The 142,450-nt window shown below is 50.6% G+C and overlaps 2 protein-coding genes across 9 annotated transcripts; both read left to right on the forward strand.

Annotated features, from left to right (window-relative positions):
* The first annotated feature begins 25,552 nt into the window (after positions 1 to 25,552).
* On the forward strand, positions 25,553 to 52,947 carry LOC135891626 (uncharacterized). The gene is made up of 8 exons (XM_065419236.1): positions 25,553 to 25,645; positions 27,783 to 27,909; positions 29,549 to 29,638; positions 34,862 to 34,937; positions 37,394 to 37,488; positions 38,394 to 38,400; positions 50,004 to 50,183; positions 52,671 to 52,947. The coding sequence occupies exons 1-8, from the start codon at positions 25,553 to 25,555 to the stop codon at positions 52,945 to 52,947; spliced, it is 945 nt and encodes a 314-aa protein (XP_065275308.1).
* A 12,068-nt stretch (positions 52,948 to 65,015) lies between these two features.
* LOC135891695 (gametocyte-specific factor 1-like) lies at positions 65,016 to 108,412 on the forward strand. Of its 8 annotated transcripts, XM_065419319.1 has the most exons (14): positions 65,016 to 65,097; positions 66,408 to 66,508; positions 67,890 to 68,016; positions 69,388 to 69,474; positions 69,934 to 69,997; positions 78,589 to 78,683; positions 81,760 to 81,849; positions 87,280 to 87,355; positions 89,819 to 89,913; positions 99,946 to 100,046; positions 101,427 to 101,553; positions 102,916 to 103,002; positions 103,462 to 103,525; positions 108,046 to 108,412. In XM_065419319.1, the coding sequence occupies exons 1-14, from the start codon at positions 65,043 to 65,045 to the stop codon at positions 108,134 to 108,136; spliced, it is 1,260 nt and encodes a 419-aa protein (XP_065275391.1). In that variant the 5' UTR covers positions 65,016 to 65,042; the 3' UTR covers positions 108,137 to 108,412. The 8 variants fall into 8 exon arrangements, with proteins under 8 accessions (XP_065275391.1, XP_065275392.1, XP_065275393.1 ...); XM_065419320.1 differs by lacking the exon at positions 102,916 to 103,002; XM_065419321.1 differs by lacking the exon at positions 69,388 to 69,474.
* Positions 108,413 to 142,450: the final 34,038 nt, after the last annotated feature.

The following is a 142,450-nucleotide window of genomic DNA, read 5'->3' on the forward strand; positions in this document are numbered from 1 at the left end:
GCCTCCTGATTGCAGACGAGAGAACTGGAGTAGACTGAACCTGTTCATTTCATAGTGTGCCTGGACAGAATAAATGAAAGAGTTTCTGTTATAAACCTGGTCCACTGTAGTCGAGGCAAGCAGCTTCTTCTCCTTCCTGCTGCTTTTTCTCAGCCAGTTCCCTAAGGCATCTGCAGAGAGGCTTCAAAGTACCAGTGTACTGAGCTGGCACCACATACTCCAGCAGCCTTGGCCATAACACCTGCAGAGAAGAGCGAGACTGTTCAGTACATAGCTATTTCCATTCCCCCACCTCCAGTATCCTGCAGTCTGAATCCCTCCCTGTCATGTAGCTTCTCCTTTTATTCCTCACTGACCCTTCCCTAACCTATCACCTCATCTCTCTCTCCCCATCATCTCACTCTACCTGTCCGGTGCCCCCGCACTCTGTCTTTTAAATACACTGCCTTGTTTGGTGAATCCTCTTTCCCTGCATTAGAGCATTATGGAGCTATTTAGATAGCACCATAAACTCACCAGAACTTTACAGACCTATGTAAGGCACAGCCCCAGCCCCAATATCTGTTCAAATCCAGGATCACCAAATCTAAATTTCAGAAGGGGGGGTTCAGACAGTGGAAAGAATTAAGAGAAGATCTCTGCAACATGATTCCTTCCAGTTAAGTTGCTTTATATCTTTTCTCTAATGTGAACCACTTACTCCATGATGAAGGGGTCACACCATCCCTGACATGAATTTGACATGCTGTTCCTCCATTATGCTGACTGTGCAAAAAGCTTCCTTGTGGAGAGGTACAAGGAACGTAAGGAAGAACGTCCCTATTTCAAGAAGCAGTAGCAACAGGTCACTTACTTGGGTCATTCCACTGACTGAGGTGTCCAGACATTGCAGGATGTCAATGCACAGGGTTTGGATAGTGCTTTCTTCCTCAATAGCCTGGGTGAGAAGTGTTGTACCCTGCTGTGAGATAGCTATATAGAACTTATGAGCTAGTAGTAAGACACTGGCTATAGAATCAGTGTCCTTCTCTTACGAAGCCATCTTGAACATTGACCTATGCCTGCTTTTATATTGCACTGGAAGTGCACAAACGTCTGAAGGAAAGAGAATAATAGAAACTCCTAACTGGTGGGTCAGATCCCAGGCTTAGGAAAACCCTAAAGCGAAGGGAATGATTCACTGAACACAAAAAACTTTCCCCAACAGTGTTAAATTTTTTTAAATTTGAAAAAAACTGTTTCATCTTTTTATCTCTGAGGAAAAACATTCAGACTGAAACATCCCAGTGGAAATAAATATGCAGAACCAGGGGGATCCACTCTGTTTGTTCTGATGCCCCAACCAGCTTGGTCATTCTGTGTGTAGTGAGTGTCATAGAATCATAGAATATCAGGGTTGGAAGGGACCTCAGGAGGTCATCTAGTCCAACCCCCTGCTCAAAGCAGGACCAATTCCCAACTAAATCATCCCAGCCAGGGCTTTGTCAAGCCGGGCCTTAAAAACCTCCAAGGAAGGAGATTCCACCACCTCCCTAGGTAAAGCATTCCAGTGCTTCACCACCCTCCTAGTGAAATAGTGTGATTCTATCAACAACTTACTGTAAAGTTGAACTGTTTATGTTAATACATATCATGGATCCAGTCATGGAGCACAAAGTGTCTGGAGCCCCTGGCTGTGTCCATGGATAGAAATACGGATTGAAGATATTTTTAAACTAGTACATGTAGAGTAGAGTATGTAGTGAGGGAAATATGCAGCAAGCTTTTCCAGGCTCCTGACAGTCTGGGATGCAGCCTGCATAACCTCGGTGTTTTGCTGATAGTTTATGTATGCTTCAACAGCCACAGAATTGGGCAGCATTATGTTCTCTGGAGAGTCTATTTAAAACAAAAAGATGTACTTCCTTGTACAAGAACATTTCACTGAAAAATGGTGTTTTCAGAATTTTCAATGTCTCATCAGAGGTTTGAGTAACCTAGATAGCTCTGTTAGATGTAAATACCCAGTGTGAGATTCTGATCTCGGTTACACTAGTATAAATCCAGAGTAATGCCACTAAAGTCAGTGGAGTTACCTTGACTTTACACCTATATAACTGATCAGATTCTGGCTCTAATCATTCATGTCCTTGAGTCAAAACTCCCACAGAAGGCAAAGGGAGCAATCAGCATGCAAGTATGGTAGGACCAAGTCCTAAGTGTTAAGAACTCTCCTTACCAGTTTGCTGGTAGACACACTGAACTCGCGGAAAACATATGCTACCATATCCCATTCTGCACAATTCTCCACACTTCCTGAACTGAACAGCTTCCTGATGAAATGAAGAACTGCCTTCCTCACCTGCAAGAGTAGAGATTACACACAAGAGTTATTGTTATCCCTTCTGCCTGAAATAGGAGATAGGATATGAGACTCCTTATGCTTTTGAGTTTATCTCCTTAGATTATAAACGTGGATACATTTAACACTGGCAGGAGAATGACATGCCTTCTCTAGTCTGCAGTCTCTCCTCTGGATCTGAATGAAAGCTCCACCCAGATATCCATTCATCCTATATCATTGAAAAAAATGGAAATATTTCACTGCTCCACACACAATCTTACCTTAGCATTCTGATCACTGAAAGTGGATTTCACTGCCTTCACAATCAGAAACTTTTTAACTCTTGTCTCGGGCACTGAAAGATAAGGAGAGGTGTACAGTACTTCTTTGTTCCACTCACTCACTTTCCACATTGGAATTAATCCTGGATTTCAAAGGGCCCTATTTAAGAATAGTACCGAGCTTCTCTCATCTACAGAATCAATGGGAAAAACATAGGACCAGACTCTGGTCTCAGTTACACCAGTGTAAATCTAAAGTAATTCCATTTCTATAAAGAGTGCCATCATACTATCATGATGGAAATATTATAAAAGCGTTAGATAGACTGAGGTCACTGAAGTTAATCTGTGTTTACACTAGTATAACAGAACTCAGAATCTAATCTATAGTGTATAATACTGACAAATATCGAGTCAGGAGTCCTATTTTATTTTGATCTGATTATTGTTAACATGCATTAGCCCCAAGTTAACTTCTGTATTTGAAGTTGAAAAATATCTTGGGCTACATTCAGCACTTAGTTGAACCTGTTGATTTCTGGGTGGCCATAGGTGGGTAACTTAGGGCAGCATTTGGTCCCTTAGTGGAGATCCAAACCACTGGTGACTGTGTGTTATAGAGACTCTGTGCCCCATCTGCAGAGGCGATGAGTCTGTTACAGCCCTGCCGTGCCTACAAAGCCTTGGTTCTTTAGCTCAATCTATAGTAGCTCATGCTTTTAGCTCTGGATCAGGGCCGGCTTTAGGCCGATTCCCCCGATTCTCCTGAATCGGGCCCCGTGCCTAAGAGAGCCCCGCACCCCACGCCTAACAGGGCCCCGTGCCCAGTGGCCTTTTTAATTTTTATTCACCCAGCGGCGCTCCGGGTCTTTGGCGGCACTTCAGCGGCGGGTCCTTCACTCCCTCCGGCTCTTCGGTGGCACATGAAGGAGCCGCCGCCGAAGTGCCGCTGAAGACCCGGAGCGAGTGAAGGACCCGCCGCCGAAGACTCGGCGTGCCACCTGGTGAATACAAGCCCCACGAATCGGGCCCAGCACTTCCTAAAGCCGGCCCTGCTCTGGATGTCCCCACTCAACCCTCAGCATGTCGGCCAAGAGGGTTGCTCCTGTGTTACTTACAGTCGGCACCAACAATAGTACTGAGCAGATTCAAAGAGGCCACACGAACAGCCTCATTCTCAATCTCCAGCTGCGAGAGCAGAAATGCTATCAGATCATCAGGAGAAGAACGGGCTGCAAGGGAACAAATCACATCCTCACTGACAACAGAACTCTTATTCTTACCATACCTGACAAAGGAAGTTACAAGGAAACCACTGTGTAACTCAGAGTCTCTTCCCCTTACCTAGCAGAACTACACAATTGAACAGCTCTGCGTGATTTTCTGTGCTGAGCGGCTTAGCTTGAGAACAGATCTGTGGGAAGAAGGGAAATGGTCAAAGAAAAACTAATCAGAAGCAATTGAAAAGAAAACGTTCAATTAATTTCTAAGCTTCCACTTCCTACTTGTCCAAATAGAGGTCTGAACCCCAGGTAGATGGTACTGAATGCACAGCAAGAATCAAACACAATGACCAATACATTAGATAAGAGAAGCTAAAGGGTTTTGAGCAGCAGAGCTGATCTAATCAAGACACAGCCACAGTTTTTACTATACAACTCTGACTCCCCCTGATAATCGGCTTATGGTGAAATTGCTTTACAAACTGAGCTGGATATTAGCTAAGAAAATGAGACCGCTACCTGCTTACTCTTGAGCCTGCAGAAATCAGTAAGGCATGAGGAGGTCCCCAGGCTCTGCACTATCATTCGATAGATTTTGATTGTTAATATGCTTCAGATCTGCTGTGCCTAAGCTCAAGGGATCCAAGCAAAACCACCCCTCACCTGGTTGTGCAGAGCACTGCAGATGGCTTGAAACTTCTCTTTAGGTAGAGGGATCTTATATTCACAAGAGACCTCCAAGAGCTGGCTCAGACTCTGCAACAGAGGGTGAAAGTCAGATGGTGGGCACACACAGGAGCAATATGTAGTGACTGAAGCAGCTTCAGGGGATTCGTAGATTCCAAGGCCGGAACGGATTATTGCCATTGTCTAGTCTGACCTCCGGTACAACACAGGCCATAGACCTTGCCCAGAATAATTCCCAGAGCAGAGCTTTTAGAAAAACACCCCAATCTCAATTTAAAAACTGTCAGTGAGGGAGAATCCGCCTCGGCCCTTGGTAAATGGTTCTAATGGTTAATTATCTCACCATTAAAAATGTACGCCATATTTCCATATTGAATGTGTCTAGCTTCAGTTTCTAGCCATTGGATCAAGTTACACCTTTCTCTGCTAGACTGAAGAGCCCATTATAAAACATGAGTCCCTCGTGTAAGATATTATAGACTGTAATTATGTCACCCTGTTACAGGACAGGTTCACCCCGTCAGGTTGGTACCAGGTTGTGGAGGAATTGAAGTAGATCTGGGGCAGCCCCACTGGCCTAGTCTCCCTAGTCACCGCAGCAGTCCTGGCTCCTAGGACAGCATAGCCTAATGGTCGGGATCAGTGCAGCAGCCCTTCGGTGAGGGTCCACGGCCCAACAGCACGAGTCACTAGAGCTGCCCTTCTAGGTATGGCAGTGCGGCCTAGTGGCCAAAGTCAATAGAACCACCTCTCGCGGTAGGGCAGTGCAGCCTAGTGGCCAGAGACAGTGGAACCACCCTTGGCAGCAGGGCAATGCGGCCTAGTGGCCAGAGTCAATAGAACCACCTTTTGCGGCAGGGAAGTGTTGCCTAGGCCAGCCCTTCTCCACTGGCTCCTACCTATTCCACAGGTCCCAGCCCAGGGCCCTGTCTTGCCGCAGGGGTATCTGCCTCCAACTCAGCGGGGATCCTTCCAAAACATGCCGAGTCAAAGCCCGGTACCTCAACTGGATCAGTGCTTAGTCCACCTAGGCTACTTCCCACCCGTTCTTCCGCAGCTGGTAGTCTCCGGGATTCTGTGGTCTCTCCTCCATCTCTGGCACTGGGTGGCTGGGGGTCGGTTGCAGCCACAGTCTGGCTGGCCTCTGAATCCTGGAGCTCTGGCAGTCTCTCTGCGGGAGCCTGCAATGCACCTCTGCTCCCTTCGGCAGTCATCTCAGCCTGAGCTGAGCGGCTCTTTCATATCCTGGTTCCAGCTGAAGCATGCCCAGCAGAGATGGGGGGGCATGGCCTCCTCGGCCCACAAAGTATGATTAACCCCTGCTGAACCAATGCGGGGTAGGTAAACCCCATCACACACCCTTTTACTGTCTGTTTGTTAAACTAAATAGATTTAGTTCCTTGCTTCTACCACTATAAGGCATGTTTTCTAATCCTTTAATCACTGTGGCTCTTCTGTCAATATCCTCTCCAATTTATCAACACCCTTTTTGAATTGTGGGCACTAGAACTGGACACAGTATTCCAACAGTAGTCACACAAGTGCCAGATTTAGAGGTAAAATAACCACTGTACTCCTACTTGAGATTCCCCTTTTTATGCATCCCAGCTTTAGCTTTTTTGGCCACAGCATGAGTTCATGTTCAGCTGATTATTCATCATGACCCCCAAAATCTTTTTCAGAGTCACTGCTTCCCAGAACAGCATCCGCCATCATGTTATGTATGGCCTAAATTCTTTGTGCCTAGATGCATACATTTACATTCAGCCGTATTTACCAAGTGATCTAGATCACTCTGAATCAGTGAGCTGTCCTCTCCATTATTTACCACTTCCCAATTTTTATCTCATCTGCCAACTTTATCAGTGATGAGTTTATGTCCTCTGCCAGGTTATTGATAAAAAAGATGAAAATCTAATTCCTTCCTGCATCTAAACACTTTTCTCCTTTGCTGCTTGAAGCTTCCAGAATGTCTCTGATGCCATCTACATATTTGACTATGTTTAAGCAGTTGTGTAGTGCCCTGATGCTATCAAACAAGTCCATGATGCATTGGTTCCCTCCAAATCATGGGTATTTCAACCCCAAAAGTGACCACATACTCTGTACCAGAAAGCTTCAACCAACAGAGATGGTGAGTAAATATCACTACCAAGAAGTTATAGCTGGTCTCATGACTTAATTTACAACTGTGTAGCCCCACTGAAGACAGAATATGGCCCATTACTTCTTGCTCATGTGGTACTGAGGTAGATGAAATAGAGAGACAAGGGGAGTGAGACAATATCTTTAATTAGATTATCTCACCCACCTTCTCACTCTAATATCTTGGGACCAACATGGCTACAACAGCACTGCATAGAACGGTAGATGAAATAGACAGGCAATGCTTTTATATCGATCTAGTTATATAAGCCAAAGCAATCACCCTCAAGCCTCCTTAGTATTAATTTTCAACCACTGACAGTTGGTTTGGTACTGACCAGAGACAACATATGGCAGCCCCTGCTCTGAGGAGCTTATGATCTAAAAGAGAGACACAGAGTTGACAGGATGTACTGGGAAATCACAAGGAGGGAGTATCTTGTTGGGGAGTGGGGCAGGTGTTTTGTTTATCATCTCCTTATCATCCTCCCCAGGAAACAGAGGATGCTTTTCATAAGAGGCATTTACCTACAAATCCTGTTGCCTGGGTCACCATGTGCATAAACCCAGAACTCGTGTGGATATTTATTATCTAACAAGTCACTGTCTAGACCAGGAAACCCCACTGGCAGCAAATTCCTCATGCAGTTCATACATGCACACGCATAGACAGTTACCTTAATGAGTGGTACCTCACCTTGGTGACGTGAAAAACATCAATGTCCTCCTTATATTGCTCAAGGAGCCATGAGATCCGTTCAAATACCCGATCGTGATGCTCCTCTTTGTGTAGCAGGAGGCTCATCATGGGACCAAGGGCTTTGATGATGGCCTGCTTGAGCTGCATAGATGAGATACAGAATTTATGTTCCTAAGAATTCATTCAATATCATCCAATGGGCACACCTTTTCTACTTCTAATGAGTGCAACTTCCCTTGTTCCACTGTAGGAACGGCCCTATCTCAATATTTCCTGGTAAAGAACCGGGATTCGTAGGGTTGGTTTCAGGATATTATTCTAATGCTCCTCACAACTATACCAGGTAAAATATTCCCCAGATTAGTATGCATTCTCAGCCAACTCAAAACTGCTGTAATTCCACTGGGGCTGAATGGACTTATACCAGGAATTAATTTAGCCCACTATCCCGTGTTCATCTGCACATTAGGTGCATAAAACTAGAAGCTATGTACACTGTGTACAGACAGAATTTCCATGATGTGGTGACATTATAAATATATGGGTTTTAGATGTTTTACATGACACTCTGTTCCATCCAAAAGGACCTACCATTAAATGCCATCATCACAGAGAGTGACAGATACATAGAATTTAACATTACAATTTCTGCTAAAGGTTTAGAAAGCCAGCAATTCTCACCTGCAGCTCCTCACATTTCAGCCAGTTGCTGGTCACATGACAATAGAATGGAAGAATTCTATCGAAGAATCGCAATGTACCTATGCTGGGGAATGTGTTCTTACCCCAGGTAGTCAAAAATAGATTGATTGCCCTTGACCATTTTTCCAGAACTGCAAGGAAGGAGAGAAGACAGGCAATGTGAAAAGAACATATTAGTAACGAGGAGAAGTTGCTTTATCAGTGAACTCACCCAGGCCTAAAGTTTACTACAATTCCATGGCAGCTACTGCTTAGTTCAGGACTACACGCTGAAATCCCACATCAATTTTGAGCTATTTCTCTTCCCCCCATTCCATGTCTTGTTTCTGAAAAGGCTTTTAAATTTGCATATCTCTCAATCTTTTGTCAATTACCATCATTTGAAGACACATTTTTTCTCCCTTCCTTGTTACCTCTTAATTAGAGCTGGTTGAAAAAGCAGTTTAAATTCAATGAAAAATCTTTACTGATAGGTTTTGGTTTTTTTTCAAAATTGCAAAGCATAAAAATCATTGATATTTTTCAAAAATCAAAAAAATTCAGCCACCTCTTTAGCTGCTCCAAAACACTGGATGCACACTTCCTGATCAAAATTGTCATTGACATTTTTCAGGTTTGTTTTTCATCAAATTTGGAAAGAAAAATTATGGAAAATATAATTAAAAATAAAAATATTTCAACCAGCTCTCCTCTGAATGACTCACGTCCTCTGCAGTTATTGTTTATTTAACCCTAACATTGTATGATTTCATCTTGAGTTACAGTTTGTCTGAAAGATGTTCAGTGCCCCTAACATCCATTGGCTTTACTGGGATTTGAAGGTATTGGGGAGCACTTTGCCCTAAAAGTAGGTGTCCTTGCTAAGAAGAATTAGGGCCCGATCCTGTTCTCTAGGAAGTTGATGGCAAAATTCCCATTTACCTCAAAGGCACAGGATTAACCCCTTACTGAGCATCACCTGAAAAGCAAAGGAAGAGAGAAGTGGAGAGGAAGAGAAGACAGAGAAAGAGGGTGAAAGGAGATGATGATAAAGAAACTAAGGGGAGAGAATGGGTGGAGGAGTGGGAAACAGGGGCTTTTTAAATGTACAGTAATGAAATCTGCTCCCTTCACCTCCTCCCCCAGGAGCCTCCTGGCAGATGGGCAGCATCAGCCTTTGTGTCTGTTTATTTTAAATTATATCCATGAGTCATAAAGGGCCTGAACTTACAAATGCTCAGCACCTCCTGCAAAGTACGGAGCACTCTCAATTTCACTGAGTGCCACGGCAGCCAAGGAACGCAGCACCTGGTGCAATCCAGGGCAGGGAGCATAGTTCAGGGCCTGTTTGCAAACTTGGTCAGTCACTTCAATCTGTACCAAGACCCCCTCAATATCCATTTTGGGCACTACAGTAAGTGCTGCACTTACCACCACAAAATGCTTGTCTCAGCCTGCTGTCCTTGACTAACCCCAACATGGAGAACATGGCGTTCAGGGTCCTTCCCACATATGGGATACACTTAAGTGCTGCAGAGAAAGGCCAGAAGAGAAGGAAGAAAGATAATCAGCTGCTCTCTGCCTTCTTACAATACACTTAGAAACACCGTGGGGCAGGATGCTATGGGCTCCTAGGCCATTTTGTGCTGCGTAAGCAGAGCAGAATGGCTTTAAAGCAGCCATTGAAAGCCAGTGGGGGATTCACCCTGAAGAGGGGAATCCTCCACCAGGGTACAGCTGTGCCCGATGCCCAACTCACTCCCAGAGTAAGGGGAGAGAGCACTGGGGCGGGATGGGAAGTGGGGTGGAGAAGAGCTCCACTAGACCTGATCTTCCACTCATTCCCATCCTCAAGGAACTTCAGTCAGGGGCATAAGTTAGAGCTTGCACCTTCATCTGGATAGCTCATGATCTGGAAGCCAAGAACTAGCAACAGCAGTTAATCTTGTGTCTCTCCCCAGACACACACGCATGCACACACGCAAACAGAGCTCTGTTTAGCTGTAACATTTTTAGGTAGAGAGTGTAATCCCCTGTCCTTAAATGAAAGACAATAACTTTGAAACAAAATATGGAAGTTACCATACCATAAGCTGATGACAGGTTGCCCAGCGTAATGAAAATATACTCTTCAGGCTTCTCCAGTAGTTTCAGATGACACTGCAGCTCTTCCATCACCTCATAGAAATAGCAGCGTGCCAGGGTCACTAAGGTGTTGCTAGCTGCCACTTTTAGTTCATTTGTTGCTTCCTAAAAAAAGAAACAGAGAGAGAGAGAGAGACTGAGGTGACTGAAGCCAGTTGCACTAGCCAGAGTTGTTTATATGAGTCAAGTCCTTATTTCTGTGCATAAGTTGTGAATGAACCCTCCCAACTTTCTGTGGATAGAGTCATTAGTCATAAATATTCATCGAGTCATTTGGCTAAACAATTTTCAGCCTTTAAGTTCCTTGCAAGCTGCTTAGTTAGACTATTTACTATTAGCTACTTGTGGTGGATGTCATATGATATTTTCCCCTGCTCTTCCCTGAGGAGGTAGTGAGACACAGACTGGGCAGCTTCAAGATATTCAGAGAGCTTTCCTGGAATAAACTGTCCCCCAAAAGGAGGCTGACTTCCTTTGGAACAAGAGAGGGATTTTTCCATGAGTTTTCCTGCTGGCAAACTATATTCTAAATCCAATGCTGCTTCTTTTGGAGATAGCTCAGATTCTGTCTGTCTTGGGGCTTTATACTGCCACTTATCGCTATAGTATCAGAGCGCCTTCCACATAACATCAGGATCAATAATGAAATCCCTAGTAGACTTCGGGAAAGACTTGCTCGTTAAGAAACCATAGGCCTCTCTCTGTGTCTGATATCATGTGTCTCGGGTCCTGATCCTGCAAAGCACTTAAGCACATGTGTAACTTTCGCATGTGAGTTCTCCCATCCTATGCATGTGCACAAGTGCTGTCTAGGACCTGGGCTTTGGTCTGGAGGAAGGTGTGGGCCTCTAACAGGAGAATACATTTTCGTTTCAGTATATAGTTTACCCCCCAAAAAAGAGAGTTTTAATTAGTTAAAGCTTTGGATCCTTTGATTAGTATCTCGGGAGAACTAACTTACCTGAGTCTCTCTGATGTGGTTTGAGGCCAGGGTTATTATTTTGTTCAGTAGCCTACTCTCTAGGCCCCCGGTGTCCTGCTGCAATACTTTCTCCAGGACACAGTAGATGTCTGCTCTGTTTTGCTGGGGACAAAACATAAAAGAGAACAAACAATTGGGAAAAGGTTTTCTTGATGACCACACAGTAATTTGGCAAATAAGCCCCTGCCCTAAAGAGTTTACAATCCACCCATGAAATGACTAGCCCAAGTCTTATCATAACAGAGCAGATCCATGGCCAGGAAGAGAATCCATGTCTCCTGAGTCATTATCCAGAGTTCTATCCACTAGGCCACACTGACTCCTCAGCCTGCATGCTCACACAACTAATCCATTGGCTTAATTGGTGTAAAACATGCCATGCCCTCCACAATCACTGCATTCAGCAGCACTTCAGAAGCAGCTGAGCAATTTACATATTTTAATCTTCCTGGAGAGAAAAGAGCCAGAATAAGCGCCCTTCACTGCCCCCTTATCTAGTTTCATTTATTTAAAACAAACAATAAAAATGAGCACCTTGCCCTTGCTCTATCCACTCCAGACAGAATTTGTAAATTTGTCATTACAAAATACCCAACTCCCGCAGTAAGTCCTCAACAGCTCCTAGGGGAAATTAGCTCAGCAGTTAGAACTACATTGACAGTCGCACACTCGAAGGTGTCTTTTATGAGGCCCATCAGTGTAGAAATTCACAGATGATACTAAATATGGAGGAGTTGTGGTATCAGTTGGGACAGAGAAAAACTAAAGAGGGACACAGAGAAATTAAAAACCTGAGCAGAGAACAAGATTCATTTCAGAAAACTGCCAACTAGCACATCTGGAAAGGAGGTAGAAGTAACTGACATAATGGGAGGGAGAAAAGTGGGAAGCAACAAGTGCCCTGGGGGTGACAGTGAAAAACAAAGTCAACATGTATATGCAAGGTGTGATGGCTCCCACAAAGAGCCATGTGGGTTGGGTCTTTTACACACAGGGATCATGGCACAAAGCAGGAAGACACCAGTTCCTCTCTGTTCAGCTGAGGTGTGACTGCATCTGGATTGTTGCATTTTCTAGCACCACATTCCCAGAGAGCGCAACAAATTGGAAGTAATTCATGGGAGAGCAAAAAAAGAATGCAGGGGGGTGGCAGAATTGACTTCTGAATAGAGCCCTGCAACCTGACCCAAATCCTACAGGACCTGACTATAGGCGTCAGGGTCAGGTTGGATGAGAAAATCCCTCTTGGGCTCGGGTCAGGTCGGCTCTCCTCCTTTAGCCCATGGGATCAGCACAACCGTGACCGCATGTTCCTGCCAGCCACCACCTCCTTTATGCGCTGCATGCGCTGTGGAGTGAGGATGCCGAGGAGTCACAGCATCTCTCTCTCTCTGCAGCACATACCCAGGGGGCAGTGTCAGAGGATGAAGCCATTGCTGCACATTGTTGCCGCTGCGCGGCCCCATGAGCAGGATGTGGTGACAGAATCCGGTTTGGGGGGAAGGGTTGGGATCAGGATGGAAAATGATTCAACCCTCTCAGGGTGAGGTGAGCGGGCTTGGGGCCCGTTCAGCTTGGGCTTAAAAATTGGGCCCAAGCAGACCTCTACTTCTGAAGACAGCCTGAAAGAGTTGCCTATGGCAGATGCAGCCAAGGGATGACTATGAGGGAGACATGATAATACTATACATCTATCTGAAGGGTGTGAACACCAAGGAGGGAGAGGAATTTTTTAGTATAATACATTTAGATAAAAGTAGGAGTAATGGGATTAAACTAAAAAAAGACATACAATTTAATAACAGGAAAAATGCCCCAACTGTGAGCCAGGTCTATTAGGCTATGACATAGTCTTCCTAGGAAAGTGGTGGACGCTCAGTCATTAGGGGATTTTAAAATTAGTTTGGCCCAAACAGTGAAAAATGACTGCTGGGAATTCTCCTGCATTAGCAGGGAAATGGACTGGATGATCCACTGGGTCTTTTCCATCTCTGTCTCCTGTGAGTCTCTAAATCTATGTGACCTGCATGCCAAGGTCATAAAGCACTTTGGAATGTTCAAAGCCAATCAGATCTCTTGACTGGCTAAACATTCCAGTGGTTCTGCTTGAAAAGGACTGCTTCTGCACACTGCAGTCATACCAGACAGCTCCCCTGGGGAGACGCTCCTTCCATTCATTGTTAAATGTAAGGAGGATTTGTTTAATTGAAAATTGTCTCTGATAACTTATGAATACATAGGCACTATGTAATTCAAGTAATTAATCAAATTAATTAACATAATTAATTGAGTAATTCAAATAATTAAAGTAGTAGGAGGCCAAGTACAGTTCTGAACTGAACTGCTTATCTTGGCCTCCTAGTACTTTAATTGAAACTAAAATGCCTTCTGTGTTGGCCCTTAATAGAGAAATGGACTTTGTTGGATGCAAGTATTATAAATGGAAAAAGGGGTCTGAATATTACTCCTAGGGGAATTCTGCACTACTGCGCACGTGCATAATTAATGAGCCTAGGATTTAGAGCAGGGAGTCAGTTCACTTGGGTTTTATTCACATTCTTTTACTAACTTGCTAAGTGGTGTTGAGCAAGTAACTTAATTCCCTGTGACACAAATCATCCATAAATGGGGATAATGCTTACCATTCTCACAAGGGTGCTGTGAGTCTTTTCATTAATAATTCATTAGTATTAGGTAAGTGCTTTGAGATTTTTGGATGAAGATGCTAAAGAAGGGCAAAGTATTATTGGAAGAGCTTACTGCAAGTCCTGTAGTGTACTTTTACTATATCCAGCCCATGTACTCCACTGTGTGTAAAAGGACAATGCTTTCTTTATAGAGCATTATATCATCCTGATCTGTAATAACAGCATTTTGCATTCTGAGTTTATGCCTGAGGACAGAAGGATGAATACTGATTATACTGATGGTGCGCCAGGCCAAGTTCTATACTGAATTACCCCCATGCATTCCCCTATACCCCCATGAAGTCAGGTAGAATTTGGTGTGGACACATGGAAAGCAGATGTAATTTCATGAAATTGCCCTACCTCATCGTGTTGCAGTTTCTCTAGCAGAACTGTCACAACGCTAGCCAGCTTGGTCTCAGCTATACAGGCAATCCTGAGGGCAATTTTGCCCTTATCTTGGTCATCCATATTTGCCAGGAGGGAAACAACCACATTATAAACACCTGAAATTAAATAAAAGGATTCGGCTGGTTACCACTGATAGTAGAAATTGATGCCGGCCTCTTTAATTCACTGTCCAGTAAAGATTCTGCAGGAGCCCAAACACTGTGAGAAGTAGACCTGGGAATCATGTAAATCCTCTTCCTTGCGCCTGATGACCAGGTTTGTTTGCTGAACTACCCAATGTGTTTGGGGGGAAATCATAATGAAGAAAATTTGCTCCTTTCAAGTAGATACCCACGTAAAATAATCTTCCTTTCCCTCTTTACTATCAATTCAAGAGTTTTGATCGCATACAGAATAATAATTTATGGTCAAAATTTTCAAAACTGGGTGCCTAAACTTAAGCTCCTAAATCAATATTAAGGCACCTATGCCCTGAGTCAGCATCCTAATCACATGCTTAACTCTAAGCCAACAAAGAGACCTACAGTTAAGCACATGTTTAAGAGTTTTGCTTAGTCAGGGCCTCATTTTCAAAAATCCTAAGCACCCACATGTACCTATTGGCTATGCTGGGAACTTTTTGGGGCTCAGTATCTCTTGAAAATCAGGCCACTTTTTTAGACATCGGTATGAATTTAGAAGCCTAACTTTAGGCCCCCTGTTTTGAAGAAAGCCTTTAATCTTATTTTATGGTCATTTAAATACTTGCAGAGAAGACTCATGGAACAGAGTTCATCCGGTTGCCTGTAGAGGTCATAAAGGACTTTCCCCTCCATGTACAATTGACTAGGTGTACGCTGTGAGTGGGGTCAGGTGGTTCCCTCCAACCTTCATCTGAAGCATCAGGGATTGACCATAGCAGGAGAAGGGACACCTGGTAAGGTGGACCAGTGCTCCAAGATGGTTCAGAGAATCTGTTTCCTTAGATGTTCTGCTCACATGCTTAGGGTCCAACTGATCTCCAGAGTTGTGGGTGGGAAGGAATTTTCCCCTGCTGAGATTGGCAGGGACCTTTGGGTGGGAGGATGGGGCACTGATCACCTGCTAGGATCATCTGGGTATATCTGACCTAATCAATTCTCTACCATTGCAAGGGCCTCAGGCATTGGTGGAATCGCAGTCTCTCCTGTTCTCTGCCTATGGCACACAACAGTTTAGTCTCCTAAAGACTGAAATGTTTTAGTCCAAGACAAGTTTTTGGGTTCAGTGTAGGGTTGCTAGGTGAAATTTTAATGGCCTGTGAAATACAGGAAGTCAGGCTAGATGATCTAATGGTCCCTGCTGGCCTTAAACTCTATGAAACTATGAAATAGCTGATATATTTTAAAAATCTGGATTTTATCTCCCATGTAGTTCTTAGCTGTGGGCAGAAATTCTCCAGGAGACTTACTATTTAACAAGAACTCTGAAATGCCATATTTATCTGTCTCCATTGTAACAGCATTCCAAAGCATGAAGGAGGAACTAACAAGATTTCCCCTTCCCAGGAAAGACTGCTTGAGGTTAGGTGATTGCCCATCCTTTATGCAAATTGCATCCTTCAGTTCTAACACCCAGATGCAAACTGAATCATAACTATCCTACATTGCCCATCTAGCTGCAGTAATGATAATGTTGGATTAGAAGCACTAGTATTGCTAAGAAATGTGACCCCATGCTTTCTTATCCTGCATTTAAGATATTAGCAGAGCTTCATTTAGACAGCTAGAGGAGAAGTCCTTCTGCATTTTTTGTTCTAATTTCTCCCATCTCTGATGGATTCCACAGCTAGATGTTGGCTCCATGGATGCAGAAGACACAAAACGAGGACCCATAATAAACATAAAACAACTGGGAGAAAGATGGAAGATCTCCCCCATAGCATTCAATAGAAACTCAGATTCTCAGGAAAGTTTGCAGGTCCAGAGGCTGTAGGCCAACTCCTCAACTGGTGTAAATCAACACAGCTACAAGGAAGTCAACAGAGCGACACTGGTTTACAGCAGCTGAGGTTCTGGTCATATAAATGGAGAACATTACAGCTAATCTATCTGTATGCCTATGCTTTCTAAATGTGTTTGTGATTATAGAATGGATATCGAGAATACAATGCTGACCCTTACCTCTGTCGGTTACCTCCTGCTTACTCACAAATTTATTCATGTTTAATACTTCCTCCAGTCCGACCTCCAAAGAGCTCCCGTACTGATAGGCAGCTGGCCTCTCAGTCAGTCGTGTCCAGGATAACCAGTTAAGATTATGCAAGCACTATTATGACATCCATGTGACTGTGGCACACCACATAAGCTGCTGCTGACCAGGTATGTGCTGTAATTACATGGTCAAAGTTATTTAGGCTCCTAACTCGCACTGAAATCAGTAGATGTTAGGAACCTTAATACATTTCAGTATCTGGGCCCATACATGTAAGCAGTCCAATAGGTGGCTAAATTTGCTCCAGTGTTGAATTTCTCATTCTCTCTACGTCATTTTGAATTTTGGTTCGGTCCCTCTCTCAGTTTGCCACACTTTCCAATATCGGTTTAATCTGAAAATCTGCTCCTGGTTGAATTTATATAAAATAAAAGCACCAAAGAAGGAGAAGAAACGGCCTTGGAGAATGCACAGTGACACTTGAGTGTGGTTGGTTGGTTTCCTTTGCTTTTTACTTTGGTTGATCAAAAAGCCAGATGAAACCTTATTGAACTGTATTACAAATATTGATTTTACATTGTTTTACAATTAATTGAAATTTATACTTCATTTCCATGTCCTGCCAAACAAATCAACGGCATTAATTTTTATTGTGTTTAATACAGTGTGGTGTCATATGTATGGCCATATGTAGAGCCAACACTTGATTTTGGAAGTTATGATGCCTTTAAAGCATTCAGAGTGATGACACTCTTTGCAGTAAACCATATGGAAAAAGAATTCCAATTACATTTGTCCCTTGCTATGCATAACTTATTTTGTGCCTTTCTACCCTTTCTGATTTTGTCCTTACACATATATGCTATTATTTTGTAATCCACCTTAGTAATTCGTCCATGTTTCCACATTTTGTAGGGTTTCTTTTTGATTTTCGTGTCACTAAAAAACTTCTGATGGAGCCATATTGGCCTCTTACTATTCTTCCTGTCTTTCCTTTGCATTGGCAGTTGTGCCTTTAATATTGTCTCCTTGAGAAACTGCCAGCTTTCCTGAACTCCTTTATGCCTTAGATTTTTTTCTCATGGGTGGCTACCGACCAATTCTCTGAGTATGTTAAAGTCTGCTTTTTCTAGTCCTTCTTCTATCATTCTCACTCCTTCCTTTCCTTAGAATCATGAAATCTATCATTCATGATCACTTTCACCCAAATCACCTTCCACCTTCACATTCACAACCAGCTCCTCCCTGTTGGTCAGAATCAAGTCTAAAATGGCTGTCCCCCTGGTTACTTCCTCCATTTTCTGAAACAAAGCATTGTCCCCAGTATATTCCAGGAACTTATTGGACAATTTTGTGTTTTGCCATATTCCTTTTTCAACAGATGTCTGGGTAGGTAAAGTCCCCCATTATTATCAGGATTTGTGTTTTGGATATTTCTGTTATTTGTTCTAGAAATGCCTCATCTCCCTCCTCTTCCTGATTTGGTGGTGTCATAAGTATAAAGGGAAAGGTAACAGCCCTCCTGTGTACAATACTGTAGAATCCCTCCTGGCCAGAGACTCCAAAGTCCTTTTGCCTGTAAAGGGTTAAGAAGCTCAGGTAACCTGGCTGACACCTGACCCAAAGGACCAATAAGGGGACAAGATACTTTCAAATCTTGGTGGGGGGAAGGCTTTTGTTTGTGCTCTTTGTTTTGGTGGTTGTTCACTCTTGGGACTAAGAGGGACCAGACATCAATCCATGCTCTCCAAATCTTTCTGAACAAGTCTCTCCTATTTCAAACTTGTAAGTACAGCCGGGCAAGGCGTGTTAGTTTTATCTTTGTTATCTCAACTTGTAAATGTTCCTTTTGCTAGATTGTTTACCTCTGTTTGCTGTAACTTTGAACCTAAGGCTAGAGGGGGTTCCTCTGGGCTCTTTAAGTTTGATTACCCTGTAAAGTTATTTTCCATCCTGATTTTACCTTTCTTTCTTTAATTAAAAGCCTTCTTTTTAAGAACCTGATTGATTTTTCCTTGTTCTAAGATCCAAGGGGATTGATCTGGACTCACCAGGAATTGATGGGAGGAAAGGGAAGGGGGGGGGGAATGATTAATTCCTCCTTGTTTTAAGATCCAAGGGGTTTTGGATCGGTGTTCACCAGGGAATTGGTGGAAGAGTCTCTCAAGGCTACCCAGGGAAGGGACTTAGCACATTGGGAGTGGTGGCAGCAAAAGCAGATCTAAGCTGGTAGAGAAGCTTAGAGGCTTTCATGCAGGTCCCTACATCTGTACCCTAAAGTTCAGTGTGGGGAAGGAACCTTGACAGGTGGTATGTAATAGACCCCTACCAGGACATCACCCCTGTTGTTTCCCCTCTTTTATCTTTACTCAGAGACTTTCAACTGGTCTGCTTCTCACCTCCTTCTGGACCTCAGAACAAGTGTACAATGCAATACTTCCTCTTTTTTTTTTCCTGCCTGTCCTTCCTGAACAAGCTATAGGCCTCTATACCAATATTCCAGTCATGAGATTTAATCCATCAAGTATCTGTGATGCCATCAAGTATCTGTGATGCCAGTTAAGCAGACAAGAAAGGTTACGTGGGGTGGCACTTCGTCACCTCCCACCTGGCTGCTCTGTATTGGAGTATTGCATTAACAGGCAGTTAATAGTCCTTTGGCTTTGCAGCACAGGCCGGCCCGGGGCGCTGGTGACCTTGCTGGACACGGGCTCTTGCCCTGAGATATCTGTAACTCGCCGTGATTTCCACAGGAGGATGGTCGGGGGGGCAGGTGTCAGGAGCGGGGCAGGGCCTGAGCGAAGCCAGCCCCGCAGTTAGAGGCAGGGAGCCCTTCACCGGCATTGCTTCGTGCAGCCGCTAGACGTCCCCGCGCTGCACAGAGCGCCGGCCGCCGGCGGGAGAGGCCCCTGGTAAACAGCCGAGGCCAGGCTGGAGCCGAGCGGGGTGGAGGACGCGGGCTGCAGCCAGAGCTCGGTAAAGCTGGGTCCTTCCGCGGCGGGGCGGGCATTTGATGTCCTTGGCGCACCAGCGGGGGCCTCTGTGCGGGGGTCGGGCTGAGCGCGGGAGTGGTCGGGCGGCCGAGCCCCCGTGGCGCGGTGACGGGCAGAGGGGACGGAAGCGGGGCGGGGCTGCGCAGCACAGTGGCTCCGAGCCTGCTCCAGGGCCGCTCTGGGCACGCTGCAGCCAGCCCGGTCCGCTCCCCCGGCCCCGGCTGGCTCAGCGTGTGGGGCGGGCAGCAGCCCTCCATCAGCCAGGCCGCTACACGGGGCGGGTGCAGAGCTGCAGCCCGCGGATCTGCCCCGGCCCGCAGCCAGCTCCGGGACAGCTGGTATGGTGTGCGGGGGGGGAGGGGCGGTGATCGGGGTCTGTGCAGGCGTGTGTGTGTGGGCGGGGGGGGGAGGGATGACCTGTGCAGGGGCAGGGGTGTGTGTGGGGTTGGCTGCTGTCCGTGCAGGGCTCTGTGTGTGTGCGTGGGGCGGGGAGGGGTGACCTGTGCAGGGGGGTGTGTGTGTGTGTGTACGGGGGGGTTGGCTGCTCTCTGTGCAGGGCTCTTTGGAGTGCGTTTTTTTTTTTTTTTTTAATGCAAGCGTGCAGGAAGGATTACGCTTTCCCCCTCACTCTGAGGAGTAAATGATCTGGTGGTGACATTACTGCCTGCAGCCAGAAAGAGGGGGCATTTTCTTCCCTTTTGTGGAAATTGGCACCGGGCAAAGTGGTGGGGGGACTGAAAGGAGCAGAATGAAGCTCCCTGTCCTGCTCCCAGGAGGCAGCGGATGCGGTTCCCCCTGCGCTGGTTGCAGAGCGTGTTGTCTGGAGAGACAGGATTGGTTACAACTGCTTTTGTATTTATCACCTTTATTTTTTTTGCATTGTACATAAAGAGATTGTGTCTCTGGGATTCCCTAGTCAGGTATCTGGTTTCTAGCTCCAATGCTGGTCTCTCTTTACTCAGAGGGTTAGGGGCTGGGAGGGGAAGTAGCTGCTGTGGAAACCTCCTCCTGAGAAAACTGGAGGTGGGAGTTGGAAAAATCTAAAGGCAGCCCAAGCTTCTGAACTGAGTAGCATTGCAGCTTGAGTTGAGATCCTGGGAAGGGGGGTAGAGAGCTAGCAAAGGCTCTTATAAAATAGTCAGTGGGAGGCTTTCTAGCCCCCTTAGCCTGTTGAAGCTGTGATAACCGCAATACCTAGCTTTTCTACTGAGCCAAAACACTCCGCATCTCAAAGTGCTTGGTGCTTCCTGTCCCCATTTCCTCGCTGTAATGCTGCAGTATGTGTGCTGGGCTTCTTAGCTCTATGAGCCAGGTCCTTGTGCTGACCCTGTAAGGCAGGAGTTCATAGCATATCAGGTAGGGTTACCATATTTTGAGTGTCCAAAAAGAGGACACTCCACGGGGCCCCAGCCCCGCCCACGCCCCAACTCCACCCCTTCCCCAAAGTCCCCGCCCCAACTCCGCCCCCTCCCCTGCTTCCCGCGAACATTTGATTCGCGGGAAGCCTGAAGCAGGCAGCAAGTAAGCTGGGGGGTGGGGGGAGGAGGTGTGGCCCAGTCTGGTCCCCTCCGGCGGCCGGCCCCGGCCCTGGCCCCAGCGTCTCCAGCCTGGCTCGGCTCGGGCCCTGGGGTGCCGGCCCCCGGCCCAGCACCGCCGGCCCCCGGCCCAGCACCGCCGGCCCCCGGCCCGGCCCCAGCCCGTGGCCCAGCGCGGCCCCGGCCCAGTACTACCAGCCCCCGGCCCGGCCCCAGCCCCCGGCCCAGCGCAGCCCCGGCCCAGCACTGCCGGCCCCCGGCCCAGCGCACCCCCGGCCGCCCAGCACCGCCGGCCCCTGGCCGCCCAGCACCGCCGGCACCCCTGGCACCCCCGGCCGCCCGGCACCCCCGGCCGCCCGGCACCCCCGGCCCCCGGCCCCGGCCCAGCGGCGCCGGATTTTCCCGGACATGTTCGACTTTTGGGGATTTCCCCCCGGACGGGGATTTGAGTCCCAAAAAGCCGGACATGTCCGGGAAAATCCGGACGTATGGTAACCCTAATATCAGGGTCATCTAGTCCAACCCCCTGCTCAAAGCAGGACCAACCCCAACTAAATCATCCCAGCCAGGGCTTTCTCAAGCCAGGCCTTAAAGATTCCACCACCTCCCTAGGTATCCCATTCTAGTAGTGCTTCACCACCCTCCTAGGAAATGGTTTTTTCCTAATATCCAACCTAAACCTCCCCCACTGCAACTTGAGACCATTGCTCCTTGTTCTGTTATCTGCCAGCACTGAGAACAGTCTAGCTCTATTCTCTTTGGAATCCTCCCTTCAGGTAGTTGAAGGCTGCTATCAAATCCCCCTCACTCTTCTCTTCTGCAGATTAAATAAGCCCAGTTCCCTCAGCCTCTCCTCATAAATCATGTACCCCAGCCCACTAATCATTTTTGTTGCCCTCTGCTGGACTCTCTCCAATTTGTTCACATCCTTTGTGTAGGCGGGGGGGGGGGCAAAACAGGACGCAATTCTCCAGACGTGGCCTCACCAGTTCTCAACCTTTTCTTTCTGAGGCTCCCACAACATCCTATTAAAAACTCCACAGCCTGCTGTTTTTCTACATATAAAAGCCAGGACCAGCATTAGGGCTTAGCAAGCAGGCAACTGCCCAGGGCCCCATGCCACAGGGGGTCCCATGAAGCTAAGTTGCTCAGGCTTCAGCTTTAGCCCCTGTTAGTGGGGCTTGGAGCCCCTGGCTTCAGCCCCATGCAGTGGAGCTTTGGCTTTCTGGGTGCCGGCAAGCCTAATGCTGCCCCTGCTTGGTGCCCCCCCTGAAACCTGCTGGTGGCCCCCCAAAGGGTCTGTTCCCCTGGTTGAGAACCACTGCTGTAAGGCACTGGGGACCTGATCTGCCTTGCCTGGCCCCTTGTGCCATTGCAGGCCGGCATTGAGGTGAAGTGGCTGTGAAATGCCACTAGCCCAGGATGGGCATTGACAGGCATAGCTATAATGGTATAACACTAGACTAGTCCTGCCAGTCAGCTTCCCAGTGTAGCCAAGCAACACTGCTCAAATGGAGCAAAGTTCTCTTGGTGCTTTGCATACACATTAGGGCTGAGCCCCACCCCGTGTCTCTGAAGAATACTCAGGAGTCCTTACCATGCAGAAAGCAGCACTTAGCACTCTGTAAACACTCTCCACTTGGAGACAGACTGGAGACTGAGGCGTGGCCTACACTTAAAACAGCAGCGAAGGTGCTGGAGGAGGTGGCTTTCCTGCAGTGACAGGAGGAGCCCTTCTCACAGCGTAGGCTGTTTCTGAGCTATGAAGTTACGCCAGCATAATTACAGCACTGTGGCTACGCTACTATAGACCAGTGCTTCTCAACCTATTGTGAGCTGCATATGCAGCCCACAATGTGTTATGTGGGCCACGTCCAATACTACCTGTATGGCCCTGAGGCTGTCCTATGGGCTGCAGCTCTCTGTGCTGATTGGGCTGCAGGTTGAGAGAGACTGCTATAGACCTTGTAGTGAAGACAAGCCCTCACGCTTCAACAGCTGTCTGGATCCCCAGCCGGGTGCCAGCTGAAGTGTCAATATCTCTTGGTGATAACAATGCTCCCAGCCTTGCCCGCCTGCCGGTGTGTCTGGGACGGCTCTTTGCCAGCTCCTGCACCGTCCCCCATGGCGGGTGGGCAACGCTACCAAGGCCTGTGGCTCTTGCCTTGAATCTGTGGAGCCTGGTGTCTAGCTAACACCCCAGCTCCTGGAGATGTGACACTGGGAGGATGCTGCTGGTCTTCAGTTACCTAAGGCCTAGCCTTGCTGTAAGGGGGCAGCTGGCCCCTCACTGGGGTTCCTGGGTTGGTCTCTCCCAGTACCCAAGGGAAGGGCCAATGAGAAATCAAGATCCTGAGACTGACAGTCCTCAAGACCAATCGGAAGAGGCCAATGCTCTAGGTCAGCCTGATTAACAGGGCAGGTGGGCCAATGAGGGAGTCAAGCTTGGGGTCCTGTCCTCTGTGTGAGCTGGAGCTGCCTGAGCCAGCGCAGGGCGGAGCTAAGGGGAGAGCAGTGGGTGGAGCTGGGCCAGAGGCAAGGCAGGGGGAGCTGCAGATGCCAGCTGTGCCACCAGTAACACCAGAGCTGGGTGCGATGAGCGGCTGGGGAGAGCGAGGGGGCAGCAGGCCCAGCGCAGGGAAACACCCCCCCAGGCGCGAAGCCTCGCAGGCCGGACTTGGAGGTGGGTCGTGACCAGTAGTGAGCTGGAGCTGGTTTGCGCGAACCGGTTGTTAAATTTAGAAGCCGGTTTAGAACCGGTTGGTAAAGGGGTGGGTAAACTCGGGCCCACGGGACCGTCCTGTCCAGCCCGCCTGAGCTCCCGGCTGGGGAGGCTCCCCCACCCTCGCAGATCCCGGCGCCAGCACTCTGGACTGCTCCTGGGCAGCTCCTGCTGCATGGTAAGGGGGTAGGGCTGCGAGCTCCAGCGAGCCGCGCAGCATCCCTACACGCTGCCCTGAGCAGCATGGTAAGGGGGCTGGGCCGGGGCCAGGAGGAGGGGTTGGATAAGGGCAGGGAGCGGTTCGAGGGGGCGGAGGTTCTGGGGGTGGTGGTCAGGGGATGGGGAACAGGGGGGTTGGGTAGGCGTGGGAGTTCTGGGGGTCTGTCGGGGGTGGTGGTGGTGGATGGGGTCAGGGCAGTCATGGGACAGGGAGCGGGGCAAGTTGGGTAGGGGGTGGGGCCCTGGGGGGCGGGTAGGGTGGGGTTTCTTGGACTTGTACTCTCCGGGTGGCACTTAATAACCGGTTCCCTACCGGGTCTTTGGCAGCACTTCGGCGGCGGGTCCGTCACTCGCTCCGGGTTTTCGAAGTGCTGCCAAAGACCCGGTAGGGAACTGGTTATTAACATTCTGGCAGCTCATCACTGCTCATGACCCCAACGGGGGGCGATGCTGGGGAGCAAGGTCCTGCCCCCTAGAGCCTGAGGGTGCATGGCCACCGCCAGAGCAAGTGTCTACCCGCAGTGTCATTGCAGCGCAGCCAGGACCTGGCGAGGAGGCCTGGGATGGGCGAGGAACAGGCTGTGAACTTCCCTGAAGCCACAGAGATGGCTGGCTGTGGTGTCCCTGTGTCACAGGGTGGGGTCCTTGTGTCTTCGACTTTCCATTTCTGCATTATTTTTCTTATTGTTCCTTGCTGTGTAATAAATCCTATTCAGTTTGAACCAGGGAAGTGGCTGGTGTGGAGAGAGCGCCCCGGAGGGGGGGCACCCTGGCCTAAAAGACCATGACAAGACTAGGGGTGAAGCCTCCCAGGGAGCTTGGGCCCAGCTCTGTCAGGGTTACGAGGACTCTGTTGCACGGGAGAGCAGAAAGGGAGGCCTTCAGGTCAGGCGGGCATCTGGGTAAAGGGAGTGGGAGCGAGGACTCAGATCCATTTGCTGTCTGATTCCACTGGGGTAGTGCAGCAGCCAGGAAAGTTCCCCACATTTCCCTGCTTGCATTGTGGTTGCAGATAAAATCTGAAAACATGATCCTTCAAGTCTCTGATCCTATCATTTATTACTCTTTAAAATCTCATGGTCTCTGAGTGCTTGGAGGAGGCCGTTACCAGGTGTGATCTCACTGAACTTACCCTCAAGGCCCTGATCCCATCCACATTAAAGTCTATCTTAAAGACCCAGTTTTCCTCAAGTGTGTGTGTGTGTCCGTCCTTCCCTCTATCACCTGAGACTGTCCTAGTGTCAGGAAAGTTCCCACTGCACACTGGGTGCTACTTTAACCCTGATAACACCCTCCCCCCCATTTCTTGCCTGTTTCTAACTGCAGGACTAACAGTTCCCTGCTTCCATGTGCTGCCAACTGAAACCCTAAGAGCTTACTGGCCAAGCCACAGCCATGCCATGCCTGAGGTCATCACTTGTACCCTCTGGCCAAATTTCTAACACTGGGAACAGAAACAGCCCAAGCGCCACATAAACAGTGCTGGGGCTCCCCTTTGCTCTCTGCTGGGATCAGCTGTGTGTGGAAGGGGAGAACTGGGCCTTCAATATGGGGGTGCTAGCTGCTGAAGGCATCACCCCTGGCAGTCTACCCCTCCTCCTGGCCTCACTATCTGTGTATCGTGTGCCTTCTGTTGTGCAGGTGTGATGGATCCTGAGCGGCTCATCCCATGCCCCTATGACAAAAACCACCAGATCCGAGCCTCCAGGTTCCCCTACCACTTGGTCAAATGTGGAGAGGTAAGAAGAGCAAGCTACGCAGTGGGACAGAGTCTGAGGTGCCCAGAGAGGAGATGGCCACCTGTCTCTGTTCCCTGCAAACTATTTTCCTCTGCCTCCAGTGCAAACACAAAATGGGAAATGACTGCCTAGGAAGGAGTACTGCAGAAAAGGATCTGGGGGTTATAGTAGATCACAGACTAAATATGAGTCACAATGTTGGGGTTTTTTTGCAATAGTATTACATTATTCTGGGATGTAATGGCAGGAGTGTTGTAAGCAAGACAAAAGAAGTAATTCTTCACCTGTACTCAACACTAATAAGGCCCGAGCTGGAGTATTGTCCCGTTCTAGGCCTTGCACTCCAGGAAAGATGTAGACAAATGGGAGACAGTCCAGAGGAGAACAACAAAAGTGACTAAAGGTCTAAAAAATATAACCTACAAGGAATGATTGAAAAAACTGGGTTTGTTTAGTCTGGAGGAAGGCGGGGGGTGGGGGGGGCGGCGGCAATAGGTCTTGAAGTAGGTAATAGTTGCTATAAAGAGCAGAGTGATAAATTGTTCTCCTTATCCACTGACAACAGAACAAGAAATAATAGGTTTATATTGCAGCAAGGGAGATTTAGGGATTATCTAGGGAGACTTTTAAGATCTAGCCCATCCGAGGTGTTTATAACACTTGGTCCTGACTCTGTGCAGGGGATGGACTAGATCTACATTTATGTGAAACTCACACTTGGGGCTTATTTTCACTACCCATTTAACTCGGGTGTTGCCCCTACCCTGGCTCCTGTCCATCCACACAAACCCTCTGGCCCATGTGTGGTGGTGCTTGGCCCATGCTGGAGTAGGCGAGAGTCTGATTGCCTCTCTTTGTAATCTGCCTAATCTGCACTGAAGATCCAGACTTAACCTGATAGTCCTCTAATGCTGTCCCACAATTCACTGGGGGGAACATAGAGCAGCCCAGCTGAGAGCCAGCAGCTACACCTCCTCCCCCTCCTCTGTGCCCCCTCCCCCCTGAAGTCTGAGAGCCTTGCATAAGTGAGTGTGGCCCCAGCAACTTGGGCAGGGCTCTGGTCTGGCTGTTCACCTGAGCTAGGCCAGCCCAAATGCTGATCACCTGAGTTACGTCTTCACTGCAGAGTTAACCCTTGGAGATACCCAGGCTTCAAAAGCTCCTGAACTTCAGGGCAGCTTGAATCCAAGTCTGCCCTGTGTCACTGAGGGGCCCTGGTGCCTTAGTGAGGTTACACTAATGTCCCTTTAGAATACTCTGGCTGCACAAAAGGACCTGAAGTGTGTGGAAATGGTCTCCTGGGACAACAGCCTGCAGAGGGGCCTCCCTGGGTTGGATGCAGGCTCCAAGCTAGCCCAGCGCCATGCCCCGACGTAGGGGACAGGTTGTGGCTGCATTGGGTGTAGCTAGAGTATCTGTGCTATAGCTAAGCTCTGCTGCCCAAGGGCCGTGAGAAGTAGAGCCACATAAGTCAGAGCAGCCCAAAGGTTGCTCTGATTTGCAGCAACAAGGGCAGGAGTGGCTCAGCCCAAGTCTAGGAAGAGCTAAGGTAGCCTGAAGACAGTCCCCCTGTTCTGCTCCCCACCTCCTCCTGGGCTGGAGCAACCAAGAATCAAACCCAAGAAATTCAGCACTGCTGCAGATGCACCAGGTTTCCTGCACATACAGGTATGTCTACGCAGCAGCTAGGGGAGAGTCTCACGGCCCAGGTAGATGGGCTTACAGTAGTGGGGCTTGAGCTAATACAGTTAAAAATAGCAATGTGGATGGTGTGGCTTGGGCTCTTAAGCCCACTTCTTCACTCTGGAGGTTTGAGAGCCCAAGCACCAGTCCATGCTATCGTGTCCACACTACTATTTTTAGTGTGCTACTTCGAGCACCACTAGCTCAAGTCTCTGTCCAGTCTGGAGGCTTGCTCCCAGCTGCAGCGTGTGGACCTACTGAGGGGTGCTCTCTCATTAAGCACTCGACAAGTCAATGATTTGTTTCCAGCTCGCCAGCCTTCTGGCTCTGATGCATCCCTAGAGATCCTCTCAGCTGCCTCCCCCTACAAGCAGCTGTGGAAGCAGTGAGCAGAACCCATGATGGTACCTCCCTGCTGTCTTTGCATAGTTGCATCTTGTGGCTTCTCTTCCAGAATAACAAGAAAAGAGCCAAAGAGCTGGCCACGTGCCCCTACAATGCTCGCCACAGAGTCCCAAAGCGAGAGCTCCAGCTGCACATCTCCACCTGCACAGACAACAGGGCGCCAGAGCTGTTCAGTGGTAAGCTTGGGGGAGTGGGGGGAGCTGGCGGTAGCACACCTGCTTTAATACATGCCTGCGCCTGCTGACTGACTTGACCTGTCCCAGCCTAGGGAGACTGCAAGGGAGTCTGTTCTAGGGCATTTTGCTCTGGACACCAACGCAAGCCCCGAGCAATCTGTAGTTCATGTGTGCATCCCCTGCACTACTCACAACTACTGTAGGTGCACTTGGTCTGAGCAAGGCTGAGTGCTGTCGCCCAGCACATCCCTCTGTACCAGCAGCAGCAGGTGCTGGCTTAGCTGCACTGGTATAAATTGTGAACATGCAGAGTTTGCTCTAGTGGCTGACATCCCAGCATAGAACAGGCTGGGCTTGTGCTGCTCTTCCTTCATTGACAGATTCTGCAGGAGCTGGCTAGAAATCCCTTTCCTTCCCCAGTGCCCATAGCCTGCAGGAGATGAACAGCTGGCTCAGGAAGTAGCCTCATGGCTAGCTGGGGGATGTGCTCACTGCCTGGCACAGCAGGGGGCAGGTCACCTGGCATCACTGAAGAGTCCTGGTCTCTACCGTCTGCTCATTTGGGGCGGGAGCTCTCCTAACATCTCCCGGGGGAGGAGGATGGCCTGCAAACCTGCATCCAGAGAGCAGAGCACTAGGGGCCAGCATTTCTGAAGTGCCCAACACCAGGCTTAGGGTGTTGGGCCCTGCTGAATGGCTAACTAGGTGCTGAGGAGAGCCAGTGGGGAACTTCAGTGTTTTCTGACAAAAATGCTTCTTTGATCTCCATGAACACCTCATGGGAAAGGGTTCTTTGGGCTTTGACACACACTGCAACTTGGAAAATCTTACTCCCATTCTTTGACTCTTGAAATAAGAAAATCCAGTTTTCTGGTTCAAAATGACAGTTTGAAACTAATCGTAGTTAATCAAAATAGTCAAAAACAAATCACTTTCAGTTGAACCAAATTGGGGGAGGGGGGGCTAGCTGATAAACTTGGTGGGGTTTTTGTGTGGTGGCTTTTACTTTTTGTCCTGCTTTCAGACAGGAAACTTGCATTTCCTTGGTTTTCCTGTCTCAGCTGTGATGAGAACCTGGCCCCACAGCTGTAATGAGAACTCTGGAGATCAGTGTGTGTACTGAGCCCTGTAGGGCTGATGGCATCAGCTCTGCGTGAGCCCTGTTTATAGCAGTGGAACCATATTGGCCCCATTGTGTAATGTCAGGGTGATTGTGGAGAGTTCTCTGGTCTTCCCAACTAGGGTTGTAGGAGCCAACACTTCTCAGCTTGTCAAGCTGTTTGGCTTTTAAAGGCTTCTCCATTCTGTGCATGGTAGGAACTTGAGGGTGGATGAGCTTGTGCTCTGGGGAACAAAGGCTGTCCAGCTGGCTGGAGTGAGCTGGGGCCAGCGCAGGAGAGCAGAGACCCTGGACACACTTCAGTCTGACCTGAGCCTGGCTCTGAGGAGAGTTCAGAGAATCTTCCCCAACTAAGGAGCATCTCCAGTTAAATGTGGCCTTTGACCCTCTGTAATGCTGGGCCTCTGGCTAACAGAACTGAGCCATGATCCACTTAGACAACCATGTTTCACTCCTAGACCAGCTACCCTGCTTCTCCTCTTCCTTCCAAGTCCTGTAACGTGTCTCCTCTGCTTGCAGGGACATCAATGACTTTCAGTCCCAAGAAGGAACTGAAAGAGACCCCAAGATCCTGGCAGTGTCCCCCCTGCCAAGAGGACTGGGAGGCAGGTGAGTGTTGGTGAAGAAGCTGTTGTCTCTGATGTCATTGACATGTGGTACCTATGCCTCACAGGACTTGGCTGAGGCTATGGTTACACTACAAGTGCTATAGTGTAGGTACTTACTGCAATAGTGGAAGGAGTTTTTCAGTCACTGAAGTTTAATCCACCCCCTCAAGGAGGTAGCTAGATCAGTGGAAGAATTCTTCCATTGACCCACTGGTGTCTATACCAGGGCTTAGGTTGGCTTAGCTACATCTCTCTCGGGGGGGGGGGGATTTTTTCACACTCCGAAGCGACCTAGGTGTAGACCAGGCCTTAGAGCATGAAACCACACACCATGCTCCTTTAGCTTTACCAGTCACTACTATACCTTGTCTACACATGGAAGCTGACTGATGTTCAGTGACAATTCCCTGAGTATTTCAGAATCGGTGACTTCAATTCCAGAGTAATTCCTTTGCTTCATAAGTGAAGTAATCCTGGAATAAAATCATGCTTTGTTCTGAAACAGCCCCCACCTCATTTGGGCACTATCCCAGAATAGATACTCTGGTCAACCCCGCCTGTAGATAACCCAGTTTAGACAGCTGTGGGCTTTTGCTTTTAAATAGGATTAAAGGTTTGGTGTTAGATTGTGGTGGCTAGGGTTTCACTCGACCAGTTTAGCACATGCTAAAGTACAACTGCTTTGTCTTGACTAGTTTATTAAACTAAGCTGTATAATGCAATACTTACCACATTTAAATTCTAACCAAGGTGGGTGTGTGGTTAACATGCCAAAATCCTACTGTGGCCAAAGCAAGCTGTAGCTGACAAGGCTGTGTCTGTCTCCACTTGGGGAATTTGGGGGGCACTGACAGGCTTACCCCCCCCCCTTTGCTCCTGCTGAGCTGCCACAGCTTCAATAGTGTTGGAATTTGACATCAAGGCTCTGGGGCTGCAGGTTTAATGAATATGGTGGCACTTTGTCTCCAGCTGCTGAGGTTTCTCCTGTGCCGGGGTCCTGCTGGCTTATCCAAAGCAGTGGGCATCTCTTCCCTGAAGCCCCATAGCATGGACAAGGCCAGCTCCCTGCTGCTAAAATCAGTGAGAGCAACCACTGGCTCCTCCAGGGCAGGACTGAGCCCTCCTGCTGGCTCTTGCACAAGTAGTTAACACATTTCAAGGGACCATTCATGGTGAAGTGGCCTGTTAACACCCCTCCAGTCATAGGGGGGGATTGCAGCTGGGGGAGTTGTTAGTGGATTATCGATTACTGTAATAAACCATAAATCCAGTGTGTCTCTTCAGTCCATGATTTTTTATTTTTAGTGTCTAGCAAAGTTAGAAGTCAGCGCCTATACAAGGAGCTGCATATTAACTTCTGAAGAGCCGCATGTGGCTCCAGAGCCAAGGTTGGCCACCCCTGATCTAGACCATCCCTGACAGGTGTTTGTCTAACCTGCTCTTAAGAATGTCCAATGACGGGGATTCCACCGCATCACTAGACAACTTTATTCCAGTGCTTAACTGTTCTGACAGGAAGCTTCCCCCCGCCCCATGGCTAACCTAAATCTCCCTTACTGCTATTTAAGCCCATTGCTTCTTGTCCTATCTTCAGAGGTTAAAGAGGACAATTTTCTCCTCCCTCTTCTCCCCCCCTGCCCCCTTGTGAAAATTATCTATCTCTCTCCTCGTCTTTTCTTTGGACAAAACAAACCCAATTTTTTTTTTTCAAATCTTCCCTTATAAGTAAGGCTATGGTTTAGTCACAGGTATTTTACTAAAAGTCATGGGCCGTTTTTCTTTTTTCTTTTTTTTTTCTTTCTCTTTTTAAAAAAAAAAAAAAAAAAGAGAGAAAATTCCCAGCCTGTGACTCGTACTATAGCCCTGACTAAATCTTGGGAGCGCTGGCGGGTGGAGAACCGTGGCCAATGAGAGCTGCTAGGAGCTGAGGGACATGTTGCTGCTTCCAGGGAGCCCCCCAAGGTAAACATCGCCCTGAGCCCCCTCCCACACCCAAACTGCTCCTCTTGCTGTTGGGTGGGGGTGCCCAAGACTGACCCAGCAGTGGCTGGTGCGACTGGCTCAGGTGTTGCCTGAGCTGCTTGGGCAGCCCCGGAGCCAGCTGCACTGGCTGCTGCAGAAGTCATGGAGGTCATGGAAAGTCACGGAATCCATGACCTCTGTGACAAACTCACAGCTTTACTCATAGGCAATGTTACCTCTTAATTATTTTCCATCCATGTGCAGAATAAATTTGTTATATGCACTGAAGTATGTGTGGATGTGCACCACCAGTAGAAACAAAATCTCTCTATAGATATAGATATCTAGATAAATTTACCATAGTGATAATTACTCCAGCAAGGACAGGTTAGGCATTTGAGAACTCACTACTCAAACTACCATTTACTTCAAACCATTTCTCCAGTTTGTCCACATTTTAAATTTTAATTGTATCCTCCAAAGCACTTGCAACCCCTCCCAGCTTGGTATCATCAGCAAACTTTATACATGTGCTCTGTATGGCAGTTGTTTGAAACCAAATATGGATTCCAGTGTGAGGTGGCAGGGGTGTGCAGTTAGGGGAAGGGGGGGTTATTTCTCTATTGAAGCAGGTTCTCTTGGGATATTTGGGTGTCCCCTTCCATGATTGGAGCTACTTCTCTGGAGTGTCCTTTGGTGAAGGCAGTTTGGAGTATGTTAAGGTGTATATCCTGGACTTGCTTCTTCAAGCATATTCTGTAGTATCGGAGAAAGCTGGCTAGATTGTCAGGCTCAACAGGTAGTGATCTAGTTGGCAGCTGGTTTCAAGCGGAGTGCCCCAAAGGTCGGTCCTGGGGCTGGTTTTGTTCAATATCTTCATTAATGATCTGGAGGATGGCATGGACTGCACTCTCAGCAAGTTTGCAGATGACACTAAACTGGGAGGAGTGGTAGATACGCTGGAGGGTAGGGATAGGATACAGAGGGACCTAGACAAATTAGAGGATTGGGCCAAAAGAAATCTGAGGTTCAACAAGGACAAGTGCAGAGTCCTGCACTTAGGACGGAAGAATCCCATTCACTGTTCCAGACTAGGGACCGAATGGCTAGGAAGCAGTTCTGCAGAAAAGGACCTAGGGGCTACAGTGGACGAGAAGCTGGATATGAGTCAGTGTGCCCTTGTTGCCAAGAAGGCTAACAGCATTTTGGGCTGTATAAGTAGGGGCATTGCCAGCAGATTGAGGGACGTGATCATTCCCCTCTATTCAACATTGGTGAGGTCTCATCTAGAGTATTGTGTCCAGTTTTGGGCCCCACACTACAAGTGGAAAAATTGGAAAGAGTCCAGCGGAGGGCGACAAAAATGATTAGGAGGCTGGAGCACAGGACTTATGAGGAGAGGCTGAGGGAACTGGGATTGTTTAGTCTGCAGAAGAGAAGAATGAAGGGGGATTTGATAGCTGCTTTCAACTACCTGAAAGGGGGTTCCAAAGAGGATGGATCTAAACTGTTCTCAGTGGTAGCAGATGACAGAACAAGGAGTAATGGTCTCAAGTTGTAGTGGGGGAGGTTTAGGTTGGATATTAGGTAAAACTTTTTCACTAGGAGGGTGGCGAAGCACTGGAATGGGTTACCTAGGGAGCTGGTGGAATCTCCTTCCTTAGAGGTTTTTAAGGTCAGGCTTGACAAAGCCCTGGCTGGGATGATTTAGTTGGGAATTGGTCCTGCTTTGAACAGGGGGTTGGACTAGATGACCTCCTGAGGTCCCTTCCAACCCTGATATTCTATGATTTATTTGGGCATAAGCTTTTGTGGATAACCCCCCCCCCCGCACTTCCTCAGATGCATAGAGTGGAAATTACAGATGCAGGTATAAATATATTGACATAAGAGAAGGGAGTTACCTCACAAGTGGAGAACCAGTGTTGACAAGGCCAATTCAATCAAGGTGGATGTGGTCCACTCCCAATAATTGATGCTGATCAGGTGGTTCCTCAGTTTCTTTGAAAGTGTGTGGCACAATCTCTCACCATAGTCAGTGCAGTATGGCGATGAATTTTTTACCTTCAGTCCATTTGGTATGTTGTCCATCTGTTTGCACTTGGAGAGGAAGATGATGTCTGTCTGTCTGTCTATCTGTGCAAAAGCTTATGCCCAAATAAATCTGTTAGTCTTTAAGGTGCCACTGGACTCCTCATTGTTTTTGTGGATACAGACTAACACGGCTACCTTGTGTTTAGCTGTGATGCTCTGAGTACCTTGCCCAGCCCTGAAGAAGAGCTCTTTGTGGTTCCAAAGCTTGCCTCTCTCACCAACTGACATTGATCCACTAAAAGATCTCGCCTCCCCTGTTTCTCTCACATCCTGGGACGGACACTGCTACACCAACACTGCAAACATCTCATGAGTTGTCAGCCTTGTCAGGGGTAGCTCAGTGTGGGGAGGGATAGCTCAGTGGTTTGAGCATTGGCCTGCTAAACCCAGGGTTGTGAGTTTAATCCTTGAGGGGGCCACTTAGGGATCTGGGGGAAAATCAGTACTTGGTCCTGCTAGTGAAGGCAGGGGGCTGGACTCGATGACCTTTCAAGGTTCCTTCCAGTTCTAGGAGATGGGATTTCTCCATTAATTTAAAATTTTAAGTCTATATCCTGCTCCAACCCTCTGTGCCAGGCCCCAGCCCTGTCAATTGCAAGCTGAACTGTTGTGCAGGTATAAAACTTCTCTAGCCTGTGACTGAGGGCCTGAGCATGTAGCCATTTAGGATGTTGGCAGTGCTCCCAAATCCCAAGAGAGAACCCCTTCCAACAGACCAGCTAGCACCCCTGGCATTGTGGTTCCTCTACATGCCCATGCCCCTTATAACTCGGCAGCGCAGCAGGAGCAGGGCTAGCACAGTGGGCATTCGTAAGAATGGCCATACTGGGTCAGACCAATGGTCCATCTAGTCCAGTATCTGGTCTTCTGACTGTGTTCAGCGCCAGCTGCTTCAGAGGGAATGAACAGAACAGGGCAACTTTCGAGTGGACCACTCCCAGCTTCTAGCAGTTAGAGGCTTAGGATGCCCAGAGCATGGAGTTGCATCTTCCTTCTGAAACACAGCTCAGGAGAACTGTGGAACAGGATCTGTTCCAAGTAAGTGGGCTGGGGAGAGAGCAGGGCCAATGGCCTCTAGTTCATGTTATCTATGGGTGTAAAGTCATGGTGTGTTAAACCTGTCCAGAAGCCTTTCATTGTGCATTCACACTCTGCTTTTCCTCCTCAGACGCAGATGAGTCTGGTGCTACTTCTCCTTTTGTTCTTGGCTCCAAGACAAATCACACCTTAAGCACAAGTCAAAGGTAAGAGCTAACTCTCCTCTCACGTCTTCTCAGATCAGGCCGGGTCCCTCACTGGCGTGAATGTCCCAGCTCTACTAGTGACAAGAGCTATGGCACTGGCAGTGCTGCTAACTGGGATAACTTTATTGCAAGTCTCATGATCCTTGGTGGCTTTTTTTTTTTTTTTTTTTTTTTTTGTAAAGCCCCAGCGGCTGGGAAGCTGAGTGATTTACAACAAGTGTCTAGCCCTGCTGGTTGAGAGGAAAGGTTGAGAACATGGACTGTGTAAGCCTAAATGCTCAGTAACCAGCAGGCAAAAAGAAACCAACTCCTAGGATTTCATGGGGCTTTTAGGCCTGACTTTTAGGCTGGTTTGTGTTTACCACTCGGGGCTGGCCACACTGTCTGGCCAGCTGGGCTCTTGCCCCTCTAACAGCTCTGTGCACTCCTGCAATAGTCACTCGTGGATACTGCCGTTCTAGGTGGGTGACCAGAAATCTAACGGAACTTCCCTAGAAACATCCTTGCAATACCCAAGGCTGTAATGGGCCTGCTTCTGCTCATGTTACACTCATGCAATCTGCAGCCCTTAGTCAGGCTGTGCAGGTGTAACTGAGGTCAGAACTGGGCCAGTACATGGTTCTGCTGGGCATAAATGGAGCCACCAAGAGAACTGCTTGGAGACTCCTGCCTGAGTTTGCAGGGGTGGGAAAGAACTGATGTACCCAGGTCTCAGATAATGTGAACACTGTCACAGGGCAGCTGGCCCCATAGGTCTTGGCCCCATCTGTGACATGTTTTTCCCCAAGTGGGGAAAATGAAAGTCATGTGACTGGGTCATGTGACCCACCAATCAGGTCTCTGTGATAGGTAAGGAAAAGTCCTGGGGCAGCTGCAGAGAAGAAGGCGGCTCCAGCTGGGTAGGACTGGGAGCAGCCTGCCAAGGCAAGTAAGGCTCCAGGCAGAAAGGCCTGTGAGTGGTGTGATGAGTGGGAAGGAGGCAGCAATCATGTCTGAAATACATTGCTCTGTTCCTGTCCACACACCCCGTCGTGCGTGAGGGAGGAAGCCCAACCCAATTTCTGCTCCTTTGGGTCCATCAGGATCCAAAACATCTGTCAGGGCCAGAGTCTATTAAATTCCATTAGCAATTTCACAGACATCCATGGAGCTTCTCCTAGCTTATACCCATGTAACCGAGAGCATTGGGGCTCCTTGGTCCTTAACCCTTCTCATGGCTTAGGGCTTGTCTTCACTTAGAGTGCTACAGCTGTAGTGCTTTAGTGAAGATGGGAGGGTGTAGCTAATCCACCTCTCCGAGAGGCGGTAGCTATGTCAATGGCAGAAGCCCTCTTGTCGACACAGCATTGTCTACCTGGGGGGCTAGGGCGGTATAGCTACATGGCTCGGGGGGGCGGTGTACACCTGGCCTCGGACAATGCAGCGTGGCAAGTTAGCAAGCTCTTGAACCCTAGCACAGGGGCACTAGGGGCAGGGGATCCGGAGTTCAATGGAATGGAAGCCACACTGTAGCTTTGGGGGTCAAACAGCTGAACACCAGAGATGTGGGGGGCTCTTACTGGAAGTGAAATGTCCCTCTAGGGGAACACAGGCTGAGTTCCAAAGCAAGACTGGATATGCAGGAGCAGTCAGCTGTTGGCTGCTTCACCCTGAAATCCTTGCTTTGTGAGTGGAACATGTCCAGCTCCTTCCCCCGTTTAAACACATGGCAGCAGGAAATGCTGACGTATGCCAGTTAATGTAAATGTGCTTTCTAAGCAGGGTTCAAGTGGTGGTAGCACCTGGGGACCTCAGATGGGGAGCAGGACCCCGCTGTGCTAGGGGCTGGGCAAACAAGCCAAGACTGCTCATGACCCAGAGAGCTCATGATCCAGACGCTGTGGGCACATTCTACACAAACCCTCCTGGCCAGGAGTAAAATCCATGCAGGGTCTGAACAGCTGCTGTTTGCCAAGGTGGGAGGGGGCCATCGTTCACCTGGGCTGAAGGTCCAAGCTCACATGTGGGCTGCATTGGGAAGGTACATGGCAGCTTACAACCAAGGCATTGCCCCTGCTCCTGGGACAAGACTTACTTGTTACCAGGGGTATTGTGGGGAAACAATCCAGTGCACGCTGACATGGAACAGGATAGAGAGACCCTGCCAGGACTCCCTAAGGGACAGTCCAGCTGGCAGAAGGGGGAACCCTCAAGCGCACACAGGTGGCAGATCCAAGGGAATGCCATGGGGTCCTATTTAGAACTGGCCTTTCAGAGCTGGATAACCTGGACTAAGGTGCATGTGGCAGTGGGGATGGGGCTTATGGAGGCAGGGTCCTGTGATGCAGGCATGTCCTATGCAGAAAGCATGTGGGAGCTGTCTGCAGGGACTATCTGGCAGCCTGACATGGGCCATGCTAACTCGTCATCCTGGTGTATGTGTACTAACTCCTCTCCATTTCTGTCTCATTGTCCAGTCTTGGTGAGAGAGGCCGGGATGGAAACCAGCAAATGCAGGCCGTGAGCACCTCAGCAGCAGCATGGACTCCAAAGGGTCACTCCTGGAGAAATGGTATGAGGCCAGGACACCATGGGAATGGGACTAAACTGTTATAACTGTCTGGGAGGTGGGGAAGGGTCATGACATAACATCCAGTTTATCACAAGAGCCTGTATGTCCCTGCTGTACTGGGTCAGCCCTGAGTCTTACTGTACTCCTATCTTGGGCATGTCTTGTACTCGAGGACATTTGCTGTCCGGTCTCTGAAGGGACTAGTTCCTAAGGTACTTGCTCAAGGCACACTGCTTTCATGAGCAGAACAATCCCATGGAATGAGGGAGCAGTCGAACTAAGATCCCAAATGAGGGTGGACTCCAACAAAGCTGCTCCCTGCCCAAAGTGAATGTTACTGAACTAGTGTCACTTCCTGAAAGCATGGTGTCCTAGAGGACTTTCCTCCACTAGAAACAGGCTGATGTTGCTTTTGAGTCAGAAGCTCTCTGGGGCTATATAGTGCACACTAAAATAGTGCCCTCTTGTATAAGTAACATGTGACCCTAAGGCCTGGTCTGTGTACAGATCTTGTACTGGGGCAATTAGGTCAGTGAGGGGTGTGACTTTTTAGCACTGTAGTCCCCAGTACCACCCCTAGTGTGGATGTAGTTCTACGTGTTTATATCAGTAGAGCTTATTTACCTTCTCGTATAGGAATAGCTATCCCAGGACTAGGACTCCGGTACCAGCATAACTGCCTCAACACTAGGGTACATCACTTTAACTGTACTGGTATAGCCGGTGGCTCAACCCTTCGATTTGATGCCTTGGCTTCTGATTCTGAAAACATGGTCATCTTCTGTAACCTTGACATAACTCAATCATGGCATGTGACATTACAGCAGGATCTGCTGTTTATAAATGTAGTACCTTCCCCCACCTGTAGTTTGTCATCATTCCTGTCTCTCTCGCTCTCTCTGCAGGCTGTCTGTGAGGCTCCTGCTATAGGAAAGAGCAGCCTGGAGAAGAGTTGAAGCTTTTAAACTTGTAGATTTCCCCAATAGCCATTTTAGACATGTTCTTAGTGTCCAGACTGAGAAATAAAACCTCCCTTTGTATCAACAGTGTGTTGCGTTCTCTGCTCCCAGAAGAGACCATGCCAGTGGCCTGACAGTGCCACATTAACCCTTCTGAAAAGTGCATTTCCCATCTACTCTTCCTTCCCAACAGAGGTGGCTTGGATGGAATGAACCCTTCATTGCCTTTGAGGAGCGATTAATAAGACTGGGACTTTTCAGCTTGGAAAAGAGACAACTAAGGGGGCATATGATAGAGATCTATAAAATGATGACTGGTGAGGAGAAAGTGAATAAGGGAGTATTATTTACTCCTTCTCATAACACAAGAACTAAGGGTAACCAAGTGAAATTACTAGGCAGCAGGTTTAAAACAAACAAAAGGAAGTATTTCTTCACACAACGCACAGTCAACCTGTGGAACTCCTTCCCAGAGGACGTTGTGAAGGCCAAGACTATAACAGGGTTCAAAAGAACTAGATAAGTTCATGGAGGATAGTTCCACCAATGACTATTAGCCAGGCTGGGCAGGGATGGCATCCCTAGCTTTTGTTTGCCAGAAGCTGGAAATGGGCAGCAGGGGGTGGATCACTTGATTACCTGTTCTGTTCATTCCCTCTGGGACATATGGCATTGGCCACTGTCAGAAGACAGGATACTGGGATAGGTGGACCATTGGTCTGACCCAGTATGCCCGTTCTTATGCCTCTTAAGATCTAGTGGCCTCGTATAGCCTGACCTAGTTATCACAGGCCAGGAATTTCACTGTTACCCCCATATCAAGCCTAGTAACCTGTTTGACTAAAGCATCTTCCAAAAGGCCTCCAGCCTGGATTTGAAGACCTCCTCCCCCTCCCCCCACGAGAAAGAGAATCCATCCCCTTCCCTTGGGAGTTTATTCCAAGGGGTAATCATCACCACTATGAAAAACGTGCCTTATTTCTAATTTGAATCTGTCTGTTTGCTTTCACCTTCAGCTACTGCTTCTTGCTCTAACTTTCTCCCCTAGACTGAAGAGCCCTTTAGATCCCAGTATCTGAGATCCCAAGGGAGGTATGCTGACACCTCTCAATCGTGTTGATAAGCTGAACAGCCTGAGCTCCCTGGGTCTCACTGCAAGGCATCTTCTCCAGCCCTTGAACCATTTCTGTAGCTCTTTTCTGCACCCTCCTCCATTTTTTAACACTTATTTAAATTTGGGCTGTGGATTAATTGCAGTTAACTCACGATTAACTCAAAACAATTAATCATGATTAATCGCGCTGTTAAACAATAGAATACCAATTGAAACTTATTAAATATTTTGCATGTTTTTCTACCCTTTCAAATTTATCCATTTCAATTACAACACAATACAAAGTGTACAGCACTCACTCTATTATTTTTATTACAATATTTGCACTGTAAAAATGATTGAAAAAATAGTATTTTTCAATTCACCTCATACAGGTACTGTACTGCAATCTCTTTATCATGAAAGTGCAACTTACAAATGTAATGGGTTTTTTGTTGCATAACTGCACTCAACAACAAAACAATGAAAAACTTTAGACCCTACAAGTCCACTCAGTCCTACTGCTTGTTCAGCCAATCGCTCAGACAAACAAGTATGTTTACATTTGCAGAATATAATGCTGCCTGCTTCTCACTTTCAGGTGACATTGTAAACAAGAACAGACATTTGCATGGCACTGTTGTAGCTGGCATGGCAAGATATTGGTGTTGGTCCTGCTTTGAGTAGGGGATTGGACTAGATGACCTCCTGAGGTCTCTTCCAACCCTAATATTCTATGATTCTATATTTACAGGCCAGATGCACTAAAGATTCATATGCCCCTTCACGCTTAGGCCATTGTTCCAGAGGACATGCCTCCATGCTGATGATGCTCATGTGACGAAGTGGGGGGTTTTCTTGTTTTCTGTGGAGTTTTCAATGGTTTGCATGCGGAGGGGGTGGGACTCAGTTTCCCTGGGTGTTACTGGTTTAACGAGGTGAGGGGAGAGGGAGTTTGTTTTGCAGAGGACTTGGCGACCCAGCCAATGGCCTGGAGGATGGACACCCCAGCGACTGGTGACCTGACGACCCAGAGACCCAGCTGAGGAGACGCAGCCGGTTCTGGCCAGTGGGCGGACAATGGGCTGCAGAGTGAGGAACCAGTGACCTAACCAGCCGGTTCCAGCCAGAGGACAGAAGCGAGGAGAGGAGGCTCCGGTTTACGACCCTGTTTACCTGGAGAGAAGACAATGGACAGAGGCGGGGCCTGGGGCCGGTGATCTCAGATGCCCAGCTGGGAGCAGGGGGGCTCTGGGCTGGAGAGGGGGAGCAGGCAGAGCCCAGCTGGATGCAGAGAGACTGGGATGTGCTGGGCTGAGGGAGGCCAGGCCTGAGGCCTTGAGAGTTTCCTGTGCTGTGTTCAACTCTCAATAAATCCTCCTGTTTTATGCTGGCTGAGAGTCACTCCGGTCTAGAGAACAGGGTTGCATCAACCCCTTCGGGGATGGAGGCCCCGGGGGTCCAGAGCGAGTGGACTCCCTGAGGGGGCCCACGGCAGAGACAGACGTGCTAAGGCTCAGAGAGGTGTGGCTCTAGGAGGTGGAGGGGCCTGACCAGGGCCGGCTCTAGGTTTTTTGCCGCCCCAAGCAAAAAAAATTTTGGCTGCCCCCTGCCGCCCCAGCCCTGGGCTCACCCCCACCCAACCTGCACCCTCCTTCTGCCGCAGCCCCGGGTCACTGGTAACTCACTCCCAGGGCAGGTCATTCAGCAGGGATTTTAGATGTGCACAGAACACAGACAGGATTGGTTCCCATATGGTTACAGAACTGCAGTAAAGTGGAACAATTTTCAGCTTGTGTGATTGGAGGATATCTGGATGCATGTTATAAGACTGTCCTACATAAATGAGGAAAAGTTGAGGTGCCTTTATTATTCTTTTGTTCCACTCTTTCTATGGGGAATTTGCCAATGCAATATCGCTGTCTTCCTTTTAAACAAACATACAAAAAAAAGGCAATGGCTGTTGAAAATAGCAATTCCAGTCCTAATAACCACTGGGAAGCATTTCTTGCTCAATTTTATCCTACTTTTTCTACAGCAAGTTACAGTGGATCAGTATATTTGATTTCGGAGAAATGAAGTAACAGCCGCCCAAACTGGGCTTGAGCACTCCTGAATTTTGAGGTGTTCACAGCTGGAAGGCAGGTGCTGGGGGCGCTGTGGCTCCGCAGGGGAGCACGGCAGCATGTATGCAGCAGCATGTCTGGCGCTGCGCAAAGCCAGACACGCTGGTCTGAGTGGCACGATAAGAGGGCTGGGGGGTTGGAGAAGGGTTCGGGGGGGGGGGCAGTCAAGGGACAGGGAGCAGGGGGGGTTGGATGGGGTGGAGGTTTGGGGGGGGCAGGGAGAAGGGGGGGTTAGATGGGTCAGGGGTTTGTCAGGGGACAGACAGCAGTTGGATAGGCATGGGTGTCCCAGGGGTTTGTCAGGGGACAGGTAGGGGGTGGGATCCTAGGAGGGAAGTTGGTGGGGGTCTCAGGAGGGGGCAGTTGGGGACAAGGACCAGTGGGGCTTAGATAGGAGGTGGGATCCTGGGGGGCAGTTGGGGCAGGGGTCCCGGGAAGGGGCGATCAGGGAGCAGGGGGGTTGGATGGGTTGAGGTTTCTGTGGGGGGCAGGTGGAGGGATTGGATGGTGGCAGGGTAGGGCTACCCTCCCTCCCCGTGGAGTGTCCTATTTTTTTGAATGTTGAAATATGGAATCCCTACTCACAGTGCAGGTCTCCATTCACTGCAGCATGAGGTCTCAGCTACCTCCCTCCCTCCCCCTCTTTCCTGTTGGTAGTGGCCAAGGGAATGCTGGGAAATGTAGTTCTTTCCCCGCTCCAGGGCTGGCTCTATAGGCAGGGAGCTAACCAAGGAACTTCAGCTCCCAGGGCCCCCTGTTGGTTCTCAGCTCCCATGCTGGATCCCTGGCGCCCCTGCAAATGGGCTGCCCCAAGCATGTGCTTGCTTTGCTGGTGCCTAGAGCTGCCCCTGGTCAGTTGCCCGTGGTTGTTGTTGCCCGGGGCCCCTGCTGGCCCCTGGGCCCAGCCTGGCCCCCCACCCAGGCAGCTCTTACAGGCTGCAAGCAGTCGAAGGGTGGCAGCCGGGAGCTGAAGAGCAGTCACAGCCCCAAGCAGCAGGAGGACTAGACGAGGCAGCACTGTGGCTGCCCACCTCATGGTACCAGCTAGTGCAACAGCCGCCCCTCCCGCTTCTGGCCTCTGACATGGGCAGGGGGCGGGGCCTCAGAGGGGAGGAGGCGGGGCTGACACTTCACTGAGGAGCAGCAGGGGGTGGGGCCACAGAGAGTGGCAGGGACTTATGGCGAGAGGGGGACGCAGCTGCCACAATCTTCTATCTACTCTACCTCAGCCCCCGCCCCCCACGGGGAAGGGGCTGGTGCTGCCCTGCTGGCCACAGCTTGTCACTTCTCTCTAGGAAACACTCTTTGTGTATTACCCCGACTGGCCACCAGGTGTCACTGCTGCTCCAGGGCCGATGCGCTCTGTGCCCAGAATATCCCCATCCCCCGTTTCTTCCAGTACTGCATCCCTACGGCAGTTCTCTGGCCCCCTGTAGGAAAAATTCCAGTAATAAATAATTGGTTGAAACTTAATTCTGTGTATTTGTTAATTGGTGGGAGTGGCCCTGTGGCTGCCAGCCCTCATGACTACGGGTAACAGGACATGCGTATCCTTGAAGTGTTTTCAGCATCAGGGCCAGAACATAAGAACGGCCAGACTGAGTCAGACCAAAGGTCCATCCAGCCCAGTGTCCTGTCTGCCGACAGTGGCCAATGCCAGGTGCCCCAGAGGGAGTGAACCTAACAGGTAATGATCGAGTGATCTCTCTCCTGCCATCCATCTCCACCCTCTGACAAACAGAGGCTAGGGACACCGTTCCTTACCCATCCTGGCTAAGAACCATTAATGGACCTCCATGAATTTTTATCTAGTTCTCTTTTAAACCCTAGTTTAAACCTTAGTCCTAGCCTTCACAACCTCCTCAGACAAGGAGTTCCACAGGTTGACTGTGCGCTGTGTGAAGAAGAACTTCCTTTTATTTGTTTTAAACCTGCTGCCCATTAATTTCATTTGGTGGCCCCTAGTTCTTATATTAGGGGAAACAAGTAAATAAATTTTCCTTATTCACTTTCTCCACACCACTCATGATTTTATATTTTATATACCTCTATCTTATCCCCTCTTAAGCTCCTCTTTTCCAAGCTGAAAAGTCCTAGCCTCTTTAATCTCTCCTCATATGGGATCTGTTCCAAACCCCTAATCATTTTAGTTGCCCTTCTCTGAACCTTTTCTAATGCCAGTATATCTTTTTTGAGATGAGGAGACCACATCTGTACGCAGTATTCAAGATGTGGGCATCCCATAAACTTCTGTAAGGGCAATAAGATATTCTCCGTCTTATTCTTTATCCCTTTTTTAATGATTCCTAACATCCTGTTTGCTTTTTTGCCTGCCGCTGCACTCTGCGTGGACGTCTTCAGAGAACTATCCACGATGACTCCAAGAGTGTTGGCAACAATGATCTCTACATTCCCAGTTCATATTAATAATGTCACAGCAGCCTACAGAGAAGTCTCGTCCGTTTCTCCCTTGCCGCTTTGGCGCATTGAGAATTAAGCCCGAGCCCCCAGCATGGCTAGGTCGGGGTTGTTCTGGGCTCTGTGGGGGGAGGGTTCAACTGGGAGAAGGAGCAGACTAGGGGAGTTTGTCTCTGATATATAAGGGCTTTGTCAGCAGGAAGCTGTAGGTCACATGCTGGGGGTGACAGTGGGGTTTGAGCTGGGGCAGCAGCAGCAGGGGAGCAACGTGTGTGTGTGCATGGGGGGGGGGGGTGTCACTTGGTAAAAATGAACCTGCCAAGCCTCTCCCTCTGCTGCAACAAAGGCCTCATTTATCTCCTAAACTCCCCGCCATGAAAATCTCCACCTCTCCCCCGTGCTGAGAGACCCCCTCACTCCCATGGAGATTTGTAATTGTTCTAACTCTTCCTTGGCCTTGTCCAAACAATTTCCCCAGAAAAATTATCAAGGACATTTCAAATGAGAAAAACAAAACAAAACAAATGAAAACCAGAGAAAACCCCCACCCCACACAGTTTGGGTCTGAATTTTTCTACTGAAATTTGGAGATAATAAAACTCATCACTCTGTTGGCCAGAAACCAAAGCTAGACCTCCCCCGTTGTATCTCTGACTTCTGCTCCCAAACCACCAATGCGCTAACTCCTCTTGGGAGACATTTCTCTGCACAATACTGTGGCTATTCCAATTATTGACTCCAGGAAACATTTTCCTTAGCCTGGCTCCATGTGTCACTGGTTTCTCTAGCAAAGGTCAGTCCCTGGCCCCAGGGCCGGTGCTACCATTAAGGCAAACTAGGCGGTTGCCTAGGGCGCCAAGATTTGGGGGCACCAAAAAGCGGTGCCCCAAATTTTTTTTTACAGCGTTCCTGGGCTGGGCTGAGAAAGAGAAAGTGCAGCGGCTGCTCCACTTCTCCCACCTCCCAGGCTTGCGGCGCCAATCAGCTGTTTGGCACTGCAAGCCTGGGAGGGGAGGAGAATTAGAGCGGGGGCGGCGTGCTCGGGGAGGAGGTGGAGCAGAGGTGAGCTGGGGTGGGGAGCTGCCGCACGGCTCCTGGGGGAGGGAAGCTGCCGCGGGGGGGCGCCTTAGGGCAGGGGGGGGAGCTGCCACGGGGGGGCGCCTCAGGGCGGGGTGGGGGGCAGGGAGCTGCCGCAGGGCTGGTGGGGGGTCGCAAGGAGGAAGTTTCGCCTAGGGCACAAAACTTCCTTGCACCGGCCCTGCGGTCCAGATGTCCTCATTCACATCAAGCTTCCAGTTCAGAATCATTTCCCATTCCCGCTCTGTGGGAGGGGAGACTTTTCAAAGCGCTCTCTGTGCGACTGCACATGGCTAAGCAAAGAGAACAAACCCCAAATCCCCCCTGTGCTTTGGGAGCCAGGTTTGCTGTGTGAATTCTGGATTTCAGATGACTTCAAGCCTGGGCATTGTGATTATTTACCAGTTTCTGTGGCATTAGTGTAGTGTTATGCTCTCAGCTGTGATGGCCGAGTGGTTAAGGGCCAATAGGGTTTCCCTGCGCAGGTTCAAATCCTGCTCACAGCGAGGCCTGTGTTTTAGCCAGTCTCTAACCCGGGCAATACCTCTGTACAACCCCCTGAGACACTCTCAATTCTCTCCCCACCCCAAGTAAATCTTGTTCTGCTCCTTTCATAGAGATCCCTGGGACACCACCTCACACTGTGTCCCTGAGGTGTCAGGCAAACTCTCAGCACCTGAAGCCTCTGCCACTCACCTAGCGCCCCATGCCCCATAGATCAGCCATAGCCCTGGCTGCTGCTCCTCTCTCTAGAGTGTGAAAGGAGCCAAGTCAATACAGCCAGAGGCGCCGACTCCATGGGTGTTATGGGGCTGCAGCACCAACAGGAAAAAAAAATAGGTGCCCAGCGCCCACGGGCAGCCACCTCCGCCCCTGCACGTCCCACCTGCTAGCGGGCCTGGCCGACAAGCTCCTCCTCTTCTCCCTCAGCACCTCCAGCCTGCCAGTGATCAGGTGTGCGGGAGGAGTGGGGAGAGGAAGAAATAGGGCCGGCTGGGAAGAGACTGGAAGGAGTGGGGGTTTGGGGTCAGGGCCTGAGGTGGAGCAGGGGTCAAGCAACCCCTGGGAACTCTCAAAGTCAGCGCCTCTGAGTGCAGACGCCTTCCCTGAGTCTGAGCTACCAGGATCCCAGCGACAGAGCAGGCGCCACAAGTCTCAGCCTCCCTGTCCCACACATGGCTCTGGGCACCACCAGGAATAGTTTGGCTCTTGGCACACAAGGCAACTTAAAAGCTGAGTCCCTGGACAGCAGCTCAAACCCTGGCCCCTCCCATTAAGAGCCTGATGCTCTACGGACTGAGCTAGCCCAGCTTGCTAAGAGCCTCCACTCCTCTTTTTCTCCACAGCCACTGCCAATTCCTCCTCCTCTTCCTCCCTCCTGCGCCTCAGGGTCACTAAATCTCTGCACCTAGACAGCCGGCCCGTCCGCTGCACCCCAATCCCCCATGCCTGAGCCTCCCTGCCAAAGTCCTGCACCTGGCTCCAGAGAATTAAATCTCACATCTCACTGGGAACTTGACTTCTCGTGCCCAGAGAGTCTCGGCCCCCCTCAGTAGATGACCCGAGGAACACAGTGTCCGTCTTTTCCAAAGAAGTGCTTGGAGAGGCTTTTCTCAAGTGGCTTTTGACCATGTGGCCTAATGGATAAGGTGTCCAAATTCAGCTCAGGCCATTGAGGGCAAGAGTCCTTTTGCAGTTGTGCTTGTGTAGTTTTCCCTTTGTGCTGAAAGTCCTGCTCCCTTCAGGGCTGGAACCTCTTCTTGGTTGCTCAGGCCAATGCTCTGGCTTCAGCTAGAGCCCCAGGAAGGAGTCGGGGGTTGGGCATCACAAAGGCTGGGGCGTGAGCCCCACGTGCTTCCAGTCTAGCTTTTGCCATTCCTGACTTGCCAAAGAAAATGGGCGGCTGCCCGGGCTAGCGTGTAGAGCAGTTTCCCTCTTCCAAATGTGCGCCTGTCCCTGTGCTTGAGGGGGCTTCCTAAATAGCGCCTTGGGAGCCTGGGTGTTTCTCTGCTTCTCGCCAGCTGGGGAAAAGCCTCTTGGGGTAAAATCTCCTGCCCCACTGGAAAAGTGAGCACCTTGAGTGGGAACGGTCAGAGGCCCCACTAGGGGGGCTGGCCCTGCTTTCCTACTGTCTTCTGATGTTGGCCACAGAGCATTAGCAGCCGCCCCACATGCTGGCCTGCGGGTGGCTTTCAGTGGGAGTTTGGTATGGCAGGGAGCAGCCTGGCCAGGGGTCTTGTTGCCTGTCTGCTGGCCACACATAGCATGGTCCTCCCCTTGTCTTGCCTCGCCCTTAGACTGCCAGACCCAGCCACTGCCTGAGCTTGCATAGGATGTGGTTGTTGGGCAGTGGTTTTCCATTGTTTCAGCTATCATAAAACAAAGAAGCATTTAATTGCTCCCTCCTTTAGCCTGAATGGAAGGCAGCTGTCACACCCAACACCTTCAGCAAGGTATGATTGTCCAGCCCCCAGAGTAACAATGTGCAGCTGGACCTGGCATGTTGGGGATGTTCAGCAAAATTATTGTTGTACAAAGAGCAAAAGTCCCAACAGTGCAGGTGGCCAAACTCCTTCATGGGACAAAGCAGGAACAGCACGCGACAGGAAGGAGACACATTCCCTTGAGCAGCGAGGAGCCAAACCAAGAAAGGAGGTGACACATCCATGCATGTTTCTCTTCTGTTCATTCAGTCCTAGCAAGTGGTTCCAAAGAGTTCTCTCTGCCCCAGAAGCAAATGGAACCATGCCAGGAGGGGAGGAAAGCCTACAGCCCATGCACCATCCACTCCCAGGACCTCAGCACCTGGCTAATCCTGGCCAGGAACATTGGAGCATCAGGGTGAAAATGCTGCTCCTGGAGGAGCAAAAATGCCCCACAATCAGCCAGGCAGGTGTGGGAAATGAGACACTGGCGGCTGTAAATCCTTTGGGGCAAGGACCATTCCTTCCTTTGTGTCTGCATTCTGAAGCCCTATGTGAAGATCTTCAACCAGAGCACTGACATCATGCATGTGAATACCTCCCCTCCCCACCAAATCCATGCCTGTGCCTCTGGCCACTCCCATGGCATATACTGCCCTGGCACCCGCCAGCCTGCCCAGGACCCTCACCCCATGGCACACACTGCCCTGGCACCCTGCCATCCCCAGATGCCTGGGACCCTCCCCCCACGGCACCAAATCCATGCCTGTGCCTCTGGCCCCTCCCATGGCATATACTGCCCTGGCACCCGCCAGCCTGCCCATATACCCTCCCCCCATGGCACATACTGCCCTGGCACCCTGCCACCCACCAGCCTGCCCATGTACCCTCCCCGTATGGCACACACTGCCCTGGCACCCTGCCACCCCCAGATGCCTGGGACCCTCCCCCCATGGCACCAAATCCATGCCTGTGCCTCTGGCCCCTCCCATGGCATATACTGCCCTGGCACCTGCCAGCCTGCCCATATACCCTCCCCCCATGGCACACACTGCCCTGGCACCCTGCCCCCCGCCAGCCTGCCCATGTACCCTCCCCCCATGGCACATACTGCCCTGGCACCCTGCCACCCACCAGCCTGCCCATGTACCCTCCCCGCATGGCACACACTGCCCTGGCACCCTGCCACCCCCAGATGCCTGGGACCCTCCCCCCACGGCACCAAATCCATGCCTGTGCCTCTGGCCCCTCCCATGGCATATACTGCCCTGGCACCCGCCAGCCTGCCCATATACCCTCCCCCCATGGCACACACTGCCCTGGCACCCTGCCCCCCGCCAGCCTGCCCATGTACCCTCCCCCCATTGCACATACTGCCCTGGCACCCTGCCACCCACCAGCCTGCCCATGTACCCTCCCCGTATGGCACACACTGCCCTGGCACCCTGCCACCCCCAGATGCCTGGGACCCTCCCCCCACGGCACCAAATCCATGCCTGTGCCTCTGGCCCCTCCCATGGCATATACTGCCCTGGCACCCGCCAGCCTGCCCATATACCCTCCCCCCATGGCACACACTGCCCTGGCACCCTGCCCCCCGCCAGCCTGCCCATGTACCCTCCCCCCATTGCACATACTGCCCTGGCACCCTGCCACCCACCAGCCTGCCCATGTACCCTCCCCGCATGGCGCACACTGCCCTGGCACCCTGCCACCCCCAGATGCCTGGGACCCTCCCCCTACGGCACCAAATCCATGCCTGTGCCTCTGGCCCCTCCCATGGCATATACTGCCCTGGCACCCGCCAGCCTGCCCATATACCCTCCCCCCACGGCACACACTGCCCTGGCACCCTGCCACCCCCAGCCTGCCTGTGACCCTCCCCCCATGGCACCCACTGCCCTGGCACCCACCAGCCTGCCCGTGACCCTCCCCCATGGCACGCACTGCCCTTGCACCCTGCCACCTTCCAGACTGCCCGTGACCCACCCCCCATGACACACACTGCCCTGGCACCCTGCCACCCCCCAGCCTGCCCATGTACCCTCCCTCCATGGCACACGCTGCCCTGCCACCTGCCAGCCTGCCCACCTGCCGTGAACCTCCCCCCGCCGCACAAGCTGCACTAGTGCCCTCCTCCCATGGATTATGCTGCACCAGCACCCTGCCCTCACCCCTACCTCCCCACACCCAATGGAATATGCTGCACCATCACTACGCTGTGCCCCTGGCCCTGCACTCCCCCGGGCATATACTGCACCAATACCCTTCCCACCCGCCTGTCTGCCCACTGCTCTTCCACCTGCCCCCACCGCATGCCCAGCCCTGTCACTACACCAGTCCACTAACCTCCTCCCCTGTCTGCTTGCCTGTCTCTGACGCTGGCCCACCCGCACTGCGTGGGCACTGGGCTTTGCAGGGCTGTCCCTGCGGGCGGCTGCTCGGGCGCGGCTCTCACGGGCACTGTTCTCCCACATGCCAAGTGGCGCCGGGTGGTGGCGTCAGGCTCCACCTCCCTGGACATGTTTGGACAGGTCAGCCTCATGACCCTGGACAGTCTGCAGAAATGTGTCTTCAGCTACAACAGCAACTGCCAGGAGTGAGTGACACGGGGGCAGCTCCCCCAGCAGGGCCCCGCGCTGACCCTCATGGGGGGAGGTCAGAGTGGGGAGAATGGGCTGCAGGGTCCCTCCCTTCCTGGCCTGGCCCCAGTGAGCCCGTCCGGATTCACGGAATGGGTCCCTGAACTGGAGATCCCAGCCCCAGGGAGGGGAGGGTGTTACTGCAGGCCTGGGCAGGGGCAGGGGGCCTGCTGGGCAAGGTGAGTCGGGAGGTGTTGGGGGGTTCCTGTAGCACACTGGCTAAGGGCGCCTGAGTGTGTCTCCCCCTAGTGGTTGCACCGGGCCCTGGTCAGCACTGGGGGTGGAGCTCCTTCCGCTCACTGCACAGAGGCTGGTGCTTGGTGCTTCCACTCGCTGGTCTGTCTGCTAACGCCTGTGGGGTCGGCATGGCTGTGCTGTGCTTCTCTTGGGGGATGATCCTGCTGTTGCATGCATCTCACTGCCAGGAAGCTCCTCACCTCAGTCCTGTCACCCCAGAACCCTCCTGCCCCAAGTTTATACATGTACTGCAGGGCCCTCGTCTGCAGCTTGTACCTGTTTTACTGCACATTAGTGTAGACGGGCCCCAGGCTGGCTGCGGGACCTGCTGGTGCAGGCAGGCCCCGGGCTGGTTGCGGGACCTGCTGGTGCAGGCGGACCCCAGGCTGGCTGCAGGACCTGCTGGTGCAGGCGGGCCCCGGCACATTGGCTCCCCACCATGGGACCCTGCCAGCTGCGAGTTCAGAGCGGACCCCATTGCCAGAAACGGGACTGACGGCTGGGCCAGGCTCACCTGGCAGCGACAGGGGAAGTGGCTGGTTTCCTGGCAGGCAGGGAATCAGTTCCCATCTCTGCCGCAGTGAGGTGACCCGTGACCCTGGGGAACCCAGGCAGGACTTGTTCACACCAGGACGCCCCGACCCATCAGCCTGCTCTGGGGAGGAGTCCGAGATCGGCTCCCGCCAAACCCGCGTTCATTCTGTCCAGCTGATGGGGAGGGGCACTTCTCCATCCCTGCCAGGCCCAGCTGTGCCCTGAACCCCACCCATCCCCCGCAGGCACCCGCTGAATGACCAATCTCCCATGCCCCGCTGCCATCGCTGCCCCATGGGGATGGGGCCCCCTGACACCCCAGACCCCATGGTGCACCCAGGAAACAGTCTGCGCTAGCCTGGGGGCTCCTTGGAGCCTGCCTGGGCCATGCTGCCCCTCCCCCCTCGTGTCTGGGGCTCTTTATGGTCCCTGTGACTGGGGTTCCAGGGGAGCCAACTGAGGTCACTCAATTGGAGTGAACTGCAAAGAAAGGGGCAGGCAAGCCCCCAAGCTGGTGGATATTCCAATACTTAGATTTACCAAGTCAGCGCAAAACAGCTTCTGTTGTACCTCACGGGCTACTCAGAAGTCAACAACACAGTTCCCTTAAAGCAGCCCAGCCTCAGGCCTCCACCTACCATCCAAGTCAAATATGATGAGGATCAATGAAAATCTTATTCATCATATAACAGAAAAGGTTCTACCAATCCCAAAGGATCGGACACGTTACCTCCCGGGTTAATGAATATTCCAGATCTTACCCAAATACACCCTTACAGCCAATTCTTATTCACTAAAGTCAAATTTATTCAAATAAGAAAAGAGAGAATTGGTTAAAAGAACAGTATACATACAGACATGAGTATCATTCTTGAGGTTCAGATTTATAGCAGAGATGTTGAGCTTTGTAGATGCAAAGAGTTCTTTCGGCAATAGTCCATAGGTTATAGTCCAATGTTTATATTCAGGGCGGTCCTGTCAGACCTGGGATCTCAGTCCGTGTGACTTAGGCTTCCCCTGCATGAAGCCTCAAGCAGATCTGAGATAAACAGGCTCAGGACCCAAGGGTCTTTGATACAACTCCAGGCCTTCTTGGACAGGTCCGAGTCCTTAGGCCAACAACAGGCAATCAGGGCCACTTTGAAGTAGGTCCATCACCGGTAATTAGCTACCCGAATTAACATAAGGCAGTTGCCTGTTTTTCCACCATTGGCAGATGATTGGCTATACATTTCAAAGAGAGATGAATACAGCGATGATATCCTGCGTTTACAGTTCATTTAAATGCTAAGATGTTCTTTTGATCTCTGAATTAACAGAATACGGCATAGACAGGGACTGTTTGATGGCATTGTTGACCTCTATCAATAAATACGTAAATACACAAAACCACAACCATTATCTCCCCATATGTTTTTAAGGGCTGAATTTGAGTCATTTATCCTGCAGGATGCTTAACGCTTTCTGGTCGTGCATCACAGTCCCACACTGGCTGAGCCACAGCAGCAGCCCGAGGCACCCGAGCTCAGTCCCCGCCCTGCCGGCCGGCCCGGAGATCCCGTGGCTGGGAGATCATACGATCACTGTGTTGCGAGGCCCAGCCCCCCGGGATCCCCCAGCTCTGATCAGGGCCCCGCCCCAGCCTGTCACATTCTGGCCTTCTTGTGTTGCAGGACGCCCAGTGACTACATCGCGGCCATCCTGGAGCTCAGCTCAGCTCCCTGGTGGTGTGACGCCAGCACCGCCTGCTCCTGCACTGTGACCAGTGACTACCACCTGACGGCCGATGGGCGGCGCTTCCAGCGCGCCTGCGACAGCGTGCACCGCTTCACAGCCAACGTGGTGCAGTGGCACCACCAGGCCCTGAGCTGCCTGGCCAGGGAGGCCTGGCTCAAATCCAAGCAGGGCAAGACTGTGAATTCATTGACATCCTGCTCCTGGCCAAGGTAACTCGGTGGGGGGTCTGCCCCACTGGGGTGTGGGGAGGTCACTGATGTCCTGCTATTGGCCATGGGGGGCCTGCCCCATGGGCATGTGGGGAGGTCACTGATGTCCTGCTATTGGCCAAGGTAATACAACAGGAGACCCTGCCCTCGGGAGTGTGGTGGCTCGTTGCCAGGTGGAAGGTGCTGTGTGATGTCTGTCACACTGGACTCCCCCCCCCAGCCCAGCTCTCTGGGGCGGCCCAGCCAGAGCTGCCTTCCCAGCATGCTCAGCGTGGAGCGATATGAACTGCACTTGACGACATGGGACCGGCACCTCTGGGGAGCTCTAACACCAGAGCCAGGCTGGGCATGGGGGAGGGGGAGCCCACCTTGGGACCTGGGGCTGTGGGGCAGGGCAGGGGCTGCCTCTTTCCCTGGGCTGGGGGGGGAGGGGAGATGGCCTAGCTCACTCCACCCAGAGATGTCCCATCCTCCCAGGCTCTACACACAATCAGTTTGGGTTTGTGCCCTGCTTCTTCACAGTCTGCCCAAGATCGGAAGAGAGACAAGGTGGGTGAGGTAAGATCTTTTATTGGACCAACTTCTCTTGGTAAGAGAAAGTTATTACCCCGCTTGTGAGCCACTCCAGACAGCTTGACAAATCTAATCCTAGAAATGTAGGGCTGGAAGGGACCTCAAGAGGTCATCTAGTCCTTCCCCCATGCAGAGGCAGGATTAACCTAAATCATCCCTGACAGGTGATTGTCTAACCTGTTTTTAAAATCCTCCAATGACCATTTCCCTAGGTAACCTGTTTCAGTGCTTAACTAGCTTTATGGTCAGAGTTTTTCCAACCTCAGTTTCCCCTACTGCAAGCTAAGCTCATTACATCTTGTCTTGCCCTTGGTGGACATGGAGAGCCATTGATCACCATCCTCTTTAACAACCTTTTACATATTTGAAGACTTATCATGTCCCACCTCAGTGTTCTCTTTGCCTTTGTTTCATACCTTTCCTCCAAGGATCTGAAAATTCTTCAGACTCTAGTGAATGGCCTACCATTCTCCCCGAGTGGTACAGGAGACTGAGTATCCCATTTTACAGAAGGGTAGACATACAGCGAGGCCAGGTGTGTTTTTAACACAAAGACCTCATGAGACAGTAGTCATGCTGAGCTGCCCGGCACTGTGCTGTAATCACTGGACAAACACTCCCAGCATGTGGCAGAAAGAAATGTCTTGATGATGAATTAAATTTGAACAGCGTCCTAGTTCCATATTTAAACACGATTCTTCTTGAAGGTCTTAGCACTTGTTTATCATTTGCATTTTTAAATTACTGGAGCAGCAGGTGTCATGGAGTGAGATTGAATATTTTGAAACCCAGTGATGCAAAAAGAGGAAGATTACCATGCGTAGAGCAGCGGGCCCCTGTAATTTTATTTTGACCCAAAACTGTCAGGTTTCTTTTCTCCAGCTTTAGGTTTTATCGAATTGCAATGTGTATCAGAGTCTAAATGCAGAACAGCAGAGAGCAAATCTCTTTATGTCAAGGCCAGTTCTTTGTTCATAGCATTTGTCTAGCTCTTGAGGTGTGATGCCTTTGGAAGCTCAAATCAAGGTCAGAAACCAACCAGGATAACCAATTTCACTTGTGTTAGGCTGGCAATTGCAAAACAAATGCAGGATTAGCTGGTTTAAACTGGCAATTTTTTTTAAAGCTCTACCAAGATTTGTTTCATTGTTTCCTTGTCCTCCACTGTCAGCATCCATCTGTTGTCTTGTCCTTCGATTGGAAGCTTTTGGGGGCAGGGACTGTCTTTCTGTTCTGGCTTTGTTCAGCGGCTAGAACAGTGGGGTCCTGATTCATGCCTAACACTCCTGGGCACACCTGCAATACACTCAAATACTAATATGATTGATTGTATCGCTGTAGTGCCTAGGAGCTCTAGTCTTGGAGCAGGAGCCCATAGTGCTAGGCGCTGTACAAACACAGAACAAAAAGATGGCCCCTGCCCCACAGAGCTTCCAATCTGGGAAGTTGGCAGTTCTAGGTCCTAAGCGTTTTGACAGGGGCTGGATCACTTGGTGATTACCTGTTCTATTTATTCCTGCTGGGGCACCTGGCATTGGCCACTGTCAGAAGACAGGATACTGGGCTAAGTGGACCTTTGGTCTGACCCAGTATGGCTGTTCTTATGTTAAAAATTAAGTGGGGAACTCAATGAAAACGAGACACTGCATCTAACTCAACTGATTTCAAAGGTGCTAAACTTGATCATGCCAGTACAAGTGTGATCAGAATCAGGTCCAATATTTTAACCTCTACTGAAAGTCAAAGCTAACGTCACTCGTTTCTGGGCTGTTGAACACTCATCGGGCTTGTTTGCCGAGTGCACAACGGAGCAGATTTGTCAGGCACCGGCACCGCCGCTTTGAGACAGCCATTACTGAATGTAATGAAGCCTGACATTGGTGGGTTTGTTTAGGAGGCCCTATATCTCCTTCTACAGAAATTCCAATCTGTTCGGGATCGGAACAAATAACATTTATGGGTCAGCGAAGCTCAGTATGAACAATTTCACTGCGATTATCGCAGCTTACAGACTGAAGATGGAACGTCAGTGTTTAGATGCGTCTGATGGAGACATGGGGAAGATGCTCCATGCACAGCCTGCATGGAAGGGGTTGTAATAAGCCAGCAGACAGCAGTTTGGGAACTTTACATTTTCCACGGCAACTTTAAACAAAGCTACAGGAGACATGAGCAGAGCCAGCGGAAAGCAACTAATTTGCATCAAATGAACCAAACTGCAGGAACTATTGTCTTCAAAGTGCTTTTGACTCTGAAAAGAGAGACTGTCTAAATTCCATCAAGGGGGCCCATGTCCATCATCTCTCTGAGATGCCATAGTAAATATGCTCACCTTGCAAGCAAGCAGAGGTTTTCTTCTACTCACCCTGCAAACTAATGCCAGGATCAAAGAGTTAAGCTGGGCTTTTGTCCTCATGCATCATTGCCTGTAATAACTGTTCTGTGGGTCAATTTAAATGACACATGCACTTAGTTGGCACAGTAGTAACGGATTAAGATTATGAGCAATCAGAACATAAAAACGGCCATACTGGGTCAGACCAATGGTCCATCTAGTCCAGTATCCTGTCTTCTGACAGGGGCCAATACCCGGTGCTTCAGAGGGACTGAACAGAACAGGTAATCATCAAATGATCCATCCCCTGTCGCTCATTCCCAGCTTCTGGCAAACAGAGGCTAGGGACACTACAGAGCATGGTTTTGCATCCCTGCTCATCCTGACTAATAGCCATTCATGAATTTATCTAGTTCTTTTTTAAACCGTGTTATAGTCTTGGCCTTCACAACATCCTCTGGCAAGGAATTCCACAGGTTGACTGTGCATTGTGTGAAGAAATACTTCCTTTTGTTTGTTTTAAAGCTGCTGCCTATTAATTTCATTTGGTGACCCCTAGTTCTTGGGTTATGAGAAGGATTAAATAACACTTCCTTATTTACTTTCTCCACATCAGTCATGATTTTATAGACCTCTATCATATCCCCCCTTAGTCGTCTCTTTTCCAAGCTGAAAAGTCCCAGTCTTATTAATCTCTCCTTATATGGAAGTCATTCCATACCCCTAATCATTTTTGTTGCCCTTTTTTGTACCTTTTTCATTTCCAATATATCGTTTTTGAGATGGGGCGAATCCATCTGCACACAGTATGCAAGATACGGATGTACTATGGATTTATATAGAGGCAATATGATATTCATTCTGTTAATGTTGCATTTGTTTAATCACTATACAGTGCCTAGCACAACAGATCCTTGTCCATGACTAGGGCTCCTGGGCACTGTGCTAAGACAAATAAATAATAACAATGATGATGCAGAATAGACCCAAGCTCTCCCTCCTGTACCTGGGCTGGCTCTGCAGAGTTAAGAGGAGCAAAATGCAACAAATCCTCCCCCTTCTCATTTTTGTCACTACAGTCACAGCTCTGATTCCAACACACACACACAGCAGGCCAGCTAAGGAGATGCCATTTTTAGACAGTCATGTTTCAGAGCAAAAGCACGTCATGGTACTGAAGTGACCTCTTCCAGAGGCCCCAGCATGTGCCGGGCAGCTTAGTCTAAGCAGGGCAGCCCATAGCTCATGAGCATACGCCCCTCCCTACTTGACCACACTCCCAGCATACATAGGGTTGCCAGACGGAACACCCGGTCGAAAAGGGACCCTGGCAGTTACAGTCAGCACCGCCAACCGGGCTGTTAAAAGTCCAGTCGGCAGTGCTGCAAGTCTAAAGCAGGCTAGTCCCTACATGTCCTGGCACTGCGCTGTGCCCCAGAAGTGACCAGCAGGTCCGGCTCCTAGGCAGGGGGGCCACGGGGCTCCGTGCGCTGACCCCACCCCGAGCACCAGCTCCACACTCCAATTGGTCGGGAACTACGGCCAATGGGAGCTGGTGGGGCAGTGCCTGCATGTGAGAGCAGCGCACAGGGAGTCCTGGCCCCCCGCCTAAGAGCTGGACATGCTGCTGGCCACTTCCCAGGTGCAGCGCAGAGCCAGGACAGGCAGGCAGCCTGCCTTAGCCCCGCTGCGCCACTGACTGGGAGCCGCCTGATGTAAGCCTGTGCCCCAAGCCCCAAGCCCCAACCCCCTGCCCCAGCCCTGAGCACCACCCACAAACCCAGAGCCCCCTCCTGCCCCCCAAACCCCTCATCCCTGGCCCCACCCCAGAGCCTGCACCGCCATCTGGAGCCCTCACACCCTCTGCACCCCAACCCCTTGCCTCAAGATGCAGCCCCCTCCCACATGCTGAATCCCTCGGCCCCACTCCCCAGCCTGGAGCCCCCTCCTACACCCCAAACCCCTCATCCCTAGCCCCACCCCAGCCAGAACCCTCACTCCCTCCTGCACCCCAACTCCCTGCCCCAGCCTGGAGCCCCCTCCCACACCCTAAACCCGTCATTTCTGGCTCCACCCTGGAGCCTGCACCCCCAGTTAGAGCTCTCACCCCCTCCTGCACCCCAACCCCCTGCCGCAGCTCAGTGAAAGTGAGTGAGGGTGGGGAAGAGCGAGCCACCAAGGGAGGGGGAATGTACTGAGTGGGGGGGGCGGGGTCTCAGGGAAGGGGCAGGGCTAGGGTGTGTGGTTTTGTGTGATTAGAAAATTGGCAACCCTAAGCATACACAGCTCCCTGGCCCTCAAACTGCACTCCGAGAATGCACTGCTCCCCCCTCAGCTGCTGTCCCACCATACACTGCTCCACCTCTTAGCCATGTTCCCAGCATACACTGCTCCCCCCTCAGCTGCTGTCCCAGCATACACTGCTCCACCTCTTAGCCATGTTCCCAGCATGCACTGTTCCTCCCCCTCAGCTGCTGTCCCAGCATACACTGCTCCACCTCTTAGCCATGTTCCCAGCATGCACTGCCCCAATTCAGGGTGCAGTCCCATCATGCACTGCTCTCCCATCCAGGCTGTATTGCATCCCCTGCTGCCACTGCTGTCCCAGCATGCACCGTGACCCCTTAGCCACACTCCCACCCTGCACCCGGCCCTCCCAACACGCCCTGCTCCATTCCAAACCCAAACCCAGTGGGCGCTACTAACCCCAGCGCAGAGTGACCCGGCACCTCCCTCACAGCCCGCCCCTCCCTGCGCTGCCCGGCTAGCCCCACCCCTTCAGCTGGGAGGGGTGACTTGAGCAGCCTCGTTATGGTGCCCGAAAGGGGGTGTGGGGGTTAGAGCCTCGTTGTGGTCTCGCGCCGGCAGAGGGAGGAGTTTCGCAGTGGCTGCTCCGGAGCTCAAGGAGCCGCCTTCGCAGTAAGGCCACGCGCTGCTTCGGCGCAAAGTCTGCTGGGTAACGGCTCGCGCCTGGTTCCCCTCAGCACGGCCGGGCCCAGGCCGCGGGGCGTAGCTTCCCCCCCCCACTTCCTCAGGTGCCCCCGGCTGGGTCGGGGGAGACGCGGGCCAGGTCGTTGGGGGAGCTCGTCTCTCTCGTTAGATGCCGGTGGTTGGGGGACCGCCCCGCTTGTCCCCCCCGTGGGCGGGGCTGGGCTAGGGCCCTGCTGCTGCTGGCTCCGGGGCTGACACCGGCTGCCGAGCCCCTGCCTGGTCCTGGCTGTGCGGGGCGCTGCGAGCCTGCGCCCTGCCGGGGGCCGGTGGGATCGTGTTGCCCAGCACCCCGGCTTGCGGTGTGAGTGCCCAGGTCACTGGCTGCCCACGGCTCAGCCTCGCACTGCGCTGCCCCGGGCCCCAGGCTATGGTCTGTGCCCCCTTCAGTGTCCTTTGGCTGTGACATGCCCCCCGTAGTGCGCTGGGGGCAGGTGGAGAAGGACATACCAGTGCCCTCGCTGGGGTGTCCTAGGTCAGACCGTGCCAGTTTGTCAAAGGCACCTCCGAAATTATTGGTGCTGGTCAGATCTGCAGTTCACCCTTGAGAGAGGGATCCGCAGCTGACACACTTGACCTGTGTGCACCAATTTTATTAGGCATCTCATTTTGGCTTTTTTTTTTTAAGCCACAACCATATTTTCTGGTGGGCAACCAAATCTGCAGTCCTTTAAATTCTGTCTTATTTAGATTTATAATCTTGTGGGGAAGGATTTTTTAGATGACTGATGCATTCAAATTGTATGAATTGCTGTGAAGACTGGAGAGAATCTAACTCTTTGCCAATTTTTTTTTTTTAACCAAAGCATTAGCAACAAAGTTCTTCATACAGATCATGAGCCACAAGGTAGGTGTAAAAGTATTGACCTGTCAGGCAGGTGGAGGGGCTCAGGGATGGAGCACTAAAGTGTGTATAAGAAAAGATAGCTGAGCTCCCAAAATACATGGCTTAATTTTTCTTGGGATCTGGTTCTTTTAACCCTCTTAAATGTATTGGGCAAAGAGGATGTTTCAGACAAAAATCTTAGGTTTCCTCCAAGATGCTAAAATCCATTCTCTGTGGAGCAGAAGAATATGAGGTTCCCGGTACCCTATGTTATACGTGGGCCACCAAGAGTATGCTTGTATCCTATGCGTACATAGCATAGATGTAAAGTCTACTGGCTGCTGTCGTGCAGTTGATCTTTGACCCTTAGTAGTTGTGATGGATAAATTGAAATAACTTTCAAGTTATTTCCAGTGCCTGGAAGTTGAAGCTAGAAAAATTCAGAATGGAAATAAGGTTTATTTTTAACAGTGAGGGTAATTAACCATCGGAAAAATTACCAACCGTTGTGGTAGATTCTCCATCAAATTTTTGAAATCAAGATTGGATGTCTTTACTTTGAAACCTTTCTAAAGAATCTGCTCTAGGTCAAACGGGAATTAATTCAGGGCAGTCCTATGCCTTGTGTTATACAGAAAGTCAGCCTAGATCAGTAGTTTTCAACTTTTTTTCATTTGCGGACTCTTAAAAAATTTCAAATGGAGGTGCAGGACCCCTTTGGAAATCCTAGACATAGTCTGTGGACCCCTAGGAGTCTGCGGATCACAGGTTGAAAACTACTCCTAGATTATCATAACTGTCTCTTCTGGCCTTAGAAATCTGTCAATCTCCTCATTTTTGGTCTATAGAGTAGATATTTTGAGGAGGGGAGTAACACTCAGAGACTGGCTCAAAGGGTCCTCCAGCGAAACTTCAGTCAGTGTTCTTTCAGCGTCAGTAAAACGGATTTAGAAGACAACTATGGTAAGTGTTTCTTTGCTGGCTTGTAACATTCATGCAGGGGCCTGGACTAGATGACCTCTGGGGGTCCCTTCCAGTCCTACAATTCTATGATCCTATTCATGGTTCCTGCAAAGATACAGTGAGAGACAGCTTAGATCTTTGAAAGTATTAAAGTATCTTAAACTTGGTTAAAGGAGGGAGTGGCTTGTAGGGAAGTAACTTTCCACTCTAGGCATTAAGTTTGGTGGATATATGCGTCTGTGTATTAGAGCAGAGGTTCACAAATTCTTTCATTCTGGGACCCAAAATCAGGTGCAGTGGTCTTCTTGCAGTTCAAAACCACACAAACTTTAGAGACAATAAAGGATGATGTGGATCAATATCACAGCAAGAAACCATACCTAGGTTTTGCAAAGTGGGTGTGAGACTGCTTGGGTAATATGTAGTTGCTGGGTGGGTGACTGGGTGTACTGAGACAAATGCTTCTAGGCAGCATATTAGGTGCAACACGCAACACCATGCCCCAACCTTTGTGAGCCAGGAAGGCTGGAGTGGGGGCGTAACTCAGCTGTGTGTGGTTCATTTTATTTATTTAGCGTATGCAATCTGGCCAACCACAGTGTTCTTATCAGTAATGTTCAGCCATGAAGGCCTCTAGGAAGTTGTCATTTTGCAGTCCTCCACTGTGTGGTCATGGTTTGTGGGTTTCCACATTGACCTAGTGGCCTACATCACGTCCCCCAGCTGCAGCATGTCTGCGGTCTGGAGAAATGGACGATCCAACTAGCAGATCAGATTTGCTGTGTGTGGTACAAACTGGTTACAAAACTACAGTCACGTCTGGTGCAGACAGGGCCTAAATCAGATTCCTGGGGATCATTCCAGTAAAGTGACTGTTCTTATTAAGGCCCTCTCCATGCCACAATTCATAATTGACTTTATTACCAGTGGCTGGCTCCAAAATGTGTTTGGCTACAGACGCAACATGGTTAATATCCTGTTAGTACTAGGCTGTCAAACGATTAAACAGTTTAATCGCACGATTAAACTATAATAGAATACCATTTATTTAAATATTTGTGGATGTTTTCTACATTTTCAAATATATTTATTTCAATTACAACACAGAATACACAGTGTACAGTGCTCACTTATATTTATTTTTTATTACAAAATGTTTACACTGTAAAAAAACCAAAAGAAATAGTATTTTTCAATTCATGTAATAGAAATAATATAGTGCAATCCCTTTATCATGAAAGTTGAACTTACAAATGTAGAATTATGTACAAAAAAAATTGCATTCTAAAACAAAACAATGTAAAACTTTAGAGCCTACAAGTACAGTCAGTCTTACTTCTTGTTGAGTCAATTGCTAAGATAAACAAGTTTGTTTACATTTGCAGGAGAAAATGCTGCCCACTTCTTGTTTACAATGTCACCTGAAAGTGAGAACAGGCGTTCACATGGCACTATTGTAGCCAGCGTCGCAAGGTATTTACATGCCAGATGCACTAAAGATTCATATGTCCCTTCATGCTTCAATCACCATTCCAGAGGACGTGTCCATGCTGATGACAAGTTCGGCTCAATAACGATCCAAAGCAGTGTGGCCCAACGCATGTTCACTTTCATAATCTAAGTCAGATGCCACCAGCAGAAGGTTGATTTTCTTTTTTGGTGGTTCGGGTTCTGTAGTTTACACATTGGAGTATTGTTCTTTTAAGACTTCTGAAAGCATGCTCCACACCTCATCCCTCTCAGATTTTTGGAAGGCACTTCAGATTCTTAAACCTTGGGTCGAGTGCTGTAGCTATCTTTAGAAATCTCACATTTGTACCTTCTTTGCATTTTGTCAAATCTGTAATTAAAAAGTGTTCTTAAAATGAATGTGTGTTGGGTCATCATCCTAGACTGCTATAACATGAAATATATGACAAAATGTGGGTAAAACAGAGAAGGAGACATACAATTCTCCCCCAAGGAGTTCAGTCTCAAATTGTTTAACACATTATTTTTTTAACATGTCATCAGCATGGAAGCATGACCTCTGGAATGGTGGCTGAAGCGTGAAGGGGCATATGAATGTTTAGCATATCTGGCATGTAAATACCTTGCGATGCTGGCTACAAATGTGCCATACGAACTCCTGTTCTGACTTTCAGGTGACATTGTAAATAAGAAGCGGGCAGCAGTATCTCCCATAAATGTAAACAAACTTGTTTCTCTTAGCGATTGGTTGAACAAGAAGTAGGACTGAGGGGACTTGTGGGCTCTAAAGTTTTACATTGTTTTGTTTTTGAGTGCAGTCATGTAACACAAATCTAAATTTGTAAGTTGCACTTTCACAATAAAGAGATTGCACTACACTATTTGTATGAGGTGAATTGAAAAATACTATTTATCATTTTTACGGTGCAAATATTTGTAATAAAAACAGTAGTGAGCACTGTACCTTTTGTATTCTGTTGTAATTGAAATCAATATATTTGAAAATGTAGAAAACATCCAAAAATATTTATTAACGCATGAGTTAATTGTGATTAATATACTGCCCTAGTTAGTACCATGGTCAGGTAAGGGAGCTGCCCTCTTCAGAGGCCTAGCCTGGCATATGGCGCTGGTTTGATGCATTGGGGACTCCTCCCCCCCCCTTCCCCCCCAGTAATTCATGGGTGCACTGGCTTGGTGCTCTGGAACCATTGAATGAAGTTCAGGGCTTGTCTACACTACCACTTCAGTTAATGTCATTTGTCGGTCACGGATGTGAAAAAGCCACCCCCCTGAGCAGCGCACCACCTGAGCTGTCCACACCAGTGCTGAGTCAGTGGGGGACACTCTCCTGCTGTCGTAGCTTCCGCCTCTTGCTGAGGTGGAGTAATTATGCTGACGGGAGAGCGCTCTCCGGTTAGCGTAGTGCGTTTTCACCAGACTCACTACAGCAGCGCAGTAATGTAGACTAGCCCTCAGACAAGACCCTCTTGTAGTGTGACTACCCCTCGGGGCGCACACTCACTAGGACAAGCCTCCTGGGCTTCAGCTCCTCCTGGGTCTGATCTCTGAGCATTCAGCATCCCTGTTTCACGCCGTAAGCTCCCTGCGAGTCCACCTGACTAGAACACCTGGGGAAACCTTACACACACCCCAAAGGGGCCATGCACCCCCGACTTCGCCAGTCAGGAGCGACTCTCAGCCAGCGGTGTCAAACAGAAGGGTTTATTAGTCATCTGAAACACAGCATAGAGCAGAATCTTGTTAGCACAAAAAGCAGGAAGTTAAAGCAAAGTCCATCTTGAGGAGACCCAGAGCCCTGGGCTCTCCCCCTGAGTCCCAAACCAGGAGACTGACCAGCTTCCAGCAGCTCACTCTGTCACACCCAGTTGCCCCTCCTCCATCCTGTATGCTGTTGCCCAGGCAAACAGGTCACCTGGCCTCTACCTCTTTGTTCTCTAATTCCTCCGACTGGCTCTTGCAGAGGATGGGCCCTAGCCATCAGTTGCCAGGATACAGAATGTCCAACCATTGTCTGGGCCCAGGTAGCTAGATGGCACTTGTACCTTCCCTCTTGGGGTATCTGCAAAGCTCTCACACCCTTATCCCACCGCCTAGATACTTGTGCAACACATAGGGAAAACTGAGGCGCACACAGTATTCATACAAACGTTGACAATTCCCACTTTGTCACAAGTAGTCATTTGTCCCAATTACCTGTGTAAGTCTTTGTCAATGGCCTGTCCCTCTGATCTCCCTGCTTAGAAAGGCTGCAAGCTGGTCCCTGGTATCAAAAAGGTTGAAAATCACTGATTTATGTAATCAATCTGGCCCGTCCCCCTTACTTCCAGCTCCCTAGAAAATACCCCACAGTCTGCTGTGCCTTGTTCCTTTGTGTGCATGCCCTCTGTAGACTGATACAAATGTGGGTCAATAGCTTGGGAGGTGTGAGGGGAGACACATTTGTGATGGCAAGAAAGCTGCTGCACGAACACAGACTGAATCCTGAAGAAGAGGTCTGTGTATGCTTGAAAGCTTGTGTCACTCGCTATCGGAAGTTGGTCCTCACCTACCTTATCCCCTCTATGTAACTTTTAAGTGATTAAGGTGACTCGTGCCTCTCTCTGAGTCGTAGTGTGGATTAGGAGGGAACATTTTCAAAAAGTGCCTGTGACTTAGGCCCTCACTATGTTCAGTGGGTGTGGGGCTCTTAAACACCTGTAGGGTGACCAGACGGCCCGATTTTATGGGGACTGTCCCGATATTTGCTTGTTTGTCCCACTGGACAAACAAGCAATTTTGCCCTCACTGGAGGGCTCTCGCCCCCCCACCCCCGACTCCACCCCCTCCATCCCCCATTGGCTCCCTCCCCAAATCCCCGCCCTGGCCCCGCCTCTTCCCCAACCACGTGACATTCCTCCTCCCTCCCAGACTTGTTGCTGTAATGGAGGCAAGCCTGGAGGGAGCGGGTGGTGGCCGGCTTCCACTTCCTGGAGCCGGTGAGTAGGGGCACGGGGCGGGCAGGGGGGCCGCTCCCCCAGGAGGGCGACGGGGGGGCTCCGGACCCCGGCAGGGGAGAGCGGCTCGGGGCCGCACGAGTGGCCGTGTAAAGTTTATCGGCTCGGGGTGGACCCCGGCCGGCTCCTCGCCCCTGTAGGGGGGTAGCGTCCACCCCTCCCCCCTCGTCCTGGCTCCTCAGCTGAGCCCCCCCCCCCTGTCGCCCTCCTGGGGGAGCAGCCCCCTTGCCAGCCCCCCCGCCAGCCCGGTGCCCGTACTCACCAGCTCCAGGAACCGGAAGCCGACCACCACCTGCTCCCTCCAGGCTTGTGCCGGCATTCCAGCTGCAAGCCTGGGAGGGAGGGAGGAGGAATGCCGCTCAGCTGAGGAGCGGGGGGGAGGGAGGGACTCGGTTCCTTACCTGGCCTGCGGCGGCCGGCGACACGTGCTGGCGCGGGGCGGGGCTGCTACCCCCCTACAGGGGCGAGGAGCTGGCCGGGGTCCCCCCCCAAGCCAATAAACTTTACGTGCCCACTCGCGCGGCCCTGAGCCGCTCTCCCCCGCCGCTGCCAGGGTCCGGAGCCCCGCGCCTCTAGCTCCAGCGGCTCCTTCCCCGCGGGGCGGTGGGACGTGCCGGGGCCCTGAGGGGGGGCGGGGTCGCAGCGCGGCCAGGGCCTGCTAATTACCCCGGCACCTGCAAAACGGCTTTTTTTTCTTTTACTTTTTTTTTTTTTTTGCTCCCTCTCCCCCCCCCGTCCCAATATTTCCTGTCCGTGATCTGGTCACCCTAAGCACCTGCCAACCTCTGCACTTTACAGGGCCAAGTGCACTGTAGTGCAAATTGCAGCCTTAACTCCAGACATGTTTGATTTTTCTTACTCCAGCAGAGATTGCCTTTGAGCATGAAGGTAAATGCAAAAGGATTTACTTCAGAATGCCGTGCTTCTGCTGACCCTTAGCATGTCACTACTATACCACTAGCTAATTTGGTAGCTTCAAGGGTTTTTATAGTAATGTGTTTATTTCCAGCTCACTCTTCTGCATAAGTTACTCGTTGATATATACTGGCCACTCTGCACTACTGACTGCACTTTCCTCATTTTTAATTTAATATTCCACTCACCAAAAGACCAAAGTGAATTTGGTTGGGTGTACACGATGAGTGCCAACTTAGCAATTTTACATTTTTGTCTAGGCTATTAAAAGTTGATGGCTTAACCCCATTAGAGGAAACGTCCAGTACCTAGTATGTTTCCACACTTGTTAATTGTGTTGTTGATGTTCTTAGATCTTTTTATTCCTTCTCTTCCAGTTGATGCTTTGGATCCAGAGAAGTTAATACAATGTCCATATGATAAATCTCATCAAATCAGGGCCTGTCGGTTTCCCTATCATCTTATAAAGTGCAGGAAGGTAGGACAGGATGTTAAGGTCTCTAATGCACTTGGGAAATCATATTTTTGTACATGCTAATGCATGGTGAGCTCAGTATGCTGTGTTGCCTTTTGCTAGAAGGATGCATTCACTTGCTATTAGGCTGGAAGAAGCCGTCTTTATATCTCTGTCATCCATTTACCACTTAATATGAACTGGATGCTTTTATTTAGTAATGCACTTCAGATCAGTGCATTTACCCCGAAGAAAGGTGATACAGGTTCTTCAGAATACCTAGGTCAGTGACGGGATCCTATTCTCTTCCAGCTGTTCACTCATGGGACAGGGTATTTACTTCCCACTTCAGGCCATGGAGCAAATGCAGCCAGCGTTGTATGGATGCCTTCTGGCTGGCCAAAGCCGAAATGATCTGATGTTGCAGCTAATTCTTGACTTTGCAATCAAGAGCAGTGCAGCTGCTAAGACATCTATTTTTATATTGCTAATAACTCTATTCAGTGTACGTCTGTCTGAAACTTTCTCTCTTCTCAGGCTTCTATTCTGGGCTAGAATGCTATATATTTACTAGGAGAAGCTGCTCCTTTCTTTTGTCCTCTCAGGCAGTATCATGTTTTAACTTCTCCAGTGCTAGTGTATATTAGTTGTACTGGTATAACTGCATCCACCTGTTAAGATGATGTACCGGTATAACTGTATTGGTTAGGAATCACACCCCTAGCCAACATAGCTATAGTAATATAAAAGCCATGCAGAGCAGGCCTGAGCAGTGTGTGGTGTTCTTCTCTGTCGTCTTGCTCTTTTCTAAGGGTAAAGTTTCTTCTTTCAGTGGGGGATAGTAGTGCTCTTCTTTACCTCTACTGGCAAAGTGCTCCCAATATAGATGTGGCCTCAGCTGGAACATGGAGTAACTTCCCTCCTGTTTCAGGAGGGTTAAATTAACGGCAAAGACTTAAGCTCTAGCGCAGGCAGGAACTTGTTCTCTAGTCTGTCGCTCACTTAATTTAAACATAAAGTGGCTGAATTATTTAGGGTTTCAAGGCACTTACTCCCCGTATAGGCTTTTTAGGGCAATTTCATCTGTGCATCGAACCATGCCAGTGATGACACTGCAACAGTTTCACTGTGTTTGTTCTGGGGCTGATCTTCAATCAGATAAATTCAGGGTGTTGTTTAAATGTAAAAATGAACAAACATAGCCTGTATCATAAAGGATGCATATGCTTTGCTGTTTCTACACTGCATTTGTGCTCAGGACCTGAGCTGAGTTTTGGCTTTCCTTGTTTACATTTTTTCAACCTATTTCAGGATGCAGATTGCACAAACCCTTCACTAGTGACTAGAAAACACAAGGGTTAGGATGAATTCAGTGAGATAACACGTACTTTTTCTGTTTCTCTAGAACCACCCTGATATTGCAAAGGAGCTAGCCACATGCCCCTTTAATGCCCGCCATCTGGTTCCCAGAGATGAGATCAGCCATCATATATCAAGCTGTGATGACAAAAGCTGCATTGAGCAAGACATTGGTGAGAAAATATTAGATTCCTTTGGCTCTGTAAAGTCACTTCTGGAACTCTTGGGCTAACAGCGTTCTAACTTAATTTTTGCTGTTAAAGATTGTTTTAATACTCTATTATTCCATAAGCAACCTTTTACTTGTAGTGCTATGTGATACAGAAACAGCAGGAGCCCTTGGAGACTTGAGTTTCATTCATTCTGTGTCCATGCAAATTCTCCTAAGCATCTGAGAGGCAACTGGCTTGCATTACCTGTGTTATCTGCCAGAGATTTTAGCATTAAAATGGGAACTGTACATTGTGCCATAAACTGTGTGTGTTGAAATGAGATCTAGTTGGTAATCTGGACCGCTTAGAGCGGAAAGATAGTGGCCATGAGAGAGGTGAGTCTCCAATGCAGATCTGACCTGGTAGTGACCAAAAATCTGTATAGTCTGTCTAGTGGCATGTGTGAAATAAATTGGTCTCAGTCCAGTTCTTAATGGACAAGTGTCTAGATCATAACAATCCTCACTTCTGTTACATCCTACTTGACTATCTTAGCAGAAAAGCCATGACTGGGCCAGGGAGGCTGAATAACTTTCCCAATTGAAGGTGGGTTCCTCCAGTTCAGAGTGGGGCAAGTTGGGGAGGGGATTATGGGGAAGCTTTCCTACCACTGCCCATGCTGTCGGCTCTGACAAGGAGTTCATTGTCCAGGTCTGTCACCCCAGCACCTAAATCACTTGGTTATGGGGGTTGTGTTCCAATTTCTCTCCCCACTGATGTCTATGTGGCTATCACTACACTGGAAAACGTACCTGTTCTCTGGCAAAAGTAGAGTTGTACTGAAGCTAGCAATGATGTGCATGTTAATGTAGATGGGGCTTAGAGCATGATAGTAGTGAAAAAACCCTGAGCAGATTTTTGTGACATGACAATAGAAACACACCTGAACCCTCTCCCAATGCGTATGTTGAAGCAGCTGCACCATTGCTGAAAAATGTGTGCAGAATTGTTTAGCTTTAGAAAAGGCTTAAAACAGGGATTGGCAAATGGGGGACTGCAGCCACCCTGCCAGATCATTTGATTTGGCCTGCCAACCATTCTGTGTTGTAGCAAACCTTTCAGAGTTAGGCAATATATAGCCTCTTAAGGTATGGGCCACCAAAGGGTTCTCGTGGATTTTCTGTCCCTTTGCTACCTTCAAGGTGCCCATCCCTGGCCTAAAGAGTTTTGCTCCTAAGACTAGGGGAGTACTGATCAGCTTCCAGTGTGTGCTGCTCCTCTCCAAAGCCTAGAGCTATTCTGCAGCTAGGTCAAAACATGATTAATGTCCCTAAAATAGGATTGTATTTTATCCAAAAAGATTTTCTCACTAAGAATCTTCTTTGCTTTAAGTGAGTCAGTCGAATAACTGCTACAGAGAGAAAATGAACACTGTCAGCATGTGGCAGCCGCCCCCATGTGACGAAGACTGGGATAAAGGTGAGGAAGCAGGTTGACATAGGGTGGCTGTCAGCCCCTGCTATTCCCTTCTTCTTGCCCCCAAAGAAGTGACATGGACTAAGAGAGAGGTCCCATAGATCCTTCTGCACAGATCATGTGTTGGGACACCCAATTATACTGTCCCTGAACAAATTAAGTTCTCCTGCTTCACAGGCTCTACCACATGCCTGCTATTCTCTACAAAACATCTGTTGTTTTCCATGTAGTCTGTTGCCCCATCTGTGCTTTGATGAAAGTGGAAATTAATTATAACCTTTACACTTTATATTTCTCAATGAAATGTTTGCTTTGCTGTCACTTACGCCAAGCCTTGGCTCAATTCTCATTCCGTTTTGTAAACCTAGCAGCGTCTCTGCCATATTTCTCATTTTATGTTGCTATGACGCTTGCAGAAGTTACTCAGTACTGAGCCACAGTGATGTCTGTTTCCTTTGGCAGAGATCCAGGAGCAATCAAATTCTACGTTCGTTTGGGGCACGTTCAATAGTGGCATAAACAACAGGTAACCAAAGGTGTATTTCTTGTGACCGTGCTTTCCATAGAAGATGTGCTTTCAAACTACTTTTAATTCATGCTGCTGTGTTGATGGGCAGATGCAATTTACTTTATGAATCCTATTTTTGGGGTGATGGTGGGGGAGTTCCCACTGGCATGAATCAACATTCCTATGCCTCTGGGTCAGTGTTTCCTGTCTCCTTTTAGTTGCAGATCCATATGAGAGTACAAGAACATACTATTGCTACCAGATAATGGTTACTCCTCTAGTTCTACTGTAGTACTATTAGTGCTGATGGTCCTGGATTCAATCCCCACTGGTTATATATCTGTTGGGGGGTTAAACACTAAACTGTTATGCTGGGCTTGATAGAAATGCGGACTGATGTCAGCCCTTAGGCAATTTAGGCTTAAACTTCTGACCGCTAATCTAATTTCTCATGAGCTGCTGCAAGTAACTTTTAACAGCCAGGAGATTTTGCAGGCAGTTAGAGCCCTGAGTCAGAAATAATTATTTTATTTGTGAAGTGTAATCACAATGCAAGGTTGGAAAATGAAGCATACTGTGTCTGGTCATTATCTCTGTCTCACCCCTGAACAACCAAATCATTGTACTATGCCTTACCTGTCTAATCAGAGGTCATCACGGTATGGCCTTCGACAGCCCGTAACAGTGACATAGAATCATAGGACTGAAAGGGACCTCGAGAGGTCATCTAGTCCAGTCCCCTGCACCCACGGTAGGACTAAGTATTATCTAGACAAGTGCTTTTCAAACTGTGGGTCATGACCCAGAACTGGGTCACGGAATGGAAGGCACTGGGTTGCAGCGGCTTTGGTCAGCTCTACTGACCGGGCCGTTAAAAGTCCCGTCGGGGGTGCTGAGCAGCTAAAGCAGGCTAGTCCCTACCTGTTCCGACACTGCGCTGTGCCCTTGAAGCGGCCAGCAGCAGGTCCGGCTCCTAGGTTGGGGGTGGGGGAGAGCCATGGGGCTCCATGCGCTGCCCCTGCCCTGAGCACCGGCTCTGCATTCCCATTGTCCAATGGGAGCTGGTGGGCGGGGGGGGGGCAGTGCCTGTGGGCGAGAGCCGCGCGGAGCTGCTTGCACGCCTCTGCCTAGGAGCCGGACCTGCTGCTGGCCGCTTCCCTTTTTCTTGTAACAACCTTTTTATCTACTTGAAAACTGTTATCATGTCCCTTCTCAGGGTATGTCTACACTACGAAATTAGGTCAAATTTATAGAAATTGGTTTTTTTAGGAAGCGATTTTATACACTCAATTGTGTGTGTCCCCACTAAGCGCATTAAGTCGGCGGAGTATGGCTAGCGTGGACTTTCGGAGTGTTGCACTGTGGGTAGCTATCCCACAGTTCCTGCAGTCTCTGCCGCCCATTGGAATTCTGGGGCAAAAACATTGTCGCGGGTGGTTTTGGGTACATGTCGTCAGCTGCCCCTCCCTCCGTGAAAGCAATGGCAGACAATCGTTTCGCGCCTTTTTTCTGCGCAGCCGCCATACCACGGCAAGCGTGCAGCCTGCTCAGCTCAGCTCACCGACACCACCGCTGTTGTGTACTGGGTGCTGCTGGCAGCAGACGGTGCAGTAGGACTGCTAACCGTCGTCATCCACCGCTTCCGCTGCATCTCTGCTCTGCTGCTATTGTGTCAATAGCGAATTTCTCCATGTTGTCTGTCATGGGCTCCGTGTACGCTTCCGCTGCAACTCTGCTCTCCTGCTCTCATGAATCCACCTCACAGGTCCTCTCGTTGTTCTCTATAAATATCTATTCTCGTGGCATCCATCGTCAGCCACCGCTTCCGTTGCAACTCTGCTCTCCTGCAGACGCCATACCACGGCAAGCCCGGAGCCCGCTCAGATCACCGCGGCAGTTATGAGCATTGTAAACACCTCACGCATTATCCTGCAGTACGTGCAGAACCAGAACCTGCAAAAGCAGGCGAGGAGGCGGTGACGAGAGTGATGAGGACATGGACACAGACTTCTCTCCAAGTACGGATCCCGGCAATTTGGACATCCTGGTGGCAATGGGGCAGGCTCATGCCATGGAATACCAATTCTGGGCCCGGCAAACAAGCACAGACTGGTGGGACCGCATAGTGTTGCAGGTCTGGGATGATTCCCAGTGGCTGTGAAACTTTTGCATGCGTAAGGGCATTTTCATGGAACTTTGTGATTTGCTTTCCCCTGCCCTCAAGCGCAAGAATACCAAGATGAGAGCAGCCCTCACAGTTCAGAAGCAAGTGGCGATAGCCCTGTGGAAGCTTGCAACGCCAGACAGCTACCGGTCAGTCGGGAATCAATTTGGAGTGGGCAAATCTACTGTGGGGGCTGTTGTGATCCAAGTAGCCAACGCACTCACTGAGCTGCTGCTATCAAGGGTAGTGACTCTGGGAAATGTGCAGGTCATAGTGGATGGCTTTGCTGCAATGGGATTACCTAACTGTGGTGGGGCGATGGAAGGAACGCATATCCCTATCTTGGGACCGGACCACTTTGGCAGCCAGTACCTAAACCGCAAGGGGTACTTTTCAATGGTGCTGCAAGCACTGATGGATCACAAGGGACGTTTCACCAACATCAACGTGGGATGGCCGGGAAAGGTACATGACGCTCACATCTTCAGGAACTCTGGTCTATTTGAACAGCTGCAGGAAGGGACTTACTTCCCAGACCAGAAAATAACCATTGGGGATGTTGAAATGCCTATAGTTATCCTTGGGAACCCAGGCTACCTCTTAATGCCATGGCTTATGAAGCCATACACCGGCACCCTGGACAGTAGTAAGGAGCAGTTCAACTATAGGGTGAGCAAGTGCAGAATGGTGGTAGAATGTGCATTTGGATGTTTAAAAGCTCAGTTAGACCTCAGCGAAACCAGTATTCCCATTGTTGCTGCTGCTTGCTGTGTGCTCCACAGTATCTGTGAAAGTAAGGGGGAGACATTTATGCCGGAGTGGGAGGTTGAGGCAAATCGCCTGGCCGCTGATTACACGCAGCCAGACACCAGGGCGGTTAGAAGAGCATAGCAGGGTGCGCTGCGCATCACAGAAGCTTTGAAAACCAGCTTCGTGACTGACCAGAGTAGGGTGTGAGAGTTCTGATTGTTTCTCTTTGATAAAACCCGCCCCCTTGGTTCACTCTACTTCCCTGTAAGCCAGCCGACGTCCCCCCTTCGATCACTGCTTGCAGAGGCAATAAAGTCATTGTTGTTTCAAAACCATGCATTCTTTATTAATTTGTCACACAAATAGGGGGATAACTGCCAAAGTAGCCCGGGAGGGGTAGGGGAGGAGGGAAGGACAAGCCACACTGTATTTCAAAACTTATTGAATGCCAGCTTTCTGTTGCTTGGGCAGTCCTCTGGGGTGGAGTGGTTGGATGGCCGGAGGGGCGCCCCCCCCCCCCCCCCCCCGTTCTTAGGCGTGTGGGTGAGGAGGCCATGGAACTTGGGGAGGAGGGCAGTTGGTTACATAAGGGCTGCAGTGGCAGTCTGCGCTCCTGCTGCCTTTCCTGCAGCTCAACCGTACGCCGGAGCATATCAGTTCGATCCTCCAGTAGCCTCAGCATTGCGTTCTGCCTCCTCTCATCACGCTGCCACCACCTCTCCTCTTGCTCCCGCCACCTTTCTTCTTGCTCTGCCATTGTTTGCCTCCACGCATTCTGCTGAGCTCTTTCAGTGTGGGAGGACTGCATGAGCTCAGAGAACATTTTCATCGTGAGTGCGTTTTTTTCGCCTTCTTATCTGCGCCAGCCTCTGGGACGGAGATGATAGGGGGAGCGTTGAAACATTTGCAGCTGCGGGAGGAAAAAAAGGGAGAGTAGTAGGTATTTGAAAAGACACATTTTAGAGAACAATGGGTAGACTCTTTCACGGTGAACCAAGCTGTTAACATTATATAGCACATGTGCTTTCGGTACAAGGTCGCATTTTGCCTCTTCTATTGAGGGCCTGCCGGTTTGGTGTGAGAGATCACACACGCAGGGCCGGGCAACGGAATTCGGCTTGCAGGCAGCCATGGTAAGCCACAGGCTTTTGGCTTCTTCAACCTTCATAACGTGTGGGAATGGTTTCAAACAGCAGCACCCTCATTTCCCATACCAAGCACCTGTTGAGTTGGCCATTTAAAATGGGTTGGCCATTTAAAAGGAGGGGCTGTGGTTTTCGGGTTAATGTGCAGCACAAACCCAACTAACACCCCCATGCATGCAGCTCATCATAGAAGCGGCATGTCTGGGGGTCAGACCCGGAGCTGCCATTTGCCTCTTTGGTTTTTTGGTAGGGGGGAGGGATAGCTCAGTGGTTTGAGCATTGTCCTGCTAAACCCAGGGTTGTGAGTTCAATCCTTGAGGGAGCCACTTAAGTCTCTGGGGCAAAATCAGTACTTGGTCCTGCTAGTGAAAGCGGGGGGCTGGACTCAATGACCTTTCAAGGTCCCTTCCAGTTCTAGGAGATAGGATATCTCCATTAATTTTATTTTTTTAATTTTCACGTGGCACTGCTGCTGGTCCCTGTTATAGCCTCTGTCCATCATGGCCTTAGAGATTTTTTTCAAATATTTTGGCATTTAGTCTTTTGGAACGGAGTTCTGATAGCATGGATTCATGTCCCCATACAGCAATCAGATCCAGTACCTCCCGTTCGGTCCATGCTGGAGCTCTTCTGCGATTCTGGGACTGCATGGTCACCTCTGCTGATGAGCTCGTCATGCTGGCCAAACAGGAAATGAAATTCAAAAGTTCCCGGGGCTTTTCCTGTGTACCTGGCTAGTGCATCTGAGTGGAAAGCGTTGTCCAGAGCAGTCACATTGGCGCACTCTGGGATAGCTCCCGGAGGCCAATAAAGTCGATTTGCATCCACACTACCCCAAATTCAACCCAGCAAGGTCGATTTCAGTGCTAATCCCCTCGTCGGGGAGGAGTACAGAAATCTATTTTAAGAGCCCTTTAAGTTGACAAAAATGGCTTCGTCGTGTGGACGGGCGCAGGGTTAAATCGATCTAACGCTGCTAAATTTGACCTAAACTCGTAGTGTAGACCAGGACTCAGTCTTCTCTTCTCCAAACTAAACAAGCCCAATTTTTTCAATCTTAATCATAGAATATCAGGGTTGGAAGAGACCTCAGGAGAGCATCTAGTCCAACCCCCTGCTCAAAGCAGGACCAATCCCCAACTAAATCATCCCAGCCAGGGCTTTGTCAAGCCTTCCCTCATAGGTCATGTTTTCTAGACCTTTAATCATTTTTAAAAAGCAACAGAGGGTCCTGTGACACCTTTAAGACTAAGACTAACAGAAGTATTGGGAGCATAAGCTTTCATGGGTAAGAACCTCACTTCTTCAGATGTAAGAAGTGAGGTTCTTACCCACGAAAGCTTATGCTCCCAATACTTCTGTTAGTCTTAAAGGTGCCACAGGACCCTCTGTTGCTTTTTACAGATTCAGACTAACACGGCTACCCCTCTGATACTTAATCATTTTTGTTGCTCTTCTCTGGACTTTCTTCAATTTGTCCACATCTTACCTGAAATGTGGCACCCAGAATTGGACATTTAATCAGCATGGAGTGGAGCAGAAGAATTACTTCTCGCATCTTGCTTACAACACTCCTGCTAATGCATCTCAAAATGATGTTGACTCATATTTAGCTTGCGATCCACTATGACCCCCAGATCCCTTTCTTCAGTACTTCATCATCCTGGGCAGTCATTTCCCATTTTGTATGTGTGCAACTGATAGTGGAGTACTCTGAATTTGTCCTTATTGAATTTCATCCTGTGACGGGTTCCCCCGGGGGTGCCACCTGGAACTGGGGTTCCACTGAGCCCTCTGACTCACCAGCCTGGGCTCCCTCTTAGCACTGTGCTGCTGTGACCGGCTATAGACCACTCCTGGTCCTACACTCCCACCAGCATTCACACAGGCAGGGACACACCCAGCTGCAGTTGCATGCAGGCTTTGGACAGCCACTGCATGAACCAACAATAGAGAGGCTACAGCCAAAATAACCCCCAGCCTGGGATCCCAGAGCTGTACCGTCCTGCCCTGATCAAAACACCAACCAGTATGAATTTATTACCCAGTTCGCCACTCCCTCAATGTGGAGAGGACAATGCATACTTGTGTTAACCAGGCTGAGATTTTTCCTAACTACAAAAGATAGATTTGATTATAAGTGATAAAAAACAGACCAAAGTGGATTACCTAGTAAATAAACAGAACCGCAAACTAAGCCTAAAATTCTAGAAAGATTGGATATGAATTAGCAGCTTCTCACTCTGGCTGGCGATATAAGCAGGCTTGCAGATTCTTAAGGGACAAGCTGCATTTGTTTTGCTTGGGATCTCGTACCCCGTTCCAAGACTTTTTCTTTCAGAGCTTCTGTCTGTTGTTGAGTTGTGGGGGAGTGAAGAACAACCGATGTCACTCCCTGCCTTATATAGCTTTTTAATATGGTGGGAACTCTGTTTCAAACTTGGTTTCCAAACCAGTTTGTGGAAAAATTCAGGTACCCAGAATGGAGTCCAGAGACATGTGATCTGGTCACATGCCCTTGCAGAGTCCTAGCAGCCATAACTTACAGGCTGGCCTTCCACAGGAAGGCTAACCTATTCCACAGCCCATTGTCTCTGTTGATGAGCCATTAGCACTCTTTGGCTTCTTCATTGTTGTATCTGAAAGGCTGGCTGTGGGTGTCTTCCAGAGTAAGCCCATTTGAAATATAACTTCAGATCCAAATATGATACATGCATGCAAATCATAATTTTTCCAATGACACCTTACATGACCCATCTTGTACAAAATGCTTCATAATTATGCCATGATCATATCCTAATAATATTACTATTCATAGATTCTGGGACTGGAAGGGACCTCGAGAGGTCATTGAGTCCAGTCCCCTGCCCTCATGGCAGGACCAAATACTGTCTAGACCATCCCTGATAGACATTTATCTAACCTACTCTTAAATCTCTCCAGAGATGGAGATTCCACAACCTCCCTAGGCAATTTATTCCAGTGTTTAACCACCCTGACAGTTAGGAACTTTTTCCTAATGTCCAACCTAAACCTCCCTTGCTGCAGTTTAAGCCCATTGCTTCTTGTTCTATCCTTAGAGGCTAAGGTGAACAAGTTTTCTCCCTCCTCCTTATGACACCCTTTTAGATACCTGAAAACTGCTATCATGTCCCCTCTCAGTCTTCTCTTTTCCAAACTAAACAAACCCAATTCTTTCAGCCTTCCTTCATAGGTCATGTTCTCAAGACTTTTAATCATTCTGGTTGCTCTACTCTGGACCCTCTTCAATTTCTCCACATCTTTCTTGAAATGCGGTGCCCAGAAATGGCATCATATACTATGAGGAATATGGAGTGTAGTGTCGCACGTCCTATTTACTTCAGACCATTTCTCCAGTTTGTCCAGATAGTTTTGAATTTTAATCCTATCCTCCAAAGCACTTGCAACTCCTCGCAGCTTGGTATCCTCTGCAAACTTTATAAATGTGCTCTCTATGCCATTATCTAAATCACTGATGAAGATATTGAACAGGACCGGACCCAAAACTGATCCCTGTGGGACCCCACTCAATATGCCCTTCCAGCTTGACTGTGAACCACCTACTCTCTGTAAACGATTTTCCAACCAGTTATCCACCCACCTTATAGGAGCTCCATCTAGGTTGTATTTCCCTAGTTTGTTTACGAGGAGGTCATGCGAGTCAGTATCAAAAGCCTTATTAAACTTAAGATACACCACATCTACCACTCCCCCTCCCCCATCCACAAGGCTTGTTACCCTGTCAAAGAAAGCTATTAGGTTGGTTTGACACAATTTTGTTCTTGGCAAATCCATGCTGACTGTTACTTATCGCCTTATTCTTCTCTAGGATTCTGCAATTTGAGTGCTTAATTATTTTCTCTATCTTCCCGGGAACTGATGTTAAGCTGACTGGTCTGTAATTCCCCAGGTTGTCCTTATTCCCTTTTTTTTATAGATTGGCACTATATTTGCCCCTTTTCCAGTCCTCTGGAATCTTTCCTGTCTTCCATGACTTTTCAAAGATAATCGCTTATGGCTCAGATATCTCCTCAGTCAGCACCTTGAGTATTTTAGGATGTATTTCATCAGGCCCTGCCCACTTGAAGACCTCTAACTTGTCTAAGTAATTTTTAAAATTTTCTTTCCCTATTCTAGTCTCTGATCCTACCTCATTTTCACTGGCATTCACTGTTAGACGTCTGCATGTATAGAGACGACTAGGGCATGTGTGCTGAGATGCCATTTACAGTTGAGGGCAATATTTATAATCAAGCTTTAACTCTGATTTTTCTTGCTGTCTTTGTGTTATTTCTTTCTTGTTTGGATGACTGATTAACTGGGGATTTTAGTCAAAAAGTAGATGGCATCAACATGTTCTACACTTTTTCTCTAGCCTTTGCGAGGAGAAGTAACTGTTCTGATTGTATGTTTAAATTAACATACTCTGTCTTCTTCAATGTTAGGAAAATACTCAAATATTTATAGTAAAAGATACTTGGCTAAAGAAGTACACATGTGTAGGATAATTCTTATTTGATCTCTTTCAGCCCTGGGTCCAGCGTAGTGATGGAACCAAAGAATAACCTAATGCCAGGCATGAGAGCACCCAAGTCCTTGCCATATAGCCTATCCTGGAAAAGCAGTAAGTGCAAAGGCAGGTGGTCTCCCCATGCTGTAAGCTGGGACCTACATGTTAGCTGCAAGTGGAACGGGACAACTTTCCTCTGTATTTTTATTCCACGTGTCAGCATTCTCCTACATAAACTGAAATGCTTTTATTCCCACCATCAGCAAGTGGAGATGGAGAGCTCTGTAACCCAGTCCCCCCTAGAAGCAGCTGCATTTCTGTGGTGGATGGAGTGTCTTCTGTGTCCAGGTTTTATTTCGCTGTAGGTGGCATTGTGGCAAAGGTGGTCTGGCTCCATGTATTGCCCCCATTACTGTAGCATCTGACATCTAAATGTCAGATTATTATTCACCGCTATTGGTTGAACAAAAGTCGAGGCTTACAAACAGGTCTGAGTTTGGCACAGTGGAGCTCAACACAGTTGTAGCTCTTCAGGTATAGCTGCTACTGGAGTCAGTGGAAGCTGTACACATGTGTAGCAGCTGTAGCATTCAGTTTGGTTTTGCAAAACCTGATTGAAATCTCATAGCTAGGGTGTGTCTATCCACGGAAACCTAACAGTATTACTTCCAAGGGGATGTAACCTAAACTGAAAAGGCCATTGTTATTTGGAATGTAGGAAGCCACCCGCATAGTGGTGTAGTAATGTGTACTCCTGAGGGAATTCTGTGCTAAAAAATTTAACATTCTGCATACAATATTTTAAAATTCTGCATATTTTATTTGGTGTGATTATATTGTTATTTTGACAGTTTGAATTATTTTGGTAATTTATTGGAAAATACCTGTCAGCCAGCAAAAAAAATTCCCCCAGGAGTAGAGAGTCAAAGAAACTCCTATGACAGCCCAGTTCCTGTTTCTTTGTTATGCTTTTGTTGGGCACCTGTCTGACTGTGTCACACATGTCAGCTGGGCACATCGTGGGAGAGATCTCTGCCCCTCCAGTCTTAGACACCCACACCCCCAGAGTCCAGCTGTGGGGCACCCCCCTAGCCCAGACACCTGCACCCCCTACCACCAAGAGCCCAAGGATCCAGAGGGAGAAACAGCCTGATGCTGGGTCCCAGGCTTGTACAGAGTTTCCTGCACGCCATTTCCTTCCTTCAGGACATGCTGGGAACTGCACCTGTGCGGAGCAGTCCAGTTCTCCCTCCCCCTCCCCCTCCCCCTCCCTCTCCCCCTCCCCCTGGCAGTGTCATGTATTTGCAAGCTGGAGAGTCAGGCTCTGGTACTGACAGCCAGCAGCTCTGCAGCACCAATTCTGCTGTGAGAGGGAGGAAATGAAATTCTGCGCAAATTCTGCGTTGTGTTGTGGCACAAAATTCCCCCTGAAGTAAATGTTGGAAAATTTCCCCTGTATAAACGCCTGGGTCTGTGCACAACCGTGTCTATGGATGAGTCTATTGTCATTGTTCGGGAGTGTGGGCTCAAGACTTGGCATTCTTCTCAGTCATCTGAGTCCATCCCTGATGTGCTGAAATGGCTGTTATCCCTCCCAGAGTCTGATCCTGGGCTTCAGCTCCATGCCTTACTCTGAATGCCCTATCTCAGCCCTTTGCTGCATGGCTGTCCTGCTTTCCTGTCAGCTACATGTCGTGCCAGTGGATTGGATGGGGGTCTCTGAAACCGATGTTAGGCTGTGGGGACTGGAAAAGGCTCAGAAAAGAGAAGCAAAAATGATCAAGGGTCTGGAATGGCTTCCATACAAGGAGAGACTAAAAAGATGACTAAGGGGGATACGATAGAGGCCTATAAAATCATGACTGTTGTAGAAAAAGTGAATAGAGAAGCATTATTTACTGCTTCACACAATACAAAAACCAGGGGGTGACCTGATAAAACTAATAGGCAGCAGGTTTAATACAAACAAAAGGAAGTACTTTTTCACACAGTGCACAACTAACCTGTGGAACTCATTGACATGGGATGTTGTGGTGACCAAAAGTGTAACTGGGTTTAAGCAAGAATTAGATAAGTTCCTGGAGGATAGATCCATCAACAGCTATTAGCCAAGATGATCAGGGATGTTACCCCCATGCTTTAGGTGACTCTAAACCTGTGACTGCCAGAAGCTGGGAGTGGAAGAGAGGGGTGGATCACTCCATAATTGCTCTGTTCTGTTTACTCCCCTTGAAGCTCTGGTCAGGGCCACCATTGGAGACAGGATACTGGGCAAGATGGAACGTGATCTGACCTAATATGGGAGCTCTTATGTTCTTATGTTAATCAAAATAGTCAAAAACAAAACACTTTCACTTGAACCAAATTGGGGGAGGGGGGGCTAGCTGATAAACTTGGTGGGTTTTTTGTTTTTGTGTGGTGGCTTTTACTTTTTGTCCTGCTTTCGGACAGGAAACTCGCATTTCCTTGGTTTTCCTGTCTCAGCTGTGATGAGAACCTGGCCCCACAGCTGTAATGAGAACTCTGGAGATCAGTGTGTGTACTGAGCCCTGTAGGGCTGATGGCATCAGCTCTGCGTGAGCCCTGTTTATAGCAGTGGAACCATATTGGCCCCATTGTGTAATGTCAGGGTGATTGTGGAGAGTTCTCTGGTCATCCCAACTAGGGTTGTAGGAGCCAACACTTCTCAGCTTGTCAAGGTGTTTGGCTTTTAAAGGCTTCTCCATTTTGTGCATGGCAGGAACTTGAGGGTGGATGAGCTTGTGCTCTGGGGAACAAAGGCTGTCCAGCTGGCTGGAGTGAGCTGGGGCCAGCACAGGAGAGCAGAGACCCTGGACACACTTCAGTCTGACCTGAGCCTGGCTCTGAGGAGAGTTCAGAGAATCTTCCCCAACTAAGGAGCATCTCCAGTTAAATGTGGCCTTTGACCCTCTGTAATGCTGGGCCTCTGGCTAACAGAACTGAGCCATGATCCACTTAGACAACCATAAAAAGCAACAGAGGGTCCTGTGGCACCTTTAAGACTAACAGAAGTATTGGGAGCATAAGCTTTCGTGGGTAAGAACCTCACTTCTTCAGATGCAAGACGGCTACCCCTCTGATACTTAGACAACCATGTTTCACTCCTAGACTAGCTACCCTGCTTCTCCTCTTCCTTCCAAGTCCTGTAACGTGTCTCCTCTGCTTGCAGGGACATCAATGACTTTCAGTCCCAAGAAGGAACTGAAAGAGACCCCAAGATCCTGGCAGTGTCCCCCCTGCCAAGAGGACTGGGAGGCAGGTGAGTGTTGGTGAAGAAGCTGTTGTCTCTGATGTCATTGGCATGTGGTACCTATGCCTCACAGGACTTGGCTGAGGCTATGGTTACACTACACTATGCTATAGTGTAGGTACTTACTGCAATAGTGGAAGGAGTTTTTCAGTCACTGAAGTTTAATCCACCCCCTCAAGGAGGCAGCTAGATCAGTGGAAGAATTCTTCCATTGACCCACTGGTGTCTATACCAGGGCTTAGGTTGGCTTAGCTACATCTCTCTCGGGGGGGGCGGAGGGGGGGGGTTTCACACTCCGAAGCGACCTAGGTGTAGACCAGGCCTTAGAGCATGAAACCACACACCATGCTCCTTTAGCTTTACCAGTCACTGCTATACCTTGTCTACACATGGAAGCTGACTGATGTTCAGTGACAATTCCCTGAGTATGTCAGAATCGGTGACTTCAATTCCAGAGTAATTCCTTTGCTTCATAAGTGAAGTAATCCTGGAATAAAATCATGCTTTGTTCTGAAACAGCCCCCACCTCATTTGGGCACTATCCCAGAATAGCTACTCTGGTCAACTCCGCCTGTAGATAACCCAGTTTAGACAGCTGTGGGCTTTTGCTTTTAAATAGGATTAAAGGTTTGGTGTTAGATTGTGGTGGCTAGGGTTTCACTTGACCAGTTTAGCATGTGCTAAAGTACAACTGCTTTGTCTTGACTAGTTTATTAAACTAAGCTGTATAATGCAATACTTACCACATTTAAATTCTAACCAAGGTGGGTGTGTGGTTAACATGCCAAAATCCTACTGTGGCCAAAGCAAGCTGTAGCTGACAAGGCTGTGTCTGTCTCCACTTGGGGAATTTTGGGGGCACTGACAGGCTTACCCCCCCCTTTGCTCCTGCTGAGCTGCCACAGCTTCAATAGTGTTGGAATTTGACATCAAGGCTCTGGGGCTGCAGGTTTAATGAATATGGTGGCACTTTGTCTCCAGCTGCTGAGGTTTCTCCTGTGCCGGGGTCCTGCTGGCTTATCCAAAGCAGTGGGCATCTCTTCCCTGAAGCCCCATAGCATGGACAAGGCCAGCTCCCTGCTGCTAAAATCAGTGAGAGCAACCATTGGCTCCTCCAGGGCAGGACTGAGCCCTCCTGCTGGCTCTTGCACAAGTAGTTAACACATTTCAAGGGACCATTCATGGTGAAGTGGCCTGTTAACACCCCTCCAGTCATAGGGGGGGATTGCAGCTGGGGGGAGTTGTTAGTGGATTATCGATTACTGTAATAAACCATAAATCCAGTGTGTCTCTTCAGTCCATGATTTTTTATTTTTAGTGTCTAGCAAAGTTAGAAGTCAGCGCCTATACAAGGAGCTGCATATTAACTTCTGAAGAGCCGCATGTGGCTCCAGAGCCAAGGTTGGCCACCCCTGATCTAGACCATCCCTGACAGGTGTTTGTCTAACCTGCTCTTAAGAATGTCCAATGACGGGGATTCCACAACCTCACTAGACAACTTTATTCCAGTGCTTAACTGCACTGACAGGAAGCTTCCCCCCGCCCCATGGCTAACCTAAATCTCCCTTACTGCTATTTAAGCCCATTGCTTCTTGTCCTATCTTCAGAGGTTAAAGAGGACAATTTTCTCCTCCCTCTTCTCCCCCCCTGCCCCCTTGTGAAAATTGTTATCTATCTCTCTCCTCGTCTTTTCTTTGGACTAAACAAACCCAATTTTTTTTTTTTCAAATCTTCCCTTATAAGTAAGGCTATGGTTTAGTCACAGGTATTTTACTAAAAGTCATGGGCTGTTTTTAAAAAAAAAAAAAAAAAAAAAAGAGAGAGAAAATTCCCAGCCTGTGACTGCCCTGACTAAATCTTGGGAGCGCTGGCGGGTGGAGAACGGTGGCCAATGAGAGCTGCTAGGAGCTGAGGGACATGTTTACCTTGGGGGAGCTCCCTGGAAGCAGCAACATCACCCAGAGCCCTCATCCCCTCCCATGCCCCAGCCCTGAGCCCCCTCCCACACCCAAACTGCTGCTCTTGCTGTTGGGTAGGGGTGCCCAAGACTGACCCAGCAGTGGCTGGTGCGACTGGCTCAGGTGTTGCCTGAGCTGCTCGGGCAGCCCTGGAGCCAGCTGCACTGGCTGCTGCAGAAGTCATGGAGGTCATGGAAAGTCACGGAATCCATGACCTCTGTGACAAACTCACAGCTTTACTCATAGGCAATGTTACCTCTTAATTATTTTCCATCCATGTGCAGAATAAATTTGTTATATGCACCAAGGTATGTGTGGATGTGCACCACCAGTAGAAACAAAATCTCTCTATAGATATAGATATCTAGATAAATTTACCATAGTGATAATTACTCCAGCAAGGACAGGTTAGGCATTTTAGAACTCACTACTCAAACTACCATTTACTTCAAACCATTTCTCCAGTTTGTCCACATTTTAAATTTTAATTCTATCCTCCAAAGCACTTGCAACCCCTCCCAGCTTGGTATCGTCAGCAAACTTTATACATGTGCTCTGTATGCCAGTTGTTTGAAACCAAATATGGATTCCAGTGTGAGGTGGCAGGGGTGTGCAGTTGGGGGAAGGGGTGGTTATTTCTCTATTGAAGCAGGTTCTCTTGGGGTATTTGGGTGTCCCCTTCCATGATTGGAGTTACTTCTCTGGAGTGTCCTTTGGTGAAGGCAGTTTGGAGTATGTTAAGGTGTATATCCTGGACTTGCTTCTTCAAGCATATTCTGTAGTATCGGAGAAAGCTGGCTAGATTGTCGGGCTCAACAGGTAGTGATCAATGGCTCCATGTCTAGTTGGCAGCTGGTTTCAAGTGGAGTGCCCCAAGGGTCGGTCCTGGGGCTGGTTTTGTTCCAGATCTTCATTAATGATCTGGAGGATGGCATGGACTGCACTCTCAGCAAGTTTGCAGATGACACTAAACTGGGAGGAGTGGTAGATACGCTGGAGGGTAGGGATAGGATACAGAGGGACCTAGACAAATTAGAGGATTGGGCCAAAAGAAATCTGAGGTTCAACAAGGACAAGTGCAGAGTCCTGCACTTAGGACGGAAGAATCCCATTCACTGTTACAGACTAGGGACTGAATGGCTAGGAAGCAGTTCTGCAGAAAAGGACCTAGGGGCTACAGTGGACGAGAAGCTGGATATGAGTCAACAGTGTGCCCTTGTTGCCAAGAAGGCTAACAGCATTTTGGGCTGTATAAGTAGGGGCATTGCCAGCAGACTGAGGGACGTGATCATTCCCCTCTATTCAACATTGATGAGGCCTCATCTAGAGTATTGTGTCCAGTTTTGGGCCCCACACTACAAGTGGAAAAATTGGAAAGAGTCCAGCGGAGGGCGACAAAAAAGATTAGGAGGCTGGAGCACAGGACTTATGAGGAGAGGCTGAGGGAACTGGGATTGTTTAGTCTGCAGAAGAGAAGAATGAGGGGGGATTTGATAGCTGCTTTCAACTACCTGAAAGGGGGTTCCAAAGAGGATGGATCTAAACTGTTCTCAGTGGTAGCAGATGACAGAAGAAGGAGTAATGGTCTCAAGTTGCAGTGGGGGAGGTTTAGGTTGGATATTAGGAAAAACTTTTTCACTAGGAGGGTGGCGAAGCACTGGAATGGGTTACCTAGGGAGGTGGTGGAATCTCCTTCCTTAGAGGTTTTTAAGGTCAGGCTTGACAAAGCCCGGGCTGGGATGATTTAGTTGGGAATTGGTCCTGCTTTGAACAGGGGATTGGGCTAGATGACCTCCTGAGGTCCCTTCCAACCCTGATATTCTATGATTTATTTGGGCATAAGCTTTTGTGGATAAACCCCCCCACCACTTCCTCAGATGCATAGAGTGAAAATTACAGATGCAGGTATAAATATATTGACATAAGAGAAGGGAGTTACCTCACAAGTGGAGAACCAGTGTTGACAAGGCCAATTCAATCAAGGTGGATGTGGTCCACTCCCAATAATTGATGCTGATCAGGTGGTTCCTCAGTTTCTTTGAAAGTGTGTGGCACAATCTCTCACCATAGTCAGTGCAGTATGGCGATGAATTTTTTACCTTCAGTCCATTTGGTATGTTGTCCATCTGTTTGCACTTGGAGAGGAAGATGATGTCTGTCTGTCTGTCTATCTGTGCAAAAGCTTATGCCCAAATAAATCTGTTAGTCTTTAAGGTGCCACTGGACTCCTCATTGTTTTTGTGGATACAGACTAACACGGCTACTCCTCTGATACTTGGCACCATGCAAGGCACTGAATTTAGCCGTATGAAGTGGAAATCCACAAACTTCATGAAAAAACTCACACAAATACAGACTATGGTGAGAGATTGTGCCACACACTCTCAAAGAAACTGAGGAACCACCTGATCAGCATCAGTTATTGGGAGTGGATCACATCCACCCTGATTGACTTAGCCTTCTCAACACTGGTCTTTAAGGTGCCACCGGACTCCTCACTGGATTTATGGCTTATTACAACAATCTGTAACCCACTAACATTTCCCCCCGCTCCCAGCTGCCTTCCGAGAGGTTTTAACAAGTCACTTCACCTTGAATGGTCCTTTAGTATAAGTAGTTAGAACATATTCTAAACAATCTGTTCCACCTTGTGTTTAGCTGTGATGCTCTGAATACCTTGCCCAGCCCTGAAGAAGAGCTCTTTGTGGTTCCAAAGCTTGCCTCTCTCACCAACTGACATTGATCCACTAAAAGATCTCGCCTCCCCTCCCCTGTTTCTCTCACATCCTGGGACGGACACTGCTACACCAACACTGCAAACATCTCATGAGTTGTCAGCCTTGTCAGTCTCTTGCAAACAAGTCTATATCCTGCTCCAACCCTCTGTGCCAGGCCCCAGCCCTGTCAATTGCAAGCTGAACTGTTGTGCAGGTATAAAACTTCTCTAGCCTGTTACTGAGGGCCTGAGCATGTAGCCATTTAGGGTGTTGGCAGTGCTCCCAAATCCCAAGAGAACCCCTTCCAACAGACCAGTTAGCACCCCTGGCATTGTGGTTCCTCTACATGCCCATGCCCCTTATAACTCGGGAGGGCAGCAGGAGCAGGGCTAGCACAGTGGGCATTCATAAGAATGGCCATACTGGGTCAGACCAATGGCCATCTAGTCCAGTATCTGGTCTTCTGACTGTGGTCAGCGCCAGCTGCTTCAGAGGGAATGAACAGAACAGGGCAACTTTCAAGTGGTCCACTCCCAGCTTCTAGCAGTTAGAGGCTTAGGATGCCCAGAGCATGGAGTTGCATCTTCCTTCTGAAACACAGCTCTGGAGAACTGTGGAACAGGATCTGTTCCAAGTAAGTGGGCTGGGGAGAGAGCAGGGCCAATGGCCTCTAGTTCGTGTTATCTATGGGTGTAAAGTCATGGTGTGTTAAACCTGTCCAGAAGCCTTTCATTGTGCATTCACACTAAGCTTTTCCTCCTCAGACGCAGATGAGTCTGGTGCTACTTCTCCTTTTGTTCTTGGCTCCAAGACAAATCACACCTTAAGCACAAGTCAAAGGTAAGAGCTAACTCTCCTCTCACGTCTTCTCAGATCAGGCTGGGTCCCTCACTGGCGTGAATGTCTCAGCTCTACTAGTGACAAGAGCTATGGCACTGGCAGTGCTGCTAACTGGGATAACTTTATTGCAAGTCTCATGATCCTTGGTGGCTTTTTTTTTTTTTTTTGTAAAGCCCCAGCGGCTGGGAAGCTGAGTGATTTACAACAAGTGTCTAGCCCTGCTGGTTGAGAGGAAAGGTTGAGAACATGGACTGTGTGTAAGCCTAAATGCTCAGTAACCAGCAGGCAAAAAGAAACCAACTCCTAGGATTTCATGGGGTTTTGAGGCCTGACTTTTAGGCTGGTTTGTGTTTACCACTTGGGGCTGGCCACACTGTCTGGCCAGCTGGGCTCTTGCCCCTCTAACAGCTCCGTGCACTCCTGCAATAGTCACTCGTGGATACTGCCGTTCTAGGTGGGTGACCAGAAATCTAACGGAACTTCCCTAGAAACATCCCTGCAATACCCAAGGCTGTAATGGGCCTGCTTCTGCTCATGTTACACCCATGCAATCTGCAGCCCTTAGTCAGGCTGTGCAGGTGTAACTGAGGTCAGAACTGGGCCAGTACATGGTTCTGCTGGGCATAAATGGAGCCACCAAGAGAACTGCTTGGAGACTCCTGCCTGAGTTTGCAGGGGTGGGAAAGAACTGATGTGCCCAGGTCTCACAGATAATGTGAACACTGTCACAGGGCAGCTGGCCCCATAGGTCTTGGCCCCATCTGTGACATGTTTTTCCCCAAGTGGGGAAAATGAAAGTCATGTGACTGGGTCATGTGACCCACCAATCAGGTCTCTGTGATAGGTAAGGAAAAGTCTTGGGGCAGCTGCAGAGAAGAAGGCGGCTCCAGCTGGGAAGGACTGGGAGCAGCCTGCCAAGGCAAGTAAGGCTCCAGGCAGAAAGGCCTGTGAGTGGTGTGATGAGTGGGAAGGAGGCAGCAATCATGTCTGAAATACATTGCTCTGTTCCTGTCCACACACCCCCTCGTGCGTGAGGGAGGAAGCCCAACCCAATTTCTGCTCCTTTGGCTCCATCAGGATCCAAAACATCTGTCAGGGCCAGAGTCTATTAAATTCCATTAGCAATTTCACAGACATCCATGGAGCTTCTCCTAGCTTATACCCATGTAACCGAGAGCATTGGGGCTCCTTGGTCCTTAACCCTTCTCATGGCTTAGGGCTTGTCTTCACTTAGAGTGCTACAGCTGTAGTGCTTTAGTGAAGATGGGAGGGTGTAGCTAATCCACCTCCCCGAGAGGCGGTAGCTATGTCGATGGCAGAAGCCCTCTTGTCGACACAGCATTGTCTACCTGGGGGGCTAGGGCGGTATAGCTACATGGCTCGGGGGGCGGGGGAGGGGTGTACACCTGGCCTCGGACAATGCAGCGTGGCAAGTTAGCAAGCTCTTGAACCCTGGCAGCACAGGGGCACTAGGGGCAGGGGATCCGGAGTTCAATGGAATGGAAGCCACACTGTAGCTTTGGGGGTCAAACAGCTGAACACCAGAGATGTGGGGGGCTCTTACTGGAAGTGAAATGTCCCTCTAAGGGAACGCAGGCTGAGTTCCAAAGCAAGACTGGATATGCAGGAGCAGTCAGCTGTTGCCTGCTTCACCCTGAAATCCTTGCTTTGTGAGTGGAACATGTCCAGCTCCTTCCCCCGTTTAAACACATGGCAGCAGGAAATGCTGACGTATGCCAGTTAATGTAAATGTGCTTTCTAAGCAGGGTTCAAGTGGTGGTAGCACCTGGGGACCTCAGATGGGGAGCAGGACCCCGCTGTGCTAGGGGCTGGGCAAACAAGCCAAGACTGCTCATGACCCAGAGAGCTCATGATCCAGACGCTGTGGGCACATTCTACACAAACCCTCCTGGCCAGGAGTAAAATCCATGCAGGTGTCTGAACAGCTGCTGTTTGCCAAGGTGGGAGGGGGCCATCGTTCACCTGGGCTGAAGGTCCCAAGCTCACATGTGGGCTGCATTGGGAAGGTACATGGCAGCTTACAACCAAGGCATTGCCCCTGCTCCTGGGACGAGACTTACTTGTTACCAGGGGTATTGTGGGGCAACAATCCAGCGCACGCTGACATGGAATAGGATAGAGAGACCCTGCCAGGACTCCCTAAGGGAAAGTCCAGCTGGCAGAAGGGGGAACCCTCAAGCACACATAGGTGGCAGATCCAAGGGAATGCCATGGGGTCCTATTTAGAACTGGCCTTTCAGAGCTGGATAACCTGGACTACGGTGCATGTGGCAGTGGGGATGGGGCTTATGGAGGCAGGGTCCCGTGATGCAGGCATGTCCTATGCAGAAAGCATGTGGGAGCTGTCTGCAGGGACTATCTGGCAGCCTGACATGGGCCATGCTAACTCCTCATCCTGGTGTATGTGTACTAACTCCTCTCCATTTCCGTCTCATTGTCCAGTCTTGGTGAGAGAGGCCGGGATGGAAACCAGCAAATGCAGGCCGTGAGCACCTCAGCAGCAGCATGGACTCCAAAGGGTCACTCCTGGAGAAATGGTATGAGGCCAGGACACCATGGGAGTGGGACTAAACTGTTATAACTGTCTGGGAGGTGGGGAAGGGTCATGACATAACATCCAGTTTATCACAAGAGCCTGTATGTCCCTGCTGTACTGGGTCAGCCCCGAGTCTTACTGTCCTCATATCTTGGGCATGTCTTGTACTCTAGGACATTTGCTGTCCGGTCTCTGAAGGGACTAGTTACTAAGGTACTTGCTCAAGGCACAATGCTTTCATGAGCAGAACAATCCCATGGAATGAGGGAGCAGTCGAACTAAGATCCCAAATGAGGGTGGACTCCAACAAAGCTGCTCCCTGCCCAAAGTGAATGTTACTGAACTAGTGTCACTTCCTGAAAGCATGGTGTCCTAGAGGACTTTCCTCCACTAGAAACAGGCTGGAGCAGCAGGTGTCATGGAGTGAGATTGAATATTTTGAAACCCAGTGATGCAAAAAGAGGAAGATTACCATGCGTAGAGCAACAGGCCCCTGTAATTTTATTTTGACCCAAAACTGTCAGGTTTCTTTTCTCCAGCTTTAGGTTTTATCGAATTGCAATGTGTATCAGAGTCTAAATGCAGAACAGCAGAGAGCAAATCTCTTTATGTCAAGGCCAGTTCTTTGTTCATAGCATTTGTCTAGCTCTTGAGGTGTGATGCCTTTGGAAGGTCAAATCAAGGTCAGAAACCAACCAGGATAACCAATTTCACTTGTGTTAGGCTGGCAATTGCAAAACAAATGCAGGATTAGCTGGTTTAAACTGGCAATTTTTTTTAAAGCTCTACCAAGATTTGATTCATTGTTTCCTTGTCCTCCACTGTCAGCATCCATCTGTTGTCTTGTCCTTCGATTGGAAGCTTTTTACAGGGGCTAGCACAGTGGGGTCCTGCTTCATGCCTAACACTCCTGGGCACTACTGCAATACACCTAAATACTAATATGATTGATTGTATCGCTGTAGTGCCTAGGAGCTCTAGTCTTGGACCAGGACCCCATAGTGCTAGGTGCTGTACAAACACAGAACAAAAAGATGGCCCCTGCCCCATAGAGCTTCCAGTCTGGGAAGTTGGCAGTTCTAGGTCCTAAGCGTTTTGGCAGGTGTTAATGGCCACGATGTGGACTAATTCACCTGGCCCCTGTGTATATGAGGCACCTTATGGATAGGGTTCACCTGGTAGCTGTCTAGTATAAGCAAATACAAGTAGCAGGAAGGCTTATTATTTGTACTGTGGTAGCAAGGAGGAGTCCCAGTCATAGATTTTAAGGTCCAAGGGACCACTGTGACCATTTGGTCTGACCTCCTAGCACAGGCCAGAGAGAACCTCACCCAGTGATTCCTGCATCACACCCATCACTTTTAGATCTTTTAGAAAGATCCTTTCTTAGTCTTGATTTAAAGGCTTCAGGGAATGAAGAATCCACCATGACCCTAGTTGAGTTGTTCCAGTAGTTAATTACTCTCACTGTTAAAAAATTGCACCTTATTTCTAGTCTGAATCTCTCTAATTTCAGCTTCCAACAATTGGCTCTCATTCTGCCTTTGTCAGCTCCATTGAAGAGCATTCTGCAATTGGAAATCTCCTCCCTGTGTAGGTACTTGAGTTCAAGTCACCTTTTAACCTTCCCTTCAACGGTGACCACTTCCTCTCAGCCAGGAGCCCATTGCGCTAGGCCAGTGGTTCTCAACCAGGGAGATGCGAACCCCTAGGGGTACACAGAAGTCTTCCAGGGAGTACATCAACTCATCTAGAGATTTGCCCAGTTTTACAACAGGCTACATAAAAAGCACTAGCAAAGTTAGTACAAACTAAAATTTCATACAGGCAATGACGTGTTTATACTGCTCTATAGACTGTACACTGAAATGTAAGTACAATAGTTATACTCCAATTGATTTATGCTGTCCTTATGCATAGAGTGTCCTCCCTGAACTCATCCATAAAGCCACTCTACTTTCCTTCAAATCCTTCCTCCAGGCCCCCTGACAAGGAATTAGCCCTGGTCAAGTAGGGGCCCCAAGGGGAAGAGCTGAGACACACTTGACTCTATATTTTATCCCTCTCATTCCACCCTTGGTCTTTTCCATAGAATGTAAACTCTTTGGGGCAGGGACCCTCTTCTCTATACGTGCAGGCAGTGCTAAGCACAGCAAGGGTGCTAACAGAGTGCAAATCACACACCACGCAGCAACACTGAACCACTTTTTCAGGGTTTTTGTCCTTTGCTGTCAGTCCAATGGGTCTGTGGCCACTTCATCCATTGTGATCTCCAGCTTGTTCCATGCTAAGAGGGAATCCTGCCCCAACTGCCTGGGCTTAGTGTTGGGAGCCATCCAGCTGCCTGTACTGTACATGCAATTTGGTGCTCTAAACCCGAAGCCCCAGTGGACATATAAGAAAGGGGGCTGAACGTGGCAGACCCACTAGCCAAAATCCAGCATTGGGGTGAAGAACTATGGCCAAAGCTTTCAAATGGGGGCGTCTAATGTCCAGTATCTAAAGCCACATCTAGGCACCTTGATAAGCAGCTTGATTATTTGGAGACACTGGGCTCCTGCTGATTTCAGCAACTCTGAAAAATCAGCCCATTTATTTAGGTGCCTAAATAGGGATGTAGGTACCAAACTTCAAGGCACCCAAATGGGAACAGATTGGCCCATCCCTTGGTCAAATTCTAATGAACGGCCAATGACCTTCAAAATGCTGGACCTCCCTGGCTTCAGTTGGGGCTGATGCAGATGCTCAGCAACCCTTTTGCAATTTGGATGCTGTGATTACAGCTGTGGAAGATTCCCAAGACATGATCCTAGCAGAGCCAATGCTTCATAGGGGCCAGGCCTTGGCTTTTCTTTATCTTATTAAAGGTAACTAGAAAATAATTTAATTAAAATTAATTAGGTCCATTAGGTCCATCAATGGCTATTAGACAGGATGGGCAGGGATGGTGTCCCTAGCCTCTGTTTGCCAGGAGCTGGGAATGGGTGACAGGGGATGGATCACTTGATTACCTGTTCTGTTTATTCCCTCTGGGGCACCTGGCATTGGCCACTGTCCGAAGACAGGATACTGGGCTAGGTGGACCTTTGGTCTGACCCAGTATGGCTGTTCTTATGTTAAAAATTAAGTGGGGGACTCAATGAAAACGAGACACTGCATCTAACTCAACTGATTTCAAAGGTGCTAAACTTGATCATGCCAGTACAAGTGTGATCAGAATCAGGTCCAATATTTTAACCTCTACTGAAAGTCAAAGCTAACGTCACTCATTTCTGGGCTGTTGAACACTCATCGGGCTTGTTTGCCGAGTGCACGACGGAGCAGATTTGTCAGGCATCGGCACCGCCGCTTTGAGACAGCCATTACTGAATGTAATGAAGCCTGACATTGGTGGGTTTGTTTAGGAGGCCCTATATCTCCTTCTACAGAAATTCCAATCTGTTCGGGATCAGAACAAATAACATTTATGGGTCAGCGAAGCTCAGTATGAACAATTTCACTGCGATTATCGCAGCTTACAGACTAAAGATGGAACGTCAGTGTTTAGATGCGTCTGATGGAGACATGGGGAAGATGCTCCATGCACAGCCTGCATGGAAGGGGTTGTAATAAGCCAGCAGACAGCAGTTTGGGAACTTTACATTTTCCATGGCAACTTTAAACAAAGCTACAGGAGACATGAGCAGAGCCAGCAGAAAGCAACTAATTTGCATCAAATGAACCATACTGCAGGAACTATTGTCTTCAAAGTGCTTTTGACTCTGAAAAGAGAGACTGTCTAAATTCCATCAAGGGGGCCCATGTCCATCATCTCTCTGAGACGCCATAGTAAATGTGCTCACCTTGCAAGCAAGCAGAGGTTTTCTTCTACTCACCCTGCAAACTAATGCCAGGATCAAAGAGTTAAGCTGGGCTTTTGTCCTCATGCATCATTGCCTGTAATAACTGTTCTGTGGGTCAATTTAAATGACACACGCGCTTAGCTGGCACAGTAGTAACTGATTAAGATTATGAGCAATCAGAACATAAAAACGGCCATACTGGGTCAGACCAATGGTCCATCTAGTCCAGTATCCTGTCTTCTGACAGGGGCCAATACCCGGTGCTTCAGAGGGACTGAACAGAACAGGTAATCATCAAATGATCCATCCCGTTGCCCGTTCCCAGCTTCTGGCAAACAGAGGCTAGGGACACTTCAGAGCATGGTTTTGCATCCCTGCTCATCCTGACTAATAGCCATTCATGAATTTATCTAGTTATTTTTTAAACCCTGTTATAGTCTTGGCCTTCACAACATCCTCTGGCAAGGAATTCCACAGGTTGACTGTGCGTTATGTGAAGAAATACTTCCTTTTGTTGGTTTTAAACCTGCTGCCTATTAATTTCATTTGGTGACCCCTAGTTCTTGTGTTATGAGAAGGATTAAATAACACTTCCTTATTTACTTTCTCCACATCAGTCATGATTTTATAGACCTCTATCATATCCCCCCTTAGTCGTCTCTTTTCCAAGCTGAAAAGTCCCAGTCTTATTAATCTCTCCTTATATGGAAGTCATCCATACCCCTAATCATTTTTGTTGCCCTTTTTTGTACCTTTTCCATTTCAAATATATCGTTTTTGAGATGGGGCGAATCCATCTGCACACAGTATGCAAGATACGGATGTACTATGGAATTATATAGAGGCAATATGATATTCATTCTGTTAATGTTGCATTTGTTTAGTCACTATACAGTGCCTAGCACAACAGATCCTTGTCCATAACTAGGGCTCCTGGGCACTGTGCTAAGACAAATAAATAATAACAATGATGATGCAGAATAGACCCAAGCTCTCCCTCCTGTACCTGGGCTGGCTCTGCAGAGTTAAAAGGAGCAAAATGCAACAAATCCTCCCCCTTCTCATTTTTGTCACTACAGTCACAGCTCTGATTCCAACACACACACACAGCAGGCCAGCTAAGAAGAGGCCATATTTAGACAGTCATGTTTCAGAGCAAAAGCACATCATGGTACTGAAGTGACATCTTCCAGAGGCCCCAGCATGTGCCGGGCAGCTTAGTCTAAGCAGGGCAGCCCATAGCTCATGAGCATACACCCCTCCCTACTTGACCACACTCCCAGCATACATAGGGTTGCCAGACGGAACACCCGGTCGAAAAGGGACCCTGGCAGTTACAGTCAGCACCGCCAACCGGGCTGTTAAAAGTCCAGTCGGCAGTGCTGCAAGTCTAAAGCAGGCTAGTCCCTACATGTCCTGGCACTGCGCTGTGCCCCAGAAGTGACCAGCAGGTCCGGCTCCCAGGCAGGGGGGCCACGGGGCTCCGTGCGCTGGCCCCACCCCGAGCACCAGCTCCATACTCCCATTGGTCGGGAACCACGGCCAATGGGAGCTGGTGGGGCAGTGCCTGCATGTGAGAGCAGCGCACAGGGAGTCCTGGCCCGCCGCCAAAGAGCTGGACATGCTGCTGGCCACTTCCCAGGTGCAGCACAGAGCCAGGACAGGCAGGCAGCCTGCCTTAGCCCCGCTGCGCCACTGACTGGGAGCCGCCCGAGGTAAGCCTGTGCCCCAACCCCCAGCCCTGAGCACCGCCCACAAACCCAGAGCCCCCTCCTGCACCCCAAACCCCTCATCCCTGGCCCCACCCCAGAGCCTGCACCGCCAGTTGGAGCCCTCATGCCCTCTGCACCCCAATCCCTTGCATCAAGATGCAGCCCCCTCCTGCATGCTGAATCCCTCAGCCCCACCCCCCAGCCTGGAGCCCCCTCCTACACCCCAAACCTCTCATCCCCAGCCCCACCCCAGCCAGAACCCTCACTCCCTCCTGCACCCCAACTCCCTGCCCCAGCCTGGAGCCTCCTCCCACACCCTAAACCCGTCATTTCTGGCCCCACCCTGGAGCCTGCACCCCTAGTTAGAGCCCTCACCCCCTCCCGCACCCCAACCCCCTGCCGCAGCTCAGTGAAAGTGAGTGAGGGTGGGGAAGAGCGAGCCACCAAGGGAGGGGGAATGTACTGAGTGGGGGGCGGAGTCTCAGGGAAGGGGCAGGGCTAGGGTGTTTAGTTTTGTGTGATTAGAACAGTGGTCTCCAAACTTTTTTGATCATGCACTCCTATCCGTGCCGCGCCGAAGCAAAAAAAAAAAGCGCTCCTCCTGCCGCGCACCCCCAAGGACCCTCTTGTACACCCCCTGGGGTGCGCGCACCACACTTTGGAGACCACTGGATTAGAAAATTGGCAACCCTAAGCATACATAGTTCCCTGGTCCTCAAACTGCACTCCCGGAGTGCACTGCTCTCTCCCCCCCCCCCCCCTGCCTCCTCCCCCAGCTGCTGTCCCAGCATACACTCTTAGCCATGTTCCCAGCATGCACTGCTCCTCACCCTCAGCTGCTGTCCCAGCATGCACTGCTCCACCTCTTAGCCATGTTCCCAGCATGCACTGCTCCCCCCACCAGCTGCTGTCCCAGCATACACTGCTCCACCTCTTAGCCATGTTCCCAGCATGCACTGCTCCTCCCCCTCAGCTGCTGTCCCAGCATACACTGCTCCACCTCTTAGCCATGTTTCCAGCATGCACTGCCCCAATTCAGGGTGCAGTCCCATCATGCACTGCTCTCCCATCCAGGCTGCATTGCATCCCCTGCTGCCACTGCTGTCCCAGCATGCACCGTGACCCCTTAGCCACACTCCCACCCTGCACCCGGCCCTCCCAACACACCCTGCTCCATTCCAAACCCAAACCCAGTGGGCGCTAATAACTAGGGTTACCATTTTTTAAAATAACAGAGAGGACACTCCAAGGGGCCCCGCCCCCGCCCCAACTCCGCCCCCTTCCCCGGCCCCGCCCCGGCCCCACCCCAACTCTGCACTTTTCCCAAAGTCCCTGCCCCAACTCCGCCCCCTCCCCTGAACGCTCCGCCCCCTGCTCCTCCCCCTCCCCTGCTTCCCGCGAATCAAATGTTCGCGGGAAGCCTGAAACAGGGAGGCAGGCAGCAGGTAAGCTGGGGGGGGGGGGGGGGGGGAGGGCGCGAGGAGGCGCGGCCCAGTCCAGCCCCCTGGCCGAGCAGCTCGGGCCCGGCTTGGCTTGGGCACTGGGGCGCCAGCCCCGGCCTGCCCCGGCCCCGGCAGTTCCAGCTCGGCTCGGGCCCCGGGGCACCGGCCCCGGCCGAGTGGCTCCGGCCCCGGTGGCTCCGGCCCGGCCCAGCTCGGCTCGGGCCCTGGGACGCCAGCCCCGGCCCGCCCCGGCCCTGGCGGTTCCAGCTTGGCTCGGGCCCCGGGGCACCGGCCCCGGCCGAGCGGCTCCGGCCCCGGCGGCTCCGGTCCGGCCCGGCTCGGCTCCGGCCCTGGGGCACCGGCCCTGGCCGAGCGGTTGCGGCTCCGGCCGGGCTGGGCTCGGCTCGGCTTGGGCCCTGGGGCGCCGGCCCCGTCCCGCCCCGGCCCCGGTGGCTCCAGCTCGGCTTGGGCCCCGGGACATGGGCACCGGCCCCGGCCGAGCGGCTCCGGCCCCGGCGTCTCCAGCCCAGCCCGGCTCCGGCCCTGGGGCACCGGCCCTGGTTCCGGCCGAGCACGCTGGCCCCGGCTGAGCAGCTCCGGCCCGCCCCGGCCCCGGTGGCTCCAGCTCGGCTTGGGTCCCGGGGCACCGGCCCCGGGGCACCGGCCAAGCGGCTCCGGCCCTGGCGACTCCAGCTCGGATCGCGTCCCCCCAGCGGCTCCGGCTCCGGCCCCGGCCCCAGCGCGGATCCGAGCCCCACGACCCCTCCCTATTTTCCCGGACATGTCCGGCCTTTTGGAATTTCCCCCCGGACGGGGATTTGATGACCAAAAAGCCGGACATGTCCGGGAAAATCCGGACGTATGGTAACCCTACTACTAACCCGAGCGCAGAGTGACCCGGCACCTCCGTCACAGCCCACCCCTCCCTGCGCTGCCCGGCTAGCCCCGCCCCTTCAGCTGGGGGGGTGACTTGAGCAGCCTCATTATGGTGCCCGAAAGGGGGGGTGGGGGTTAGAGCCTCGCTGTGGTCTCGTGCCGGCGGAGGGAGGAGTTCCGCAGTGGCTGCTCCGGAGCTCAAGGAGCCGCCTTCGCAGTAAGGCCACGCGCTGCTTCGGCGCAAAGTCTGCTGGGTAACGGCTCGCGCCCGGTTCCCCTCAGCACGGCCGGGCCGGGGCTGCGGGGCGTAGCTTCCCCCCCCACTTCCTCAGGTGCCCCCGGCTGGGTCGGGGGAGACGCGGGCCGGGTCGTTGGGGAGCTCGTCTCTCTCGTTAGGTGCCGGTGGTTGGGGGACCGCCCCGCTTGTCCCCCCCGTGGGTGGGGCTGGGCTAGGGCCCTGCTGCTGCCGGCTCCGGGGCTGACACCGGCTGCCATGCCCCTGCCTGGTCCCGGCTGTGCGGGGCGCTGCGAGCCTGCGCCCTACCGGGGGCCGGTGGGATCGTGTTGCCCAGCACCCCGGCTTGCGGTGTGAGTGCCCAGGTCACTGGCTGCCCACGGCTCAGCCTCGCACTGCGCTGCCCCGGGCCCCAGGCTATGGTCTGTGCCCCCTTCAGTGTCCTTTGGCTGCGACATGCCCCCCGTAGTGCGCTGGGGGCAGGTGGGGAAGGACATACCAGTGCCCTCGCTGGGGTATCCTAGGTCAGACCGTGCCAGTTTGTCAAAGGCACCTCCGAAATTATTGGTGCTGGTCAGATCTGCAGTTCACCCTTGAGAGAGGGATCCGCAGCTGACACACTTGGCCCATGTGTGCCAATTTTAGTAGGCTCCGGGGGGGCTCCGGACCCCGGCAGGGGAGAGCGGCTCGGGGCCGCACGAGTGGCCATGTAAAGTTTATCGGCTCGGGGTGGACCCCGGCCGGCTCCTCGCCCCTGTAGGGGGGTAGCGTCCACCCCTCCCCCCTTGTCCTGGCTCCTCAGCTGAGCCCCCCCCCCGTCGCCCTCCTGGGGGAGCAGCCCCCTTGCGAGCCCCCCTTGCCCACCTGGTGCCCGTACTCACCAGCTCCAGGAACTGGAAGCCGGCCACCACCCCCTCCCTCCAGGCTTGTGCCGGCATTCCAGCTGCAAGCCTGGGAGGGAGGGAGGAGGAATGCCGCTCAGCTGAGGAGCGGGGGGGGGTGGGGGTGGGAACGACTCGGCTCCTTACCTGGCCTGCGGCGGCCGGCGAAACATGCTGGCGCGGTGCGGGGCCGCTACCCCCCTACAGGGGCGAGGAGCTGGCCGGGGTCCCCCCCAAGCCGATAAACTTTACGTGCCCACTCGCGCGGCCCTGAGCCGCTCTCCCCCGCCGCTGCCAGGGTCCGGAGCCCCGCGCCTCTAGCTCCAGCGGCTCCTTCCCCGCGGGGCGGTGGGACGTGCCCGGGGCCCTGAGGGGAGGCGGGGGTGCGGCGCGGCCAGGGCCTGCTAATTCCCCCGGCACCTGCAAAACGGCTTTTTTTTCTTTTACTCCCCCCCCGCCCCGCGTCCCAATATTTCCTGTCCGTGATCTGGTCACCCTAAGCACCTGCCAACCTCTGCACTTACAGGGCCAAGTGCACTGTAGTGCAAATTGCAGCCTTAACTCCAGACATGTTTGATTTTTCTTACTCCAGCAGAGATTGCCTTTGAGTATGAAGGTAAATGCAAAAGGATTTACTTCAGAATGCCGTGCTTCTGCTGACCCTTAGCATGTCACTACTATACCACTAGCTAATTTGGTAGCTTCAAGGGTTTTTATAGTAATGTGTTTATTTCCAGCTCACTCTTCTGCATAAGTTACTCGTTGATATATACTGGCCACTCTGCACTACTGACTGCACTTTCCTCATTTTTAATTTAATATTCCACTCACCAAAAGTCCAAAGTGAATTTGGTTGGGTGTACACGATGAGTGCCAACTTAGCAATTTTACATTTTTGTCTAGGCTATTAAAAGTTGATGGCTTAACGCCATTAGAGGAAACGTCCAGTACCTAGTATGTTTCCACACTTGTTAATTGTGTTGTTGATGTTCTTAGATCTTGTTTTACAGAATGTTTTCTTGTCTTTTTATTCCTTCTCTTCCAGTTGATGCTTTGGATCCAGAGAAGTTAATACAATGTCCATATGATAAATCTCATCAAATCAGGGCCTGTCGGTTTCCCTATCATCTTATAAAGTGCAGGAAGGTAGGACAGGATGTTAAGGTCTCTAATGCACTTGGGAAATCATATTTTTGTACATGCTAATGCATGGTGAGCTCAGTATGCTGTGTTGCCTTTTGCTAGAAGGATGCATTCACTTGCTATTAGGCTGGAAGAAGCCGTCTTTATATCTCTGTCATCCATTTACCACTTAATATGAACTGGATGCTTTTATTTAGTAATGCACTTCAGATCAGTGCATTTACCCCGAAGAAAGGTGATACAGGTTCTTCAGAATACCTAGGTCAGTGACGGGATCCTATTCTCTTCCAGCTGTTCACTCATGGGACAGGGTATTTACTTCCCACTTCAGGCCATGGAGCAAATGCAGCCAGCGTTGTATGGATGCCTTCTGGCTGGCCAAAGCCGAAATGATCTGATGTTGCAGCTAATTCTTGACTTTGCAATCAAGAGCAGTGCAGCTGCTAAGACATCTATTTTTATATTGCTAATAACTCTATTCAGTGTACGTCTGTCTGAAACTTTCTCTCTTCTCAGGCTTCTATCCTGGGCTAGAATGCTATATATTTACTAGGAGAAGCTGCTCCTTTATTTTGTCCTCTCAGGCAGTATCATGTTTTAACTTCTCCAGTGCTAGTGTATATTAGTTGTACTGGTATAACTGCATCCACCTGTTAAGATGATGTACCGGTATAACTGTATTGGTTAGGAATCACACCCCTAGCCAACATAGCTATAGTAATATAAAAGCCATGCAGAGCAGGCCTGAGCAGTGTGTGTTCTTCTTCTCTGTCGTCTTGCTCTTTTCTAAGGGTAAAGTTTCTTCTTTCAGTGGGGGATAGTAGTGCTCTTCTTTACCTCTACTGGCAAAGTGCTCCCAATATAGATGTGGCCTCAGCTGGAACATGGAGTAACTTCCCTCCTGTTTCAGGAGGGTTAAATTAACTGCAAAGACTTAAGCTCTAGCGCAGGCAGGAACTTGTTCTCTAGTCTGTCGCTCACTTAATTTAAACATAAAGTGGCTGAATTATTTAGGGTTTCAAGGCACTTACTCCCCGTGTAGCTTTTTAGGGCAATTTCATCTGTGCATCGAACCATGCCAGTGATGACACTGCAACAGTTTCACTGTGTTTGTTCTGGGGCTGATCTTCAATCAGATAAATTCAGGGTATTGTTTAAATGTAAAAATGAACAAACATAGCCTGTATCTTAAAGGATGCATATGCTTTGCTGTTTCTACACTGCATTTGTGCTCAGGACCTGAGCTGAGTTTTGGCTTTCCTTGTTTACATTTTTTCAACCTATTTCAGGATGCAGATTGCACAAACCCTTCACTAGTGACTAGAAAACACAAGGGTTAGGATGAATTCAGTGAGATAGCACGTACTTTTTCTGTTTCTCTAGAACCACCCTGATATTGCAAAGCAGCTAGCCACATGCCCCTTTAATGCCCGCCATCTGGTTCCCAGAGATGAGATCAGCCATCATATATCAAGCTGTGATGACAAAAGCTGCATTGAGCAAGACATTGGTGAGAAAATATTAGATTCCTTTGGCTCTGTAAAGTCACTTCTGGAACTCTTGGGCTAACAGCGTTCTAACTTAATTTTTGCTGTTAAAGATTGTTTTAATACTCTATTATTCCATAAGCAACCCTTTACCTGTAGTGCTATGTGATACAGAAACAGCAGGAGCCCTTGGAGACTTGAGTTTCATTCATTCTGTGTCCATGCAAATTCTCCTAAGCATCTGAGAGGCAACTGGCTTGCATTACCTGTGTTATCTGCCAGAGATTTTAGCATTAAAATGGGAACTGTACATTGTGCCATAAACTGTGTGTGTTGAAATGAGATCTAGTTGGTAATCTGGGCCGCTTAGAGCGGAAAGATAGTGGCCATGAGAGAGGTGGGTCTCCAATGCAGATCTGACCTGATAGTGACCAAAAATCTGTATAGCCTGTCTAGTGGCATGTGTGAAATAAATTGGTCTCAGTCCAGTTCTTAATGGACAAGTGTCTAGATCATAACAATCCTCACTTCTGTTACATCCTACTTGACTATCTTAGCAGAAAAGCCATGACTGGGCCAGGGAGGCTGAATAACTTTCCCAATTGAAGGTGGGTTCCTCCAGTTCAGAGTGGGGCAAGTTGGGGAGGGGATTATGGGGAAGCTTTCCTACCACTGCCCATGCTGTCGGCTCTGACGAGGAGTTGACTGTCCAGGTCTGTCACCCCAGCACCTAAATCACTTGGTTATGGGGGTTGTGTTCCAATTTCTCTCCCCACTGATGTCTATGTGGCTACCACTACACTGGAAAACGTACCTGTTCTCTGGCAAAAGTAGAGTTGTACTGAAGCTAGCAATGATGTGCATGTTAATGTAAATGGGGCTTAGAGCATGATAGTAGTGAAAAAACCCTGAGCAGATTTTTGTGACATGACAATAGAAACACACCTGAACCCTCTCCCAATGCGTATGTTGAAGCAGCTGCACCATTGCTGAAAAATGTGTGCAGAATTGTTTAGCTTTAGAAAAGGCTTAAAACAGGGATTGGCAAATGGGGGACTGCAACCACCCTGCCAGATCATTTGATTTGGCCTGCCAACCATTCTGTGTTGTAGCAAACCTTTCAGAGTTAGGCAATATATAGCCTCTTAAGGTATGGGCCACCAAAGGGATTTTCTGTCCCTTTGCTACCTTCAAGGTGCCCATCCCTGGCCTAAAGAGTTTTGCTCCTAAGACTAGGGGAGTACTGATCAGCTTCCAGTGTGTGCTGCTCCTCTCCAAAGCCTAGAGCTATTCTGCAGCTAGGTCAAAACATGATTAATGTCCCTAAAATAGGATTGTATTTTATCCAAAAAGATTTTCTCACTAAGAATCTTCTTTGCTTTAAGTGAGTCAGTCGAATAACTGCCACAGAGAGAAAATGAACACTGTCAGCATGTGGCAGCCGCCCCCCTGTGACGAAGACTGGGATAAAGGTGAGGAAGCAGGTTGACATAGGGTGGCTGTCAGCCCCTGCTATTCCCTTCTTCTTGCCCCCAAAGAAGTGACATGGACTAAGAGAGAGGTCCCAGAGATCCTTCTGCACAGATCATGTGTTGGGACACCCAGTTATACTGTCCCTGAACAAATTAAGTTCTCCTGCTTCACAGGCTCTACCACATGCCTGCTATTCTCTACAAAACATCTGTTGTTTTCCATGTAGTCTGTTGCCCCATCTGTGCTTTGATGAAAGTGGAAATTGATGATAACCTTTACACTTTATATTTCTCAATTAAATGTTTGCTTTGCTGTCACTTACGCCAAGCCTTGGCTCAATTCTCATTCCGTTTTGTAAACCTAGCAGCGTCTCTGCCATATTTCTCATTTTATGTTGCTATGACGCTTGCAGAAGTTACTCAGTACTGAGCCACAATGATGTCTGTTTCCTTTGGCAGAGATCCAGGAGCAATCAAATTCTACATTCGTTTGGGGCACGTTCAATAGTGGCATAAACAACAGGTAACCAAAGGTGTATTTCTTGTGACAGTGCTTTCCATAGAAGATGTGCTTTCAAACTACTTTTAATTCATGCTGCTGTGTTGATGGGCAGATGCAATTTACTTTATGAATCCTGTTTTGGGGTGATTGTGGGGGAGTTCCCACCGGCATGAATCAACATTCCTATGCCTCTGGGTCAGTGTTTCCTGTCTCCTTTTAGTTGCAGATCCATATGAGAGTATAAGAACATAGTATTGCTACCAGATAATGGTTACTCCTCTAGTTCTACTGTAGTACTATTAGTGCTGATGGTCCTGGATTCAATCCCCACTGGTTATATATTTGTTGGGGGGTTAAACACTAAACTGTTATGCTGGGCTTGATAGAAATGCGGACTGATGTCAGCCCTTAGGCAATTTAGGCTTAAACTTCTGACCTCTAATCTCTCATGACCTGCTGCAAGTAACTTTTAACAGTCAGGAGATTTTGCAGGCAGTTAGAGCCCTGAGTCAGAAATAATTATTTTATTTGTGAAGTGTAATCACAATGCAGGTTTGGAAAATAAAGCATAATGTGTCTGGTCATTATCTCTGTTTCACCCCTGAACAACCAGATCATTGTACTATGCCTTACCTGTCTAATCAGAGGTCATCACGGTATGGCCTTCTACAGCCCGTAACAGTGACATAGAATCATAGGACTGAAAGGGACCTCGAGAGGTCATCCAGTCCAGTCCCCTGCACCCACGGTAGGACTAAGTATTATCTAGACAAGTGCTTTTCAAACCGTGGCTTGTGACCCAGAACTGGGTCACGGAATGGAAGGCACTGGGTTGCAGTGGCTCTGGTCAGCACTGCTGACCGGGCTGTTAAAAGTCCCGTCGGCGGTGCTGCCCAGCTAAAGCAGGCTAGTCCCTACCTGTTCCGACACTGTGCTGCGCCCTCAAAGTGGCCAGCAGCAGGTCTGTCTCCTGGGTCGGGGGGAGCCACGGGGCTCCATGTGCTGACCCTGCCCCGAGCACCGGCTCTGCACTGGGAGCTGGTGGGCGGGGGGGGGGGGGGCAGTGCCTGTGGGCGAGAGCCGCGCGGAGTTGCTTGCACGCCTCTGCCTAGGAGCCGGACCTGCTCCTGGCTGCTTCCAGGGCGCAGCGTGGTCCACAGTGCCAGGACAGGCAGGAAGCCTGCCTCTGCACCCCTGCTGCGCCGCTGACCGGGAGCCGCCCAAGGTAACCCCCTGCCCCAGCCCTGAGCCCCCCCAAACCCAGAGCTCCCTCTTGCACCCCAAACCCCTTATCCCTGGCTCCAACCCAGAGCCTTGACCCCCTCCTGCACCCCAACCCCCTGCGCCAGCCAGAGCCCCCTCCCACACTCTGAACCTCTCATTTCTGGCCCCACCCCGCAGCCCTCACCCCCATACCCCAACTCTCTGCCCCAGCCCTGAGCCCCTCCCACACCCCAGACCCCTCATCCCCAGCTCTGTTGGATCAACTGGGTCACCAGAAAAAAAGTTTGAAAATCACTGATCTAGACCCATCCCTCACAGCTGTCTGTCTAACCTGCTCTTAAAAATCTCCAATGATGGAGATTCCACAACCTTCCTAGGCAACTTATTCCAGTGCTTAACCACCCTGACATGACGTTTTTCCTAATGTCCAACTTAAACCATGCTGAAATTTAAGCCCATTGTTTTTTGTCCTATTATCAGAGGTTAAAGAGAACAATTTTTCTCCCTTTTCCTCATAACAACCTTTTATCTACTTGAAAACTGTTATCATGTCCCTTCTCAGTCTTCTCTTCTCCAGACTAAACAAGCCCATTTTTTTCCAGTCTTCCCTCATAGGTCATGTTTTCTAGACCTTTAATCATTTTTGTTGCTCTTCCCTGGACTTTCTTCAATTTGTCAATGTGGCACCCAGAATTGGACACAATACTCCTGCTCTAATCCATGCTGATTAAATGTCAACTGAAGAATTACTTCTCGAATCTTGCTTACAACACTCCTGCTAATGCATCTCAAAATGATGTTGACTCATATTGATCCACTATGACCCCCAGATCTCTTTCTTCAGTACTCCATCCTGGGCAGTCATTTCCTATTTTGTATGTGTGCAACTGATAGTGGAGTACTCTGAATTTGTCCTTATTGAATTTCATCCTATGATGGGTTCCCCTGGGGGTGCCACCTGGAACCTGGGTTCCACTGAGCCCTATAACTCACCAGCTTGGGCTCCCTCTTAGCACTGTGCTGCTGTGACCGGCTATAGACCACTCCCGGTCCTACACTCCCACCAGCATTCACACAGGCAGGGACACACCCAGCTGCAGTTGCAGGCAGGCTTTGGACAGCCACTGCATGAACCAACAATAGAGAGGCTACAGCCAAAATAACCCCCAGCCTGGGACCCCAGAGCTCTACCGTCCTGCCCTGATCAAAACACCAACCAGTATGAATTTATTACCCAGTTCGCCACTCCCTCAATGTGGAGAGGACAATGCATACTTGTGTTAACCAGGCTGAGATTTTTCCCAAGACACTTCGGTCACAGGCACACCGGTTTAGATAAAGCAAAGAACAAGTTTATTAACTACAAAAGATAGAAAACAGACCAAAGCGGATTACCTAGTAAATAAACAGAACCGCAAACTAAGCCTAAAATTCTAGAAAGATTGGATATGAATTAGCAGCTTCTCACCTTGGCTGGCGATATAAGCAGGCTTGCAGATTCTTAAGGGACAAGCTGCATTTGTTTTGCAGCTTGGGATCTCGTACCCCGTTCCAAGACTTTTTCTTTCAGAGCTTCTGTTTGTTGTTGAGTTGTGGGGGAGTGAAGAACAACCGGTGATGTCACTCCCTGCCTTGTATAGCTTTTTAATATGGCGGGAACTCTGTTTCAAACTTGGTTTCCAGACCAGTTTGTGGAAAAATTCAGATACCCAAAATGGAGTCCAGAGACATGTGATCTGGTCACATGCCGTTGCAGAGTCCTAACAGCCATAACTTACAGGCTGGCCTTCCACAGGAAGGCTAAGCTATTGCACAGCCCATTGTCTTCGTTGATGAGCCATTATCACTGTTTGGCTTCTTCATTGTTGTATCTGAAAGGCTGGCTGTGGGTGTTTTCTAGAGTAAGCCCATTTGAAATATAGATACCTAGTCAATATTCATAACTTCAGATACAAAAATGATACATGCATACAAATAGGATAATCATATTCAGCAAATCATAATTTTCCCAATGACTCCTTACATGACCCATCTTGTACAAAATGCTTCATAATTATGCCATGATCATATCCTAATAATATTACTATGACGAATACGGAGTGTAGTGTCGCACGTCCTATTTACTTCAGACCATTTCTCCAGTTTGTCCAGATAGTTTTGAATTTTAATCCTATCCTCCAAAGCACTTGCAACTCCTCGCAGCTTGGTATCCTCTGCAAACTTTATAAATGTGCTCTCTATGCCATTATCTAAATCACTGATGAAGATATTGAACAGAACCGGACCCAAAACTGATCCCTGTGGGACCCCACTCAATATGCCCTTCCAGCTTGACTGTGAACCACCTACTCTCTGTAAACGATTTTCCAACCAGTTATCCACCCACCTTATAGGAGCTCCATCTAGGTTGTATTTCCCTAGTTTGTTTACCGAGGAGGTCATGCGAGTCAGAATCAAAAGCCTTATTAAACTTAAGATACACCACATCTACCACTCCCCCTCCCCCATCCACAAGGCTTGTTACCCTGTCAAAGAAAGCTATTAGGTTGGTTTGACACGATTTGTTCTTGGCAATCCATGCTGACTGTTACTTATCGCCTTATTATTTTCTAGGATTCTGCAATTTGAGTGCTTAATTATTTTCTCAATTATTTTCCCGGGAACTGATGTTAATCTGTAATTCCCCAGGTTGTCCTTATTCCCTTTTTTATAGATTGGCACTATATTTGCCCCTTTTCCAATCCTCTGGAATCTCTCCTGTCTTCCATGACTTTTCAAAGATAATCGCTTATGGCTCAGATATCTTCTCAGTCAGCACCTTGTGTATTTTAGGATGCATTTCATCAGGCCCTGCCGACTTGAAGACATTCAACTTGTCTAAGTAATTTTTAACTTTTTCTTTCCCTATTTTAGCCTCTGATCCTACCTCATTTTCATTGGCATTCACTGTTAGACATCTGCATGGAGATAGAGACGACTAGGGCATGTGTGCTGAGATGCCATTTACAGTTGAGGGCAGAGCAATGTTTATAATCAAGTTTTAACTCTGATTTTTCTTGCTGTCTTTGGCTTATTTCTTTCTTGTTTGGATGACTGATTAGCTGGGGATTTTAGTCAAAAAGTAGATGGCATCAACGTATTTTACACTTTTCTCTAGCCTTTGCGAGGAGAAGTAACTGTTCTGATTGCATGAAGGTTTGTTTAAATTAACATACTCTGTCTTCTTCAATGTTAGAAAAATACTCAAATATTTATAGTAAAAGATACTTGGCTAAACAAGTACACGTGTAGGATAATTCTTATTTGATCTCTTTCAGCCCTGGGTCCAGCGTAGTGATGGAACCAAAGAATAACCTAATGCCAGGCATGAGAGCACCCAAGTCCTTGCCATATAGCCTATCCTGGTAAAGCAGTAAGTGCAAAGACAGGTGGTCTCCCCATGCTGTAAGCTGGGGCCTACATGTTAGCTCAAAGTGGCACGGGACAACTTTCCTCTGTATTTTGATTCCACGTGTCAGCATTCTCCTACATAAACTGAAATGCTTTTATTCCCACCATCAGCAAGTGGAGATGGAGAGCTCTGTAACACAGTCCTCCCTAGAAGCAGCTGCATTTCTGTGGTGGGTGGAGTGTCTTCTGTGTCCAGGTTTTATTTCGTTGTAATAAAGGTTCGCTTGTGGCAAAGGTTGTCTGGCTCCATGTATTGCCCCCATTACTATAGCATCTGACATCTAAATGTCAGATTATTATTCATCGCTTACAGACAGGTCTGAGTTTGGCACAGTGGAGCTCAACACAGTTGTAGCTCTTCAGGTATAGCTGCTACTGGAGTCAGTGGAAGCTGTACACATGTGTAGCAGCTGTAGCATTTGGTTTGGTTTTGCAAAACCTGATTGAAATCTCATAGCTAGGGTGTGTCTATCCACGGAAACCTAACAGTATTACTTCCAAGGGGATGTAACCTAAACTGAAAAGGCCATTGTTATTTGGAACGTAGGAAGCCACCCGCATAGTGATGTAGTAATGAGTACTCCTGAGGGAATTCTGCGCTAAAAAATTAAACATTCTGCACACAATATTTTAAAATTCTGCATATTTTATTTGTCAAAATAACACAATATAGTCACACCAGTTTGAATTATTTTGGTAATTTGTTTGAAAATACCTGTCAGCCAGCAAAAAAAATTCCCCCAGGAGTAGAGAGTCAAAGAAACTCCTATGACAGCCCAGTTCCTGTTTCTTTGTTATGCTTTTGTTGGGCACCTGTCTGACTCTGTCACACATGTCAGCTGGGCACATCGTGGGAGAGATCTCTGCCCCTCCAGTCTTAGACACCCACACCCCCAGAGTCCAGCTGTGGGGCACCCCCCTAGCCCAGACACCTGCACCCCCTACCACCAAGAGCCCAAGGATCCAGAGGGAGAAACAGCCTGATGCTGGGTCCCAGGCTTGTACAGAGTTTCCTGCACGCCATTTCCTTCCTTCAGGACATGCTGGGAACTGCACCTGTGCGGAACAGTCCAGTTCTCCCTCCCCCTCCCCCTCCCCCTGGCAGTGTCATGTATTTGCAAGCTGGAGAGTCAGGCTCTGGTACTGACAGCCAGCAGCTCTGCAGCACCAATTCTGCTGTGAGAGGGAGGAAATGAAATTCTGCGCAAATTCTGCGTTGTGTTGTGGCACAAAGTTCCTCCTGAAGTAAATGTTGGAAAATTTCCCCTATATAAACGCCTGGGTCTGTGCACAACGGTGTCAATGGATGACTCTATTGTCATTGTTCGGGAGTGTGGGCTCAAGACTTGGCATTCTTCTCGGTCATCTGAGTCCATCCCTGATGTGCTGAAATGGCTGTTATCCCTCCCAGAGACTGATCCTGGGCTTCAGCTCCATGCCTTACTCTGAATGCCCTATCTCAGCCCTTTGCTGCATGGCTGTCCTGCTTTCCTGTCAGCTACATGTCGTGCCAGTGGAGGGGATGGGGGTCTCTGAAACTGATGTTAGGCTGTGGGGACTGGAAAAGGCTCAGAAAAGAGAAGCAAAAATGATCAAGGGTCTGGAATGGCTTCCATACAAGGAGAGACTAAAAAGATGACTAAGGGGGATACGATAGAGGCCTATAAAATCATGACTGTTGTAGAAAAAGTGAATAGAGAAGCATTATTTACCGTTTCACACAATACAAAAACCAGGGGAATCGCCTGATAAAACTAATAGGCAGCAGGTTTAATACAAACAAAAGGAAGTACTTTTTCACACAGTGCACAACTAACCTGTGGAACTCATTGACATGGGATGTTGTGGTGACCAAAAGTGTAACTGGGTTTAAGCAAGAATTGGATAAGTTCCTGGAGGATAGATCCATCAATAGCTATTAGCCAAGATGATCAAGGATGTTACCCCCATGCTTTAGGTGACTCTAAACCTGTGACTGCCAGAAGCTGCGAGTGGAAGAGAGGGGTGGATCACTCCATAATTGCTCTGTTCTGTTTACTCCCCTTGAAGCTCTGGTCGGGGCCACCATTGGAGACAGGATACTGGGCAAGATGCAACGTGAGCTGACCCAGTATGACAGCTCTTATGTTCTTATGAACTCTTGCCACATCTAACTCTTCACAAGGTTTTGTTCTTTAAAAACGGATTCAGTTGCCCGGTGTCCTAATAGCCCAATCCCCAAAGCATTGAGTTTAGGGTAACTATTATTAAACAGCCTGGTGGTATTCCATGCCATTCGGATCTTAGGGAGTTTCATGTACTTTCACTATACTTGAAAATCTTTTACCCCTTAGACTGCAACAAGCACTAACTGGAAGGAGGTGTGACCCATTGAGTGTTTGTCTTGGTCCCCTTGTCAAACTGTAGCTGTGACGGACTGTCCATAAAGTTGTCCTGTTCTGGGGATGCCTGAGGCTTGAAAGAAAGCAAGAAATTGCAAGAGAATTCCTTTGAAGTGCCCATTAGTTTAAACCTTAGGGAGGATTATGGTCTTTTATTTCCAAGTATATGACAGAGTTTCTGTGATCTGGGCATCTGTTCCCAGCGTGAGCCCCACCAGCTACAGAGACTGTCTCTTTGATCTTGGGCAAGTTACTTAAGCTCCCCGTGCCTCGGTTTCCCCATCTATAGAATGGAGGGATAGTAATACTTACCCTGCAAGCTAAGTATTACTAGCTATCTGAGAAGATAAACATGTAACTTAGGAAGCATCTTCAGATGAAAGGTGATGGAGAAGCACAAAATAGCATTATTAGGGTTTACACTTTGAGTAGGAATTTGCCAGTTTAAAAAAAAAGCAGGCCTCCACTTTTGCAGGAGATCCCCATTGAAATACACCCGTTACTTGACACCAGCTGTAAATTGCCAGGCAAAAGCGTGAATGAACTGAGGATGCAGCATCGTGGACTCAGTTATTTGCAGTGCAAAATACACTCCACATAAATGGGGGCTTGGTGTGAAGCTTATTTCTGTAGTTTTCGCACCCTTTATTTTTATCACTGTATTTTGAGCTAGCAGGTTGGGATTCATGTAACTGTAACTCTGAGGTGCTGAGTGATGAATACGTTTCAAAAGCATAATGTCTAACAGTCTGGTTGTAATACTCTGATTTAAGAAAAAACTGAAAATCGTCATACACTATGCTATGGGGGAGGGAAGCTGAGAGAGAGATGATTAATTCCCAAGGAAATGTGTTTTCCTCAGCTGTTAGGCCTGCAAATTCATGATGATATTATTTATATTGTTGTTACAACCAGGATCTCATGGTGCTAAGGGCTGTACAAACAGACAACAAAAAGACAGTCCCTTCCCCAAAGAGCTTAGAATCCAAGTAAGAATCTGAAAGTCACGCTGGCTTGTGCATTGCCAAGAATTAGAGATTCTGCAGCTGGAACTCAGTTTGACTAATCTGGCTATACACAAGCCAGCTCTCACTCTCAGCTGTTCTGGCTTTGCAGTGCTAATAGAAGTAGTTTGGTCAGTAAAGTAAGCAGAAAGATAACAAGCAAATGCACATAAGTAGCAGGTCAGAGTAAAGGGAACTGTCTAATATCCTCGCTTTTCAAGCCAGTACTATACTTTAAAAATGCCCCATTAAGTCGATCTACTTAGAGCAGCTGTGAAGTTTGCATTTTGCCTTCAAAACACCCCTCTTTTGGACTCCTTTTTAACCAAACCTGTTAGGTATAACCAGATGCTTCATCACCTCCCACATTAAAAAGCCAGCCAGCCAGCCCAGGATATTGTGCCAATTTCACAATAAAACCTGTTGGGTGCATGTGTCTAGGGAGTACAGGATGCATTGTCGGCAGTCCTCTGCTTTTTTTTTTTTTTTTTTTTTTTTTTAATGCAGAGGTGCATGGATGGGAAATTGGTACTTGGAAAAACAACTGCTCATCAGCTTTTGCTAGTCATCACTATGGGCTGGCTGGCTGTTTTATGGAATAATAGACCATTTCCAGATGCTGGAAAGTAGGTATCCTGATACATGTGGACTCTCCACCTGGAATCATTGGACAGGTACTGGAACATTTCACAGACAAAACCTGCAATCAGTCTTGTCACTGTATGGGCAGGCCACCTTGGGAGTGTGTGCACCTGTATCTGATTAGATTTTCTAGTCCATTAATCTTGTGAGATGAGGTTTTCTGAGAAGGATACTTGGGAGGAAGGGAGAATGGCTTAGCTCAATGCCTGAAGGTCACAGCACTGACACACACACTGGAGATGCGTTCAGATGTATCTGCATACATTTGGATTGGTTGAGAGTGAGTTGAAGCAGAAGGACTTATTCCAAGTGTGTGGTGATGACCCTTAACGCGCCCAAATAGAGCAGCTGCTCATATAAAGCTTTAGCCGGTTTTCTAGCCAAGGTGTGGTGAGGATCCAGTCTAGCAGGGCTTCCCAGAGACCTATAGAATGTACCTGTGCTTCATATTTGATCTTTCCTAATGAATCCTTGCACTATGGGCTGATGCACGGGATCAGCCTTGTTCTGCTGGGTAAAGTCACAGCAGTAAGGACGGTTGCTTGGTTTTCAATCCAATGAAGGTGTTGGAGCTCCAGCCAAACAGGCTGGGTCTATTTTTGGGAGGGAACTAATGCTGAGCTCGGCTTGGGTTGTACACTAGTCCTGCCCTTGCATGAGCAGCACAGCCAGAGGGGCGGGAATAACAGCAGCACCACCATACATTGGGACTTTGTATAGAGCAGTGAGACGTCTGCTTCACCCAGTTAAGGAAGCTTTTCCTGCATGTTGCTTGTAAACAGAAGAGTTTGTCTAAAGTGGAGAATAAACTCCCCCCTTCTCTGTGTATATAAAAGAGCCCCTAAGCCCTTATTCAGGCCTCCAGCCCCATTCCCCTGCTCCCTAGTATGCTGACCAAGGAGCAAAACACTAGCTTCCCTGTGCTAGTACAGGTGTTGCTTGTGCTCTGGGGGTGGTAGCATGAGGAGTGCTGCTTCGTTGCCCTGGTGAGACTGCAAACTGCCTGGTTCTGAGCACGAGTGTGGAAGAACAGTCCAAGTGTCTCAAAGTTTCAACACGGTGATTGACTTTGGGGGGAGGGGTAGCTTGTGGACCTAGATTGTGTCCAAAGCAGCTTGTCTGATGCTTACAACTGGGGGATGATGTTAGAGCTGCTTATTGATTATCTAAAATGTCTTGCTTTTTAATCTAATTGTCGGAGCTGGTAACTGAAGACCAGAGAAGAGGCTGCTGTTGAGTGTTCATCTGTTTCCTTTAGAAATGTGAGGTGCTGGTTAAGAGACTCAGACTAAACTCCCCCTGTGTTGGCTGAGCACTCACAGCCCTAACCTTCCTGCAGAACTGTCCTTCACATATCTGGCTGCTGTCCCGAAATTATCCCGACCAAGGTAATTCGACAGAATGCTGTTAACCCTTTGTGACGGTGTTCCCCATAAGGCTTTATGGGGAGGGGGTGCTTATAAATGTATGTATGACATAACTGGAATATGTTTTGTGCTGCCTGTGCCAGGTAACATATCTCCGTAAAGGTTATGGTCTACTATATCTATTCATCCTATTTGTACATATATATATCATTTTCTACTTGAGGTTAAGAATATGGGCTGTATGCTTGCTTGGTTTCTAAGTAAGCTTTGGGAGGCATTTGGTCAGCTTCATTAGGAAGGAATTCGCCAGGTTAAGTACCTGATCAGGAAACACTTGGGGAACAATGCATCTTGGAATGCTCCAATCCACATAAGAAGTCTTCCTGGAGACATGCAAGATACCATGTGGACAATGGCGTCGGCCTGTAAAGACTGAGTCATGCAGGGGCATGTGACTTGCCCAGGTGTCTCCAAAACTCCATCTTGGAGCTGGACTTTGCATAGGAGGGAGGAGGGGGGTCTCCTCCCACAAGAGAGAGCCTATTTATACCTGGGGGAGACCCCTCCATTTTGTCTTCAGCTGGCTAAAGAAGGAGCCTCTCCACCCCCCCAGGATACTTGAACAGAGACTACAGGGGTTGTGAGAGATTGCTGGACCCAGGCTAAAGGGAGAGTAGCCTGTAAAAGGGAGCATTCTGGAACTGGTGAGGAACTTATCTGTATTTAGTTTGATTAGGCATAGATTTGCGCATTTTATTTTATTTTGCTTGTGACTTACTTTGTTCTGTCTGTTACTACTTTGAACCACTTAAATCCTACTGTCTGTATTTAATAAAATCACTTTTTATTTAGTAATTTACTCAGAGTATGTATTAATACCTGGGGGAGCAAACAACTGTGCATATCTCTCTATCAGTGTTATAGAGGGCGAACAATTTATGAGTTTGCCCTGCATAAACTTTATGCAGGGTAAAACGGATTTATCTGGGTTTAGACCCCATTGGGAGTTGGGCATCTGAGTGCTAAAGACAAGCACACTCCTGTGAGCTGTTTTGGATAAACTTGCAGCTTTAGGACAACTGATTCGGACCCTTGTTCTGTGTTGGAGCCAGACAGGAGTGTCTGACTCAGCGAGACGGGGTGCTGGAGTCCTAAGCTGGCAGGGAAAACGGAAGCAGGGGTAGTCTTTGCACATTGGGTGGCAGCTCCCAAGGGGGTTTCTGTGATCCAACCCGTCACAGTGGCGTAGTCGAGCAGGATCTGTGCACAGCTGATTGCTTTGAGATACTGGTAGTGATTTTAAGTGAGTTTTAAGTGTGGTGGCTGGAGAACAGACAAGGTAGTTACTGGTTTGTTATTTTCTGTTTGCTTATTTCGGGAAAGGGAAGTAGGGACAGAAAAGGAAGCAAAATAAGTAAGACGGAAGATCAGAAGAAACTAAAACTGCACAGGGTACAAATTGCCCAGAAAAGCTGAACGCTGGGCACTGTGAAAGTCTTGGTTAACTAAGAATCCCCTGAGCTAAGTGCATCTCAGTTTCAGTGAACTGCAGAGGGGTTGTGGCCCAGCCCAAGAAAGCAGGACAATGAGTACTAGTGATCTCAGTTTCAGTGAACTGCAGAGGGATGGTAGCCCAGCACAAGGAAGCAGGACAATGAGTACTAGTGACGCTGCTAATAAACTAAAGCTGGCCAGGCTGGTAGCAAAAGAGAAAGAAAATGAACATAAGAGACAGTTGGAACTAAGACAATTAGAAATTAGTGCCAGGGAGGCAGAACATGCAAGGGAAGAGGCTGCCCACAAGAGAGCTATGGAGGCGGAGGCAGCGAGGGCAGCAGCGAGAGCGGAGGCAGAACATGCAAGGGAAGAGGCTGCCCACAAGAGAGCTATGGAGGCAGAGGCAGCGAGAGAGCGAGCGAGGGCGGAGGCAGAGGCAGCGGCCCACGAGAGGGCTATGGAGGCCCAGAGGGAGGCCCAGAAACATGAACTGACTGTTATGGAGTCGAGGAGACAAAACCCTCCCCCTGCTGGCTCCACTTCCCCAAAAATCCACAAATGGGAGCGACTATGTCCACAGTATGACGAGTCCAGCGATATCGCCGAATATTTCATCACCTTTGAGAGACTGTGCACCCTCCATGCCATCCCTGAAGATCAGAAGATGACCACATTGATAGCAAAATTGTCTGGCAGAGCTCTGGACATATTCAATAAGATGCCCATTGATGATGCTTCAAACTATGGTAAATTTAAGGAACTGGTTTTGAAACAGTTTCAGGTTACACCTGAAACCTACAGGGTTAAATTCAGGAGCCTTAAGAGGGGATCTGGATTAAGTAATGTGGCTTATGCCAATGAAATGAGAGATTTGGTAGATAAATGGGTGCGGGGGAGAGGCATTACCAGCTTTGAAGGGATGTGTGATCTGGTTACTCAGGAACACTTCCTGAATATGTGCAGTGATGAGGTAAAACAGTATTTGTGGGACAAAAAGGTAAATGCAGTGGGTGAATTAGCTGAGTATGCTGACTCTTATGAACAAGCACAAGCTGCAATCAAACATAAACCACTGGTGGAGGGGTATAAGGTTGGGGGAAAGCAGAATCACCGTTTTACCCCTGGGTCTGGGAAAAAGGAGGCTGGGCGGTCACCTCCCCATTCCCCTGGTACTCGTCCCAAATTTCCTGTGCAAGCAGAGGAGCCCAAAAGGTGCTATCATTGTAAATCCACTGAGCACCTGAGGAATAAGTGTCCCTTGCTAAGTGGAAACAGGCAACAAGTAACACATGAAGCTGTGGCTTCTCAGAGCCAGGCTGTGGCCTCTTTCCACACAGGATTTGTAAAGCTTGCTTCCACACAACCAAGCAATGAACATATGCATGCTGTTAAATTAAATGGTCAGATGCTTCTTGGATTAAGGGACACGGGTGCTGAGATTTCTGTGGTCAGGAGGGACCTGATCCAGGAAAAGGATTTGTTGCCAGGTAAAATGGCAGAATTAGAGCTGGTAGGGGGTTACAAAGTCCTTGCACCTTTAGCTAAAGTACACATGCAAACTCAGGATTTGCAGGCTGAGCTGACTGTTGCAACGGTGGCACACAATTTTGCACCGTTTCTACTGGGGAATGATTTCTTTAGTGTGGCAGAATCTGTCCCAGGGTTGGTTAGCAGTGAGAAGGAATCTTGTGCTAAAAGCCCCAGAGGGGGGGGTGAAGTCACAGGAACTGCTGGGGGAATAGAAAAGCAGAAAAGCGTCTCTTAGATTCCTCTGCAGCAGTAAAGGATGCAGCTTCGGGGGCAGGGCTGGTTGTAGCCAGTTCCTATAGCCCCGGGGCTCAAGGGCAGTTCCAGAGGGAGGAGCTGGATAGAGCTAGCTCCTGTCCCGTAATCATCTCCCCGGGGGAGGGGGATGTACCACCTTGTAGCAAGGAGGCCACCACAGCTGCTGACTGCCAAAAAGTTGCAGGTCAGCAGGGGGCCGGGCCTGCCCTGGGGTGCACAGAGGCGTGTGTCCCACAGGTGGGAGTTGGGGGTCCTGGGGACCGCTGCGGTGGGAACAGGCCCCAAGGACACTGTAGCTGGGTGCCAGCCCAACCCGAGTGAAAGGGGGGGGATTTTGCTGGCCAGTAAGAGGTCGGTCGTGGCTGGTAGCTGTGAGTCCACAGCTGGGGCAGGATCACCTTCCCTTTTGGGGGACACAAGAGTGTCGGACCCAGAGGGGAGCCCAAAGAGGGAAGCCCAAATGGAAGGTCGGGGGGGGGGCAGAGAGTCCACCTACCTTTGGTAGGGAGGGGCTTTCCCAGGAGGAGGGTGAAAAGTCCGCATTCAAAAGGCCAGTCCCCTCTCCTGTGGATCAGGTTTTAAGGGAAACCTGGGGGTCAGGTCTCCGGGATGAGGGGGTCCATCCAGCTGACCCCTTGGAAACAGAAAGTGGGGTGCCCAAAGGGGTCCAGAGCACCCCAGGGAAAGATGTTGTTCTTGCTACACTTGCAAGAGATAAAACTCTCTCTCCAAGACGGGGGGGGGGGGAAATCTCTGCATGGGAGGAACTTCACAAGGGAGTGGGGCCCAGCCCAAGGAAACTCCAGAGGGAGGGGCCGAGGGCAAGCATGGTCCTAGTACACCCTTTCCTGGCCAAAGACCCAAGCACATGCCCGAACTAGAAGTCTTCCCCAAAGAGGCAGAAGAATCTGCATCAGAGTGTCAACCAGAGGGCACAGAGAACTGGGAAGATGCAATAGGGGCTAAACAAGTCAAATGGAGTGAACGAAGCCTGTCCACCGTAGATTTGCTGTTACCCTTGTGTCTTTTGCTAATTCACTTATGGGATAAAATAAAAGAATTCACACTAGTGGTAAACCCTTTAAAGATGTGGAACATAGCTAATTTGTGGAAGAAGCTGTTATACATGCTGGGGATGGTAACAAAACAGCCCCACCAGCATGTTACTTTACAGCCCATACCTGTAAAAAGCAGCAAAAGCCTACCAGGCCCCTGCTGCTGTGTAGAAGGGGAAACTGAGGCACACTGCCTCATGGTATTGGTGGCTAGATGCCAAGATACCTCCACTTTAACGGATATTGCTGCCTGCATTCTGTTAGCAATACTACATCCCTACCTGTTTGCAAGCATCTGGGGACCAGGAACCCCAAAACGGGCTAGAACCCCTAGAAGTGACATCATATGGTTTCAAGGTACTGAAAGGGAGTGTGACCAAAAACAAACAGAAATTTTCCAGGTACTGCCTCCGCCATGGACAGTGTCCAAGTCTCTGGCAGTAAGTTCAGGGGGAGGGTGTGACGGTGTTCCCCATAAGGCTTTATGGGGAGGGGGTGCTTATAAATGTATGTATGACATAACTGGAATATGTTTTGTGCTGCCTGTGCCAGGTAACATATCTCCGTAAAGGTTATGGTCTACTATATCTATTCATCCTATTTGTACATATATATATCATTTTCTACTTGAGGTTAAGAATATGGGCTGTATGCTTGCTTGGTTTCTAAGTAAGCTTTGGGAGGCATTTGGTCAGCTTCATTAGGAAGGAATTCGCCAGGTTAAGTACCTGATCAGGAAACACTTGGGGAACAATGCATCTTGGAATGCTCCAATCCACATAAGAAGTCTTCCTGGAGACATGCAAGATACCATGTGGACAATGGCACCATGTGGACAATGGCGTCGGCCTGTAAAGACTGAGTCATGCAGGGGCATGTGACTTGCCCAGGTGTCTCCAAAACTCCATCTTGGAGCTGGACTTTGCATAGGAGGGAGGAGGGGGGTCTCCTCCCACAAGAGAGAGCCTATTTATACCTGGGGGAGACCCCTCCATTTTGTCTTCAGCTGGCTAAAGAAGGAGCCTCTCCACCCCCCCAGGATACTTGAACAGAGACTACAGGGGTTGTGAGAGATTGCTGGACCCAGGCTAAAGGGAGAGTAGCCTGTAAAAGGGAGCATTCTGGAACTGGTGAGGAACTTATCTGTATTTAGTTTGATTAGGCATAGATTTGCGCATTTTATTTTATTTTGCTTGTGACTTACTTTGTTCTGTCTGTTACTACTTTGAACCACTTAAATCCTACTGTCTGTATTTAATAAAATCACTTTTTATTTAGTAATTTACTCAGAGTATGTATTAATACCTGGGGGAGCAAACAACTGTGCATATCTCTCTATCAGTGTTATAGAGGGCGAACAATTTATGAGTTTGCCCTGCATAAACTTTATGCAGGGTAAAACGGATTTATCTGGGTTTAGACCCCATTGGGAGTTGGGCATCTGAGTGCTAAAGACAAGTACACTCCTGTGAGCTGTTTTGGATAAACTTGCAGCTTTAGGACAACTGATTCGGACCCTTGTTCTGTGTTGGAGCCAGACAGGAGTGTCTGACTCAGCGAGACGGGGTGCTGGAGTCCTAAGCTGGCAGGGAAAACGGAAGCAGGGGTAGTCTTTGCACATTGGGTGGCAGCTCCCAAGGGGGTTTCTGTGATCCAACCCGTCACACCCTTGATACCAGAGATTCTCAAAAACTAACTCCATACATGCTGGTGCCAAGGAGCCAGCAGAGTTCAAACGGTCTGGATCAGCATGCTCTACAAGTTACCTCCTGTTGGGTGTTTGCATAAATCATTGCTGGACTCCTGCATGGCTTTGGATTAAAATGTGTTGCGGCTGTTTACCACTGCATGGTGCTGATGGTACGTTTCTCTCATAGGGATTGCAGTGCCAGGTCAGACCATTGGTCCATGTGAGCCCCCTCACACTGGGGGTAAGCTCTCAAAGTGGTACGTCTCTCCCTGATGAGGAGTTAGGCATCTGAATGTTTGGTTCCCTCTAGAGACCTTGAATGTGTACTAGTCCTCGTGAGTCCCAGGGTCAGATCAGCCGCAGCTCTAAGGCCTGCCTGTTATGCCCATCCACCTACATGTGAAAAGGAGCTGCCATTCAGACTGTAGATGGTGTATGGGGGAGTCAAAGCAAAAAGCCTTTAAAACAAAATATTCTCATTGCTGTTTTGATTAGGCCTAAAAGTTGATCTGTAAGGGAGCTGGGATGGGGGATTCAGGAAGGTTAGGGCTGTGAGTGCTTAGCCAACACAGAGGGAGTTTAGTCTGTCTCTTGAAATAGCTGCCTTATCAATAAAACAGTTGCACTGTGCCCTCCCACCATGGCACCCTAACACCTCACATACATGATGCCCAGTGCACGCTGCTGCTTGAGCACCTCTGGCCTGGCGCCCCCCTCTAGTCTCACTCAGACTCTCTTGTGCAGTGGGGGCTTGCAAATGATTTTTATACTCGGTGGCATTTAGTTCTGAGCAGGGGCGTGGGTGGGTGTTCTTGTGCTTCATGGGGAAGGTGAGGGAATGTTAATTTTTATAAGGACAGGGCTGGGGTGTCAGGAGCATTATGCGTGCCGGAACGTCCCCCAGTCCAGCACCTGGTGTCAGGTGAGCTGGATAACATTAAAGTATGAGAATATCCTGCCAGATCCTGGTCTGTAGCTCCAGGGCCGGCTTTAGGAAGTGTGGGGCTTGTACTCACCGGGCCGCACTCTGAGTCTTCAGCGGCGGGTCCTTCACTCGCTCCTGGTCTTCGGTGGAAGTGCCGCCGAAGACCCGGAGCAAGTGAAGGACCCACCTCCGAAGTGCCGCTGAAGACCTGGAGCGCTGCCGGGAAAGTAAAAATTAAAAAGGTCACTGGGCGCGGCGTGGGGCCCGATTCGGGGGAATCGACCTAAAGCCGGCCCTGCATAGCTCTGTCCCATCTGTGTCTGTCCAGCAGAGCAAAGGGGACAGAGGGCAGCCAGGGATTTCCCTGACATCAAGCTGGCATAACGAGTTTCACGCTACCTGCCCCCTTCTCCTGGGGCAAAGAAGTGCAGGAGTGGGCCTCCCTAAAGCATGGTACACTCCAGCCATTCTTGGCCCAAAGAGCAGTCTCAGGAGAACTGCTGTAGTCAGCATAGTTTCAAGTAGTCCTTAGGCTGCATTAATTACGCTAGAAGATATTTCCGTCCCCGGCTGGCTCAGCATCGGCGTGTCAGCCAGACCTAGGATCTGGCCCATCACATTCTAGTCAAATCTGCCTTGTCCTGTTCCCCTCCACTGCACAAAAGAGAAGATTAGATATTCTGAGTAAAGAGCAAAGGCCCCTCCTCACTCTTAGCCTAGCATCACTACTTGATCCTGCACAGGAAGAATAATCCTGCGCTTGACATCCGCTTGTCACCATGGAAACAAATATAGGGCTGGCCCTTTGAGGAAGTGAAGTGTGTTTGGTCAGAAGGCAAGTGTAGCAAAGTCCCCTTTTGCCACCCTGCCATTCTGACAAGAAATTAAAATGTTCTCTGGTTAGTGAGCTCTTCATGCACCCATTGTTGCATCCACGAGATACTCTCTTGGTAGGGATTTCAGTGTTCCACACCTGGCATTGTGGTTTAGTAGGTCCCACTTGCAAACCCGATGAGAGAAATGTCTGAAAACTTGTGATAATGGGTCAGTAGCACCTTCCCCTCTGTTAGCATCAGCTCTGTTATAAAACTTGTTGGGTAGCTTTTTTAAGTCTTTGCAACTTGAACATATTTCTCTTGAGGGCAGAGTTAAATAGTCAACTTCTTAGCAGCAAAGCAAACTATACGTCTTTAATTTGGCCATTAAAACTAGTCTGTGAAAATCCCAGTGCATGCAGAATAACTCTCCCTAACAATTGTATGTAGTGGCAGCATGTCACTAACCTCCACACTCCAGATTGGTACAGTCTGTAACGCCCCCAAAGAATGCATTCTGCAGTGTCCTGTTAGGGCAGCATGTTCGCCTCCAGGGGACAGATGTCATGGGACTGCTTTTAGGCTAGCTATTCTGATGCATTGCCTCAAAGATTTGTGGAGGCAGGAAAGTGCACAGACCTCATACACTGAGCGTGCCCGTCAGCACCAGGGCAGGAATTGAAACAGCATTGCCTGGAGCTACCTCTGGGATTACCCAAAGGGCTTGGTGTTGGCCTTCAGGCTTGGCTACAGTGGGAAAGTTATTGAAATAGCTGTTCCAGATTAACTCCCTGTGTGGACATTTACTGCTGAATAAGTGTACCCTTTTCTATTAGTTTAAAGCTTAATCCACATCCAAAGTGGATTAAGCTAAATGAGAAAAAGGCACTCTGTATTCTAGAACAGAATGTCTACACAGGGCTTAGACAGATGTAGCTATTCTGGGGAAACTTCCATGTGTAGAGACCCTGACTGCTCCTGGTGATGCCAGTGGGAGGCACTGGCTTCAGTGGAGCAGTAAAGCCAAAGCTGCATGTGTCTCAAACTCCCACTCTCTAGTATTAAAGGGCAAGGAAATTCTCCGTTGGGTTTAGGGCAGAGAACCCCGTCCCCCCACTATGTGATCATGGAAATAATCCCCTGTTGTCAGTCAGTGCTGTGTCTTGTCCCAGCCTGTCACCCGCAGCACTCATACTGACAAGCTCTGACCGTACCCTGCCTGCCCCACTTTCTGCCCTTTCATCTTAGTAGGGCGTTAGCAACATGTACTTGTGACCTTACAGCTAACTTGTTATCAGAAGCTGGGTTGAGTTTTGATCTAAAAGATCCATGCAATAAATAACCAACATACACACACCCCTTTCAAAGCATACCCAAAAGGGGTCTGGCAGCGTGGGGGCGCCTAACTGAAATAGAAGCAAGCTGTTTATAACCTTTTATCTAGTAGGTTGCAGATAAGTTACTGCAACTGCAGGGGTGTTTTTGTTCTTAACCCTCTGAAAGATAAGACCTTAACTTGAAAGGGGACATCTTGGAGAAGAGGAAACCTACTCTGATGTCCCCTCTGCTCCGCCAGAGTTAGGCAAAGCGCTGCTGAACTCTGCACTCAGCTGCTCTTGTCTCTTGAGGTTACAAACTCTCTGCTGCTCTAACACCCACAGGTTTTTTTATTGCATTTTTTTTATTTGTGGGTTTGGATTGTGAGGAATCAATCCCTTTGATTCTTCTCAACCCACTCTCCACGTTCGTTATCCTTAGTTTGGGAGCAGTCAGTTCATTTGGTCTGTCACCCCCACCAAGTATAGCAGTGCTGGAGAGATCCATCTCTGCTAAAACAGAGTTTGTGTGTATTGTACACAGGACAGCAGCGTATCCCTGAGCTGTGCTGAAGCCTGGCCCTGTTCAAGGCTTTCGAGTCACTTCAGGAAAGTGTGCTCCAGAATGAAACCAGGCCGTAATCCTTTCTAGCAGGGCCTCTAGCAGTGCTGGTGTTGTAGGCAGCCCAAAGATACGTCACTCCCCTATGAGGTCTCAATCTCATGTGAACTCAGAGAAAAATTGTAGCTGCTTTGCTTAGAAAAGCTGTTCTGTTGTATGTCTTCAGAAGCCCCATGGGCACTGGCTGAGGTTGTAGACTAATGGCCTGGGGAATGTCCTTATGAACAGGAGAACCACTTCAAAAAGTGTGGGAAAGTATCTGAAGCTCTTTTGTTTGTCACCCTCAAACTGGCAGCTGGAAGGTGCTTGCCTGTGACCAAGTTTCAGCCTGGACCAAAACTGTGCCTGAATCTTAATCCCTTGAAAATAGTGGTTCTTGTTGGCACCCAGATACAGCTGTAACTAGTGGTACGCAGAGGAACTGTGTACAATGGGCCAGATCCTCTTCTAGTGTGAATCGGCTTCAGTGGAGCCACGCCTGTCTACACCGGCTGAGGATCTGGTCCAGAATATGTAACTCTAAAATGCTGTGTTCTTGCTGAAATGGACCCACCAAAGGCACTTGTACCTGAGCTGGAAACCAGGGCTATGCTGTCAGAGACCACCCAGCACCTTCTGCCTTGTGCAGAAATATAGCCCTTTTCCTAAATCGGAGCCAGATCTGGTGTTTGGACAGTGACTCCTGCAGAGAGACACAGGGCCCAGTTCCTTGGTGCCCTTGCACTTGTGGTAGCTTGTCACAGCAGCTTTGCGGTGGTGGGAGTGACGGTCTCAAGGCACAGGACAGCAGTGAGCTGGGGCAGAATGTCTGTATGCAGGATAAATCAGTGGTGGTCTTCCTTACAAGAAAGCTTCACCTGACCACCCAGCAACTTGATGCTCCTCCAGGGTTAGAACCAAGGGGAAGTTTGAGAAGCCTGTTGGCAAAAGTTACTCTCTGATTTCCTTTAAAAAAAAATGCATTTGAGCTAAAGTTTTATTTATGGAAGTGTTCAGGATGGGCTGAAAACCTACAACTTGCTAGTCTGATTTATGGGTACACGGGGCCATTAGCAACAGTGTAACTAGCCATTGGGCCACCATTCCTGCACTAGTTAGGTGCAGTTCTGAAAACGGGGTCCCACAACTTTGGTACCAGTTTTTCAAGATTACCCAGGAGCTCTCATTAAGAAGAATGGAGGCTACTGGGAAATCTGGCCAAATGCTCTCAAACCAGCATTGTGGAGGGAGCTGCTTTGGTTGCATTTTAAGTGCTTTTGGGAACACCGCTGTGCGTTTGTGTGTGTTTGCGTTGCACAGGGCAGTAATGTTACACTGCATAAAGCTAAAACAATGAGCCATGTAGAGAAAAGAGACACAGTTAAGAGTTTAGCTCATTTCTCAGAGGTTAAAATAACCCGAGCTTGAGCTTTTGTTTCATTTCCCATGTTTTGGAAATGCTGTTCCTAAAAGCTGTCTGTGGCTGTAATTTTGTTTGAATTTCAATAAAACCTGCTTTTTGGGTTGCTCAGACTGCCTTGTCTTCTTACACCACTTTAGCAGGCCATTTTATTTCCTTTTCCTTTGTCTTCCCACACAAAAATGAAGAGAAAAATAACCTTTTTATAGCATCTCTCTCGCTAATCCTATAAGCAGCCCTGTCTGCTCTCAAGAATTCCATCATCTTAGAATGGTAGATTACATTACCTCCAGCACCGACTGGTGAATTCTAGGTTGTAGTGAGATTGGTGTGACTGAGCTGTGTATGCCTTTAACAAGGCTGTGCATTGGAGAATAAAATCTGATTTAAGGAGGTAATTGATCCCCAGTCTAGCAACAGGAAAATGAGCCCTCAGTACTGGCAACCTAAAACAGCACAAATATATTTTAGGCTGTAGGTAACATTTCCAATGCTTAAATTACTTGAGAGCCTTTGGCCTTGTCGGTGTGGGAAAAGATTTTTTTGGTTTAAGTGAAGGTCTGAATTTTAACCATTCTAGCTGCTTGGGTCTGATGCTTGTGGACATTGAGTTCAGTATCCAAAAGGCCTTTGTTGGTTTGGTTTATATCAATTGAGAAGGGATTTAAGCTAAACCACCTCCCTAAGCCACTCTTCTACTGGAATAAGAGTGCCCCTGCAGGCGGGTTACACCACTGGCATCACTAGTCCTAAACAGCTGCATTGACCTTACTTCATCTTACTTACATCACTTATTTCTCAGTTTCCAAAGCATACAATATTAGGAAATACAAAATTAAGATTTAAATGTAAATTCCCTTGTCTGGTAAAATAGCAAGACTCCTAATTTATTGTCACAAAACCAAACACACACCCCTCCCCCCGCCTTCGCTTGAACCAAATTACCAATTCTAATTAACCTAATTTTGAGTCTGAAGTACAATAGCTACAGTATCTTCATCAGCGTGTATAACTTATGGTAAAGTATAACATTGACACCGACCTTACATGTAAACAAAATACCAATCACAATGACTAACCTAATCTTCAGCCTTGGCAGTCTGTAAACCATATCAGTCAGTTTCATGGTATTCCCCTGATAGTCAAGACCTAAATCCCATTTTCAAAAGTGAATGAGAAACTTGAGTTTAATGTAAACAGATTGTGATAATCCAAAGTACTGTTCCTTGAACACTTGTCTGTAATTCTTCACACTTCTCTTTTGGAAGCTATTTCTAGAATCTTTCATGAATGAAAGAAAAAATCTGCATAATTTTGAAGCCTGTGATGCAAAATTTAAAACAGAAGGACATCAGCAGCTAGGGGAAACTCAGAGCTCTACACTGAAGCGATGACAATCTATACCGTCAGCCAGCTCTGGTGACTTAAACCTGGTTGTGCAAAGGCTTATCTAAACGTGCTTTTCTGTAGGCATGTGTGGTCCCATTGAATGGGACTCTGCACATAGCGTTAAATACACGTTTGCAGGACCCAGGCTTACGAGTCAGCCGTGCTTGTCTCACGAGTTTGGCTTTCAGAAGCAGAGAACTATGTTGGGATGGGTTTGTTCTGTGGGGGGTTAGTGCTGTGCCCTTAGAACTGGAGCTGAAGCGAGAGCTCACCGTTTGAATGGGCCCTAGGACGATTCCGGTTTGGGAAGGTTCTTTAAGAAAGCATTAAGTTCCCTGGTGCTGCAGTGCATTAGCTCTGCTGCCTTTGCTTTGATCGCATTTTTTAGCTGTCAGTTTAAAATAGTCTCAAAATTGTGTTTTGGGCACTGCGAAGGGAAACAAACACTTCAAGCACCTGCCAGAATTAATCCAGGTAAAAATGTCTGATTTGGGGAGGGGGGAAAATAACCTTTTAAATAACCCCTCCCAGGTCCCTGCAGTCCTGGGGTTCTCACAACGCGTGTGACTCCTTGTTTATCTTTGCTGCCTGTGACTAAATGTTTTTAAAGCACAAACGGTTCCAAGGCCTGCAGCTGTGCTTGTCAGACAGGAGTGTGAAATCCCCTTTATTTATGTGTGGAGCATTTAGAGCAGCCTGGAAGCTGAGCATCCTTCCCACCAGGCTGGAGAAGCATCTCAAACGCTGTTGACCCCTTTATGGCACCTTAAGAAGCAGCATATTTCTGTCAATAGCTTCAGCAAATTGTGTGTTGTCTATTTCATGTGGCTGTGAAATACAGACCGCCTGATGGAAACCTTATTTCAGAATGTCAACGCTGGGCGCTTTGAAGGGCAGGCAGCGTTCACAGCCCTCACGTTTGCTCCTCTCACATGCGGCAGGCACCCCGCGGGGCCGAGAGTTGCTTTTCTTTCTTTCCACGTTTTTCCGAGGCGCTTTGTGGTTGGAAGGCTGCAATTGAGGCTTTGGCTGTGCAATCTCCTTCTGGGCTTTGCTTCCAGACTTGTTTAAATTGGGTTCTTTGCAGACCTGCTTTTCTCAGCCTCTGTGTTTGTGTTTCAGCCTGAGAGAGGATAAAAAGCATTTAGCCTCTACCCGCTCCACTGTGGAGTGAATAATCCCCACAACGCCCTGCAGGTGCGGGGAGGCTGGCAGGTATACTTCTTAATTGCAAAAATAAAGTATCAACCCAACTGTTAATTTGGCATTTATCCATAATCAGCGAGCGCTAGGGCAGGCCTGTTCCTGAGGTAAGCTGCAGCTGATGGTTGGAGGGCAAGCTAGAGGCCTTATCCTGTTGCTGCAGATACAAGGAGCCAGCAGGGTGTAGGGGGGGACAGAGTTGAGCCCTGGGGTGGATGTTGCCCCGTGAGCTGAGCCGAGGTCGGATTCTAAGGCAGGGTGGCTGGCTGGGGTCACTAGGTTTGGGGCATGGAAGGATGAGCTTTAGAGTGCCTGGTTTGTTTCTGGGTCCCTTGGGGACTCCCCATTGGCTTTGGCTTGGGAGGGCGGCAAGGTGGCAATTACCTCTCAAGATGCTGCCCTGGTAGGCATGGCCCTGTGGCATCGTGGGAGAGGGGACGGGAGTGACCTCCGGAGGGAGGGTTTGAGCCCACCCCTTACACCAGCAACCCCTCCCCAGCCACGGCAGAGCGCAGCCCACCCTGTGGGCACGAGGGGGAGCTGGGATCTGTGTGCCTCTGCGCAGCAGCCTCCCTCAGGGCAAAGCACCCGTGGCTCCTGAGGAAATGGCCTGGCTCCTCGGCCTCAGGCACTGTGCAGCCTGTCCCACCCCACCCCTTTAACACCAGCCCTGGCTATTGGCCATGGTCCCTGCCCCAAGGACAGCACAGTCTGGCATGGTCAGGAGAGGAGGGAGGGGACAAAAGGAAGAGCCCCCTGCCCTTCCTCCCCCTCCCTCAGTCTCGGGGCTAGTCTACACTGGCAACGTTACAGCACTGCTGTGCCAGTGCTCTAACGTGGCTTGTGTGGTCACTCTAAAAAAACCACCTCCCCGAGGAGCGTAGCTACCAGCGTTGGGAGCGCGGCTACCAGTGCTGATGCACTGTCTACACTGGCATGTTCCAGCACTGAAACTTGCAGTGCTCAGGGGGGTGTTTTTTCACCCCCCGGAGTAAGAAAGTTGCAGCGCTGTAAAGTGCCAGTGTAGACAAGCCCTCACCCTCCTCTGCCAAGCAGCAGGGCCCCGCGCCGGCTGAGCCTTTCTGGAAATCAGGATGGCGGCGTAGTTCATGTCGTGGCTGCTTCTTCCCCTGAGCCGGGAGCACCAGCTGGCAGGCCCTGTGCCTGTAACCCACAGCTGGGGGGGGCAGAAGAGTTGTCCCTTCTGCTCCTGGTGTCTGGGCCAATGGAGATGTCAGGAAAATGGGGGAGGAGGCGGGGGCAGGGAAGGACAGGATGGGGCGCAGAGGGGACAGGTGGGGGCAGGGAAGGATGGGACAGAGCACAGAGGGGAGAGGCGAAGCTAGGGACCGGGGCAGGGAAGGATGGGATGGGGCGCAGAGGGAAGGTGGGGACTGGGGCGGCACAGGACAGGGAAGGACGGAATGGGGCCAGAGGGGCGAACGGGGGCAGTGAAGGAAAGGACAGGACGGGACGGGACGGGGCCAGAAGAGTGAGGGGGGGACGGGGAAGGATAGGATGGGATGGGGCCAGAGGGGGAAGGCGGGGAGGGTAGCAGGGCAGGACGGGACGGGGCACGGTGAGGAGATGGGGACAGGGAAGGATGGGATGGGGTGCAGAGGGGGGAGACGGAGGTGGGGAGGGATGGGACGGGGTGCAGAGGGGGGAGACGGGGGTGGGGAAGGATGGGACGGGGTGCAGAGGGAGAGAGGGGGGCGGGGAAGGATGGGACGGGGCCAGAGAGGTAGGCGGGGAGGGTGGCAGGGTGGGACGGGACGCAGAGCGAGGAGGCAGGAACGGGGGCAGTGAAGGATGGGATGGGACCAGAGGGGGTGAGGGGGGAACGGGGGCAGGGTAGGACGGTATGGGACCAGAGGGGGAAACAGGGCAGGGAAGGACCGGATGGGACCAGAGGGGAGTGAGGGGGGAACAGGGGCGGTGAAGGACGGGCAGGACCAGAGGGGGGGAACGGGGCAGGGAAGGACTGGGCCAGAGGGGGGCATGAATTTCTATGCAGCCCCGTGCACCCCTTATGGGGGGGAGAGGGGAGGGGAGGGATTCCTGCTTCCGAGGGAGCTCAGGATGGCACCAGAACACAAAGGAGGAGACAGACAGGCCACACCAGCCGGCCCCTCCGCCATGGGGCACAGGGTGGCTTCCTGCAGGGCCAGCTCTGGACTCTGGGCCTGTTGGACTCCTCGGCCCCACTGCAGACACAAGACCCTCAGCTGACCAGCTCCAAGGACGTGCACCTCAGTTTCCTTCTGAGAGATGTAGGGGCTCATGATCCCAACACCCTCCCAGGGCCCTGCGGGTGGGAAGCCTGCAGTGAAAGCAGCGAAGGGGAGCCCAGAAGGGCTGGGGTCTGCTCCAGCTAGGGCAGGGCTCTTAGCCGAGGGGTCATGACCTCCCTGCCCTTCCCATATTGTTCAAGGGGAGGGGGCCTGGCTGGCCGGGAGGAGGGGAAGGGTTCAAGGCTCTGTCCTGTCTCCGAGGGCTGCTGCGCTGCTGGCACAAGAACCTGTAGCTTGTTGCCTGTTTGGAGATGAACCATGGAACCAGAAAGCAAGTGGGGTCCATCAATGTGATGAACCAGGGCAAACAGACCCGAGAGGCTGTCAGTGCAAGCAAAGCACGGCCGGCTGGGGCAACTCAAGAACGGGGCTGAAGTTGGACTTAACAAGCGAGGAGGCCAGAAAGTAACGGGCCAAAATCGGTATGGCAGGTATTAGGGTTAAATACTGAGTGGAGGAACTGTGCCCCCCATGTCCTTCCTCGTGGGGTTCTTAAAAAGAGAAGGCAAAAAAAAAAATCCCAGCCCAGCTCTCACCTGGACCCACACTTGGATCACAGCATCCTAGCTCATCTTGTCCAGCTCGCGTCGTCTCATCCTGCCCACCCCCAAGGCAGAGGGAGCCAACCAGACCGGAGGACTTTCTTCCCCACAAGCAGGCCAGCAGGCCTTGCTCTTGTTCAAGGAACTTTGTTTTTCATTTGTGAGATTCCTGAAAACCCTCCTGGCACCCAATCCCCAGCCTATCGGTGGGGCCAGCCGATGGGCAGCACTGCAGGGGCGTGTAAGAACCTTGCATCCCCTTTGGGTTACTGTCTGCCCCACTATTTCTTCCCGCCCGTCCTCTCTCGCGCTCCCTCGGCTTTTCCGCGACTCCTGAAATCAGCTGCACTGCGCGCATCGCCACAGCGAGACGAGACCACCCAGTCCTGTCTGAGGAGAACAGACCCAGCCAGATGGTGTCCCTGACAGGATGTGAGCCTGAGACCAGCCCAGGTGTTGTGGCCGACCTGCCAGCCTAAAGCAGCCTGCTGTCCTGTGGTCCAAGAACAGCAACAAACGCTGTATTTCCCCCACATTTCTGTCCTCTCTTTCCCCCACCGTGGCTCTGTCTGGCTTAAAACCGGGAACAACGAAATACCCGGCACCCAGCAAAGCTAAAGGTGAAATGCCCTCTTCCCTTTTCGTCAAAGAAAGGATGTTCATCAAAATCAGAGACTCAAACATTTTGCCTCCAAGAAAGGCTGCAGTAAGTTTTAATTCCGGTTGTTTTGCTGAATCTGTTTCAATATAAACACTTGTTTTGATTTTGTTCTTGTGTTTAATCAAAACTCTTTCATCTTGAGAATAAATACTTAAGCCAGGGCCTCTGTCAAACAGACCAGGCTGCTGGGGCAGCAGATGGCGCTGGAGAGCTGGGATAGGGAATCCCTTTGTCAAGTCTCCCTTGCCACCTTCACGGCTGGGAGCCGCCGCCAATGGGAGCTTCGGGGGAAGTACCCGCAGGCGATAGCAGCCCTCTGCCCTCCCCCCCGGGCTGCAGGGACGTGGTGCCAGCCTGCCTGAGCCCCGTTGTGCACCGCTGCCACCCCGGAGCCGCTCTGTGTAAGCAGCACCGGGCCGGAGTCCGCACCCCCTCCCACACCCCGCACTCACTCCCTCCCGCACCCCAACCCCCTGCCCCAGCCCTACATTCATGGCCCTGCATGCAATTTCCCCACCCAGATGTGGCCCTCGAGCCAAAAAGTTTGCCCACCCCTGTGCTAGACACTGAAAATCATGGGCTAAACAGACACTGGCTCTTTGGCTTATTACAACCACCTGTAACCCACCAGCCCCCTTGTTCTCCTGCACCTGCAGCGGTGTTAACGCACTGCCTCACCTCACATGGTCACTTACAACACGCGCTAATTCCTTACGCTACAATCTGTGCACTCGCCCATTGCCATGACGCTGGGAGAACTTCGGACCTGAAGAGGGGCTTGGCGTGGCTCCGAAGCTTCTCTCTCTCCAGCAGAAGTTGGTCCAATGAAAGATATCTCCCCCCTCCCCCCCCCCCCCCGGTCTATATCCTGGGACCCACTCGGCTACAGCTACACTGCAAACACCAAGCCCCCCGGGCATAGGCAGCTGCTCCTTGCCGAATGGCTGTCTGTGAGGGCGCCATGGGGGGAGAGGTAGTCTCCTCCCACCCATCGGGTTCCACTGCACCATGCATCTACCTGGCCTGGATCGGGGACATCAGCTGTAAGTTCAGCCCTGTGCTTCCCTGGCCAAGCTGGCTGCAGCTCCGTGGAGGCAGGTAGCTTGGTACTGCCAACCCAGTCACCTCTACTGCCCACACCCTTGATTCTCCCACACAAGCCCACCACACCAACCTGCTACAAGACAATCCTTGAGCAACACCGCGAAGACAACCTCTCTCCTCCACTACAACCCCCAGCTTTGGTACCCACCAAGCATCCCTCCCAGCTCAGCCCAGCCCCACTCTCTGTCTCCCCGACAGCATCCCTCCCAGCTCAGCCCAGCCAAGACCTGGCAACCCTCCATCACCCACCCAGCTCGGCCCAGCCCGACCCCTCCGTCACCCCCCAGCATCCTCCCAGCTCAGCCCAGCCCGACCCCTCCATCACTCCACAGCATCCTCCCAGCTCGGCCCAGCCCAGCCTCCTCACCCCTCCCCAACATCCCTCCCAGGCCAACCTCTCCATTGCCTGCCTAGAAGCCCCACTCACAGGACATCTGAGTGCAGGAAGTGCCTCCCCACCGGCGCAGGCGCTGAGCCCCCCAGGGGCTGCCCCCCGCAGCCCAGTGCCCCTGTGGCCGAGCGGTTGCTCAAAGCTGAACAAAGCGCCAGGCCCAGCTGCGCTCGCGTGTTCGGTTCAGCCCATAGCCCCGCGGCCCAGATTCAGATTGTGACCCCCTGACCCAAACTGCTCGGCCTAGCCCCAGGGGGAAGGGCAGAGGGGCGACCCTGCCCCAGTGGAGAGTGACCCCGTTTCCCACAGTCCGCTATCACGGCCACACAGGCTGTGGCTCCTCCCCCTGGCTGTGGCTCTGCCCTTCTCGCTGTGACCCAGGGGCTCCTGCTAGCGCAGGGTACTGGGGAGCCCGTCGTAGGAAAGGGGCACACAGGCCTTTCTGCACTGGCAGTTTCAGGCCTCAGTAGCCCAGAGCCCAGTGGTGCTGCTGCCCCAGCACATACAGGCAGAGCTGCCCTAAGTTGCAGTTGGCAGCCGCCTGGCCCGTCTGCACTGGGCCGCACCCCGCTGGCTGCAAAGGGCAGGTCCCCGCAGCACACCTAGCTCAGCTGTGCACCAGGCAGTGAGCAGGTTGTTTTGCTGCACGGTGATGCCAGGATGGTGCATTGAAGTGGGTAAAACCCACAGCGACAACAGTCCGCTTGTGGGCTCTGGGGAGGAAGGTAAAGGTGGCTCTTTGAGCCCTGGGTGGGGCACACCCAAACCCAGCACCACTCCCATCCTGCCAGCTCTGGGTAAGGTGGCCCCCATACCTCCAGTGCCTGGGCCCCTCAGGGGCTTCAATGCCTTTATCCTCACAACCCTCCCCCAACTGCAGGGCCACTACCCTCATCGTGTGAGGGAAACTGAGGCACGGGAGACTAAGGGCTGGATTTAGGCACCAAAGGCCCACTGAACCTCTAGGAGTTAGGCACCTACATACCCGTGGAAGCCTGGCCCGAAGGGCGGTGCCAGGGCGCGGCTCCCCAGGGCCTGCACAGAGCTCAGCAGGCACAGGCTTCTCCCTGCCCCGTGCACTCACCAGCGAAGCTTTGGGGCAGGTTCTTGTATCCACACTGGCCAGGCGAGCCCCATGGCTCTCTGAACGGGCAGCACCCCCTTGCGGCCAGCAGGAGGCAGCAGCAGGGTCCATGGGCTGCGCGGGGGAACAGTCCCCTCTGCAACCAGCCAGGGCAGACAGCAGCCTGGGCGGGGGGGATTCTGCACCCCTGGGGGCAGAGGGGGAGCTGTAGGGGTGGGGGTAACCCGGGGGAAGGGGGGGCTCTGGAGCCATGTTTGGCCCAAACAATGCCTCAGTAAGGAGATGAACTTGAGGGTTCCCCAGGCTAACCCCCCCCCCCCCCAGCTGTACCCTGTGCCCTCACCCCTGCCTGCAGATGGGGCTGGCTGGTGCAGAGGGGCCGATCTCTCCTGGAGGGTGACACGGCGTCAGTGGTCTCCAGCGCCTGCCTCTCAGGGCCCCAGCATGGAGCCTGCTGCCCCCCCATCCCAGCCAGCGCGTGGCGGCTGTCACAGGATGAATCACACCCTGAGCCTGCAGCGGGTGGAAGTGACTCTGAGAAAACAGAACTGCCGCCTCCAGCTTCCGGCCCATCAGCTCCCCACTGCCCCGGGCCACGCGCCCCATGGCCACGCTGCCCATGCTGGCGCAAGGGGTCAACCCTCCCACCAGGTCTGTCCCCCCCAGCACCAGCCAGCCCGGACAGGCAGGGTGCAGGGGCGTGGTGCTCTTTGGCCTGCGACCAGAGCTAACCCTGTGGAGGGGCATAGCTCAGGCCTGGTGCCATTCAGCCGCCGGGGCTGGCTCTAAGCGCTTTCACCAGCCCGTGCCTCAGTTTCCCCATGTTGTTAAATGGGGGTGACAATCCTGACTCCAGTCCTGTGTGAGGACTGTTACACACAAAATTCTCTGTTACTCACTCACTCTAGGGGCACCCACCCGTACCCAGTTCCTAGGGCTCAGGCGTAACCTCACGCTGTAGGGCACCCACCTTTACCCTTCCATGGGCTCAGGGAGTAACCTTACACGCTGCAGGTTTGTGGGGTCTTTTACACAGTAATACCCCTCACTTCTGTTTATTGACAATCACCACAACAGAACGCACATGCGGCGCGTACAATGCTCCCCACTCCCCACTCCCAATAAGGCAGCTGAACTTTTCTTGATGGCCAATCAGGATCAGGTCCATCTGGGGAATTCCAGCTTTTGCCCGGTGTGATTGGCAGGTGTTGAGGTCTGGCAGCTCTGATCTTGGGGCTGTGGCCTGGAGTTGGTGCCAAAGAATTTCCTTTTGGACCCACCTTTAGATAGTGAAACTTGAGTCTTGCTTAGCTCTACCTTAACCATCATTTTACTAAATTATTAAACAATTTTCTAAGTCATCCCAGCACATTGTAACACAATTCTTTAGCCAATCATACCCCAGCACCTTCTTGATTCACACTATCGCTCGCTCTCCCCCACCCTTATTCACTTTCACCAGGCAGGTGGTTGGGGTGCGTGGGGGAGTGAGGGCTCTGGTTGGGGGTGTGGGCTCTGGGGTGGGACTGGGGATGAGGGGTTCAGGGTGCAGGATGGGGCTCCGGGCTGGGGCCAAGGGGTTCAGAGGTCTGGACGGGGCTCAGGGCTGAGGCAGGGGGTTGGGGTGCGGGGGGTGTGTGTGCAGGCAGCACTTACCTCAGGCAGCTCCCGGAAGTGGCCGGCATGTTCCTGCGTCTCCTAGACGGACGCGTGGCCAGGCAGCTGCCTTAGCCCTGCTGTGCCGCCGACCGGACTTTTAGCGGCCTGGTCAGCCCAGTTCCCCACAGCACAGGGCTCACAGCACAGACACCCCCCACCCCCCCCCGCAGAGCCAGAGGGCACAAAAATGCAGCCAAAGCAGTCTAGTGCACCCCCCCCACCCCCGAGCTTCTCCCTCGCCCTGACACCTGGCGCCCCTCCGCCGGCTGGGGCACTCACTGGCTCCTCTTGCGGCTTGTTCAATGGCCTGGTCACCTGGGGGACAGGGGGTCCTCGATTGGGATGTAGTACACGGGGTGGGGAGTGGGAATGATTCACTGACTGACATGGAACAACTGACCCACACGCCTCCTCCCTGCACCCACCCCACTGACCCACACGCCTCCTCCTCCCTGCACCCACCCCACTGATCCACCCCACTGACCCACATGCCTCCTCCTCCCTGATCCACACGCCTCCTCCCTGCCCCGCCCCACTGACCCACACGCCTCCTTGCTCCAACCACAGCCCCACTCCCGCCTCACCCTTCATGCCCCCCACTCCACCTCCTCACCCCCTGCCCCCCCATCCCAATCCCTCATCCTGCCCCCCACTTCTTCCAGCTTCTCAAGTCAGGCTAAAATGAAAAGCACATGATGGAAAAAGTGAGGTAGCTGATGGGTGGAGCTGGGGGGACAGACCTGAGACAGGGGGACAGGCCTGGGGTAGGGAGTGGGGGGCTGATGCAGGGGGCAGACAGAGAAGGCAAACAGGGGACTCCTTGCTGAGCTTTTCCCAGGAGCCTCTGGGGGGCGCTCCAGGCTGGGCACTCCAGGAGGGAGCTGCTGGTGCAGGGAGGGGCCTTTGTTTTGGGGGTTGAGGCTGGTGCCAGGTGCTGGGGATGCAGCCTGTTCGTACTAGGGACTACAGCTGTCCTGCCGCATCCCCTTTGCCAGCCCGCCCAGCGAGTGCCAAGGGGGTGGGTGTTTGTCTAAGCACAGGTCTGGGAGCCAGAAGCACTGAACACTGGCTCAGGCACCCACTGGGCCAGACCCTCACCTGCTCTTTGCCTCAATTTCCCCCTCTGTGAAATGGGGGTAATGAACCCATCACATGGGGGAGCCCCGTGCTAAGCATCATCTGGGTGGCCCAGCTACATCGGCCTAGCGGGCAGAAGCCTGGGAGTCAGGACACCTGGGTTCTATGCCTGGCTCTGACCTGCTGCTGGGGGGTAGGGCCAAGGGGTTCGGAGTGTGGGAGGGGTCTCCAGGCTGGGGCAGGGGTTGGGGTGTGGGAGGGGTGAGGGCTCCGGCTGGGGGTGAAGGCTCTGGGTTGGGGCTGGGGAAGAGGGGTTTGGGGACAGGGCTCAGGGCTGGGGCCAAAGGGTTCGAAGTGCAGGACAGGGCAGGGGTTGGGGTGTGGGAGGGGGTGAGGGCTCCGGCTGGGGGTGTAGGCTCTGGGTTGGGGCTGGGGATGAAGTGTGTGGGGTGCGGGAGGGGGCTCTGGGCTGGGGCCAAAGGGTTCAAAGTGTGGGATGGAGCTCAGGGTTGGGGCGTGGGAGGGGTTGAGGGCTCTGGCTTGGGGTGTAGGCTCTAGGTTGGGGCTGGGGGTGAGGGGTTTGGGGTGCAGGGCGGGGCTCTGGGCTGAGGCCAAAGGGTTCAAAGTGTGGGATGGGGCTCAGGGCTGGGGCAGGGGTTGGGGTGTGGGAGAGGGTGAGGGCTCCGGCTGGGGGTGAAGGCTCTGGGTTGGGGCTGGGGATGAGGGGTTTGGGGTGCAGGGCGGGGCTCTGGGCTGAGGCCAAAGGGTTCAAAGTGTGGGATGGGGCTCAGGGCTGGGGCAGGGGTTGGGGTGTGGGAGAGGGTGAGGGCTCCGGCTGGGGGTGAAGGCTCTGGGTTGGGGCTGGGGATGAGGGGTTTGGGATGCGGGACCGGACTCAGGGCTGGGGCAGGGGGTTGGAGTGCAGGAGGGGGGGGTGCAGTCACTCCCCTTCCCTGTGCCTGTTTCCCTCCCCCTTGGTCTAGGAGCTCACCTGGGCAGCGCCACCCGAACAAGGATGATGAGAACCACCCAGCTCATGGCACCTATGAGCCAGCGCACCGTCGCTGATCGCTCTTCGCCACGGCTGGCTTTGATGCAGCAGCCTGGGGACGGTGCCCCGTCCTAGCTGGGCAGGGCCCATGCCCTCCTTGCCTGGACAATCCCATCGGGCTCCCCTTGAATATGTCCAGGACGCGATCCCTGCAGCCGCTGTACGGGGGGAGGAGGGGAGAGCTCCCACCATGGGCACAGTAGGCCTGTGTGTGGGTGTTCGTCTGGCTCCAGGGCTGGGGAGGGGAGGAGGAGTCCCTGGAAAGAGCAGCAGCAAGCGGTTCGCTGAGTAGACGGGACTGGGCTGGCAGCTCCAGGCGCGCTCCCAGCTCCACAGAGAGGGAAGTCAAGGCTGGCTGGACTGGGTCTGCTCCGGGCAAAGCGCTGGTGACTGGGAGACCCAGCGTGTGTGTGATTCTCCCAAACCTTCCTGCAGGCGCCAGGGGACTGGGTGGCACCTGGAAAGAACGTGGAGGTGTTTCCTTTGGGCCAGCTCCAGCCTGGCCAGGCTCCCAGCTCGGCGCTCCCCTGCCAGCCTCGTGAAGGGTCCTCGAGGGAGCCAGAACACAGGGCAGGGGAGGAGAACGTAACCCTGGAGTGGGGATGGAGCTGCTTTGCAGCCGAGGGGGGTGAGGGGGGGTGCGTGTGTGCTCCCACATGGGCACTGCTGCCCTCTAGGGACGGAATGCTGGACCTGCACATGGGTGACTGTGTTTATACCTGGAGCAGACACAAGCGCGAACGCTGCTGAAGCTAGTGAGGATCCAACGGGCTCCATCCCCAGCTGCGCCCTGACACTGCCCAGCTCTGTGCCTCAGTTTCCCCCTCTGTAAAACAGGAGGATAGCGATACCAGCCCTCCTGCTGTCCCGTTGCAGGACTGGGTCCTTTGTGGCTCGGTTCTGGAGGAATAGCTTCATGCAGCAGGGGAAGGCTGGCATCAAGCTGTCTGTTTTCAAAGGCCTTCCAGCTCCCTCCCCTCCCCCTGCACTCTGGTGCTGATTACAGGGATCCCGGCACTGTTTTTTATTGGGAACACTTCCCGGGCCTCTGCTCCAGGCCCACAACATGGTGTGTTTGCTTTAAAACCTCGCGCTACATCTGTTAGCTTTTTGCAAGGCCAAGACAAGAGCTGGGGACGCAGCCAGGGCTGGAGCTCTGCTCCATGTTCCTTTCCTGGCGTGCAAACCAGATGGTGAGCTGGCAGGGCCCTGCACAGAGCCACGGCCAGCAAGTTCCTTTCTCTTAACCCTCAATGGAAACCCTTCCTGCTGCCAATTGCCAGCCATGCCAGTGTAACAGTGACAGACCCTGGTCGTCGGCGGGCGGGATCGAAGCGGGGGCCTCTAGAGCTTAGTGCATGAGTGTGGCAAAGTGGGAATGTTCTTAATGTTTTCTCTGAATACTGTGTGGGTGCCTCAGTTTCCCCTATGCAGTTCTTAAGTATCTAGGTGGTGGGATAAGGGGGTGTGATTGCCGCAGAGCCCTAGGGGGCCAGTGTGATGCTGTCTGCACAGAGAATGGCCGACGCCCTGTCTCCTGGCAACTGATGGCCTGGGCCCCTCCCCTGCAAAGATGCCACTGAAGGTGTTGGAGAACAAAGAGATCAGGTGACCTCCTGGCCCGGGAAAGAGACAAAGGCCAGAGGAGGAGGGGCTGGAGAGTTTCAGTTGGGGGCTGGCTGGGGATGTGGAGTGAGTGCAGACGTGGGTGTCTGGCTCACTGCCCCCCAAAATGGACCCGGCTGAGGGGTCCTGTTCTCTGTACCTACAAGCTCTGTTTTAGACCATGTTCCTGTCATCTAATAAACCTCTGCTTTACTGGCTGGCTGAGAATCACGTCTGACTGCGAAGTTGAGGTGCAGGACCCTCTGGCTTCCCCAGGACCCCGCCTGGGCAGACTCGCTGTGGGAAGCGCACGGAGGGGCAGAGGATGCTGAATGCTCCAAGATCAGACCCGGGAAGGTGAAGCCGTGTGAGCTTCAGTTTGGAGCTGGCTGGGGAAAGAGAGGGAGGCCCAGACCCGGGGTCTGGCCTCCCTGGCCCCAAGATGGACCTGACTTAGGCGTTCGGTTTCTGTACCTACAAGCTCTGTTTTGGACTGTGTTCCTGTGGTCTAATAAACCTGTTTTACTGGCTGGCTGAGAGTCAGGTCTGACTGCGGAGTGGGGGTGCAGGGCCCTCTGGCTTCCCCAGGACCCCACCTGTGCGGACTCGCTGTGGGAAGCACATGGTGTGAGGAGGGGATGCTGAATGCTCTGAGGTCAGACCCAGGAAGGTCGAAGCTGCGTAAGCTTCTTGGCTGGAGACAGTCTGCTCAGAGAGAGGAGGCTCCCCCAGAGTCCTGACTGGCTTCGTATGGAGTAGTTCCAGAGCATCGCCCGGTGACAATGAGCCTCTACAGCATGAGCTAAAATCCAACCGGCTGTTAGCTAAGGCTGTAGAGCAGACTCATTAATCTCTAAGTGGTCTCGGTGCCACTAGATGGGACACAACACCACACCCAGGAGGTGTGTGGGTTACATCAGTTTGCAGAGGATTAACTTCATGTCTAGCTTCAGATCCCCGTCTTGGGCTTTGATCGATTGGGGAGGGGAGTCGCCAGGCGTGCTGGGGTGGCTGGGAGCTGTTTGGGCTGAATTGCCACCCCTGTCACCCCACATTCTCCATCAGAAACCCCGGGGCTGCAGCAGCTTCCGGGACACCGGGCTCCCCACAGCTCCCATGGGGCAGACCTCAGCTGGGGCAGTTTGCCCCGCCCTGGTCAGGGGCACAGCACGTTCTCCAGCCCCGTTCACGGAGCCACGGTCACGTACACGAGCGGTGGATCTGCCCCATTGACGTCAGTACAGCTGGGGGACTCAGCGCCGAAGAAAAGGAGGCCCTAGGTAACTAGCAGCTGAAGCGCCGGGATGAGAACCCTGGGCTCTAAAGCAGCCCCGTATGGCGTCCCCAACCGCTGTCCAGAGGCGAGCGCCTGCCCTGGCTCCCTGGACTAGGTCTTTTAATCCGCTCCAGGTGGCTCCGTTCCCTGGTGGCGCAGGCGCGTTCCTACCAGAGGGGTTTATTGCAGTCTCTGTTTCCCTCCCGTTAAAGCAGGCGGGGGGAGAGGGGGAGGTGAGGGAGAAGCTAGGAATTGCACATCCGCCCCCCAGGCAGGTCAGTCTTTCCCAGGGGCTCGGAGCGCGGCTTGCTTTCACTTTGGCCCGTTCCCTCCATCTGACGCTGTTCTGGGCCTGATGTTAAACAAGCTGGCTGGGTTTCAGCCCAACGCCCATTGCAGGACCTCTTGGCGAGGCACCGAACCCCAGGGCTAAACAGGGCTGCCCTGGGGCTCCCAGCTCCCTGCCCAAACAGCAAAATCTTCTACACACTCACGAAATACACATCTGGGCAGAACAACGGGTTCCAGCAGCTCATGACGTTTCCTATCATACCGTACATGGCAGGCTTGGTATGAAATATCCCAGCTAGGATGGCTCTGAGGGTTACAGGGAGCTATTTTGAGGGACAGAGTCACAGTGACTCCTGCGCCCAAAGAGGGGGACTGACAAGGGGGGTACCCCGCTCTAGAACCCTCCCCCGGGCTGGAACAAAAGCACCCTCATTGCTTGGGCAACAGAGGTTGAAATGGCAGCAAAGCAGGAGCCGGGCCTCAACAGTCATTGTCGGAGTGCTGCCTTCCTGTGCCGGAGAGCGACAGGAAACCACACAATGCCCGGAGTCAGAGCAGGTGAGAGTACTGCTTCTTACAGTGCCAATGCCAGCGCTGCAGAACCCAGCTCCACCACAACCTGAGCGCCCGTCCCTTCCCCACAGCCCGCGTCTGAGCGCCGTCCCTTCCCCACAACCCGCGTCTGAGCACCCGTCCCTTCCCCTCAGCCCGCGTCTGAGCGCCCGTCCCTTCCCCAGAGCCCGCGTCTGAGCGCCCGTCCCTTCCCCGCAGCCCGCGTCTGAGCGCCCGTCCCTTCCCCGCAGCCCGCATCTGAGCGCCCGTCCCTTCCCCGCAGCCCGCGTCTGAGCGCCCGTCCCTTCCCCGCAGCCCGCGTCTGAGCGCCCGTCCCTTCCCCGCAGCCCGCGTCTGAGCGCCCGTCCCTTCCCCACAGCCCGCGTCTGAGCGCCCGTCCCTTCCCCGCAGCCCGCGTCTGAGCGCCCGTCCCTTCCCCGCAGCCCGCGTCTGAGCGCCCGTCCCTTCCCCACAGCCCGCGTCTGAGCGCCCGTCCCTTCCCCACAGCCCGCGTCTGAGCGCCCGTCCCTTCCCCGCAGCCCGCATCTGAGCGCCCGTCCCTTCCCCACAACCCGTGTCTGAGCGCCCGTCCCTTCCCCGCAGCCCGCGCCTGAGCGCCCGTCCCTTCCCCGCAGCCCGCATCTGAGCGCCCGTCCCTTCCCCACAACCCGTGTCTGAGCGCCCGTCCCTTCCCCGCAGCCCGCGTCTGAGCGCCCGTCCCTTCCCCTCAGCCCGCGTCTGAGCGCCCGTCCCTTCCCCACAGCCCGCGTCTGAGCGCCGTCCCTTCCCCTCAGCCCGCGTCTGAGCGCCCGTCCCTTCCCCGCAGCCCGCATCTGAGCGCCCGTCCCTTCCCCGCAGCCCGCGTCTGAGCGCCCGTCCCTTCCCCACAGCCCGCGTCTGAGCGCCCGTCCCTTCCCCGCAGCCCGCGTCTGAGCGCCCGTCCCTTCCCCGCAGCCCGCGTCTGAGCGCCCGTCCCTTCCCCGCAACCCGCGTCTGAGCGCCCGTCCCTTCCCCGCAACCCGCGTCTGAGCGCCGTCCCTTCCCCGCAGCCCGTGTCTGAGCGCCCGTCCCTTCCCCGCAGCCTGCGTCTGAGCGCCGTCCCTTCCCCACAACCCGCGTCTGAGCGCCGTCCCTTCCCCGCAACCCGCGTCTGAGCGCCGTCCCTTCCCCGCAGCCCGCGTCTGAGCGCCCGTCCCTTCCCCACAGCCCGCGTCTGAGCGCCCGTCCCTTCCCCGCAGCCCGCGTCTGAGCGCCGTCCCTTCCCCACAGCCCGCGTCTGAGCGCCGTCCCTTCCCCACAACCCGCGTCTGAGCACCCGTCCCTTCCCCTCAGCCCGCGTCTGAGCGCCCGTCCCTTCCCCAGAGCCCGCGTCTGAGCGCCCGTCCCTTCCCCAGAGCCCGCGTCTGAGCGCCCGTCCCTTCCCCGCAGCCCGCGTCTGAGCGCCCGGCCCTTCCCCGCAGCCCGCGTCTGAGCGCCCGTCCCTTCCCCGCAGCCCGCATCTGAGCGCCCGTCCCTTCCCCACAACCCGTGTCTGAGCGCCCGTCCCTTCCCCACAGCCCGCGTCTGACCGCCCATCCCTTCCCCGCAACCCGCGT

The sequence above is a fragment of the Emys orbicularis genome, chromosome 19 (genome assembly GCF_028017835.1).
Source record: "Emys orbicularis isolate rEmyOrb1 chromosome 19, rEmyOrb1.hap1, whole genome shotgun sequence".
NCBI lineage: Eukaryota > Metazoa > Chordata > Testudines > Emydidae > Emys > Emys orbicularis.

Coding starts and splice junctions, on each gene's coding strand:
- LOC135891695 (XM_065419319.1), top strand. CDS start 65,043: ATGGAGGCAAGCCTGGAGGGAGCGGGTGGTGGCCGGCTTCCACTTCCT. Junction 69,475..69,933: donor TGACGAAGACTGGGATAAAG/GTGAGGAAGCAG, acceptor TTCCTTTGGCAG/AGATCCAGGAGCAATCAAAT. Junction 87,356..89,818: donor ACCTTAAGCACAAGTCAAAG/GTAAGAGCTAAC, acceptor CTCATTGTCCAG/TCTTGGTGAGAGAGGCCGGG.
- LOC135891626 (XM_065419236.1), top strand. CDS start 25,553: ATGGATCCTGAGCGGCTCATCCCATGCCCCTATGACAAAAACCACCAG. Junction 29,639..34,861: donor CCAAGAGGACTGGGAGGCAG/GTGAGTGTTGGT, acceptor TTTCCTCCTCAG/ACGCAGATGAGTCTGGTGCT. Junction 50,184..52,670: donor TACAACAGCAACTGCCAGGA/GTGAGTGACACG, acceptor CTTGTGTTGCAG/GACGCCCAGTGACTACATCG.